The sequence below is a fragment of the Silurus meridionalis genome, chromosome 2 (assembly GCF_014805685.1).
Source record: "Silurus meridionalis isolate SWU-2019-XX chromosome 2, ASM1480568v1, whole genome shotgun sequence".
Lineage (NCBI taxonomy): Eukaryota > Metazoa > Chordata > Actinopteri > Siluriformes > Siluridae > Silurus > Silurus meridionalis.
Window position 1 is genome coordinate 23,669,761 of NC_060885.1, and position 144,179 is coordinate 23,813,939.

At 38.0% G+C, this 144,179-nt stretch overlaps 1 protein-coding gene and 2 non-coding genes across 6 annotated transcripts; all 3 read right to left on the reverse strand.

The window, feature by feature from the left end:
* Nucleotides 1–2,950: 2,950 nt before the first annotated feature.
* On the reverse strand, nt 2,951–98,485 carry LOC124377370 (echinoderm microtubule-associated protein-like 4). 4 transcript variants are annotated; one of them, XM_046836829.1, is made up of 24 exons: nt 98,119–98,485; nt 42,446–42,622; nt 37,510–37,642; nt 36,613–36,810; nt 33,643–33,783; nt 33,509–33,534; nt 33,282–33,314; nt 31,627–31,750; nt 29,436–29,585; nt 26,776–26,845; nt 26,127–26,237; nt 23,738–23,833; nt 23,247–23,381; nt 21,714–21,849; nt 20,679–20,827; nt 20,255–20,380; nt 17,599–17,730; nt 16,453–16,520; nt 16,255–16,343; nt 15,066–15,163; nt 10,826–10,913; nt 10,503–10,601; nt 8,763–8,893; nt 2,951–7,630 (listed from the first exon to the last, which is right to left on the reverse strand). In XM_046836829.1, exons 1-24 carry the CDS (start codon nt 98,141–98,143, stop codon nt 7,211–7,213), a joined length of 2,955 nt encoding a protein of 984 aa, XP_046692785.1. In that variant the 5' UTR covers nt 98,144–98,485; the 3' UTR covers nt 2,951–7,210. The 4 variants fall into 4 exon arrangements, with proteins under 4 accessions (XP_046692785.1, XP_046692770.1, XP_046692793.1 ...); XM_046836814.1 differs by lacking the exon at nt 98,119–98,485 and adding an exon at nt 59,707–60,049; XM_046836837.1 differs by lacking the exons at nt 36,613–36,810; nt 98,119–98,485 and adding an exon at nt 59,707–60,049.
* On the reverse strand, nt 39,155–39,317 carry LOC124378629. The gene has a single exon (XR_006924279.1). It is a non-coding gene; the product is annotated as a U1 spliceosomal RNA (small nuclear RNA).
* trnak-cuu lies at nt 39,653–39,725 on the reverse strand. Its single transcript has one exon. It is a non-coding gene; the product is annotated as a tRNA-Lys (tRNA).
* Nucleotides 98,486–144,179: the final 45,694 nt, after the last annotated feature.

Genomic DNA, 144,179 nt, shown 5'->3' on the forward strand with positions numbered 1-144,179 from the left:
GATTATTGATGGATCCTCAGTGGAGATCGTCAAGAGCACCAAATTCCTTGGTGTTCATCTGGCGGACAACCTCACCTGGTCACTCAACACCAGCTCCATCACCAAAAAAGACCAGCAGCGTCTCTACTTCCTGAGAAGGCTGAGGAAAGCCCATCTCCCTCCCTCCATCCTGATCATGTTCTACAGAGGGACCATTGAGAGCATCTTGAGCAGCTGCATCACTGCCTGGTTTGGGTTGGTTGGGATGGTTACAGAGGATAGTGAGGACAGCTGAGAAGATCAGCGGAGTCTCTCTTCCCTCTATTATGCACATTTACACCACACGCTGCATCCGCAAAGCAAACAGCATTGTGGATGACCACACACACCCGTCACACACACTTTTTACACTTCTGCCATCAGGAAAACGGTTCCGAAGCATTCGGGCCGCCACATCAACACTGTGTAACAGCTTTTTCTGCAAGCCATCAGGCTACTTAATAAACAGAACTGAAGGGATCTCTCACACACACACACACACACACACACACACACACACACACACACACACACACACACACACTCAAATGTGTGTTATCAAACTGTACAACCTGGACTTAACACTTAACACACACTCATCACTCATCTCAATCCATTTCACTATCATCTATTTATTATTTATATTTGACTGTACTACACTCTTTAACTGCTGTTTTTTGCACCTTTCACTGTATTACTGTTTACATGCCGTCTTTTGCACCTTTGACTATTACATTGTTTACATGCTTTTTTGCACCTTCGACTTTGTTATATTATACTACACTGTTTACATGCTGTCTTCTGCACATCTTGACTGCTGCTGTATTTTTGCACTCCATTGTGCTTATTTTTACTCCCAGGTATAGTTTCTACAGTTCACAGTACTGTATAACCAAGTATACAGTAGGTTTACTGGTCAGCGCTATCATGGTTTTGTGTCTTGTCTGTACTGTTTTTTTGTCTGCACTGTTTGCACCAGGTTGCACTCGATGCACTTTATGTAGCTTGTGTTGTGTTGTAGCTTTATGTTATTGTTTAGTGTAGCACCAGGGTTCCGGAGGAAAGTTGTCTTGTTTTTACTGTGTACTGTGTACCACTGTGTATAGTAGAAATGACAATAAAAGCCTCTTGACTTGACTTGAAAAGGTCCTGAACTGAGTTCAGTAAGGAGAATCTTTAGTGCATCTTAAAATCTAATTTTAATGATATATACTAGAATGATATAATGTTGTGTGTATCTTATGGCTACAACTAGCCAAGGAGTATTATAGTTTAATTGTGCAATTAATGCATTTAGGGTGATATTTCAATGGAGCTCCCAGAAATCGATTTAAATTTGTGGACTGCCCTGAGAATGTTTCGTACTCATCCAGTGACCGTAGCTGAAGCAGAGAGGAGCTTTTCAAAGCTGACACTAATGAATAGGAGAGACTTTGGGTCATGGCGTGGTTCACCAGGGTGTCATTGAAGTTAAAACCGCCATTGTTAGTTGGTGGTATCTACTTGGCACCAACATACAGTTTAGCATCAGTTCAACATCAAGCAGAACATTTTGGGAGGAATAAATGATGGAAGCATGATTAGCACAATTGTTTTTTTGTTTGTTTTTTTTTAAGGAGATTTTGGGCTCATGATAATTTATTAGATAACATTGTGTTTAACTTAGCACACCAATCTATTAATAGAATGATATAAGAGTAAAATTAGAGGTTTTTTTTTTACATAAACTGAGTTGATTAAGTAAGTCTTGTGATAAAAATGATACAAATGAGCATTATAGCCAGTATTTAAATACTTAAGTACATTTGAAGGCAAACACTTTCGTACTTTTACTCAAGTCAAAGTTTAAAGGTAGCACTTTTACTTTAAAATAAAATAAATAAATAAAACCAGATGTTTTTTCCTGTTTTGTCTCCAGGAAGATGCAACTCTACCTCTGCCATGTTAATCTGTATGTTATTTGACACTCAGGACGACACCTCGGTCTCCGTAGTGTTGCGATACGTCATATTCACGTAGCAGCAGTGGCGCTGAGAGAACGCGCTTGAGAAACCGTTTAGCGAGGAGAAATTAATCTACATATCAAATACTGTTCACAAGTTATTGGTCACTTTGTTAATAATAAAAGTATTGCATAGGTACTACTAATTATATATAAATACTGATGCAAATATCTTAAAAATTATGCATTAATGTTTTTGATTTTTATATATATATATATATATATATATATATATATATATATATATATATATATATATATATATATATATATATATATATAGTACAGACCAAAAGTTTGGACACACCTTCTCATTCAAAGAGTTTTCTTTATTTTCATGACTATGAAAATTGTAGAGTCACACTGAAGGCATCAAGGGCTATTTGACCAAGAAGGAGAGTGATGGGGTGCTGCACCAGATGACCTGGCCTCCACAGTCACCGGACCTGAACCCAATCGAGATGGTTTAGGGGGGAGCTGGACCGCAGAATGAAGGCAAAAGGGCCAACAAGTGCCAAGCATCTCTCGGGGAACTCCTTCAAGACTGTTGGAAGACCATTTCAGGTGACTACCTCTTAAAGCTCATCAAGAGAATGCCAAGAGTGTGCAAAACAGTAATCAAAGCAAAAGGTGGCTACTTTGAGGAACCTAGAATATGACATTTTTCAGTTGTTTCACACTTTTTTGTTAAGTATATAATTCCATATATAATTCCACATGTGTTAATTCAGTGTTTTGATGCCTTCAGTGTGAATCTACAATTTTCATAGTCATGAAAATAAAGAAAACTCTTTGAATGAGAAGGTGTGTCCAAACTTTTGGTCTGTACTGTTTATATATATATTATATAAATAAATAAATAAATATATATAAATATTTGTACTATTTGTTAGTTACCAAAAAAAAAAAAAAAAAAGAAAGAAAATCACACCATTTTAAAATGAATGTTTATTTTCTAAAATCTTTAGTATTTTTCTGCCCATTGACAGGAATGCATGAAAGACATATTGGCTCAAACAATGTTACAAGGGAGAAGATAAAAAAAAAAAAAAAATTCATATTTGTTGACATAATTTCCATGATCACTGCTGCAACCAACTTCATCATGTTTGTCACAAAGCTTTAATATAAACACCGGCTCCTTTCCCCACCCACTTATCCAATGCGATTTTGATCAAGCAAACTGGCAATTGGGAAAGCTTTCTGGGAATTTTTTTCCAGGGTTTCTAGTTAAAGATCCAGACCATTCCAGAAGTTTTTTTTTTCCACTCCAGTTTTGCATTTTCTCACTCTTTCCCTGTTCCTCTCCACCATTTATTTATTTATTTTTTAAATATGTGTAGAAACACTGCAGCCCATTGAAAGAAAATCAGGCTGATTACTGAACCTGCCCAATAACATGAAAAATGTATCCACAGTTCCATTTCAACGATATAAAAAGTACTTCTGGATATCCTACCCACTGTTATCAAACAATATACACAAAAAACTATTTATTAACCATACCATATTCCACACTCTCCCAAAGAAATCACATAGCAAGGCCACTCGTGGCATTCAAAAAACATTCCTAAAGAAGCCCCTTATTTACACACCAATATCAGGCAACAGTCTTCTGAATGTCACCTTCATTGGATGTAAAAGACGAAAAGTGAGTTTTATAAGTAAGGGTCCTAGAGGCAAAATGTAGCCAAAGAATTTCCAAATGTCCAAAAAGCACATCCACTTGACATACTGCTTTCTAACTGCAGATTCAAGCTCTTGCCCTGATGTCTGGGTTTTCGTTGCGGTTTTGCAGCATGGGTGATTACAAAACATTCAAAAAGGCTTCGATGAACATGTACAAGTTATTGTACAGGACGCATTCCCACAGAGTTATATACATACAGAGGAACTATTATATACACATAGTATCCACATGTGAATGTACAAATGGTGTCTGGAAATGGCAGCCTGTGAAATCCCTGAAACTAGCCTGAATCAACTGGTCACAAAGACCAAGGGCATGTTGTGTGTGTGAAAATTTGCTGTCTTTATTCTTTCTTTTTTTTTTTTTTAATTTGTATTTTTTTAAGGAGCTGATCAACACAGAGGCAAAAGTAGGAGAGGAAGGTGACCAGGTCTGACCCTGAGCAAAGAAACAGTGCCATTTTGCACTAAAGCTAAGTATTACAGCAAAAGCAGGTTTAGATCCGTCTACAGACATCAAACATTCTCCAAAAACACCAAAACGATCACTGAAAAAAAATTATGCTATCAATCCAAAAAGGCCTTAGAATCCAAAGGGTTAGAAAAAAAACTGCAGACCAGCTGGAGATGAGAGGCTGTAGTAACAGCGCTGCTGCAGCGATACACCACACTGCATGACTCAGTAGGCATATAATCACCTTTACATTCCATCTATTAAACGTCTAATGCCGGAAAATGGCTTTCTTAAACGTGCACATCACCTACAACTAGACCAGTATCAAATAACACACAGCTTGATATACTGAATCCTTTCATGTAAAAAATAAATGATTCCCATAAAAACACAGCAGAAGTTAATCACTCACATCCCAAAACCTTTATAAAACCCTCCTAATGTATTTAATCAATGCTTCCTAATGCCTTCATTATTCTTACAGTTTAATGAGAAATCATGCATTACCACTAGACGTCATGCCTTTATACACTAGCTTTTTCTATACTACACCTTTCATCTATCCCTTTCAACACATCGCAATGCTGCAAGTGTACAGAAGATGTCGCCAGCAACACATCAGAGATCAGGTTGCCTTTTGTTTTTATATAGATTTTTTTTTTTTTTTTTTTTTTTTTTTTTTTTTTTATAGATTTTTGTAATAAAACGTGTAGGCTTTGATAATGTTTATCAACACACACTTATCTTCTCTCTTTCACTGGAGTGCATATATAAAATGTAAAAGAATGAGCTGTGCAACATGGGATGAGATGGACCAGATTTTTTTTTTTTTTTTTTTTTTTTTTTTTTTTACTTTAAGCTCTAACATGTAGGAGGTTATAAATTGAACAGGATCTTATAGCAGAAAATTACGATAATATAAGGAGGCAGTAATGTCATGACGTTATAACAGGAACTAGAAGTGAATAGACTGGTATACAGTTAACAGTATACAGTATTAACAGTAAGCAGGAAGTTATAAGAGTGAGCATGAATAAGCAGGAAAATGGAGCGGCTAGGATAATTGAGTGAAGCTAGAGGTTATAAGCAATAGGAGGAGTTTCTAAACTTAAACAGGAGGATAAATGTGATCAGGAGGTTATATGAGTGAGCCTGAGGCTATATTAGTGAGCAGAAGTGAGCAGGTTATATGAGTGAGCAGGAGGTTAGTATAGTGAACAGAAATCAGCAGGAGGTTATAATAGTGAGCAAAAAGTTATAATAGTGAGCAGGTGGTTATAATAGTGAGCAGAAGAATATAATAGTGAGCAGGAACATAAAAGAGTGAGTTATAATAGTAAGCAAAAGTGAGGATGATAGCATTTTGCATAGCCTAAATAAATAACAAAAGGGAGAAATTAAGTGCATGTTAAAAACTGGTCTAGATTTAGGATCGCTTTAGAAAGATGATTGTTGAAATTTTGGAGGCACCTTCTGTAGTATTTGGTGTATCATTCTTTAGAAATCATAAATATCACAGCTCCATCTAACTGGGGAAAAAAAAAAACTTGAGAGTGAAGCCGCTGTGTTACTGCTGACTGGCTCTTCTGTGGTGCAGCTCATGTTTCAAACGCATAAAACTTTGTTCAGTCTTTTTCCTCCGTTAGCCGAGTATCGGTGTCGCAATGCATTGCTGAAGTGGTGAAAAACACTCTGAGAAAGGAGAACAAGAACAGATCTCTCGATCACATTCTGATTAGAATAGTGACCTAAATGAGTGATCCTGAGTTCCCTGGGAAGGAGGAAAGAAAGGTGCACAAACACCTCCTTTTGGAATGAAAGATGTGGAAAAATAAAACAAAACTCATACATCTGCACGTGATCTCAAACACACACACAATCACACACATTTAAGACTCATTTATCTACTTTCAAGATAAAAAACAAATCAGTCCAATGAACAAAATAAAGAGGGAAATAGTCTGAAAATGAATCTATTTGACAGGAAAGAGATCAGCATTTAGAATACAGGCTAAAAAAAAAGGGCTGTTTGAATACGAGGAGGTTAGATGAAAAAAAAAAAACTATGTCTTAATGGCAATGCATGCTGAAGACATTCAGACAGCCTGCTGATCTGGTGTGCATGCGCTGTGCTGGGCAGAGCTTCAGAGACACAGGAGCAAATGTCCAGGAGAAAACTGGCTTTGAACAAACTGCAGCCCCAGAATAAACTGTATGTGTGTGTGTATGTGTGTGTGTGGATATATAAGTGTGTGTTTGTGATAATACGTACACTAATAATATGCCTAGCTGATCCTTAACATTAATTATTAGCGTCATGCCATGCTGCAAATCTGTCCACAGTTGATGCTAACTTGCGCAGAAGAAGCTAATGAGCTCTGCAAAAGTCTGTTCAATGAGTCAGTGTGAACTGCCTGGCATTTATTTTTTTATATTCTTGGCTCAGGTTAAGATGCTATGGCAGGCATTTCACAAAAAAAAAAACTTTTGAAACTCCTCATTATTCACAAAAGAGAGTAATTAATTAGTTTAAAAGTCTTAACATTTGCCTATATTTGATTTTCAGCTATATTTTGCATTGATACTGGCTAATATTTGATTTTATGTTAAGGTTGTCCAATGATATATTAAATGATCTTTTTTTAGTATGTGCATCCACTTAATAATGTGTGTGTGTGTGTGTGTGTGTGTGTGTGTGTGTGTGTGTGTAATCCTCATGTTTTGCTGTAGTGTTTGTGTGTATCAGCGTATCCAGGCATGCTAGTGTCCGTTTCCAACAGCTATTCCTCGAAGCATAATTCCTCCTGGGCAAAACAACAGCGATACTTCATTCATTTTTGCCCTCTTTTTTCGTCCTCACGAACTAACGACATACAAACACACACGTTGAAAGAAAAAGAAAGAACCTGAAAAGATGAAAATCGAAGGAGCCCCTTGTGCATGCACTACGACCATTCACGGCAAGCCTGGTGCCTCTGGGTGGAGCACGCAAGTGGAAACGAGGGATAATTACCCCCTCGGCCACCATTTATTTTGTTTTGTTTTGTTTAAGAGGGTGGAGTAAAGGGTGCGCCCTCATCGCTAGGTGTGGCCGTGTCGTCACTTGGTTCCAGGCTGTCCTTTTGGCTCACAGTGCTATCGGAAGTGGGTGTGGGCTCGTCCTGTGAAGGAGGAGTTTCGTTGCCTTCTTGCTGTCCGTTAGGGGTGGCTTCCAGGGTGTCAGTGGGTGTCGGGGGTGGTGTATTGGCATCTGGTTCCATTCGGGTGATTGACAGAGAGGTTGGTACGGCAGTCACGGGGGCTTGGACTCCTGTGCTTGAGTTGTGCAGGGGATCGCTCATGCCCAGGCAGCGCCACTGCATAATGCTGGTGTCCTTGCCGCCGGTCGACACCAGGTGTCTGTCGTTATGCATGAAGCTAACGTTGGTCACGTGACTACTGTGAGCACTGTACTTATGACTGGGGGCCTGTGAACAAAATAAAATACAATGTCCACTTTATTAGGAACAATAATGCTTATTCTTTTTGTTATCCAATGAGCTGGTAGAAATGCAGTAGTGCTATCAGAGGCGCTAGAGGCTTTCATAATTTTTCCTGCATGTGCACAACATGGTAACAAAGGATGAAAAGGGAATATACACAGATAGTAGCGTGCACAAACTTTGCGTGGAAAGTGGCGTACGAACAAAACGGGTATGGAAACGTGTGTACGCCACTTTCCACGTAAAGCTTGTGCACGCTATCTCTGTTGCCAATTCCCCTTCTCAACCTTTGTTGCCACGTTTAGAAATAAGACCCCAGAGTGGTCCAGAGATTAGCGGGTGGTGCATCTGTAATAGTCCATGGGGAAACGCAGTGCTTTGTGTGTAGTTAAATGAACTAAAGGAAGGCAAATCATTTGTATTTAAATTACTTGAGTTACTCGAAGGAACTTGCACATGCACTTTATGTAGCTTTATGTTGTGTGTAGTAGCTCTATGTTGTTTAGTGTAGCACCAGGGTTCTGGAGGAACGTTGTCTAATTTTTACTGTGTACTGTGTACCACTGTGTATAGTAGAAATGAAAATAAAAGCCTCTTGACTTAACTTAACTTAACTTGAATCGTTTCAGCCCTAGTCACAACTTGTAACCGTTTACACTCCCAGGGATCTTTGTTCCACTGATTCTGGTCTATTGGTTGTTCCTTCTACACTAAGGGTGACCGGGATTTCTCTTCTTACACTCATAAATTATGGAATTCTCTTCCCACTGGTATAAACAGCCTAAATTCTCTTTGTGTTTTTAAGATGCTCTTAAAACTTATTTCTTTACGATAGCTCTTAGGTGATGCATGTATAAGGTTTATCTTGTTTTTATTTGTAAAACGCTTTGAAAGGGAGACTTTTAAACGCATTGTATAAAATTAAGATTATTGTTATTAATCTTCGTAGATCCTGTGCCTACTTAAGCCTCATCAGTAAATTGGCATATACTGTAATACAATGGCAAACACACTTCCTGCGTTGGGATCTCAAAGCTATTAAAAAAAATGTTTATATACTATTTATGGTGGGTCTTTTAGTAAAGGTTCTGGATCTTTTCAGGATGCTGACACTGACCTTAGGTCTGGAACAGGGATACTGGAACAGGTGCACCTTGCAGAAATCATCAGCCAGAGCAATGACTTTCCTGTTGTGAGATCTGACCAGAGCGTTGATGTCTGTTCCATCTGATCCCTCTGGCCACACTCCTGTTCCACAACAAACACAAAACACGGCCATAGAGTCCGAATTGATCACTGATTATCACATGGGGGGGAATTCTAATACTTAAAGGACAAACACACACAGACACTTATTTACACTCTGATATACAAGTCCCACATACTTTACTTGTATACTTATTCAAGTTCATACAATGAGCTTTGCATATACACTTCTGGGCAAAATTGAATAAATAAATAAACGTTTAATGGCCTGAACAACAAATTATGAGTCAGGGAAATAAGCAAGAATGAAACACCAGCACTTCTGAGAGCTCATGTGCCACCATTTGCTCAATTATTCGCGGTGAATTGTTCTAGTGATACGCTAGAAACAGAGAAATGCCCAATTATTTTATTATTAAGATTATTCACAGCTTAATATTTTACCATTTTGGACATGGCCTACTTTCTATTTTTGCCCAGAAGTGTAGAGTGTAGACATTACTGTCTCTATTAGGTTTACTGGCTGATTCAGCTCTCTGTGTATGTGTGTATGTGTTGCTGCTTTGGTCATTGCTGTAATGTAGTCAAAAGATCAACAAGGCTGGTCATATCTTACATGGACAAAAAGTAATGGGACACCTGATTTTACCAGCCAAACGTGGTTCTTCCCCAAACTATTACCATTAAGGCATACAAATGCATAGGACGCTCTTGGATGCTGTATCATTAAAATCTCCCTTCATTTAAACTAGAAGATTCAAATCTGTTCCAGCATGACAGTGTCCTTTTACACAAAGCCAGCTGCATAAAAATATGCTTTACATGGGTTAGAGTGATCAATTCTGTTGGCCTTCTCTGACCTCAACACTATTGAACATCTTTGGGATGAATGTGAATGCTGACTGCACCCCAGGTCTCCTCACCTCACCTACATCAGTACCTGACTTTACTAATGCACAAATCTCCACAAGCACACTCTAAAACATAGTGATGCATCTGTCCAGAAGATTGGAGGTTATTTTAGGAGCAAATGTGGAAGGGTATGTTAGAGGGAAAAAAAAAAAACTTGGTGAGGTTAAAATTACAGACAAACAAATGGAGACTAAAAGCAACAATCATAAGAGGAACTAACAAGAAGAGACATAATTGGGAATTAAGCACTGAATAATAAGTAGAGCGACACACTTGAAATTAGAGGTTGATAGTGGATTTTACCGATACCGATAGCTGGGTTGCATCGTACTTTCCGATAACCAATTAATCAATCGGTAAATTTTAAAATAGATACTCGATAAAAAAACAAAATAAAATAAAACAGAACACTCAATGTAAAATTGTTCTGAACTTTATTACTCCCTCCCTCAGAAAAAAGTACTAAATCATGAAATGTGCTAAATAAATATGAATACATGAATTATAATATAATATTAATATAATATAACGCTCTCCATTCAGTGTTAAATACCACGTGGCATCAGAGATTCGCCTCTAGAGGCGGTATGGATTTTTGCCAATAGCCGATAGTTCCAGCAATCAACTATTGACCTTTATTGAAATAGCTTTAAACTTAAATCAATGCATTTACATAAATAAAAAATAAGTCAATCTGCATTACTCCAAACCCTAGAGCAAGTAAACTCGTGATACTGACCGAAGACGTGGAATCCCAGCACGCACGTGTACGTGGCCCAGTCGATATCCTTACAATCGGAGCGATTACGAATCAGCTTACAGCCATTTGGAATGTCCCCTAAAGGAAAAACAGAATTGAGAGAATGAGGGTAAGAGCGAGAGAGAATTTTGTTGCACTTACTGAGTGCAATATATTCAATTGTTAAGTAAATTTACTATTACAACTAATTACACATACATTAAAGAAATTTTATTTGATCTGGTGTGTGTGACAGACTTGTCTCTTTTTGTTTATGGTATGTATGTGTGTGTGTGTGTGTGTTCTTGTTGCTGCACACTTACAGTAAAGGATTTCATAGTCTCCTGAGTTGGACATAATGAACTTGTTGTCGGGGGACCAGTCAAGATGCGTAATGTAGCTGGAATGTCCCTGGAAATGAAATAAAAATTGGAAAAACGTTATTTTTGTGAGAAACAAAAGTAAACATACCTGTAAATTACCCAATGGCAATAGAGATGAAAGACATATGTGAATATATCTCAAACAAAATGTTAATTCGGGTTATCAGCTGCTGTCCATCTGCTCTTAAAGTCAATTTCTGCTGTTTCCTGCTTTTTCTCAAGACCAATTAGATTAAAGAAACTGATAAGTTGCATACAACCCAAACAGAAAGCCAGTGACCATTCAAGTCAGAGTCAGTTATTCCCTAGGGCCTGCTAACACACCACAGGGCCACAAACACACACTGTGCATAGTGTGGAATGCTTCACACAAGCAGTTTGAATGAACAATATTTAATGTAATCAGTTTCAGGGCAAATGCACAACTGAAGCACAACAGTAGAACATTCAATAGGTAGCATGAAAAAATGTGTATTCTTGCTATCAGATGTGTTTCTTAGTTTTATATATGTAACATGTCAATGCTATACATAATCATGTTTCTTTTGTATTATAGTTTTTTCTACCATTATTTACAATGAAGGTATCGAGACAATTAAAGCTGGATAATATTTCTGATATATGAATTGCGTTATAATTTTGAAAAGAAAAAAAGAACTGACAAAATGGTCTACTATGGAAGTCCTAAGAGGCCATGCTTTAACATTTTTCTTTCTTGCTTTCTCGTGATTACAACTCCTGATCTCAACATAAACATTGTCTCCTTGTAAGCAGTACTTAAATCAAATGTTAATTAAAATTACTTAAAAACTCAAATTTGCATCTTTCATGCATCATTCGGTTGCCATGCAGAAGTCCCAGTCCCTCAAGTTGGCATTGAAATTGACTACATGTTCAGGGTTGATATTTTGTCTTCAATGATAACGTTGCAGACCTCACAGCCACCTTCTCCAGTGTCGGTCACGTACGTGCACATTGTCGATCACTGACACTGCTATTTCAGTTTGATTGAGCCCCTGATCAAAGTAAAAGCAAATGCAATCATCCATGATGCTGCGATGATGCTGCCTCTGGAACATGCTGGAATACACGGATAAGTAAGTTCTGATCGCGAGGAAATTATGTTTGTTATGGCGAGATCAGGAGAAAATTCGTGATAACGGGAAAACAAGAAAGAAAAATATAATTTGTGGGATCTTAGGACTTCTGTTGTCTATATATTACTAAATGGCTTTGTTATTAAATAATACTCATTTGCCTAGCTCACACACATTGACATGTACTAGATAAAACAACAGCAATTTAATTTATTGTGCCACATGTTTAGTAGAAGTCTTTACAAATAAAACACATAATACTAAAATCAAGAGAACTATATGCAATTCTCTACAGTATTATGCACAAGTTGCTAGGTACTTTATTGGGAACTCAAGCTAAGGTATAGCTTTTCGAGGATCAACAGCAGTCTCTATAGAACACGTCTGTGATACTATTCAGACTACGTGCTCCAAGTGAGGCTCAGCTCTGGCTCCATTCCTGCTGGAGCACACTGGCAAATGCATTCTGTAAGGAAAAACACAGCTGCATATGCAGTATAGGGTGGTGGAACGTTTGCTTCTTAAAAAGGCTTAGCACACAACTAATTTCATTTCTAGTAAATCACATTGATATACTAATTTTTCAGGCAGCCAACTATTAGAAATGTAGACAGACAGGCAGGCTCTCATCCCAGAACCGCTCATTCCCAATTGAGGATGATAATCTTGATTTGTTTTTCCCAAACTCTTTGATGCCCTTGAATAGGGTTTTGTTCCCATTTTCTAACGTAAATATTCACACATGCCATCTTTCCAGGCCTGGGGCAAAGGCTGCCGGAGTCACGTTCTCCTACACACACCCCCACCCATGTGCATGCACTTCATACAGTACATGCATACTCGCCCATGAAGCTGCACCACACATTGAACTGAGTGTATGCACAAAAACAAAGCAAGCAGCCTATCAATCATCACATATGCCACCCCACATCACCAACGTCGGCCTGCTGGAAACCACAACACTTCATCTTCCTCGGCTTGGCTCTCATCCACAGACATGTCCACTCGCTTCCCAGCCCCCACCTCACAGTCCCAGACACTGCTTTATTTTGCAGCTGTTGTGCAGCTGTGCACAGCCCTCCATTTGTATACTGAACTTGCTTGATGTGTGTATACAGCCTCTGGTGTGAATAAAGCCACAAGCTGACCTCGCCGGATTGCTTCTCTTTCCTCCACTGTGGCTCGTGCTCCTCTCGGTCTCGTGCAAATTTTTGCTGTTTTGCTGTCACTAACCACATCTGCAAACGCCCATCCAACATCAGCACAGCATCCATGTACAGACTAGCAGATATTCGCACAAGAACGTGAGCATAACCATAACATTTTAGGACGGTTACTTGAATTGGTAATTCAATTCATTTTAAGTTTAATTTGTAGAGCGCTTTTTACAATGGACATTGTATCAAAGTAGATTTACACAGATAAAGAGGTTATAAAGGAGGATGGGTTCCCTCTTGAGTCTGGTTCCTCTCAATGTTTCTTCCTTATGCCATCTTGGGGAGTTTTTCCTTGCCACAGTCGCCCCCGGCTTGCTCATCAGGGACAAACTTACTTATGAAGAACATTCACTTTTAATCACCACATTATCTGTGTAAAGCTGCTTTGAGACAATGTTTATTGTTAAAAGCGCTATACAAATAAAAATGAATTGAACTGAATAAAGTTGGAATGTTTACGTTTACTGCCTATAATTTTGTTCCTTATAAGTTTATCCCTATGACTATAATAAGGAAGAAACCTTGAGAGGACTAGACTCATAAGAGAACCCATTTTTATGTGGGTGGCACTGAATTTCCATTCATTATAATTGAATGTTGTAATGGGAATTAAGGAAGCACCGTTCGGATACGGAGCATCTACATCAAACAAACAATGGAAACGATTAACATATTCCATATAATACCACATACATAGATTCTCTTTTAATTGATATTTTATTAATTATATAAATATGTTTATTAATATAATTAATATAGTTATTTCATTTAGCACATTTTCATGATTCAGAACGGTTTTTCTCTTTTTTTCTGTGTAATAAAGTTCAGTACTATTTTACATGGAGTGTTTTTTTTTTATTTTTTTTTTATCCAGTATCCATTTTAAAAACTATTGGTTGATCAATCCCTTATCAGCGAGTATGATCCAACCTTGCTATTGATATCGGTCAAATCCAATATGGTTCGACCTCTAATTCTTTAATTATTCATTTGTATGCATTACATAACTTCAAAATTATATGTCTAATGTGAAGAAGGGTATTAAAAAAAATCTTGATCCTGTTTGGAGGCATAATCAAATTTTTGTCGGTTTTTTTAAAATCATATCAGATTTTGCTGGTCATAAATTATCCTGGACTTAAAACTACATAAAATCCAATTTGGAAAAAGTGTTATATCTGGACTTTTTTTTCCTTTATTTTGTGTTTATTTGAGCTGTTTGTCTCCTTAATTTCTCCACAGGACATTACGTGCAAGGTTAAGCTACTAGAAAAACTAGAGAAAAGGCTGGCAGAACAAAGGAAAGAAAAACAAGTCGAACAGAGGTGGGATTCATAACGCTCCGGCGAGTTCCAGCCCAGTGAGATGTGAAGCAGGTCACGGCCGATCCAGTATCATGCTCCATAAACACTCACCACAAGCGTGTCTCTACTGACCTTAACAAAGCTACTAATAATTACTGTAGTACACTCCACATATCTGACTTACTGACATCTACAGCAACACCACAGCTTTATTCCTTTGTCTCATGAGACATGAAGATATATTCCAAGCAGTCCTTTTTGAATGCAGTAAAGATTCGGACTCTCTCTCCACCCTTCTCTCGTGCACACACACTCGCATTCCTCCCCTCACATTAACATGTCAGATGTTATAACACCTAAGGGGGAAATACACTTACAGGCAGCTGACCTCGGTAAAGTCCCTTGGCGGGAAAAAAATGGACACATAAAAACATTTAAACACACCTAAAGGTTGCGCTGACTTGCACAACCAGAGCTTCTAAATCATGACAGTCATCTAAATTACTCTCTTCAGCAGTGTGAGAAAGACACCGAGATGAATTCTCATTAACATGGGACTCACAGAGCATTTCCCGTATCTGCTGTACTTGCGTCCGTTATCCGACACTGTGTAGAGGTAAATGAAGTTATCATGTGATCCCACTGCCAGCAGTGTACCATCTGGGAGCAAAAAGAGAGAAACAAAGTAAGAGAGAGAAGAGAATAAAAAAGGTTCTTTACATATTAATTATAAAAAATGAAATACAAGGGTATTCAAAAATTTTCTCTATTGGTCAGGTGTTTGTAAGGTATTGAATAATTTTCTGTAACAGCATGGTTCGCAATAAACATAAAAAAAAAAAAAATCCTAATCCTAATAAAAATATTAATTACTATCAAAAATATATAGAGTTATATATACCCACCCAAATTTTCCATCCCTACACAATGATCTAAGAGACCCAAACCCGTTTCACCAAGACAATGTCTCTTGCCACAAAGCCAGCTCCATTAAGACATGGGTTACAGGCGTTAGAGTAAAAGTAATCCTGAGTGGACTGCTAAAGAGTTTAGATGGTGTTCAATCCTACTGAAAACCTTTGGGATGAATGTGAACACTGACTGCACTCCAGGCCTCCTCACATCACCTGAATCAGTACCTGACTTTACTAACACCCTTGTGGCTGAATGAACACAAATCTCCACAAACACACTCCAAAATCTAGTGAAACATCTGAGAAAGAGTGGAGGTTAATAAATCAGCAAATGGGGACTAAATGTGGAATAGGATGTTCAAGAGCACATGCAAATGTCATGGTCAGGTGTCTGTATGTCTGTCGATCTCTCTTTCTGTCTACAAACATACACAAACCTTATATTATATATATGTGTCTATATAGTTTGTGCTAATAATGTATAATGTGTATATATATATATATATATATATATATATATATATATATATATATATATATATATATATATATATATATAAATAAATCAAATTACTGCTTTACTAATCAAATTCATACAAACATATAAACCTGCTTTCAAGACAGGCTTTTGACAACAACAATTCATGCCAATGTAATATTTCCAGTGTTCTTTCAATACACTCTTACTAAAAGTGGTGCGCTATATGTGTAAAAAATACCACATGAGATTCAACCACAGAAAAAAAATCTAATTATCACTTGCATTAAATGCTGTGCATTTATACCGACTTCTTTCGAAATCCAGTGACCGAGCTCATTCTCTAAGAAGTCACTCACCCACGGTGTAGCGCATCACTGACAGTTGTTCATTGCCGTCTGTGTGGATGGCCACCAGGTCCCTAGTCTCAGCATCTAGAACGTACCACCTGCACACATGCGCAAATAACACAGGGCAATGATTTTCTTATTGAAAACATAATACATACAAGCACGAAATATCAAAATATCAGCAGGGATGCTTAAATGCTAACTTACTTCCCTGAATGAGTGCCAATGGCAACCACAGCACCGCTAGGGTGGAAGTCTGCGCAGTGTCCGTGTTCCTGCCAAAGATGATACAAATCTCCATTACTACACTCATCATCTATATCAAAATTGTCAAAATCAAGACATGGACATTTAGAAAAAAAATGGCCTGTAACTACTTAAACGGTTCCATTTACAACACTCTCATCTCACAGTACCAAAATGCTGGTTAAAATAAATCTGACATGTATCTGTTATTTAAAATGCAGTCAGAACCGTAGCAAAATAAAAAATTCATCGGGTTAGGGAGCTTTTTAGCATGATTTACTTCTTGACTTTTAAAAAAAAAAGTGTGTGACCCAGTGTGAAAACCACAAATATGTAGGAAACAGAAACGTTTATGGAGCACAAAGACAATGGGGATGGGACACGAAGGACAAATAAACTCTTTACAGGCCTATATTATTTTTTATATTATGATATATCACCATTCGTGTCACCTAATGTTAAAAATAAATAGCCTACAGCTTATGGCCCTTTAAGGCCTCACATATTTTATGATATGGGCAAGCCGAATTTGAGTTTGTTACTCAAACTATGAACAAAAGTTCATATACCCTATTTCACATTTAGTGCCTATTCACTCTACTGGAAAGATGTTCTACTACATTTGTGATTTGTACTCATTCAACTATAAGGGCATTAGTAAAATCAGCTGATGCCGGGTGAGGAGTCATGGGGTGCTATCAGAGGTCCAAGATCTTCCGCTCCAACCCATGTAAAGCCTATGTTGGATTTGTGCACAGGAGCACTGTAATGCTGGAGCAAGTGTGGGTCTCCTAGTTCAAGCGAAGGGAAAATGTAATGTTGCCAACTCCAAAAAAAATTGTGCCCCTCCAATTTTGTGGTTTGGGGAGGAACCGGAGTTTGGATATGGAACAAGATATAACAGCTATATCAGAGGAACTAGATAAGGCTGAAAATGTCAGATGTCACTGTACTTTTGTGCATATAGTGTATATGTTGAACGGATTATCATAATTATTATAATGATTCTAAATGTGTTTTCTAATTCTACTAGGCTCTCCACATAGTGTATGATTGAGAGGGTGTATGAGTCTGCATATTTGTGTGTATGTTTGTGTGTTTCCTTACTTCCAGCAATCTGGTCCATTCCAGTGAATGGTCCACTGAGTTCCACAGACACACCTGCCTATCCTGTGCACAGGTGAGGAACAAGTCTTTAAACGGATGAGAGGCCAGACCCCACAGCTCATCTGTGTGACCCTATTGGACAAGAGAGAGAAAGAAAGAGGAAGAGAGAGACAGACAGAGAGAGAGAGACAGGTTAGACAATGCTGCTGTAAGTGTATGTGTTAAGAACAAACACCTGACAAATGGTAATATTCTATGCATTTCAGGAAAAGCATCTAAAGTGAATTCTTTCCATCCTTCCATATGAGGTGGAAAGGCAAAACCGTCCAGCTTTGAGCGAGTGTGTGGAATTTTTTCTCCAGTCTGTTTACACTAGTACAAAATAGCTGGCAAAAAAAGTCTGTGTCAAAGCGTGGCCAATGTGCTGTGGAAAATCACAGAGCAAATGCTGCTGAGGTGGATATGAGCTTCTGATTCATATCAGTCTGCTCAAAGTATCTTCGATCCTTACTCTCAGTCTGGATATCTGAAGCAGCTGTTTATGTGGCATATTCCAATGATCTTTTGAAGTTTTTTAACTTCATCCATTCAAATTTGAAATAAAAAAATAAAAAAATAAACACAAGATGGTCAAAAGTAGTGGCCTTCTCTAAACTTTTGCCACTAAGTTGGAGGCACATGACTGTCTATGATGATCGCCCTTTACCAGAGCCGGTTTTAAACATTTGGAGGTCCTAAGCCAGGGGTCGGCTACCTGCGGAGCTGCATGTGGCTCTTTCATCCCTTTGCTGCTGCGCCCTGTGGCTTAAAACTTATTTTATTTTAGTTTGTTAGCTTTTTACGTAATTTGAAATTTTAAGATTATGGTGATGTTGTCACTTCAAAATAAAACGTATTTTCTGTCGCTCAAAATAAGCGCCACACCCACCAACATTCAACACCCACCGGTACACGATTGACAAGGCCAACCATGGATGAATCCAAGAAAATAAAAGTTTGAGGTTCAGGAGCAAAAATCACATTAACCAGTTAAAATAAATATTCTAATTGCCTATTATATTGCAAATATATATTTAACATTTTTCATTGAAATAATCCTTTTTTTTTAATTCAGGTTGACAGCTGACTGCATGCTCCAGTACACACCATAAAAAGATGAGCGCACACAGAAGCAGACTGCATTTTTGGTTTGCAGCAGGTGGATAATTTGAGTTCGGCTTTTTATTTCATAAATATGAGGAGGATTTAAATAGACATTGAGTATTTTATTTAAAAGTAACCTTCAACCAAGCGTCTTTTATTTCTGAGTTCAAAATGTTTTTGTTGCCTGCAGAAATAAAATGTTGTTTTCTCTGTAGCAGTTCATTGAGTTCATAATTGCAACATACAGCTTTTTTTAACCATAGCATAAACGTTATCTTCATTTTAGATGTCAAAAGTTGTGGCTCCCAGTGTTTTATTTTCTGTGGAGATCCACAGGAGGTGGAGCTGGAGGTAGCAGAGCTGAAGATGTTGAGATTTTTATTGGGAGTGACGAGGATGGACAGGATTAGAAATGAGTTTATTAGAGGGACAGTGCATGTAGGACGTGTTGGAGACAAAGTGAGGGAGGTGGATCTGGATCAGCTCTTCTTTGGTGGCCATTGACACTTGTTTTAAACAAGTAATATCATTAGCTACACTGTAAAATATTTTTTTCCCAAAATTTTTTTCTCATTACTTTCAAATGCTAACTTTAGTAAGTTTAAGATCATAATTATATTATAAATTACTCTCATAGACACACTGATTAAATCACCCAGGACTTTTACTGTAAACAAACTATTGAACAAATTACACTGATGCACTATTTTATATATATATATATATATATATATATATATATATATATATATATATATATATATATATATATATATATATATATAAATGTGGAAGTGGAAGTGAAAGAGACAAACTACTAAGTCTACAGAATAGTTAACTTCTCAGTTGTATTTGTATGTGTGAATTGTATTATTTCAGTAAATACAACAGCACAATTTATTGGAAAATACTAAAAAGAATAAATATGAAATAGGCTATTATAATAATGTAAACATTAAGATATACAGTTGAGGTCATTCTTCAAAATAATAAACAATGCTCTAGCCTAGCTTACTGAATTGATTTAACTTTTATTTGCTGTTAATAATAATCCACCTTCGAATGGCGCTGAAGCGAATTGGCAGCCGGCTCTGCCCTTCACGAGGACTAAGGATTTCTTCCAAGCCGTAGCACTGCACCTGTGCATAAAGCGAGCTTCACAAAGAAATGGTTTTGCCAAGGACTGTTTGGAAGCATTTAAGTTGTCTGCATTCAAAAACTCTGACCTCAACCGCACTAAAAACCTGTGGGATGAAGTGGAACACTGACTGTGCACAAGACCTTATTGTCCAACATCAGTGCCTGACCTCACTAACGCTCTTGTGGCAGAATTAGCACATCCCTACAGCCAAATTCCAAACTCAAGGAGAACAGGTTTCCAAAAAAAATGGAGCCTCTAATTAATACTAGCTGTGCAGTAATGCCCATGTTTTCGAATTAGATGGGCAAAAAGCATATTATATATATATATATATATATATATATATACACAAATAACGCAGTGATGCCTCACCTGCACCTCGACCTGAAAACCATCATTAAAAGTGCCCCTTAGGATAAAGTTGCGTGAAGTGCCCACGAGGAACTGCTCGCCCTTCCCCTCTGCCACGGCTCGAATGGTTCCGTATTGATCTGGAACCTGAATGAAGACAGGCAGAATGCAAACCATTTTGCTTTTCAATGTTTATTAACATTCAGTGGAGACTAACTAATAACAGAACCACAAATGTTTATACAGAGCCCTGAAAGCATGTCTTTGAATTTTTTTTATTTTTTTAGAAATGGCTGTGCTGGTGTGTCTGCGTGAGAACATCAGGATGTAGTTATTAATCAGAGAGCCGTCTAAAATTGCTAATGATCTTCACGTGTGTGTGTGTTGGCCACGAATTAGAACGGGCGTACTGTATGATGGCATGCGTGTCTGTCTTGTGACCCACCTCGATGTCTCTCTCTGGGTTCAGGTCATGGTCCCACAGGATGATCTTGTGGTCTTTACCTCCTCCAGTCAGTAGCGTGCCATTCCTCAGTTGGCACAGAGTAAACACACTGCCATCGTGGGCTTTGATTTGACGGCTGATCTGAAATGCTCCAGAGAGAAAGAGAGAGACGAGAAACAGAAATAATCCATAAACACGAGCATCAGTTCTGCCAGGGAGCAGAAGAGTGTTTAGTTTTAGTTGAGAAGAAGAGTTCACCACATGAGAAGAGACAGAGTGAGAAACAGTAACTGGGAAAAAATGAAGAAAAAAAATTGTAAATTGGATGAAAGACAGGATCACAGTCTGGTCTGAAAGTTAGGTTGAAAGCATGAAGGAAATCTGATGATTGCTTAGAGGGTGAGTTCTGGGAATGAAGTACCACACATTTTTTTCATAGCTTATGTGGTTTGTGCAGCCTGACACTGATACTGCTTTTAGCTCTCAGTGTTTCTCTCTCTCGCTCGCTCGCTCACTCACTCTCTCTTTTACACATATCCTTAAATGTATCATTTGATTTTAGTGACCAAAATATATAGAGAATTTTTTTTTCTTCAGTTCAGGGCCAAATGGCCTGCTTTCCTGCTAATTTTGACTTGCGACTTCTATGCAGCTCTATGGAAAGGTTTTCTACTAACTATACTAACACAACCTGCAGGGGGTGCTGTGTTAAAATACACCATGTCCCACTATGCAGGGGGGCATATCGAAGCATGAATAATGTTTAAATCTTGGCAGCAGGCCTCACTGCAATTCTGCTGATCCAGTTCTGCAGCATGCCTCCAAAAACTATTAGCGCATTACAGGAAGACAGGGACCTGCAAACACACTCACACCCAAACAGTCACACACACAGTCACATGCTCTGGGTAATTACTTTTCTGTGTGGAAAACAGAGAGAGAGAGAGAGAGAGAGAGAGAGAGAGAGAGAGAGAGGGAGAGGGAGAGAGAGAGAGAGCGCATCTCGGTCAGACCGTGACAGAGAAAAGGCAATACCTTTAAGTCCTTTTCCAGGTGGAGGATCTGCTGTGCTGCGGGTCCAAATAAGCAGGACGCCTCCTGAGTCTCCGGTCATAATGTCTCCATTATTGAGGAAGGCCAGACACTGTACAAACTTGGGCTTTTCATATTTCTAAATAACAAAAAAAACAACAATCAATAAATAAAAATTGCTAAGCCTCACACTTAAGTTTCAAAACTTAAAACATTCTAAAAATCAACATTGACATTTATGTCTCTGAGTATTACAGATAAGAGAGCTAATGTGTTCTAGTGTCCCAGGTTGTCAAGTCTAAACAATATTTTAATTTCTTTGTGGTGTGTGTGCATTTCTAATTAGTTCTTTTGAAAAAACTAGACTCACTTGTATTATTCGAGTTTAAATTCTGTTTTGAAAAGACTATGTGAAATTCACTAAGCATGACAATAGGGGTGACCCCGAATAGTCGAGGATTCGATGCTTCGATAGGAGGAGCCTGATTCGACTACCAATCGCACAGTCCAATCTTCGAAGAGGTTTTATGAAACGAGGATCATTCCAATTTAGTTATATGGGTCTGCTTTCACACAGAAATATCAGTTGTCTCTTAATAAGTGCTAATGATAATGCTGTAAATAAAAATGTGAATAATAAATAAATATTTTTAATGCAGCATCTTGGCGGCAGGGGCTTCAATACTTAATGTCCAGGAGATTCTGTAAAGGTATATTCTGTTCTAATTCAATTCTGTAAATTATTTTTTTATTGTTTTTTTTGGTGCACTGATGTTGTGCTGTACTGTACCTAATACTGTCGATTTAATTTGATTTGCCGACACGTGAAATGCAAATCCTGTCATCAATGTGGCCTTTCTGCACTTATTTTTATTTTTTTATTTATTGATCAAAAATGTTTTAAAATTTTCAGCTATATCTGTGTGTGACGTTCTTTAAAATGTCGTGGCTTTAAAATGTTATGAGGAATCGGTTTATGAGTGTTTATCCGCATTGCCTTTTATTTCAACTTTTAAAAGATTAAAAAGGCATTCTCAGTTTCTCCTATCACTTGACAGGCAGTTTTGGTCACTTTAGTAAAAGGATGTTTGTGTGTGTGTGTGAAAGAAAATAAATGTTGTCTTACAGACTTGTTGACCACTTGGTGTCCACCAACATATACTATTGACACCAGTAAATCTTAACTGATATAAAAACGTTTTATAATTGCATGCTGCAACTTGAATGCCACTCAAACTTATTGGTGAGCTGGCACTACACTTTATCTTTAAAACTTTAGCAACCATGTTTCTCTGTATGGCACAGAGTCATTAGATGAAACAGAAAACCTCGTTCTAGCTCATATCTGGCTAAATTGCACAGCCTTTTTGTATTGTGTGTATTTGCATCTGTGTTGCATTCAATGCCCCATGTTAACACTAAATCATATAAAAAAAACCCAGACTTGTGCAATCTGCTAAAATCAGTTTTTCAAGAGCATGATTCACTGAGCAAGTATAAGTCTGCACGTGTTTGTCTAAATTCACGTGTCCTCACCCCGAAGATGCCCTGCTTGCGAGCCAGAGAGTTGCCGCTCCACGTCCAGAAAAAGATGTGCGACTTCCCGCAGGTGACGATGGTGTTTGCGTCAGTCGGGTGGAACTCGACTGCTAAGACCACCTCGTTGGTAGTCTGAGACAGAGACAAACAGGGAGAAAAAATACAAAAAAAAGAGTTAGTGTACAACTAGAAAGTGGGTTAGAGGCATAATGGGGTGTGGGCAGTGAATAAGAGAAAGGAACAAGCTAATTGATGTGAGTGAGCTGGTTAGGAAGGAGGTCATGCATGATGTCATGCAACAAACTGAGGAAGCTCTGAGAGTGAAGTAGAATAAAGAGGAAATGGCAAACAAAAGAATGCAAAAACATAACCGGTGATCGGAAAAAGGCAGTTAGTGGGACATAGAGAGTGGCAAAGATCTGATGTAGTTCAAGACTGTACATGCAATATAGATGCAATTGGCAAATGCAATTTATCATTCAAAATACCTTAATCTCAGCAATTTTGGACTTCTTCTGCCAGTCCCACACTGTCAGCATGTGTTCATTGGAGTCGTCCACCACACTCAGGTGGATGCCGGAGTCCTGTACACACACAAAACAAAACCGTCATTCGAGGACATGCATCAGTGCAATGTCAGGTCAGGTCAATACTTTAATCAGTAATTAGCCTTTAAGTGGTTTGCAGGTCACAAGAGCGTCAAAATGGCTAAAGAAAGCGAGACAAGTGAACTAAAAGCAGAATTAAGACAAAAGGATATAACCAATAAACAACAAAAAACAAATTCAATCCCATCAAGTTTTACAGTGAATACTAACATGAATTACACTGTTAAAGATGGACAGACAGATGCCCAATGCTCAAGCACTTTGTTTTAGAGATGAAGAAAAGCAGACATTTATAACCCTAAAAGCTATAAATACATCTTGCCACTGCAAATATTTTTCTGTTGTTCAATGGCAAAATGGATCAAGTGTACCAGATCATGGTATAAGAATGATTTAATTTGAATAAATATACCATGATATAAACACTTTCTACACTATATGGTCAAAGGTCATAACACCTGACCATTTGTGGTTCTACCCCAAACTGTTACTACAAAGTTGAAGGTACACATTTGTATAGAAAGTCTATGGATGTGGTAGCATTTAATTTTTCCTTTACTTGAACTTGGATACCTGTTCCAGCATGACAATGTCCCTGTGCACAAAGCCAGCTTCATTAAGATATGCTTCACATAGTTAGTAGTGGAAGATCTTTAAGACCTCAACCCTACTGAACATCTTTGGGATCAATATGAACACTGATTGCACCCCAGGCTTCCTTACCCATCTAATCTCCACAAGCACACTCCAAAATGTAGTGAAATATCTTCCCGGAAGAGTGGAGATTATTATAAAAGCAAGGGGACTGAATGTGAAATGAAATGTTAAAAATAAAACAAATACAAATCTTATAGCCAGATGCCAACGAAGTTGTGTCCATAGAGTGTATGATGGAACAGGATTTGGACTCAGTTTGTGATGTCCCAAATACTTCACCCCGTTACTTCAGGCAGAGATCTGGCAGGCTGTTTTCCTGAGGCGGAACCTCTGCTTAGTCCTTGAGTGCTCCACAACATTGAAAGTGAGAAAACTTAAATCTATATGTAAATTTAAGCCTTGGTTGACATTGTCGCTATTTTTAACATACAGAACCTATTTTTGCACAACAGCCAGAATGTAGGCAACAGCATTTATCACTAACCGGCCAGAACAAACAGGCGTCTGAATGATATGTCATAACATTTTTGATAATTACAGTTATATTTAATTCGGTGGAACATCCATAAAACAAGTCCTTTGATATTCCCTCATAAAAGTCTTTTGTTCTCTCTAAAAGTTGAGATATCAATAAGCGATGGGTCGTTCAGGAACGATTAGTTCATCTTGAAAGTGTCTTTAATGTGTTCATTTTCTGCTGGATGTGCATTACCAAAGCATGTCAACATCTCTGTAGGTTATGTACAGGAAACAGTATGAAGTAGTTCCACGTACTTTGTTCTTTTGTCACAAGACTCATATATATGCCACAAAAAGTATGCTATTCTATATAAAGTATATGGGAGTCACATGACAAAAGAACTAACGAAGCGACCAGAAGAGATGAAAAGTGAGCTACTCGTTCTGTTTATCATTATTTGTCCTTAGCTGCATTGTCATATCCTTATTATTGAAATATAGTTGAAGTTCATGTATGTAAACTTCTTCGGGGATCTGCTTATTGAAAATTTTATATTTTATTTCTGTGGAAAGGAACTAAATTAACTAATGACTCAAAAAAAGATTCCTTCATTTTGATGAACAAGATTCAAAAAACCAAGAAGCAACTAAAATGATCCAAACCTCCCATCACTAATATCAACCATTATATTTGTCTAAAGCATCTGCCATACAGCAATGCATTAATGCAAGCAGATTTGCCTTGTAGCCTATCAGAGCCGTACCATAACAGAAAATAAATCAATAGCTTCTAAACAAGCAAATCAAAATAGAAAAATAATCTAAAATGTGCTGTGCGACAGGGCAGAATAAAACCAAGATCATTAACCGTTTATCTCAGGAAGACGTTATAATGAGAAAAGTGCTTGTATGGGTTCTAAAATTATCAGGAATGTGCTCAAAAAGGAAAAAGGAACCCTAATATCAGGCTGATTAGACTGTCTAAGTGGTATTCTACACCTTTTTATGCCTCCAGCTCAGCATGTCAGTCTGGTTCACACACACACGCACGCACGCACACACGCATCTCATGCAGCACAACAAAGATCATACCATGTATGACAGTCAAAAGGTCAGGAATAAATGAAAGAATTAACAATAATCAAATACTCACTGCTTTAGAAAAAGCAAGGGACCCCACTCCTCTTTCAAAGGTACCCATGCCAACGATCTGCAGCGTTTGCAGAGTGACTGAGTCCCAAACTCTCACATGAGGTTGTAGCGGCTGGAAAAAATGTGTGAGAAATTTCATTTTCAGGTGGTAATGACTAGAGGTTGACCAATATCTCTCTATCTCTAAAAACCTCTAGTAATGACAGAATTTTTCATGTAAGCAGAATGAACTGCAGGGGCTATGCTGATTTCTTTGTCATAAATGCCATAATTGTGCACATTAACACAGGCCCTCTCTGGCTGTACAGGTGTAAATCCTCCTATCTGACCTTTGAAAACAAGCTAAGATAAATGTGATAAATGTAGGTCACTCTGAATAAAGACATCACCATAAATGTATAAGTCAGCTTTTAAGGTTTTAAGTTTTAAGTGCCCAGCAATGTGTCACAATGGCAATGAAACCAACAACCTTCCACTGCCCCATGCCCAAAGCAAAAGCACACTGCTTTTTTTTCCTCACAGTGCTGTGAGATACCATTTGCTTAAGTTACACACCTACAAAGTTCATTTGTTGTGAGCGAGACCTGTATAAAACAAAGGATGCCTTGTTACACAGTGAAATGTGAGAGGGTGAACATGACTTAATTTACCCTGCCATCTTTGTCCACTCCTGCGATCTGTCCTGTGGCAATGCGGATTTTATCCGGGTGAATAGCAAGGCTGGACAAGACACAGACGACAAAACATGTTAATCTCCAATCACTCACTCACAATAAATAAATAAATAAATTAGTAAATACAGACATAAATAAACTGTAATAAATAGCATAATCAGAACACAGAATCTGTCTAAGATAAATAATTAATTTATGTCAATTGTATTGAGTAGATTTTGGTGAGTCAGTGCAATTTTGGGGTATCATATATACCCATTCATCTTTGCACATTAAGATGATTTTGGGATGAATTGGACACAGTGACTGCACTCCAGGCCTTCTCACCCTCACTTTATTGACGCACTTCTGGCTGAATGAGCCAAATCTCAAAAAAGCACACTACAAAATATATTGAAACATCTGCCCAGAAGAGTACACTATACACAATTTTGTAGTGTGCTTTTTTGAGATTTGGCTCGTTCAGCCACAAGCTGAACAAGCACAATACAGGCTGTTATAAGCACAATACAGGTTATTATAAAAGCAAATGGGGATAGGGACTAAATGTAGAATGGAATTAAAATATATATATATGTGTTGGAACAGGGACTTGGTTTGATTAGGACTTTATGATGTCCCAAATACTTGCCTTTATTAGTATATTTAATACTAATTCATACATTCATTAATACTTGAATAATTGGTATATTTTATACAGTACCCATTCATCTTTGCTGCATAATTAACAGTCGGAAATCAGGTGTAGGTCATGCCAGTGATTTCCTGTAAGTTTTACTTATACGGTCACTGTGTAAGGCTGGGCAGTATGACATATATATATATATATATATATATATATATATATATATATATATATATATATATATATATATATATATATATAGAGAGAGAGAGAGAGAGAGAGAGAGAGAGAGAGAGAGAGAGAGAGAGAGAGTGTTACCGTGGAATAAATTCTGTCTATACAATGACATGTAAATGAGGGTTGAGGGCAAGGCATTGCACGTGAGACTAAGTCAAAAACATGGCAAAAGAAAAACAAACAAGTAAACAGAAACCCTGAGCAGGAGGAGGAACTTGTTAATCAAAGAGGGGCAAAACATGACTTGCACACTGTGTGATGCTAACATACTCGCTAGCAGTGGTAGTACAAGCAATTTGCACATGCAAAAAAATATAGTGAAAGCCAAAAGATGCGCTCCATATCAAGCAAACAAATAAAAATTCAGTGCAAAAAGTGCTTTGTCGAATCAACCAGTTTGGCCAAATCATTTATCAAAGGCATGTCGTATGAGAAAAGCTCAAAGAGATGGAAAAAAGTAACACAGGCCATTACGATGTATATCTGCAAACACATGGCACCAGTTTACTGTGGGGGGAAAAAAGGGGGGTTTCGAGACTTGATCAAAACCCTTGATCTGAGGTATGTGATGCCAAGCTGCAAGTACTTCAGCAAAGTGAAAGAGCAGTTTAATTTTATTTATTATACAAAGTTTTGTTAATTCTCCAGATTAACTTCCTCTTTAACTATACCATGAAACGTATAGTTAACACAAAATAAAATGACTCATACTGTGAGATTTTGGTCACACCACTGACCCCTGTCACTGTGTTACTATCACTATCACTAATCACTTTACAGAAGACTCACTTCTGCAAGCTCAGAGTGTGACTTCCCCAGCAACCCACTTGACTTAATTACAAATGACATTAAAAGTATGTTTTTTCCCCCCTAAGTTTCTTACTTCTAAAGCGTCTAACAATCTTAAACAAATTCTCCCTCTTTACTAAAGCAATTCCAAAAGTGTACAGCTGAAGATTGAAAAAAAAGACCAGTTCTTTTCCCCCCATTATCTCCAACTGTCCAGTTTCAGTAAATCAGTGTGCATTATAGCCTCTGATTCTTGTTTATGGCTGACAGGAGTAAAACCTGACAAGATCTCTTATGCTTGTCGTCCATCCTTAATTCTTAAGTTATGCATTCTGAGTTGCTTTCTGCTCACCAAGGTTGTAAAGAGTGATGATTTGAGTTATTCTAGACTTCCTGTCAACTCATACAGGTCTAGTCATCTAGTCAAATCTGTTCTGATCTCAGTCATTATTAATGTGCTTCAGCCTGTAGACAAAATGCAGACAGAATTTTTTTTTTTCTCACCACACCGTTTTGTGTGGAACATTAGAGGCCCGGGAGATCAGCAGCTTCTGAAATACTTTACCCAGACTATCTGGCAACCGAAAAAACCATGCCACGGTTAAAGTCACAAAGATCACCTTTTTTCCACATCGATGCAGAATGCATGCATTAATCTGTATCTGTATGATGAAAGCATACAGATACTTTAACTTGTAAAAGTACGAGCCCAAATATTAGAAAGTGGTCTATGAGTCAAAATAATGGTCTATTGAAAGCGCAGCAGCTATTTAATGAACAACTCAGATTCACAGCATTGTGAAGGCGCTTCACATGACAGATATTTCCATCTCATTTTCATCTTCGGGTGCTTATCTCTCCCAAATGCAATCTCATGACTTGTGTTTTATGTTCCACTCCATTTGCCACCTATGATCGATCGAGTGTGTGTGTGTGTGTGTGTGTGTGTGTGTGTGTGTGTGTGAGAAAGTGAACTCAATCTCACCATTTCACACAGTCAGTGTGCCCTAAGTAGTGACGCTGTGTCCGCTCTTCATAGTTGAAAAGCACAACCACTGAGGCAATGAAGTAGACAATCTCCCCTGTGGGCAACAAGTAAACGTTTGCCCTGCAGTCACGGCCCCTGTAGCCATATCTGCCAATAGGAGTCAAGGAAGAAACCTGGTGAACCTGATCAGCAGGTAGTGCTGCAAAACAACATAAATAATCATAATGATTAGGCAGGTGCGTGGCAGCCTGGTGTAAACCTGTCAGCTGTCAGTGTATGAAATAGTTTGAAATGCACGATCAGTATAGTAATATATTTATACTCCTGCTTTTACTAATCACGCAATCTATGAATGGGAAAAAAAAATGATTACAGTTTCTGCAATGAACTTCAGGTCAACAATGTGTAATGAGTGTGTGTAATTCATTTCATCTGTCTCTCTGATCCCATTATTGAAATAATCTCAGCATTTATTGTTATTCTTTACTTGGCTGACAGATTGACTGACATACAAGCAGACAGAGAGATTATGAAAAAGGCAGGCAGATGAATAGATAGACAGATATATAGACAGATAGCTACAGAGACAGACACAGAGACAGACAGACATAACATACGTCTCACATCATAACCTTGTGCTCCAGAACATCTGATCACATGCACATTATCAACTTGTGCTGTTAATATCATGAACAGCAGCTACGCTAATTCCTCTCCACTGCTTCTCTTTCTCTCCCCATCCCGAGACACCCTGAGGTTTGGCCAGCTCCAGTCACCTCCCACCTCGTGATGATTACGGACCTTTGAAGAAGTAGATGCCGAACTCACAAACATCCCGAACCATCTAGAGACGTACCAGTGCCATTTGGATCCCGCTACATGTGTGGAGTTTTGACATTGGACCTCCTGGAGTGTTTAAAGGCTCTGGCATGGAGAAGCTGATGCTGGATCTGTGGTGACCACAAATGCTGAGCTCATAAAACTCGGAGCTACTAACCATATAGACTGTATAAGACTGCAGAAAGAACATCACTTATAATCTTATACTCCAGTTATCATGTTAGTTCTCACTGTCCAGTGTTCTGTATTGTTGAAAGATTTATGATCAAACTCTTGATGTCACCCAAATGAGGATGGGTTCCCTTTTTGAGTCTGGTTCCTCTCAAGGTTTCTTCCTCATAACATCTAAGGAGTTTTTCCTTGCCACAGTCGCCACGGCTTGCTCATCAGGGACAAATTCACACCATTCACCATCACTGTTGATTTGTGTAAAGCTGCTTTGAGACAATGTCTGTTGTGAAAAGCGCTATACAAATAAACCTGACTTGACTTGACTTGACAGACAGAAAGAAAGACAAATTATATATTATATATATATATATATATATATATATATATATATATATATATATATATATATATATATATATATACATATATATATACACACACACACACACACACACACACACACACACACACACACACACACACACACACACACAGACAGACAGATAGATGAACAATCAAATAGAGACCAGCAGACAAAAAAGAAACTAGCAGACGGACAATAAGACAAGCAGACAAAGACAGGCAGACAGACTGATACATACACATACATACTGTACATACTGTAGATACAGCACGTATGTATCGTCCTGACAGATAACATACAGAGACAGATAAATAAACAGATAGATAATTGACGGATAGAAAGACAAGCATCCATTCTGGGATACCATGATGGCTAAATACAAAATAAATTGTGCTTCTCTAGCATAACAAGGCTAATCCTCAGATAGCATAATTACATACCTTGCCGCCTCTTAATTAGACATGGTCCATACAATATGCTTTTATTATTTAAAAAAAAAAGCTTAAAAATGCTTATCGTGATAGCTCAGACTTTTTTCTTCATACAGTATATGCTTTGTGATGTCTAGTTTTAAGGCAATCATTAAAACCTTAAATCATTAAATCCCAGGAATTTCCCTTATTTTTATTACTTCAAATTCAAGAACCTGGTTGTGGTGCATCTTAAACTATCCAACAATTCCAACGAGTCATATATATGTTAATGCATTGGGTTATCTTTCTTATTAAAGAAACCAGATGAAGTGTGACATCAGTCCGGGTCTCAAAGAGAGACAGGGCAGAGCAGTGGTGCAGAATGTTCTGGAAAGGATACACCCACTCCAGTTTGAGTCTCTCCGGGGGAAGCTCGGTTCGCACATCATCGTAGTTCTCGATATCTGACGGGATGAACATGGTGATTGGCCGTCCTCGCATGAACATTTTGATATAGTCGCCCTCTGTGGAAAGGTCACAATTAAGAGGTCAAGCATTTCCTTTAATCAGATTTGGAGGTGCACATACACACATACTGTCTGATCTGGAAACAAAAAAAAGAATGTGCAAGCTCAGTGAATGCATGTGCACGGAAACAGTCCTTCAAATACCTTCAGGTTTTTATAGATAACTGTTGAAATAATCAGCGAGGAGGTTCGTCCAGTTCACATGCCTTTAATTCATTCGAAATATCCAAGCAAATCAAAAGAACAATTTAGTGTCGTGCAGAAAGCCAAAAGCAGCGCGTTAGATGCCCAAACTAGGCTGGGATTAAAGAGAAGGAAGGCAGAAGCATGAGGAGAGAATGACGAAATGACAGAGTCAAGAGGAGGAGTGAGCCGGTTAAGAGTTTAAGGGTGTTTTATGGTATTCCGCTTTCCCTTCTCTCCCATTGAGCTCTGTTCGGTTTTCTTTTTCTTGGGCTGAAACGGGACATCCAGACTAAAAAATAGCACATTCAATCCCTGAAACGTAAAAGAGACCTCTTTTAAAAGCATCTTTTACACACTGAACTAATGTCTTCTGCTGCAAGGTATTTATAAGCATACCACTGTGATGATCCATCTTAGTGATTTAGCAGTAAATTTCCCATAAAGATATTCCGCGTGTGAGGAGTGTTTTAGTGACATTGTCTCAAGATGAAGCTGTAAAGTGTCATCTATTTACTCACCAAATTTTGGTCGCTAGAATCAAAGGACCTCTTTTATACCTATATATTTTAATACTGATTTTTCTCATCAAACCTTTCTAGAAGAAAAATATACACTATATGGACAAAAGTATTGGGACACCAGACTTTTCCAGCCACAAACTGTTTCAGCACAAAGTTGAAGGCACACATTTGTATAGGATGCCTTCAGATGCAGAATTTCCTAGGAGACCCAAACCTGTTCCAGCATGACAATGCCCCTGTGCACAAATCCAGCTCCAGAAAGATATGCTTTATATGGGTCGAAGTTAAAGATCTCCTGCTATAGAACTCTAAACTTATTGAACACCTTTGGGATGAACGCGAACGCTGACTGCACGCCAGGCCGACTTACCGTATATCAGCTGACTTTACTAACACACTCGAAAAGTGGAGTCTATTATGGGGACTGAATGTTGAATGCGATGTTTGAAAAACCTCAGTGTTTTGGTCTGGTGTCCACAAACCTTTGTCCAAGGTTCCTGAATCTTTAAAGAAAGACAAGGAGACAGAAACAGTATGGCGCGGAGTGAAAACAAAAAGGAAAAACAAGAAAGAAAGATAGACAGTGAGAAAGACAATGAGGTTCGCTAATCTTTCACCCAGATCAGCACGTTATTAGACGCGGCCATTGTGCGTCTAATCATCATTTCGGTTTCGCGTGTTATATATAGCCATGCCGACAAAGCACACCGAATTAGAAAGGAATGTGAGTGACAGGTGCATGTATTGTAGCCCAGCCAAAAGCAAGTAGACGGGCGAGAATGTGCTTGGCTGCTTCGTTCCTGCAGGATGGGAACGCTTACCTTGACTGTTTTTCTCACGAGTCGACATTTTAGCTGGTTATGAAACAGAAATAACAGTTGCTCTAAACAAACACGGGGGCGTTACACAACAGAAAGAGAACAGCTATAATAATGATGAACAAAAACTGATGGGAGTCGTTAGAAAATAGGTGGAAAACGGTGGTGGATGTGATGCTAATAAAAAAGAAAGGGTGGTAAAAAAATAAAAAAAGGAAGAAGAGCTTTACCTTGGCTGATAACTGGATCTCTGTGTCTGGGGATGAAGCGGATAATAATAATTATTATTGATGTAACTAAATAAAACAATGCAGAGGTGGTCAGGCAAGAAATGACATGGTAGAGAAGATAATTGATTACTAACTTCTCTGCATTCTTCACTACTTTGGCCAGCAGTTTGGAAGTGGACGCAGCTTTGACCAGCTTGTTCCTGTTCTCCTCTCCGCTCTCCCATGTGGTGCTTTGAGACCGCTCCATTCCTCCACTACGCTTTGCGCTGTGGCCCCTGGTGAGGGACAAAAAAAGAGCAAAGAGCAGAAAACACACTCTAGTCTCGATTTGTGCAAAAAAAGATTTAAAAAAAGCAGGAAGAAGAAGAAACGCTGTTGTATCAAACACAAGCCGAGAGGAATTTAGTAAAAAAGGCATGCAAAGATCAAAGGATTGCTCTCTATTGATTGGAATTAATTGATTAACAGGGTTCAGTTCACAATTGACATCAGTACCAAAGCACCCTTCATATATGTGTATGCCTTTTTTTAGTCTTTGGTTGATCTCAAACCTGAAACAACAGAAAAATTGGTCCTTCATGAAGGACACAGTCAGTCTTATACAGCTCTGTTGGAAAAAAAATAAAAAGTCCATGCATACGCTAGGCCAGGCGTAAAGAGAAAAGCACACCCCACTCATTGGTTAGTACACACAGGTTATCTCAGATAAAAAAACTCCAACCCCAGTCATTTGGCATGACGACCAAAACAGTAAAAAGATATAAAATCAGACAGAGAGATTACAGAGAGAAAAAAGATAAAGGCATGAAAAAAGGAGTACGGGAAAGGGCAATCCTCATGCGTAGCCGTGCTTAAGGAGAAAATGTTAATATCAATAAAACAATCTTGAGCAATGGATCACATCAATGACCTCCCACCTTTTTTTTCAGTCCTTTGTAATTAAGTAATCATATAGACAAATCAGGCCTTCATCTAGGAGAACACCTACTTTAGGACTGGACCTTGGACTTGTTGCACAACAAACTCCTGGATATGAACATATATTGAAAAAAAAAGGCGCTCCATAAGATATATTAGTTCACTGACACTGATCTCTGTATTCAACATATAATAGTTTTATATATTATAATTTCCTCATTTGCACCTTTATAGATTTTACAAATATTGCAAATACAATTTTTATTCAACTTTGAATTGTGTTTATGTCACAGACACCATGTTGTACTGTGTGTTTGTGTATGTGACAAATACAACAATTTTTATGGAGATCTTGGCTTATACACTATATGGTCAAAAGATTTGTATGTGCTTTTTGAACACCCCATACCATATTCAGTCTCGTTTACCATTATAATAACCTACACTCTTATTGAAAGATGTTCCTCTAGATTTTGGAGTATGGGTCTCGAGATTTGTGCTCATTCAGGGACTGATATAGTGTGAGGAGACCGCTCCAAATCAAGCTCCATGGAGATATGCTATACATGGATTGGAGTAGAAGATCTAGAGTGTCCTGCTATAGAGCTCCAACCCTATTAAACACCTTTGGGATGAATGTGAACACTGACTGCACCCCAGGCCTCCTCACCTCACCTAAATCAGCACCTGACTTTGGCTGAACAAGCAAAAATCTAAACAAAAAAAAAATCTAGTGGAACATCTACCCAGAAGAGTGGAGGTTATTATACAAGCAAATGGGGACTAAATGAGGAATTAGATGTTCAAAATAGTTTGTCCAGGTAGTGAAGGAGTCTTTAGTGATCCAGTGCTTGTGTGCACGCACACGCGCACATATAATCGCACACACAGGCCCACAGCAAGGAATATCATCACACAACAGTTCCCCTCCCTGTTAACTTTGAGCAAGAAGTAAGCAGAGAAGGGATTGCATCAGATTAGACCTGCTTCCCAGTCTGTGTCTCCTGTAACAGTTCAAGTTTGTCCTTTATACCGAGTGACAACTTGAATCCCACTTCAATGAGAGTTGATAAAATTACAATGACAGATTAGCTAGCGGCTAGCTCCCTCCATGTCTTCAAAACAACAACAACTCGCAGCACTTAATGGCTGTTTGTTAATATCTGAGGCTGAATCATAAAAGTTACGGTACTAAGCACTATGTGGTCCTGCAGTGGTTCCATAAAACCGCTCAGCCGTGGAGTAGTTATGTACTTGCTTTAATGCGAGTGGAACACTCATAATCCATGTCTGCACAAATAATACAATTGTTTGCAGATGCCTGTTCTGGCTAATTCTCCTGGCCTCAACTCAGGCCTTGACGAAACAATTTATTACCTGCACGGTCCAACATGCACGGATCAGACCATGAAAGTTTCATTTTAGGGACGGGGCTAATTGCTTTGTCATGGCTTAGCCTAACTGGACTCGACAGGCTGCAAGGACGATATGAAGATCTCAGCAAAACTGCCTCCAAGCTTATTAAGCGCATGCTGATTATAGCGCCTGCACTTTATAGAGCACGCTTCAGCCCATGCGTAAGCCTGACTGCCGGTTCCGGCATGCTGTAGGGACCTGCTCCAAGCTAGTCGTGTCGCTTGAGAGTTAATGCTTTCATACATATTTGGCGCTCATGCACGGACCTAGAGAGGACTAATTAATACAGAGTGCTCTCCAATTGCACTGATCCCATGCCTGCTGCATGTACTCTTGTTTTAGTTTAGAGGCTATTAGCAATTACATGCTAGTCAGAATTTGTATAGATCGAACAACTGCAAAGATCAGATACGACTTAAGATGAAAAAGTATGACGTCGCTTATTCTCTAAGCACAATTTGTGTCCTTAAATTGCAGTTGATCCATCATTTTAAATGTTTTGTATCTTTCATTAGTAAACAAATGAAACCAGCAGGAGCCAGAGAATTAACTCTAATCCCAGACAGATTATGGCATACTTTATCTTTGTTCAAGACTTTTGTGTAAGTCTGGCTGACAAGCAAAGGACTACATTGTTACAGAGCAACATACTGATTTGGGAAGCATGTCAATCCTGTCCCTTAGCCAGAGGTATAGTGCATAGTGTGATAGAATGCTGCCAGAGGTTTGCAGTAGGCTGTAGAATTGCAGCAATGGATGCTTGGAGGAACCTTTTGCCTGGGGTAGACACTTTGCTCTCATGGGTGGCCCTCTGGGGCTGGAGGGGATGAGGGGAAGGGGGTTGGCTGGAAGGGGACGGTGCCTGTGGTGTGCTGGGTGTTGAATGGGGTTTATCGTTAGCTTGTGGTGGCTCTTCCTTCTCCTTGATCTCCTCTAGCATAGGCTTGTCTTTTTTCTTCTCGGCACCGCTGCAAAATAGGCCAACCAGGTCAGGACAGAACAGGTCACGTGACAGAATAAAGGGACAGCAGAGAGTTCAAACGGGCAAAAACATTAAAAAAGATGATTAAGTGAAAGGAGAGTATAAAACGAGTACAACTCAATCATTCTTCTTTAGTATACATCAACACTTCCTGTGTAAATTGCAGCAAAATTATGGACACAAATGAGGAAGCTCACAGAGCAAAACTTCCAGGTCAGAGTCTTACAGAGAAGCTGACAGTTTGCTGAATTAAAGTGCATACATGGCAAATATAGTGCACAAATTTGAAATATTGTTGTAAAACAAATACATGATAAGTAAGTCAATATAAATAAGGGATAGAAATGGTATTTACAGGAAATTTAGGCATAACATGACATGATTTTGACAATATGATTAGAAAAAAGTGCACTTTGCTTTTGCAAGTTAATCCAGGTTCTGGATTTCTGCCTGCTTATAAGTGTGTATTATAGGGATGTGCATCTCCATAATAATGTAATAATCATATATAAATAAATAGTTTTTTACCTACGGAAATATTTCAAACAACGATGCATCCCGATATAAATGCCAACTTGTATCCAATGCACACTGGTTTAAATCGATGCTTTGCGTCAGCAAAGCGCTAACTTTTATGCTAATACACTGATGCGAATCGCCGAATCTTACCATCTTACTGTATTACCTTTTGGCTGCAGACGAGAGCGTTTCTTTCCTGGCTACGGACACCGTGGAGCTGTCTCTGTGAGACTTGCGGCCACTGGAGCCACCGTTAGTGATACAGGACATGGAGAAAGCCTCACGCAACGGTGTCTGACCTGCAGAGACAGTGCATTTTGTTTCATTACAGTGTGGATTCACAGAGTTCTGAGTGCACAGCTACACTTATTAAAGAAATATTTAAGCTGATAGGGATATTTTACAGGAGGCAAAAAAGCTAATTGGATTTCACAGGAAGGGGTTAGATGAGGTACAGAGCGAAACACCGAAAAAAAAAAATAGCGAGGTGAGATTAAATACAAAAAAATTAAAAATGAGCATCACCTGAGGCAATAAACAGAAAAAAGGCACACCTTGTGGTGTGCAAGTTGTTGCTCTAGAAGATAGGAAATATAACCTGATCCATCCTAAAACAGGGCATGTGAAATTCTTCCTGAATCACATGACCTGATTGTCATAACATGTCTTTTTTATATTTCAAGTTGTATTAATTGAATGCATCAAAGACCAGTTAATCAAGGTTTTCCACAGGACACAGGAGCTCAAGCAGGCTAAAGCAATCTGAAATTATTAAATCATGTATAAATGATCGTGTATCAAGTAAAATTGTGTAAAAGCAATAAAAGAGTGAGAATTCAGTAGCCTGAACGCAAACCTGAGGTAAATCTTTAAATCCTGCTGATTGGATTGGTAAAACGGACAAAGCAAATCTAACCTTAGGATGTCATTCTTAGGCTAAGCTCTGACACCGTTGCACCAGTTTGCATCAGCCAGCTATTTAAAACCAGCTTTCAGTGGCTCGCTCGCGTAAAAGGTCTGATTTAATTGTGCTCGCCACGGCTCTGCTCATGGGATTCTCACATGCGTCTTTTTTCGTCTTCTCGGAGACGTCCGTAATTATTGAGTGCCTGCCTGGGCCCTGTAATCTTTGCTGTGTAGACTTGATTAATTATGCCTTCCTGAGTGGATGAGTCTGTGTTTGTGTTTGTGCATGTGGTGGAAGAGAGGTGATCTGGTGCCATGGCCCAGTTAGCCCAGTTGTGTGTTTGTTTGTTTGTGCGCGTGTGTTTGTGCCTGTACAGTTTCACAAGCTCCCATGTGACCTGAAATAATGAAGGAAATCGCTGCCTTCCATCCACAACAGATCACAGACTTCCTTCCCCCCCCCCACCCCCTTTTGCTAGACACTAACAAACACATTCGAATCCTGACAAGATCAGACAGTATCAGGCACAGGCACAAAAAGAAAGACTCACCGTCTTGATGCTTTTAATCATATTGTAAAAACACTCGGGTGTTTTTTTTTAAAGCTTTCGTAGTCTTCCAGACAGCAAAAGATGTACAAACTAACAGAGAGTAGGATCTTTACCTTGCTTTATACTTGCCAAATGTACAGTGAAATTCTTCCTTTGCATATCCTAGAGATGTTAAAAACCTCGGGTCAGACTGCAGGGTCAGCCTTGATACAGCATCCCTGGAGCACAAAGGGTTAAGGGCCTTGCTCAAGGGCCCAAGAGTGGCAGCTTGACGATACTGAGGCTTTAACCCCACACCTTCCAACCAGTAAACCAGAGACTTAACCACTGAGCTACCACTTCCCTTAAATGAGAATAAGAAGAGCACAAACGCGGTCGCCACTTTAAAAATTATGCAGTCGAGATTCCAAAGTTTGGAGAAATTCACAAATGTCAGCACAACCTGAGTGCAATGGCTAAGTCTCGCTTTGGGCAAACTACCTTTCAGATCATGGTACTGCCCCGGTATTGTACTAATCACAGTCAGAGATTACCCATCCTCCCAAATACCTTTTAATACATAACGTCTAGTAAATTGTTTTGTGTTATACCCCAGAGTAGATGATCACTTGCTATCAAGCTCTAACCTCAACCCTATTAAACACCTTTGGGATGAATGTGTAAACAGACTGCAGCCCAGGCCTCCTCACCTACATCAGTAAACTTTCTTTCGGCTTTTCCCGTTAGGGGTCGCCACAGCGGATCCTCCGCATGTTTTCATTTGGCACATGTTTTACGCTGGATGCCCTTCCTAACGCAACCCTCCCCAATTTATCCGGGCTTGGGACCGGCGCTAAGAGTGGCTGGGGATGGTTCCCTGACCAGGAATCGAACCCGGGTCGCAGCGGTAAGAGCGCTGCATCTTAACCACTAGACCACCAGGGGACCTACATCAGTACCTGACTTTATTAACATCCTTGTAGCTGAATGAGTACAAATTCAGTGAAAATTATTTCTATAGCACTTTTCACAATGGACACAAACTAACTTTACAGACTATAAGACTGAATTGTAGAACAAAAATTTTTAAAGAAGTAAATTATGTATATTTGTCCCCAATGAGCATGCCTGGGATGACCGTGGCAAGGAAAAAACCTGCCTGGGAAGGTATGAGGAAGAATTCTTGAGAGAACCCAGACTCAATAACACTTTGTGTTTGGGTGACACAAAGAGTGTGATTATAAATTATTGAGAAATATCATGAGCGCTGGACTGTATGATTATGAATAATGTCCTTTCCACAGTCTTATACAGTCAGTTGGAGTTGTGGAATCAGAAGCTCCTGAGCAACTCATAAATTAGCTCAACATCTGAGATCATTATAGATTCAACACCAACTCCTCCAGAGCCATGAAATGTTCAATGATGGAGAAACAACATAGAATGTTATTATGAGTTTTGTTTAAGAGGTTGTTTATCCTTATTATCTAAACTCTTCATGAAGTGGGATCCAACTGGCATTTGTAGGTCTATATATGGATCAATATCCTCGCTGGGTCAGCATCTTCTATTTGTGTGGGACATAAATCTCCACAACACCACTCCAAAATCTCATGGAACATTTTCCCAGAAAAGTGACTGTTACTTTAACTACATAGGGACTAAATAAGGAATGGGGTGTTATGTATGTTATAGTCAGGTTTCCACAAACCTTTATTGATATAGTTTAAATCCAGATTCTATTGTAAAGGTGTTAGTATATATACAGTACAATACAAGATTGACGTTAGAGAAATTACTTAACTGAGAATATATAGTTCTTTGCTTAAATATGGGAAGTAAATAAATAAATAAATAAATGAAAATCATTTATAATTCCTCCTTTTTTTCAACATGATTGTTACTTAAGGCTGGAATTTGGAAATGCTCTACAAAGAGAGCCTGTGCTAATTTTATGTGTTGTGTGCTGACTCTTGATTAAGGATTTATAAAGCCTCAACCTATAGATCAAGAGTCGGTTCCATTTGTTTCCCTGTGCAGGAAAAAGGGGAAGACCTGCTGCCAGGAATTACACACACCTACTGGCTTTCAGATCTGCTGTGCACATACACACTATAGTTAGAAGAGCAGTGATAGATGGTGGGAACTCTTAGTAAAGCATGAAAAATGTGTTTGTTGGCATCTATAGACCACACACACACACACACACACACACACACACACACACACACACACACACACACACACACACACACACACACACACACACACACACACTTTGATAGTTGCCACTTGTGTCAGAGCACAGTGGGAACGGGAAAGGAGGAGGTGGAGAGCGGATAAAGGCTAAGACGGTGCCAAGAGCTTTTTTGTTTTGGCATAAATGCTTTTCTTTTTCTTCTTATTCTCTGTTTTGTTTTTCAGTACATGACAAAGCTCTCGGTGCTTTTTAGTAGCTCTATCTGGGTGTTTTCAGAGTAGCTTTTTCGAAAGCAATTCTAAATCAGGATATATGCAGCTTCCTCAGTTAATAACCCGCCAAGCCCATCCTGAATAATTGATAGATTGATTAAGAGGGTTATTACTTAGTAATTTAAGTAATTATGTAAATAAGCCAGTAAGTAAGTTTGCAGGTAAGTACGTAATTAAGTAAATAAGTAAGTAAACAAAACAAAAAAAACAATTAAAAAAATACCTACAGTACCTGACTACACTTGAACAACAGTTGGTTAAGAAAGCTGCAGCACGGCTTTTAACTGGTACCAGTAAGCATGCACACATCACCCAGGTCCATTTCTCTCTCCACTGGCTCCAGGTACAGTACATGATTCAATTTAAAATATTATTATTTGTTTTTAAATCTTTGTCTGATATTGCCCCAACATATTTAAATCAATCTATACATCTGCACACCCATGGTCGAACTCTCAGGTCCTCTAATCATGTCTTGTTCAAGTGCCTAGAACAAGAAATACATTTTGGAAATCCCTCCGTCCGTTTTTTTCTCTTTATTTGTTGTGTTTTAATGCTTATTTTCTTTTCTTCTGTTTTTGTTCTTACTATTTACTATTTTTTTCCTTTATATATTATATATTGCTATATTTTATTACTTTTATGTAATTTTATTATTATTTTGCACTTTGTTCCGCACCTAGGTTCTATCTGCTAGTTGTTAGGTGCTATATAAATAAAGTTTGAATTGAATTGAATTCTAATCTTAAAATCAAGTGCCCACAAACTTAATGTATATACCTACAGACATAAAGCAATAAAACATTCATGATACATTCTGCTGCGGTCTGGCCTTAAAATGCACCATTTGCCTACTTCACATTTACACACACTCACAAAAACAATCATTTACACTCTTGTAGCTGCAAAGTTACAACGTTTATCATCTGCATTTTGCACACTGCTGATTTTCCCAGTCTAGAGAATCTGCCTCAAAGGCAGCAATACAGTACATAGATCCATTTTTGTGTAAGCAAACATCTCCGCTTCAAGAAAGAAATGGATTCTTGCATATTACTATTAAAATTATTAGTGACTCTCTTAATACAAAGCTGGAGTAATATTTGTATGGAATTCGCCAATTATTCTGCAATCTGAAACTTTAATATTAATATATAACACACATGCCCCCCAACACGCACAGCTCTCTCTTACCTTTGGTATTTTGCTGCTTCTTGGCTGCCATGTCTTCGGACTGGGCAAGCCGTCGGAGCACGTCGGCCAGTGCGGCCTTCATCACGGTGAGCTCATCCTCCTGCTGCTGCACACGCAGTTCCAGAGATGACAGCCGGTCTTGCATGTCTGACACGCTCGCCGCCGAGATGCTGTCATCTGCAACACAGAGACAGAAAAAAACCAATACATTAGCAGCCCATCTGCCTTCAACTGTATAATGACTTGAATACCAGTCTCGATAATTGCCAGTTCTGAAGTGTGATATTTCTTCATCTTTGCAAAATGTTGGCAGAAAAGCCTAAAGTTTCAAAAGGGGCTGTGTTTCACATACACTGTGAACACCTTCATTATAGAGAGTGTAAATGGTAGTGTTTGACCTTGTGCTTGACTGTGTGTGTGTGTGTGTGTGTGTGTGTGTGTGTGTGTGTGTGTGTGTGTGTGTGCGCACGTGTTGTTTCTCAACACTGCAGTAGGCAATGCAGAGTAGCTTGGTTTGAACTCGGACTTCGGCAGGAGCCCACACTTCCTTGGCAAAGTATGACTGCTAATGAAGAGGCCCTGCATTCTCAACTGCGGTTAGCTAGTTAGTGGGCCCCTTACTGTATATGTGTATATGTATGTTTTATATATATTATATATATATATATATATATATATATATATATATATATATATATATATATATATATATAAATACACATAACACACATATATATATAAATACACATAAGGCCTTACATTAAAAAAAAAAAAAAAAAAAGATTATGATCAAAAACAAGTCAGATAAAGGAAACTTCACCAAAAATATATTGTAATCCAAACAAATGTATCGTGAACACACACACAACTTTTGAGCTGATAAAGCACAGACCGATTCACACATTCCACAAACACTGCTACAGAATGCAAACAGCTAGTCTTTAGGTCACAAAGTGCTTATGGTAGCTGCCTGTGTGGGAGTTAAGGAAAAAGAAAGGGTTGAGGAATGCCCTCACACACCCACACACACACACACACACACACACACACACACACACACACACACACACACACACACGTGTCCAGGAATGAACACGCAGGTCGATATGGCTAGTCAGAACAGAGCCAACAAGATCAGATACAGAAAACACTCACACACACAATTCGAATTGAAGGGGTCGAAAAAAGTGCCCTCTGTAGCTTTTAGCCACACAAATTAGCACGTTGCAGAGCCAAGCATAACTGCCGCATGGCTTCGACCGAGCCAGCAACTAAATCAATCAGACCAATCTGCCAACCGCAGGCAGAGCGAGGACCAAAAGAAAAGAACCGGCTTCCCAAAGCCTTCCAGACATTTTTCTGGTTTGAGGTCCGTTTGCCAAATTGCTCTGTGAGAGGGGGGATAATCACAGATCATTGCTTTTACCTTCCCCCTTCCCTCTAAAAAGGAGAAGAAAACCCAAGTCCCTGCAAATAAAACTGAACTAAAATGAAAGGAAGTTTCGGGTATAAAATCGATATTTGGGATAAGCATCATGCGTGTGAGGAAATTATTGCTTTGTCATAGATTATAATCATTCAGAAACAAATTCGAAAGTGACTGGCTACAAGATGAACTTGGGTGATCTATTGCATGGATTCTTTTCTTCTTATTTACTGCCATGCTTTATGTCATGAAGGTGTTCTGCTGAGTGCTGTCAATCATGTTTACAATAGTAATGTAGAATACTGCGATTACAGCAATTTCCAAAAAGGTTAGTGTAAAATGTAAATTGGGTATAAATAGCGTATCTCAGAGAGGCAGAGTCTATCAGAAGTAAAGATAGGCAGAGCTTCACCAATCTGTGAAAGACTTTCAGAATAGTTTAGTTTCATCGCGCATCATTAAACGAAAAACACAACATAGCACACCCAGAACTGCAGAGCAGCTAGCATCCTGTATCAGTCAGCTATGGGACAACAATCCTCTCACAGCAATTGGTCTCCTCAGTTCTCAGATGTATTCAGACAGATGTGATTCCTACACAGTGGTAATCATGGCCCTTTCCCAAATTTTTGTAAGACCTGCAGCCATAAAATTTAAAAACATTTTTTAAAAATAGTATATATACTCATTTTGACCATTTGATATGTTTTTTGTTTGATTTGGACATCACTGCATTCTGTTTTAGAAATTTTATACAGAGTACAGAACTTTTTTGGAATTGGGGTGTTTATGTTACATATCGCATTGTTGGACCTGATATACTTGAGAATGACATGTATGTAGAATGTACAATGACAAGGAACTGTGGGCTAAAAGACAAGTTAGTATAGAAAAATAAAACGGTATCATTATGCGATATTAGTAAAAAATGTCACCAGCATGCGTGAGGAGCGAAAAGAGCAAGATGAATCATGCTTTGGCAAATGTGGTTTTAATGTGTACTAAAATAAAGAGGAGGAGGTGGTGAAGCAGGAGAATATGGATCGGGGCATGGCTAAGGAAGAGAGGCCAACTTAGGATGGTGATTTCGCAAAGGGAGCTTGGAGTAAGTGTGCATAAACATAAACCTAGCCTATACGTAAACCTAGCCCACATGTAGAACCAAAACTGAATATTAGAACTGTTGTAGTATTAAGCTCAGAAATGTTTTCTCACCCCATGTCATGTTGATCAATGTCCTTTCATGATGCATTTTTTTGGTCAGTAAGTAGACATTTGTGTAGGATAAGGCTAAATTTATCAGAACATTTTCACACGCCTGAATCTCTCTCAGAGTGCGGCATAGGACCACTTTTTAGGAGTCACGATCATCTCAAATTGGTCATCTTTCATTTTCGTTGGGGCTCTGGAACAACCCAAAAAATGTCCAATGTATACCAGGCATTAGAAATGTCCTGCTGGTGTGGTTGCTAATAACAGCATATCCTTTAATAACAGCATTTTTCCCCTCATATTACATACAGCAACTTGTACAATATAATGATTATGCATTTTTTTTTATATATATTTAAAACAAAATAAGTGTGCACCAATTATCATTAACATAAAAGCAACTCTAACGTATTTTCTTTTTCTGTCTCTCATAAAGTTCTCATACCCTCTGTCCCTAAATTTCCTGTGTCACAGGAGACTTTTTCTGAAAACTGATCCTTACCGAAAACAAATCCACAACATTTTAAAATTTGTTTGCACGCAGTCTAAGCCAACAAGTTCCTGTAAACCAAACACAATATCGACAAAAGCATTAGAAACACCTAACATTTCCAGATGTATGTGGTTCTTTCCCAAACTGTTGTAGGAGGCACACAATTGTACAGGAAGTCTATGAATTTGGAAGCATAACATTTTCCCTTTTGTTGAACTAGGAGGTCCAAACCTGTTCTAGCATGACAATACCCCGTTCACAAAACCAGCTTTATTAATACATGCATGATTTGGTGTGGCTTGCAATAGAATGGACCTTTACCTTATTAAACACCTTTGGGATGAATGTGAATGCTGACTGCACCCCAGACCTCCTTACCTCACCTACATCAGTACCTGACTTTACTAAATTTACACCACTGTAGCTGAATGAACACAAATCTCCACAAGCACATTCCAAAATCTAGTGGAACATATTCCCAGAAGAATAGGACACCAAATGGGGAGGAAATGTGAAATGTAATGTCCAAACTGACACACGGATTCCACGAAACAAACAAAAAAAAGGTAATAAACCTGTGATCCAAAGTACAGTATTTTTCGGACTATAAGCCGCTACTTTTTTCCCCACGTTTTGAACCCCGCGGCTTAAACAACGAAGAGGCTTATTTATTAATTTTTTTCTGAGTTTTTCCCGGTTTCACAAACTTCAAGCCAAAAACTGAACCCCATAACGTTAGACCAATAAAATTTCCAAACGGAAACGGGAAAAAAAAAAAAAAAAAAAACGCACCTCACCTGTGTTCTGAGCTGCACGGCTTCGGGAGAAAAAACTTCCATCGATGGAGATTTTTAAACGCACGACGATGCCAAAAGATAAACTCCCGAGAGAAATAGTTGTAAAAGGAAGGAGGAAGACTGAACAATGTCTTAATTGGTAGGCTACTGTTTAGATACAAGCCATTGTAGCGCGTTGAGTCAGGGTGAAGGGAGAGCTTGTTAACTCCAGTTGCAACAGAAATTATATAAGCACAAACAGGTTTCCAAAACTTGTGCTTTTTTTTTTTTTTTTTTGGCAACAGCGTTACGGGTTAGGCAAAGAAACCTAAAAATGAGCATCAGAAAATAATAAGGACATATTCCTCGGTCTCCACACATGCAGGCTATTCCCAAAATACCACTATGCTCCTAAAGGAAACGCAACATATTTCACCCGTTACACCGTGTAACAGACACTGTCTTTCGTTAAAGCCTGTGTAAAGTTCATTAGTTTCAATGTAGACATTGTAGGCTTATTAATGTTTAAAATAAAAATCTTTGTCAAATTCAGTCGGTGCGGCTTATATATTTATAGTCCGGAAATGACGGTAACTTTTTGAATTCTTGCCAAAGCTGCTTTTATAGAAAAGTATATGATTATATTATATGGATGCGAGCTTATACTAAACACATGCCTACTCACAATAACGGGAGAGCTTTTAACCATATTTAGGAACTTCAAAAGGCTTTTTATTCCTTTATTGTTTTCATAGGAATAAAAGTGAATGCTGAAGGTCTCAGGAAGTTTGAGAGGGAAAAAAATGAACTGAACCTTGCCATAGAACAAAGTGATTCACCTTCGAGGTTCTCCACCCACAATTTCCTCTTTTTAAAGCAGATATTTCCTTTAAGCTGCCTTATCATCAGAACTCCTGCATCAGGGAACAACCACGCAGAAACAGGCAAAGGCTCACCATACAACGCCCAAACAACAAGAGGAAATCGGACCAGACGTAGTAGATTTGATACCAGCAGTCATGCATGGGATTGAAGGACAGAGGGAAAAAAAAAGAAAAGACACAATTCACATTCAGTTCATAGCGGAGATGTAATTACTAATGGTGAGTTATCTCACAGAATATTGAATAATGAATAGCCTTATCATAGGAGTTGTAATACTGAATTGTGACACAGTACGATGCATTTCGGTGCAGAACATTGCACAAAATGCAGCACCGGAATGTCTCTGAAAATTAGCATTAAAATCATTCTGCACCTAAAACTGCAGCTGCACTGTTTGAGCATCACGGGCCCCAACTGGTGCAAACCAAGAATAAAAGGCACAACAGTTGCATAACCATGTTACAACATAAAAAGTGCTCTTTATCAGGTTTAAAATGACTTTGGCTTCTGCAAACTATGCTGCCCAACATAGAGGCTGCAAAAAACAGCTAATTTAGCCGACTTTGGAGATCTGTTTCAAATTAAAATAATCCTTAGACCTAGTTATGTATCAGTCAACCATTTTTTTATTTGGCAGAATCTACAAATTTATTTTTTTTAAAAGTTGTGGTATAATACATTTTGCCGACAATACGACCTTAGTAGCAGTAATTGATTTTTTTTTAAATAGAGAAATGAATGGTCTGAGAGTCTGTACTGTATTTGTGCTTCCCCCAGATGACCCTGGTGTCGGGGAATGTCTGTTTGTGTGTATCAGAAATGCCTCGCTTGTTTCTACCATGAGCACTTGCAGGCTAAAAGGAAGGAAGGCTTCTGCGCCTGTAATATTTCACAATAACCCGCCACATTCCTGAGCGTTCTCACCCCCCCAATCAACCCCGTCACCCCCACCCCGCACCCATTTAGCACTTACACACTCGTACACTACACACTATCCTTATAACTCAATTTTAACACTCACACTTTCACAAAGCATTCCTACAAACATGCTGCACCCTTGGCATGCAACAAGCCCCGTAGTGTGCACTCAATTTTGCCTGAGGGTCTGTGGAGGAAGTCCTCAGGCAGAGATAGCAGATATACAGGTCAGATAAGAGCTCTGTTGAGAGAGTGGTGCAATCAGGCTTCATGGTCATATGTCTATTGTACACACACACCACACACACATACACAATGCCTTGTTAATGTTCGACAAGACCATTCAGAACACAACCACGTTGCCATATATCTCTTCTCCCTCTCCCAAATGATTCGAACCTCAGCGTGAAACCAAAAAGACCAGGAGTCTGTAGCCTTATGGCAGAAAAAAAAATTATTAACGCCTCTGTTTTGCCTCATTAAAATGCTTGTAAAGAAGCTCATAACAAGAGAAGGCACGTCTCAACTGGCAGTGTGTGTGGTGGCGCCGGTTTGTGTGTGCTGGTGTTCAATTCCCCCTTTTGTGCCCCAAACTCCACTCATACCCCTCACTCAAATATACACAAACATCATGTCTGTCATCAAGGATAAAGGCTCCAGGTGTGCATGTGTATGGACAAACTGTACCCTGAACATGACCAACATGTGAGAGAGTAAACAAGGTCATTGACTGAAACCATGGGATGCAACGATGGGCTGGGACGCCATGACTAAGCCAAAAGACGGCCTTTAGATTACATCGGGCAGCTTGCCAAGACATGCTCGGGACAGATAAGGACAGTGAAAAACAGCTCGCTGTCTCGAGTGAAGAACAAAACTAAGACAGTTTTGTAGAAAGATCACATGTTCTGTAATTGAAGTTGCAGTCGCTGCCATTTCATGCGTTTTGCTGATTTTGCGATTTTTTTTTTGCAATATGTAGAGATCGGTGCCTGCAACAGCATGCTGACTAAATGACTATTTCCAAATACTAAAGGTATATCGAAATACGGAACAGAAACACTCTCGAATTTGGTCTAAGACTCAAGAGTTGAAAAAACCTTTTGAAAAGATGACATAGACGACCCATAACCCCCATAAGCATGGTGTTGTTAATGCAGGACTTATCAGTAAAACCACTTTCACTGTATTTTTATTACATTTTTACATTTTAATTGATGCGAATGTAAAGAAAGAAATTGTACATGATGTGCTTGATGGAACTCATGCCAAAAGCATGAGGTATGGCGACAAACTTTAAACCGTTTTCAGGATGCTTTATCATATTCACCTTCTGAATTTTCTTGATGGAGTGATGGAGACAAATACAAGTATTCCCTGTCTTACTGTACGTCGAGATGCATTCCAATCACTTAAACAATGGTAATCAATATGGGGTAGTATACTGTCATTTGTTAATAATTACAAAACTTAATTTAGCAAAACAATTTATAGTACTGTAATGTAAAAACCTTCCAGTATATATATAAAATCCCAAAATCGTAAGTCGTACCATCGTAACTCGGGAACTACCTGTAATTAAAGTCACAAATTCTACAAACCGAGAAACATATAATTAAATAAATTGGCATGAACAAAAAATAAAATAATCAGCAGCTTTTGTCATGTAAATAAGCTTTTAAATTAATTTATACATTATTTTATATACACTATATACAGTAGACAAACATTTGTGGACACCTTACAATACAATAAAATTCATTTTGCGTTTTGAACATCCAATTCCACACTCCACCTCCACTCTTCTCTGGGAAGATGTTCCACTAGATTTTGGTTGTGGAGATTTATGATCATTCAGCCACAAGGGTGTTAGTAAAGGTACTGAAGTAGGTGACGAGGCCTGGGGTGCAATCAGGGTTCCAATTCATCCCAAAGCTGTTCACAACAGAGCTCTACAGCAGGAGATCTTCAACTCCAACCCAAGTAAAGCATATCTTTATGGAGCTGGCATTGTGTACAGGGGCACTGTCATAATGGAACAGGTTTAAGTTTCATAGTTTATGTGAAGGTCAAATTTCATGCTTCCGCATTAAAAGACATCCTATCCTAAGTGTGTGCCCCCAACTTGGTGGTTACAGTTTGAGGAAGAACCACAAATGGCTGGATAAGATGGGTGTCTCAATACTTTAGTCTATGTAATGTATATGTAATTTGCTGTTTTTCATTGTTTATTAGTGATTTTAATAGGTTTTATTATTGTTAGCTGACTGACAAGGTTACATTAAACCCTATTATTATTAACAATAAAATAAATGTTAAGATGTAAAAATGACAAGTACAAATGACATAAATGGAGGTATATCAGTATTCACTTTTACACTCCAAATGCAACTTGTTATATCAAAACTACTACATGCTAACATAATAATGTGTTGCCTCATATAAACTATTTACCAGTCAGTAATTAGCTTATAGTGTCTGATGTCTACGATACACTTTACAGACCACCTGGTGAACTAATTTTCATGTACAACAATGAGAGAGAGCAATATGTTGTCACCCTGGTTTGAGATGCACAGTGCGCTGTGCTTTTAAAGAATTAAACAGGAAGCAGTTATTGGAGAGCAAATAATTTATCTTAGCATGTTTGCTGATAGGCGACTGGAAAAGTTTTCAGACATGACCAACCCTATACAAACAACTACTCGGTCATGATTGTGACATCTGGCCAATCCTTGCGTGCACAAAGTGGTGATTTTGCTGTTTTATTGTTGATGACTGGGACCTTTTCATAAGAAATATAGTGGTGTTACAATGCTTCCTACACAGCTGTGTCATTTATCACCAATAAACATAAGTGCCTTTTTTTTTTTTACCTGTAGTTCAAATAGTTTGCAAACGGAAAACACGTTCATGAACACATACATCCTATTACAGAAATACAAAAAAAGGTCACTAAACAATTACTGAGTATACTTCAGCAAATAAACCAACATCTTTAATATATTTTATATCCTGTTCAAGGTTAAGCTGGGGGCTGAAATACACTCTGAATGGAACAACATTCCGTACAGGGTTCTATGCACACACAAAATCACTCATACACTCACACTTACTCACACTTGCACACCAAATCACTCACTTTCACACTTGCATACTCACTCACTGTACATGCCCACATATACACTCACATCTTACAGGCCTCCTTTTCATCTTTATTGCAAGATTACGTCAAAGATAATTTGCTTGGTGCTCCTGAAGGAATTTCCAAACCTCTGCTGAGCTGCAGTAATCCGGCATGTTTCATGACGTTAATACAACCACAGTCATGGCGATGTTCTTACCCTTACTGACTAATAAATAAGACTTGACTCTGATTCTAATGCATGCTAATACAGCATTAAAATGACAGAGCCTGCTGAATTCTCTATCTGCAACGTAGAATGGCAAGGCCACAAAAATTGTGAGGTTACCCGTCCCTCTTCTTGCATTACTGCCAGTAGGAAAATAAATGAATTGCTACTAATGAGCAATACTGTCACTTATGGTCATTAAAGTCATACTCGTTATGTATAAAATGAACACACTGAGAAGAAATTATTTTACCAGAACACACACACACACACACGAGGCATCAGAGCCTAAAATACACTAGGCGTACAGCAGGGCTAAACACGCCGCTTAAATATAGTCGCATGGTTTCATCACTCAGATTCCATTATGCATTATTAATAGCTGCTCTGCCAGTTGTGCTTTCTAGTTCTTCCTCGCTATGCGAGAAATGATGACATTGCGCCACGCACTACAATCTCTCTTTTTAATCTTAGACACGACAAGCGGCTCGAATATAAAGAAGCAATGATGCATGTAGCACTTTTTTACAGCCTCAAGTCAGTTGAGGACATGGTTGATGTCAACTGAGTGCGCATTTTACAGTCCTATAGAGAGACGGATATGGAGGACGTTTTATCATGGGCACCTTCTGAACTTTCTTCGTACTGATGGGGACAAATATTAGTCACAAATTCAACACAAAGCAGACACTGTAAATAACACCTATTAAAACACAAGTTTGATTAAACTGCCATGAACCAGGAATTCTAGGACCAAGGGTACTAAATGTAATGTAAATTAGAATAAAATACAAATATATTTAAGCTTTAAAGAATTTTATACATTACATTATTTTATATACACTACATAGGCAAAAGCTCGTGGGCACTTAACCATAAGATTTGTATGCGTTTCTGAACATCCCATTCTGCATATAATCCCCTCCACTCTTCTCCAATATAGAAAGAGGGAGACTTGATCAATAATTCTTGAACATCAGATAGACATGGGCGTTTAGATAATGCAGACTTTGTTATTTCATTCACAGAACACAAATGGGAAACATATTGGGACATCTGTCATTTTTTTTGCCATAAATGGTTCTTCCCTCAAAGTTGGAGACACACATTTGAATCTACAATAGCTTTGAATCTCTGTGGATGCACTAGCATTAATCGGAGACCCAAACCTGTTTCTGCATGGCACTGCAAGAAAGTTGCATGAAGATATGTACATTCGATGCCACCCAGATGAGGAGGGGTTCCCTTTTGAGTCTGGTTCCTCCTGTGGTTTCTGCCTTAAACCATCGAAGGGAGTTTTTCCTTGCCACAGTCGCCAATGGCTGGCTCGTTAGGGACAAACTTACAATTATACGGAACAAAGCTGCTTTGTGTCAATGTCCATTGTTAACTGTTTGGCTGTTTGTTTATTAAGTTTTTATACATGGCAGACACAAGGTCATCATCAAATCTATAAAATTAAAATGAATATATAAAACATTTTAGCTTCACACGAGACAAACAACTTAAAACATGTTCAAGTGATACATTATGAAAAAAATCAGGTGATTACGTATGAAAATATAATTATGAAACATGTTTCTGAATAAAAGTTAAAAGTTACATTCCAACAATGGTCAAAGGAACCTGACATGAGAGACATAAGAGAGGAGCTTCACCCATCAGTAGAAACCCATGTGAACTTGATCATGATTTGATTTGAATCTATAAGACACCTTTTTTGGTACTTTTATGTCCCTTTCCTTCTGCCATTTGTTTGTGATGTACAAGTTAATTAATAATCTGGTATTTCATAGTCATTTATTTCCAGATGTGTCCATTGTTAAAAGCGCCACACAGTTAAAATTGGTATTGAATTAAATTATATTGAATATGGTTAATATGGGAAGATCTTCAGTGGCCTGCTACAAAGCTTTGACCTCAACCCTGCTGAACACCTTTGGAATAAATGTGCACTGACTGCAGCCCAGGCCCCCTCACCTCACCTATATTAGTACCTGATTTTACTAACATCCTTGGGGCTTAATGAGCACACATCTCCACAAGCACACTCTAAAATCTTCCTAGAAGTGTGAAAGTCATTATAACGGCAAATGAGGACTAAATGTGTAATGGGATGTTCAAAAAGCGGTCAGGTGTCCACAAACTTTTGTCCATTATAATGTATATTCCTTAAAAATCGAAGTCATTAACATACAACAAAATAAATAACAGCTACATAATATCTTTCAAAGGCTCTCTGTAATAAATATAATTAGCTTGTCTGCTGGACAACTGGATTTGGTGACACACAAAGGAGCACATTTGTGTACTGTACTTTCAACTTGTCCAAAAGGCAAATGTAAATCACAATAGAATTACTGTCTCTGCATGTACAAGCAAATGCCTATGCAAATGCACACATGGCAACACACTGGAGACCCAGAACTATACAAGGTCACGTCTCTGGTCTGCTGTGTAAAAATGTGGTCTGGAAGCAAATATGTTGAGGCCACAGGCACATTTGTATGCAGTTCGTATTCTTGGGGGGACTCCGGGGGGATCCTGTTTAGCACGAGAAAAGAGCAGTCATTTAGGTAAGAAGCCTGGGCTTTCCTTTTCCTGCTTTGTGACTTGGATATTGCACACAATATACTGCTGACCTATAAACTAATTTTATTTTGTCTATTTAGAGGAGAGTGTCTCTGTGTCTCCTGGACAGAAAAGATTGTGAAGATTACAGCGATCTCTTTATGCTCAAACAAAACGGGTGTAAATTAGATTGCCTGGCATGATGTTGTATATACGTTCGACATCTTTTTTAACCAAGCAGATTTAATGGAGAATGGAGCTTTAAATCATTCTCAATTAAAGTAATGAGAGTTTCTAACACAGCATGTGGTTTGTTGGTGCTAAAAGAGCGTGAAGCTCCTTTATGAATGACATTCCAATGTGGCTTGAGAACAGAAAGCAGGGCTGCTCTGAAATGATATGTTTGTGATTCATTGTTATAGCCCTGGGCTAGACTTGCAAACACACCCACCCACAAACACACACACACACAATGGCAGGGGTATATAAAAAAAAATTAAATAAACTAGAGTTAGCGCAGTGTCACTGTGGCTATTCAAGCCGTACCAAAAATAACATTTTAGTGCGCCGAAATAAGATATGTAGTGGGTCTTAAATCTCAGATTTTGATTTCGAAATCGATGCCACTTCCTGCCATTGCCAACGCTTTTATGAGTCTTCCAAAATGGGTTCTTTATTGTTTTATGTACAGCTTCAAGAATTTTTCTTAAAAGGAGAAAATCCTGACATTTCAGCATATCAAGGGAGTGAATGAATGAAGGATGGAAGGAATTAAGACTTTTTTTTTTAAGTATGCTGAAATATGCAGAACAGTTAAGTAGAACATATCTTTCAAAAATTAAATATTAAATGCAATTTTTCCATTTATTTGATTTAATCAAATTACTTTTATATTGATTAATCATTGGAATCAATATAAAAAAATGGAATTGCATTAATTTAAGTTAATAAATTTTGTTTATATATATTTGATTTGTATAAAATATAATTTTAATTATTTAACCAGACAGGCATTTTAAATTAAAAAAAAAAAAAAAAGTGAACTATTGATGTTGAATGTTAATAATAATGCACTGTGTTAAAAACAAGCTATTTTTTGCATTTCCTCTAACTGTACAGAAATTGAATATATAATAATTATTGAATTTAATATATATAATTTTTTTTTATCTTGTACCCTAGATTTTATATACATATATATGAATAAACACTCCTGAAGTCTTGGGGCACATTTTAAATGAGTCTGGGACTCATGACATGTCACTACATTACAATGACATGTGTAATGACTGTCTTTATCTGATACGGTCAATCTGACTTGCATGAAGAAAAAAGAAAAAAAAAAAAAGGAAGAGGAAGCAGGAAAGCACTATTTCACTCTGCACCACTGAGGAGGTCCATGAAGTGAGCATGAACACACACCTTCTTGTGTGTAGCTTTTTCCGCTGGAATGTGTGCGGTATAAATGCCAGTGTGTCAGCATGGCAAATGTCACATCGTGGCTCTCAGGGCTGCGTGACTGCAACTCGCATGCAGTTTCAAACTGTTTAGTGCGTGTAGAGACAGGTTTGCTTAAAGACATTAAACGAAACCACCGAGCCAAGATACACACGCACACACGAAAAAGGGGGGAGGGAGAAAGCAAAACAGTGACCGAGTGAGAGATCAGCCCTGTTCACACTTGGTATTAAGATCCGTCTTGGGCACAAGTGGACAGTCGAGAGACGGATCGCACAATCACAGCTGGTGGTTTCGTTTATCCTATATGTGTCTTTGCTGAGCACTTGCAATTGCATTTCTTCGGTAAATATATTAGTCCTTTACACACAGTTCGAAATAACTTGAGCCGAGCGCGCGGGCTATACACTTAAATATTAAGTTATCGGGTAACACAAGCACACCATTAATATAGCAGCTCTGCCAAACGATCTAATGTTTCTTTTAACCATTGACATGTGATGACTAAATATACACTGCCAAACTCCAAATCTACCCCTTTTCAAGTCCATAGCTATTTTTAAAACACCGAAAATCAGAACCATCATTACAACAAAAGAAAAAAATGACCACACATTCCCTTATAGTTATTTCATCAAAGGGGCCAAACATATTAGCCTTATTGGAAAGAGTCTTGAATTATTAGGTTCAAATTCATATAGTACCAACAAGAACTGAGAGCAAAAACATTACAGCACACATCCAAAAGACGTTTCGTGGCCAGTACGTTTTAATACAGAGATTTCAAATAATATGTAAATGACCTGTACAGCCTCTGTGGCTGGTCCGTGTCAAAGAAATTTAATTTGCCCTGGGGATGGCAAGACTTCTTAACACGCATCGTACAACAAAGTAGAAACATGCATCCCAAGTCTGTTTTGTTTTAGCGCACAACTTAGCCAAGCTACATCCCAGCTCCTAGCACACTAGCACAACACATACAGTACAAGCTATACATACAGCACTCGGATTTACAGACCTAAAGTTGACTCTTCTAGTCAGAGTTCGTTCTTTTGTCACGTGACTCCCATGGATGCTAGTTATATACAAATATAAATTATTGTATGCTATTAATGTTAATTGTCAATTGTTAAAATGTTATTATGTTACATTGTGTATGTAGATGTGTTGGGGGATCTGCTTATTGAAAATGTAACATTTTATTTCTGATTAAAGGAACTAAATGAACTAAATGCCCCCCCAAAAAAAAGAGTTTAAGTCACTTAAATGATCCAATCTTCTCTTCACTAATGAACAGCGGCTTTAACGTGGAGCTGCCAACTTCACTGCAGTGTACCGCTATCTTTACCGATCTGCACGCCAGTGTCACTGTTCCGTGAGCCTGCTTAATGCACTGTACTGTACTGTACTATACTATACACCACAAATGGCTTCATGGACCTGAACAAAATAAAGCAATTATTTCACATGAACAAATAACAGGGCATCTTTACTGTATTCTAGGGCAGTTTTATTGTACGCTATATTGTTTATTAGTGCACATGTGGCATAATTGTATACAGCTAAATAAAAAACTAGGATCGAGACACATCAGTATTTTTGTTTGCATGATTTAAGAATGATTGTATTGATACTAATATGTAGGTTAGTGGTTAAGACATTGGACTTTAGATCAGGAGGTCGTATGTTCAAATCCAAGCAACACCAAGCTGCCATTCCTGTGCCCCCGAGCAAGGCCCTTAACCCTATAGCCACTCAGCTGTATGAATGAGTCAAATGTAAGACGATCTGGAAAAGTGCGTCTGCCAAATGGCAAAAATTTAAATGGCAAGTTTTTGTAAAGGTGTTGATTTCTTGCAATCGCACACTATATGCATGAATCTAATTAGTAATCAAGAACTCGATGTAAGTTTTAGGGTAAACATATGGTAACATTTTATACATCAGAATGAAAAACCTAGGACAGAAACGTATCAGTAATTTGCTCACATGATTCTGGAATGATCGTGTCGATATTAAAATTGCGCCAGAAAATCATTAATTTGACAATTTCTTCCATACGCATTCCATGAGTCAAATTAGTGATCAAGCACTACCGCTACTACTGCAAAGCACAGAGATGATCTTTAGCTCAAAAGAAGACACACTAAAGCACACTGACATTCACAAGACAGGAAAACAAAACATTGTGGCAAATGCAAAAATGTTTCAGAATGGCTAAAAAAGATAAATAGGAATATTGTCATTGGGTTTACAGCACACTATCTCAGGCAAGCGGTTATCAAATACGGGCATGATAAACTGTAGAACCTGCGTTCATTTTTTGAACAACTAAGGCAAGTGAATTAAGTTTGTCAGTGTGCCTGTAGAGGGCGATGGCAAGAAAGAGAGTATATGAGAGATAGATGAAAGGAAAGAAAGAAAGGAGGAGATCCATAAAAAGATTAAATAACTAAGGCTCCGCTATTGCAAAAACTAGAGAAGCAATAATACACAATATTGTTCATTCTAATGATAACAATTCAGGGATCTTGTTTCCTGCAATGATCTTCATCCTTAATGTTTTCAAATAATTTTATACACTAAATGCATACTTCTGCATTACATACACTGCATAGACAAAGGTTTGTGGATACCTGACGATAAGATTGTAGTTTTTGAACATCCAAATTTCAAATGTAGTCCCCATTTGCCATTAATGGAACCTCTACTCTTCTGGGAAGATGTGGAGATTTCAGTCTCAAGGGTGCTAGTAATTCAGGCACTGAAGTAGGTGAAGTAAGGAGGACACAAGATTTATACAATTGTGTGCCTTGAACATCCTATGACTGGAAAGGTCAAGTGTCCCAAAACTTTTGTCCATGTAGTGTATATTATATATCATAATTTTTATTTTTTTTTTGTGTTCAACACAATCTTTATAAACTTACACAGTGTTCGGTTGGACGAGGAAGGGACAGGAGAAACTGAGGCACTGGAAAATGGGGACGGATGTGAACGAGAGTGATAGAGTAAAGATAAAAGAAGAGAAGGAAAGCATGGTACTGTACGAAACAATATGCAGGATTGTGTTGACTAAACTGTTCAGACTGGAGGTTTAACCGTAACATTCAAATTAATGGCAAATATTACTGGAGCACACGTACGCCCTTGCCAAAACACACAAGATTCATCCACACAAACACACACACACACACACACACACACACACACACACACACACACTGCAACAGATGCACTGGTTACTCATTGACCAGCAGTTCCTATACCCGCCATGTTATTATGACAAAGAGAGGAAGTAGCACCCGTCTTCACTGGCCCATGAACTCACCGTCACACTTTGTGCATATTGTGTGTGTGTGTGTGTGTGTGTGTGTGTGTGTGTGTGTGTGTGTGTTTCATGTGTCTGTTTCATATCCTCTATACTAAGAGTCAGTCAGACAGCTCAAGCTTCACAAACTTTTAGGCTTCATTAATATATATTTAAGACTCTGAATAAAACAAAAATACCATTAATGTAATAGTTATGCTGCATTATATGTTGTAAAAATTAGGCTTCATTAATATATATTTTAGACTCTGAATAACAATAATGGAAATGAAGTCGAAAATAAATCATGGCTTGGTTGTGATTTTAAATCTGATAAAAAATGTATATATATATACATAAAATGAAAAGAAAAGAAAAGAAACTATAGCATCATAGTTCACCCAAAACTCTGGTAAGTAGTCCAGTCTGCTATGAATGAGATGCCACTGAGGACCTTGAATAGAGGAACAGAAGTGGTTTCCCTCTGAAGCCACAATACACACAGGCACGCACACAGGCACACACACAATCTTGAGGACACACCGAATTTGCTGGCTTAGAAGCACAATACAGCAAGAAGATATACTCATGTGAAACTTTTTTTCTTGCTGAATACACACACACACACACACACACACACACACACACACACACACACACACACACACAAAGAATTTGAACCAAGGTACAGATGAAATTCCAAAAGGGCACAAATCATTCTCAGCTCCTTTGGTCTACATTCATAAAAGCACATGCTCAAAAGCATGCACACACACACACACACACACACACACACACACACACACACACACACACACACACACACACACACACACCTCCCCCGATCCTGTTCTCTTACCAGTGCAGTGGTTGTTCAGCATGACTGTAGAATTGCAGGCAGGAGCCACGCTTGCTGAACCGTCCTCCATTCTCCTTACACAATCGTCTGCTATGGTGTGTAAGTCTGTGTACGTGTGTAAGTCTATGTACGTGTGTACGTCTATGTACGTGTGTACGTCTATGTAAGCGTGTGCAATATTTTCGTGGCTGCACCTCCCTGGTATAAGGTTCCCTCTATCTAGCTTGTGCAAGTCCTGTTTCCTCTCTCTCTCTCTCTCTCTCTCTCTCTCTGACACACTCACACACACACGCGCACACACACACACACACACACACACAACTCTGCACACGTCTGCTCGCCCTCACAAAGCCTACCGAGTGAGCGGGCGAGTTATGAGAGAGAGAGAGAGCGGCAAGAAGAGGAGGAGATAAAGGATAAAAAAAGAAAATCTTGGTTGGCTCAGGGAGTGGCCAAAACTTTGCTCGTACTACTTTAACCTCTGCCATTCCGCCACGCACTCACACACACACACACACACGTGTGTGATTTTACTCGGCGAGGGGGGACACAAAAAAAGGGGGAAACCACATGGAGGTGTCAAAGTCCTGCCACACATGACTGTAAATAATTTTGGAAGACAAGATCTGCTGAATGCATGTCAGCTCTGACTCACGTCACATGAAGAGACTTTTAATAAAAAATTGATTGATTACATAAACCCTATAATTCTATAGTTAAGCTTTTCGACAGCTTGTAGCTCATGTGCATAAAACTAATGAGTGTGTGAGATTTCACCCTTTTGTCATACTATATGAACACAAGCTTCTAGACACCGGACCATAAAATTATGTGCTTCTTTCTGAACCTCCAATTCCACATTTGCTTTTCTAATAACCTCCAATCTTCTGGGAAGATGTTCCACTAGATTTTTGATTGCACTAAAGATTTGTGTTCATTCAGCTGCAGTGGTCTTAATTCACGTGCACAATGTGGGATTTTGGCAACGATTTGGTTGTAGGATTAAACTCTTTAATCCTAGGCTAAAATCGGTAGTCTTTGACCACTGATTGGTTCACATCACAGTCAATTAATGGCTGATCTTTTTGTTTTCTCTGATGAAATTCTGGCAGTGTCAAAACTTTTCATACTCTTTCAATTCATTTTTATTTGTATAGCACTTTTATAAATGGACATTGTCTCAAAGCAGCTTTACACAGATAACGCAGTAATAAAGAATGAATAAGAATATAATTGTAAGTTTGTCTCTACTGTGACTGTGGCAAGGGAAACTCCCAGAAAGAAACCTTGAGAGGAACAAGACTCAAGAGGGAACCCACCCTGATCTGCAACGCACTTCATGTCTATTTCTTACAGTGAATCGTTGTTAAGGTGTGGAGTTTGCAGTTTCCTGCAGTGCGAGTTCTCTTACGACGACCATAAAACCAAGAACCAATAGGAGCACGAATCCAATGACGCAATCAGCGCGACAAATTGAAACCACCTCAGCGAAAATTTGAAAGTCAGGTGGACAGTACAGCAAGAAGAGAAACTTAGTGAATTACTGAGGGAAAATTTGTATGATGTTTTTATTATCATGCAATGAACAAAATGAATGCTAAAGATTGTTTTTGTTTGCTGCTAGCTACCAAGAGCACGTGGGTCTGTACATGTCACGGATTGATGACGTAAAAATTCTCGTGTGTGTCAGTTTTTGATGTACAGTTTTACATTATGACAACTAAGATCCTACAGTGTGACATGAGAGTCATGTTTATAAAGTCTGACAAGCAACAATCACAAAGGACTATTCAAAATCGCACAGTGTGTGCCCAGCTTTAGTAAAGTCGGGAGGCCTGGGGTGCAGTCAAAGTTCACCTTCACACTAACAGTGTTTAATAGGGTTGGAGCTCTATAGCAGGAGATCTTCCACTCCAACTAATGTAAAGCATAACTTCATGGAGCTGGTGTTGTGCACATGGACATTCTCATGATGGATGAGGTTTGGATCTCCTAGTTCAAGTGAAGGGAAAATGGCATTTTACCGCATTGAAATACAATTGTGTGCCTCCAACTTAGTTTAAACTGGGAGATGCACATATGCCACTAACAGCACTGTAATCACTTTCATCTGGTCCAAAACACATCCCCTACACATCCTGCAAGCCTGAGGCTGCGGCTACATTCTATGAGCATGTGTATGTGTGTGTATGTGTGTGTGTGTGTGTGTGTGTGAGTGAGAGAGAATCAGACCTCGAGAACAGCACACAAGCGTTTATTGTGTGTTTACGTGCAGTCACCTCATACTCATGATCACGCTGCACTCAGCTATAATGTTTAAATTAATCAGACTAGCGAGTCAATAACAGCTTTTAAAACAGAATGAGACACTTAATTAGCCTGCACTGATGAAGGAAAACAGAGACGGAGAGTTCAGTCAGCAAAACACATCGCCAAACTGAGCAATCTGAGCAGAAAAAAAAGTGGTAGCCGCCGACTCAATTAAACGTGGAATCTTGTGGAACACGAGACAAATCTGTGAGCTCAGACATGGAGAGACTCTTCATGCATATGTTTGCGATAGAGACTACATGCACATGTTCATCATAAAGACCCTTTCCTGCATATAGTTATGGGAGAGACTCGTGTGTATGTTTGTGGGAATGACTCTTCATGCATATAGCTATGGGAGAGATTCTTCATGTACATGTTTATGGGAAAAATTCTTCATGTAGATGTTTATGGGAGAGACTCTTCATGCCCATGTTTATGAAAGAGACTCTTCATGCATATAGCTATGGGAGAGATTCTTCATGTAGATGTTTATTGGAGAGACTCTTCCTACACATGTTTGTAAGAGAAACTGTTCCTGTATATATTTGTGGGAAAGAAAGGGTTTTTATGGACGCTTTTGTGGAAGAGAGAGACTCTTCATGCACATGTTTATAGAAGAGACTCTTCATGTGTATATTTATGGGAGAGACTGTTCATGCGCATGTTTATGGGAGAGACTCTTTATATACATGATTGTCTTCATGCACAAGTTTGTAAAAGTGTCAACAAAATGTTCTGATTAATGAACCTGTCAACAAAAATGGTTGCAAAACTCAAGGTATTAAAAAAACCTTACAAGTGATTTGATGTAACTCATAAAATTCTAATAATTATATCATGTCATCTACAGGTGCAGGTGTTTGGTGGTGAACAGTGAAAATACTTATTGAATTCTTGTATGATCATGTAACCCTGCCAAACAACATGTTCGTGTTTTGTGAGTGAAGACATCCACAGCTTTATCTGTTTAGCAGCGTGGACAAACCAAAGCAATTTCAAAGCAATATTAATGCTAGAATTACTAGAGAAGCTGAAAAAGCCAATCGGCAGATTGGTTTGAGCACCATCACCATCGCCCCAAATAAACATTTGATAGAACAAAACATTTTTTTTAAAAGATTGGAGAATCGATTTTTGGGAAATAATAAATTTTCCTTTTAAATATATATACTATATAGACAAAAGTTTGTATACCCCTGAACAAGATTCATATGTGCTTTTTGAACATCCCATTCCACATTTAGTTTTCATTTGCTGCTATCATAACGTCCACATTTCTGGGAAGATGTTCCATTAGATTCTGGAGTGTGCTTGTAGAGATTTGTGCTTATTCAGCTACAAAGGCATTAGCAAAGTCCGGTACTGATGTTGGGTATGGTTACTTGAGATGCAGCGTTCCAATTCATTCCAAATGTTTTCAGTATAGTTGAGGTCAGCGCTCTATAGCAGACTGCTCAAGATCTTTATCTCTACCACCATGTAAAGCATATCTAAATGGAGCTGGCTTTTTGCACAGGGGGCATTGTCATGCTAGAAATTGTTTGGGTCTGCTAGTTCAAGTGAAGGGAAAATTTTATGTTACTGATTTCAAATACATCTTTTTAAATTGTTTGTCTCTAACAGTTTGAGGAAGAAGCACACTTGGCTGTAAAAGTCAGTTATCCCAATAAATCTGTCCATACAGTGCATATTCTGTATATTAACCTATTTAACATTGTTTTTTAAATATTTATCTCAGTCTACAGGAACTCTGTTTATATGACTATACACAGAGGGTTGTTGCACAATGCACAAATTAGGCAACTTATTTAAAAATATATTTAGGCAGCTAAAATACGAAGAAATAAACATGGAGTGCTGGGAACAAAGTTTCAGGTATCCAAAATTGCATTATTTTTTTCAAAGGGCAGAAATTGGGAACAGAAGTTTCCCAAACCCACTTATAAAATGCAGCACCTAAACTGCACTAAGCATCATAGTGAAATAAGAAAAATGAGAGATAAGATGAGGATGACATGATGATAAGATCAGATCAGATTAATCATCACATCATTATTAGCACTGGATACACGAAAATCAATTTATACTTCTGTGAAAAAATATGTAGCTGACTCATTTCAATAAATCTATAATGTTCCTGAATGTCTGTTACTGTGTCCTTTTCAGATATTTCTTCCTGCTTAACCTCCTGAACGGCGGCAATCATTTGCAGCAGATGTTCGCTCAAGTTTTTCCTTGGTTGCATCAAAATGCACGGAATGCTTTGGATCGGTTATAGGAGACTGCATTCCAGTGTGATTTCACCATGTCACACTGACACACTTCCAACACAGCCATGGACTGAAAGTAGGTCAAAAGCGACGCATGGAGACTCTCACACTATTACTGATGAAGATACAGTGTGTTAAATTGCACACCCACTCTCCTCATCGACCCAGTGTTCAGCACACTGATGGAGCAGAGTTGTGTTAATAGAGTGTGTGTATGTATTTAGATGTAATAGAATGTAATACTATTACTATGTAATACAGCTCAGAATCTAAGATAATATTCAATTCAATACATTGTTATTTGTAAAGTGCTTTTTACTTTGTCTCAAAGCAGCTTTAAAGACTTAAAGTGGTTATAAAGTAATATAAAAGATACATTTGTTACTTATAAATATACTTTAATGTATCCTTAATAAGCGAGCCAGTGATGACTGTGGCAAACAAAAACTCCATGAAATGGAAAAAGTAAATCCATCCTCATCTGGGTGGCACTGAATGTCTATTCATTAAAGTTCATAGTTGTTGAGGTGTGCAGTGATGGATGCTTAAATGCAGTCTGTGGTCCTAAACCATTTTAGTAAACTGTTGATATTAATTACAGTCCAAATCCATCCTCAAAGTCATAGATCTTTAGGCCTCCAATTTAAAGGCGATATGTTACTATTTTTATGGTAAGAGCTTAGACACAAACTTGTACTAAGAACACTCCTTATACAAAATGTGAGAAAGAACAATGTATGGCTGGAAAAGTCAGGTATCCCAATACTTTTGTCCATATAATGTATTTATTGTACTGCACTAAAGTTTTAAAGAGTACTAGGAGCTTTACACACTATGATCTGATAATTTCTACAACTGAGGAAATGTGTTCTTTCATGTGCATACTGTGAAAGATGCGTTTGTTTCCTGTTAAACCGCAGAACAGAATTATTCTGTTCTTAAAACTGTCTGAATAATTATGATCTATTCTAAAAGCTTAATACAGAGTAAACTTGTATAACATACAAGGTTATAATATTATTTATTATCTTGCAGCTCTAATAATTGCACTAGAGATAATATTGAGCCCATGAATAAAACATATATATAAAAAAACCAAATAAAGGCCAGAATCTGCTTTATGAAGTATGAAATAGTGCACACTGTGGTGGTGGTGTGGTTGCCCAATTGGGGCCTTTTGGCTGCCATGAAACATGAATACTAGGGATGTGCATCCTTATAGCCATCTCCATGAGGTCAACGTGATTCGCATTTTCCGATGCATAGCCATTGATGCAACACGTACATAGATATATATAAAGCAGCTGTGATACGATACGATTCACCCCTATTACAATGTAGTGCGATCTAATTTTTATTTGATTCAACACAATGCAATTCAGTACAATATGATGCAATGAAAAAAATATGATCCTATGCTGCTATAGATAGTTCAGACATAAAACCATTTACTGAATTGCCTTCCGATTTCAAAAGCATGACCCTTTCACAAACAGGTCCTTTAATGAGGAGAAAGCATATCAAATATTGGTTGCAAATTATTGGTCACTTTCTAAATAATAGTATAGCGCATCCAGTAATAACTATATATAAATACTGATGCAAATATGTTAGAAATGATGAATCACAATACAAATGCAAACTTGTATCCGATGCACACTATTTTTTAATCGATGCATCCCATTGTTAACTTTTATGCTGATGCACTGATGCAAATCGAAGAATCTTATTACCTCTACTGAATACAGATACTCAGAGCTGTTGATTCTTGGTAATTCTTGCATGCACGCACACACACACACACACACACACACACACACACACACACACACACACACCACACTTCGTGAATACACACAGGTCCTGAAAAAAGTAATTCCCCCACCATAAGGCCCCTGCCACACCCTGCCTCAAGCATGCTTCTGGGTACGAGACTGCACCATTTGCATAACCTGGTTGACCATAGAGTGGAAGGCACAATCATTTCTAGAAAAGAAACTGAGAGTCGTCAATGGCAGAGGATGACGCACTTTGATAGAGATGATGGAAAGACCCTGAAGAAAAGACTGACAGAGCGAGAGAGAGCAGCAGCAGCAACAGCACGCAAAGAGGATGCTGCTTTCAAAGTAAAATCCAGCGAGTTCTGCGAAAATGTAACAAAAAAAAAAACTTGCTAAAATTGCACGCAACTGATGATGTCAAAGCCACAGTGCGGTTTGATTTAGCACGACTGCTCTCAAAATAATTAATGTGCCAACAGAGGCATTGACGTGTGGCTTTGAAGAGACTAAAAAACACCTCAGAATCACCTCAGTTACGGCCCATTGTAGGTAAAGATGCAAAGATTGCAAGCTGCTAAGGTTTTTGTGGTAACACCCACCACAGGATTCACAACTAGAAAGTAATGTGGTATGCATCATTTCATAAGGATTGTTAACTTCTGCTACATTTGCATTATTTTACAGTAGCAGTTATCTGATGAACTGATAACTGCATTATGCATTAGCACACTGGCGGCATCAAAGTTTCAATAACTCAATCAAGTTATGAGAAGCTACTTAGGTAATAAGCCTGGTGAGGTACACAAGCAAATTCTATGGAGAAGAACCAGCCCAAGTCTACAATGTAGTAGGTGGCAAGATTTTGTAACAACAATTGATAGTTATTAGGATATTAGTAGATATTAGGATGTGCCACAGCACCAAAAAAATATGTGAACCAGTTGGGGCATGTTTCACTTGTTAGGTTAAAGTAAACAGAGCTGTTTTTTAATTCTTTGACACAACCTCACATTAATTATCAAGCAACTTTGAAAAATATTGAAACCCTTGTTCTGTTTCCAGGATTCACACCCGAGAACCACCAAAGTTCCACGGTTCGTCCACTGACCGGAGCCCTGAACCCACTGCATCATTAGATAGTAGGCTGGATAAATTAGTAAACATTTTGGGGATTTAAGGGATTTGTGATGTGAAAATTGTGATGGCTAGATAACTGGGTCAGAGCATCTTCAAAACTGCAACTCATGTGAGGTGTTCCTGGTCTGCAGTGGTATTTAGCAAAAGTGGTCCACGGAAAAAACAGTGGTGAACCGACGACAAGGTCATGGGCAGGTCAAGATTTTTTTACCAGCAAAAGGAGGACCAACACAATATTAGGCAGGTGGTCATAATGTTACGCTTGATCAGTGTATATGTATTTATGCTATATGGGTGGCTGCTTCTTCTGCTTGATGAACCCTGGTCAGGCTTGCTTTGAGGATACAGTATGTTCCCTAAACTTTTTCTTTTCAACACATCACTGTATAAATGACTTGCATCTAGAGTTACATGTTAGCTTGATATATATTAGCTCAATCAATGCTAATTTGAATTGTAATTAATGTATTTGCCTCAATGCTTTGTTTAGTCCATTTAGCTACACAAGGAGCACTGTGTTTCCTCACGGACCATTATTACTAAACTCTTGGCCGCTCGGGTCTTTCTAAGCAAAGTTTGTACACTCTATCTGTCACCAATTCCCCTTTTCACCTTCTGTTTGCCAACCTTTGCGTGGAAAGTGGTGTACGCACGTTTTAGCCTCATTTTGTGCGTTCACACAGAAGAAAGAAAAATGGAGGAACCAAGAGAAAACAGCGAGGGGCGAGGAGAAGATTCAGGCCAAAGAACACAACAAAGTTTCCAAAGATTTTGAAATGATCCCACTAAAACAGAAAGAAAAACACCATACAGTGCGTTTACCATTTTTAAAGTAATTTGAAATTGTTTTTTATATTTTTAATCTATTTTTATTCATTTATTTTAATTTATGTATTTGTATATATATTTTGATGTAATATGCAATAAAAATTCACATTTTTCTAAAAAGGGAACAAATGACTTGTTTATTCTACGAGACCCGTCCTATTTTCTGTAGTATTGCACTTTAACGAAGAAAAAAAGCACTTCTTATGCGATAATCGATTACTAAAATAATCGATAGCTGCAGCCCTACAGTCAGCGTTCACATTCATCCCAAAAGTGCTTAATAGGTTTGAGATCAGAGCTCTTTAGCAGGAGATCTTCCACTTCAATATATATCTTTATGAAACTGGCTTTGTGTATAGGGGTATTATCATGCAACAACAGGCTTGGGTCTTATAGATTACGTAAGGGAAATTTTAAAGCTACTGCATCCAGAGATATCCTGTACAATTGTGTGGCTCCATCTTTGTGGTAACAGTTTGTAAAAGAACTACATATGGTTGGAAAAATCAGGTGTTCCAATTCGTTTGTCCATATAGTGTATACATGTATATAAAAGTGAAGAAAAACCAGGATATTAAAAATCCCACTTGTGTCTACCTGGTGTGTAAGGTTGGGGAGAAAAAGTGGAAAGAATAAAAGAGCACATATTCACTCACGATTTAAGTAATGTAATGATCCTAAAGCCATAGAAATGTCTAATATATGTCTAATATTTAGCCTTCTGAACATTAACATCACAAAAATTTGTTTTACTGCATTTATTAATTTAATGGTCGTAGATGAATGGTTTAAGGGGAATTAAACACTTGATTAATGGCACCTTTTTAAAAAGTGCTCAGGGCTCAGGTGTGGAGAGAAGGAGGAGAAAATCGAAGCTGTTGACATTTTGACATCAATCAGCAAAAGCCTAAATCCATGTCTACACTTGCTATGAATTAATTACAACTCACTGATCCCTCCTACCAGATGACAATAAATATTTTCAATGGATTATCTTCTTAAAACGGACAAGCAGCTGTAAACTCTGGTGTGTTTAAGAATAGATGAAGCAGACGTTATTACCCAATAATCTCTAGGAGGATTCCCTCTGTCCTTCTGCATTCCTCTGTCAGTGTTTTCCTGCTGCCTGATTCTTGACTAATGCCTGACTAATGGTTTTCGAAGGGACATGCTTGGGCCTGCGCGAGGTGCCGAGAAATCTCTGCTAATCTCTCTGGCTGGAAGAGTCACCAGCTCTACGCCGCCATCTTGGCTCCTCGGCTGGAGGGCGCAGTGCCAGTCGCAGAGTTGCGTCAGTATCTCTGCATTGGTGGTGGTGTAGAATGCAGTGTTGAGGCCATGCCTTCCATTCAGCTTTGACAATGCAGATGCTTGATTTGTATGAAAGAACAAGAAGAACTTCTTTAGAATAAAATGTGCAAGAAATCTAGAATTACTTTGAATACAAGTTGCAGGATATCATTTCATCTGTTCTCATGCTTAGCTTTAAAACAGCTACATTTATCAGTTTTCAAGGAAGTGACAAAAGATCAACAACAGAGAATCAGGTGTCACAGACCAAGTCATTGATTAAGAAAGAGAGCTCATAGAGACTCATAGATACTCATATAAAGCCAAGCATCCATAAACATCAATCAAATTTTCTTCTTTTCAGACTTTTGTGCTATCCGGGAACAGTTATCAGGGCTGTAACACAAACCTCAGAAACTCTAAAGGCTGAAAAGTTGACAAAAGGTTTAAAATGACAAAACAGGACAAAACAACACACCCAGAACTTTATATGCTGTTCTCATCATATCACACAGATGCCCTTAAGGTCTTTTTTTTTTTTTTTTTTTTTTTAGTTGTTGTTGTTGATGATGCATCCTGTTGCAAGCTCAGAAAACTGAGGCATCCTGCCCCCTGTAGGACCCCTGCACCCGGGTGGCTGAGCAAACAAGTGATCGAGTGAATGAGACACCCATCGCTGCCCCTCTTGGCAGCATCGCCTACATTCCTGCTGTCTCTGTTTCCAATTATTCGGGCAGAACGTGACTGAGTGCAGTGCGACCGAGAGCCCAGGAGGCCCAAGTCTCAAACTGGAGCAACATTATTACTGTAACATCTATTACAATCCTCGCATTTTAATATAAATATATGATTTCACAGTAAATAGTAATTATAGCTGTAACAAATTTTTATTACATAAAAATGATGTTATATTATACCAGTAATTGTAGTAGGATATACACAATATGGACAAAAAAAAAAAAAAAGTATTGGGACACCTGACCTTTCCAGTTACCACAAAGTTGGAAGAACACAATTGTACAGGACATCTTTGGATGCTGTGGACTTACAGCTTTCATTAACTTGAATTTCGAGAGACACAAATGTGTTCAAGACAATGCCCCTGTGCACAAGAAAAAATGGTTTGCATGGGTTGGAGTGGAAGATTTTAAGTGCCCTGCTATAATGATGAATTACAGCCCTAACTGCCTCCTCGCCACACATTCTTCAGTACCTGAATTTACTAACACCTTTGTGGCTAAATGAGCACAAATCACCATAATCACGCTCCAAAATCTAGTGGAACATTTTCTCAGAAGAGTGGGGTTTGCTATAAACTGCAACTGGGAACTACATGTGGGATGGTATGTTCATATAGCACAAATGTCCACAAACGTTTGTCCATATTGTATATTTCAAGGTCCAGGTCTAATACCTATCATTTATGAGCAAAATTACAAAGGTAACATTTATGGCAACCTTTTTACTTTTAATGCACTTTTCAAGTTCCACTGTTTTTGGTGCTACTTTCACCTTTTAATACAGAGTGTTGAAGCCACGATTACAGAAAAGACATGCAGTTCTTATATTGGTGTGTGGGATGAGAGGACAGGCAGTGGTATGCCAGAAAAGCCACACTAAATAATTCATTGTTCCTGCTCACACTAATCAGATTTATCAATCATAATTTAGAAACCAGAATTATTTAACTTAAGAGCAAAAAGCATGTCTGTTTAATGAATTTTTAATCTATATGCATTTGTGTGTACCGTCCAAAATTTTGACACGCCTATAATTGGCTTGATCAGGAAGTTAGCTACTAGAGTACCAGGTCTGCTAAACCATCTGGGTTTGCCATGCTTAGAAGTAAGGATGCATGCGATGCTGCGTTCAAATTAGGCCCCTGAAAACCTGCATTTGAATGGGACAGACTGCATTTCATTGGTGCAAAGACTGCTTTCAACTAGGACCACAATATGCTGAATATAGCAATGAGCACTACGTGACCAAAGGTTTGTGCACACAACCATATTACACCTTGATGTGGGCCTTTCCAAATTTTCCTATTACAATTTCTCTTCAAAGGAAGCTAGATGCCTAACCCTGTTTTACAATGACCATACGCCTGTGCATAAAGCAAACTTCATTAACACATCATTGGCCAGAGGCTAGAGTGAAAGAACTACACAGCAGGCTCATTTTACCCAACATCACAATAGTGCATAAAGTGACTAATGTTTTAATGGCTGAAGAGAGAGAAAAAAAATCCACACATCCATAGAAAAAATTAAATAAATTAAAAATAGTAATAATCCATTTAAGAGTGGTGGAGTTATTTATAACAGAAAATGTGGTTGTTCAACAAGCAAATATATGTCATGATCAGGTATCCACCGATTTTGGCCAAATATTGTTTTATATATTATTTAATCATTAGCATCTCCCTATGCTAATGTGACACTAGGAACAAATTATGGCAACATATACCACAAAGAGCAAATCATTTTCAGCAAAATTGCTGTCACAAAATTCCTGAAAAAGTCAGAACAATTCTCACAAAAACTTTTGAGCCCCCTGACACTTTTAAGCAGCCCAATGCTAGATGGATGCATGACAGCTTGAAGACATGGAGCCAAAATATGCATGCTATGGCTTAAGTCAGGAAGTGACCTACATGCCTGACCTCCGAAAAGGGCTTTTTTCCAAATGGGTCACGCCTAACTCGTTGCATGTAATAAAAGTTTTTTTTCTTGTCGTTGTTCATTAGGTATTTCACAAACACCTAATAAAATCAGACTTTGACTTAAAATAGCTGTTACAAAACATGCGTTTTAACTATATATATATATCTCCACAGAGCCAAACAGAAGTCAAAATTCATTAAGTACATGAAAGTCGAAAGACTAACAACATAACGGCTCGGATTTTCCAATAAGCCTCGTTTGTTCGGTCACTATAAACTGCCATTGCACTTTCCAATTATCGGACAAAAGGATATTTACACAGTGCACACACACCGAAGAGCTCGATACGTCAATAGCCGCATCGATGCTCACGGAAAGTCCCCAAAGCAGAGTCGCATGCTTTTTTTAGAAATGTAAAATATGAGCTAGCATGCACAAAAGAAAATGCTGGGAAGTAATTATTCAATTTGAAATGTGTGGCAGCATAGGAATTCCCATCACACATTTTCTTACTGTATCCTTTCCATCCAAAAGCATACACATGCGGAGTTCTGGTGTCCGTTCAACTTATTAACTCATCACACCTTTAATTTTACAAGCACATTTGTTACTTGTACAGACGCTATAACTAGCATTAATTAACATTTCATCTGTTTTGAGATATCTGTACGGACGAGTGTGCCCTGTTTGTTGAGTAACATGCCTGCGTGTATGCTCTACCTGGAATTTAACAGTTAGCCTAATTATCTTCGCCGACGCACGGTGGTGTGGGAAAAAGTAAACACTTCGGCCGGTGCGCGACTACCTGGTACACACAGTCTCTCAGAAGTCTTGGAAGAAAGGCATCAAGGTTTTTCTCTGTTCTAGCATACACGTGGTGGGAGGATCTACCCTTATGATGTTTGAACAATTGATTCACTGTTTGTCAAATGACGACTAAAAAGACATTCAAGCCCCTGACCTAGTGAACTAATATGAGGATGTATTTTATTATATTCTACCTAATGTGCCCTTTAATGTCAACATGTTTACCCTTTTATGGACTTGTTTACAACAGACAAATTATTTATTTATTTTTTATTTTTTTGTTAAAAGCTTATCAAGTACAACCTCTGGGTTTTTGTTGTTTTTTACATTTTATGGAAATGCCAAAAATCATATTTCAATCAATTTGGAGTTTTTTTGGGCCCCCAGATCTGTTAACACCTCTCACCCTATAAAAGCACAGCAGGCCTAATTAGAGACAGCTTAGCTTTACATGCTTAATCATGGCCAGCTAAACACATACTATATGGACAAAAGTGTTGGGACACCTGACTTTTCTAGCATTATGTGGTTGTTCCTCAAACTATTACCACAAACTTGAAGGCACACATTTAAGTAGAATGTCCTTGGATGCACAAAGTAACATTGTCTCTTCAATTGAAATATGAGATCCAAACCTGTTCCAGCTTGGCAATGCCCCTGTGCACAAAGCCAGCTCCATGAAAATATGGTTTACATGGGTTTACATGGGTTTACGAGATGAAGATCTTGAGTGGCCTGCTATAGAGTTCTGACCTTAAACTTACTGAACACCTTTGGGATAATTGTGAACACTGACTGCACCCCAGGCTTTCTCACATTACCTACATCAGTACCTGACATTAACACATTCGAGGCTGAAAGAACAGAAAACTTTCCACAAGCAAACGCCAAGAAGAGTGGAGATTATTATTACAGCAAGGGAAAGTTGAAAAAGCTAATAGTTTTATGTTCAGGTGTCCACAAACTTTTGTCCATTTAATGAAGCTACTCTAGTTTCCCTTACACAGTAGCTCACTTCAATTTATTTTTACGGCATTTTCTAAAATCGACATTGTCAGCAGCTTCACAGAATTTAGTATTGGATTTAGATTTACCCCTAATGAGCCAGATGGCAATCAAAAACTCGCTGAGATGACACAGGAAGAAACCTTGCGAGAAATCAGACTCTTCTGTGCCACATTGGAAAGTAAAATCACAACTTCTTACTCTTTCAAACCAGAATAATATAAATTCAAGCAGCACTAGGTGTGTTGAAAGGACCTTCAGGGCAAATATCCAGCTCAGTTTTGATTCAGTCAGCTCACAGATGCCTGATGTTTGTAGCAGATCCTCTGTTGAAGCTAATCAAATCATGTCAGCAACTTACCTGAAGGCAGAAAAATTGATTTATGCAGATTGTTGTCCCCCCCCACTCACTATTTATTTTACTCTCTGGTTTTATAAGCAAATGTAGCTTGTTTACAAAAAGCTGCTAATAAAAATAATGATTAGCAGTGAAGTACGCATTTGTAGCTTCCTTAATATTTATCTTTCCCCATAACTTTTTCCCGTATCACACATGCTAGTGCTAATGAAACCCAACCAAGCTGGCTTTCATGCAAGAAGTGAAAATCTGTGGCGTATCATAGGATGGTAAACCACTGAAACCTGATAATGCCGCTGTACTTTACGTACATAATGGTGAAACAGAAATAACCTTTTTTTGCAAGTCGTGACATGACTAATGATTAAACAAGGGGGGGACAAAACCTGACAAACTTGTATAAAGTGTTTGAACAAGTTTTTGCATCTTATTACCCGACAGTTTGTACAGCTCCAGCTTAACTCTGTACACACAAAAACGCACACAAACACGGAGGTGTATTGGCATAGTACCAGTGAGTTCAGTGGAACTTTCAGCTGGTTCTATTATTACACTTCTGTTCCAGTGAAATCACAGCTTTGCAGGCATTATGAATGCAGAATTGCATGGTCAATTTGCAAAAGAAAAACAAAACTGCAGGTGATTAATGATTCTGAGCAGAACAGAATACAGTATGGATCATTAAGATGTTGGTTTCTTTGATGGCTCTAAAACTCTACCGCTTCGCTTATCACTGCACTGTGGACAGAAGGCCATTTTAAGAAGGAAATTGCAGCAATATGTACCTTGGGTATCACATTTAGAAAGCAAATGCACCTGCTTTGCTAATGTTATTTGGGTGTGTGTGCGCACATGTATTTTTTGTGTGTGTGTGTGTGTGTGTGTGTGTGTGTGTGTGTGTGTGTGTGTGCGCACCTATAGCTGCTTTACGATCATTAAATAAAGTTTGTGGACACATGATCATAAGATTTATTAGTGCTTTTCGAACAGCCCATTCCACATTTCTTCCCCATTTGCTCTTTTAAGAACCTCTTTTCTTCTGGGAAGATGTTCTACTACATTTTATAAAGATTTGTAAGACTTTATTCAGCCACAAAAGTAATAGTAAAGTCAGGTACTAATGTAGGTGAGGTGAGGAGGCTTGATGTGCATTGTTCACATTCATCTCAAATGGGTTCAATAGGGTTTTTAGGGGTCCTAGCACTATAGCAGGCCACTGAAGATCTTCATATCCAAAAGTATATCTTAATGGAGCTTGATTTGTGTACAGGGGCACAAAACAGGTTTGAGCCTGCTAGTTTAAGTAAGGGGAAAATGTAATGCTACCACATCCATTGACACCCTAAAGAATTGTGTGCCTCCATCTTTGAAGTAACGGTTTGAGAAATAACCACAAAGTATTGGGACACAGAAATAGTCATGTATCCCAATTCTTTTGTCCATATAGTGTATAAAGACAAAGAACAATTTCCTTACGTGTTGCACAAAGTAAGTTAATCATCCAATCTAAATATAGACAATAAAACCCTGTTCTGCACAGACTGGCAAGTGAGAGGGGTTTTGCCATGTCCCTGTGACGTTCGGGGAAAAGACAACAGACTCATGATTTTACATCGCTTTCTCGCTAATGCAGAAGAGCTCACACTGAAACCCATTCAAATAATAGCGAAAGCCACGTATCTTTTTCAGGTCGTGCTAACAGGACTGAGGGGGGGGGAAATATCCTGTTTAAATGATTTGCATGTTTGCTGTTCGTCTTTTAAAGCCACAATTAAACAATGTGAATGCAAGACAAAGAGAGTAAGAAAGAGACAGAAAAGCAGAGAGAATCGCTATATTTTTAATTATAATCCATAATTATAGCCGCCCATATGCTTTTGTCCTATACTAGCACCTTGCAAATTTGTCATTGTTCTTATTTTAATTATCATTTATTATATTTCTTATGGAAGCTTTGGCAATATTGTATGACACCAATGTACTTGGAAAGCAAACAAACAACTATGATCTCCTTTTAATTAAATAACAAATGCATTTATTTAAAAACTCTATGAAACTAATCTCATTTATTTTGTGCTAAACTATTTTCTGTCTGGTTGCTTCTTCCCTAAACAGTACATAACACACAGTTTCAACCAATCTCATGTTAATCTTGGGTACCTATAGAGTAGTATATCTCTGCAGAGTCTTTAGTTTGATCTTATTAGATAGATACAACTTTTTGAAAACTGCCGAGTTCCTGGAAGCGTGGCCGTGGGCTGAGCTAAAGAGTCACGAGCATGCTCAGCTTCTGTGTAGTGATCGTCTGCAAGCTCTGATATTGCTATAAATAAAACAGGAACAAAAACTTTATAGTCTTAAATGAACTATGGCTAACAATAAGATCCAGCTGTAAATATCTGATCCTGCATCTGAAATTAACAGCAGCAACGACTACAGCAGGACGTGTCTATATGGTAAGTACTGAACAAGGTTCTCCTTCGGTCACATCCAAAAACACACTTATTTGGAGAAAGTGCTGCTCTCTCTTTTGTTGCTGTGTGAGCACTTTTCCTTGTGCCCATACAAGGAATTCCTCTCTTCATGACATCATGAAGGACCATACTCCAAAAAACTTTCCAAAACTTTATACAAACCCAGAAGGAGTGCACAGAATTACTCAATCATATGTCCAATTTCTTTTTTTTTTAACTCTGGCAATATTTAGGATGGGAATCCAACTCTTTAACAGTTTAAATAACTCTAAATGCATAAAATAGCATTAGATCACCTTTAAATATTATACGTTAAATTCGTTGTTCAATTCACTTTAATGGACCTTTAATGGACACAAAAAGCATAAATTTTTTTTACAAATTTCAACTGATTTCTTTTTAGCAGGATGCCACTGAGGTATTTTTGTAGCAAAAATAGCAACAAATATGCTTTGGGAATATTTCTACTTTAGTAAAAAATAAATAAAAAATAAAATAAATTGCACACTTTGTATATAAAAAGAAATTGAATCATGTCACCGTCATTTAGCCGTTCATGGCACAAAATATATTATTGTACTCGTTACAGTTTTGTTTCAAATTAGTTACTAGGTTACTTATATTATGAATGCCTGGATGCCTGCCGTTTTAAATTGGAATCATAATTTTGATTCCTTTGAGGTATTATTACTTACATATCCGATTGCAAGCTTTATTTCTGAACACAAAAATGACAGAATAAGATTGCCGAGGTTAAGTAACTGGTTAATGACGCTGTGGTGGGGATTTGGTTTGTTTGCTTGTACATCGCTTTCAACAATGGACGTTCTCACAAAGCAGCCCGAGAGAAATACTTCGACTGGGAATGAGAAAGGATATAAATTGAGAATTTATCCCATTCAATCTTTTTAATGCGCAATAATGAGCATGACAGAGGCAATGATGGAAAGGAAAAACTTCCAGAGATGACGAGGAAGAAATCTTGAGAGGGGTTTAAACTGAGATTAGGGGCTTAAACTGGAAAATGGGGTTTAAAAGGGAAACTCATTCTTATCTGGATAGCACCGGATAGCACGTTTATTAATAATAATTCCCTTCTATCACTGTATTTCTGAAGATTCTGTCATCCAGGTTCTCTGGAAGTTAAAATCATGTCAACGGGACTTCTATCTGGTTGGATGGAAACATTTTACTATTTATCTGAGCAGCTTCTTCAGTCTTAGGGAAGTTGGCAGGATTCCACAAATTTGAGCATCCTCCCCTCCCTGGATGGCCTCGATAAGAGACAAGGGGGAGGTGAGACTGAAGAGAGGGTGTCAGAAATAAGGGGAGTTGTTAATCAGTAACTACCCCAGAGACAGAGAGTAAGGAGAGAGTGTACAGACATATAGGGGGGTAACGATCAGGGGGGCTTTACTGGTGGATCTGTGAGGAGGTCTTGATTTCCTTGGGAATGGATGAAAGAGCAGATTGTGTCTAAGACCTCCACCTCTGTTGAGAGAAGGATTTTTTTTTTATATACACATAAATGGCCTCCTTCACACCTCTCTCAAACCATCAGCCCACTCTGTCCAAGATACCTTTTCATCCTCAAAAATGTGTCCTTTGTCGTTCAGATGCAGGTACACGGCTGATTCTGGTCCTGAATAAACTTCTATGACAGAAAGTCCAATTGTGCAACCAAAAAGTTCATTATAGTTTTATCATTAAGTTTGTTTTTTTCAAGTGATTAACTATTCACTGGTGGACACTTTAGGCAAGAACGTTTCGTTATCATTTGATCACCATGCACAGGGTTCTTAAGAGTTATTATTACAGTAAATTATTAAGCATGTGTAATACTTGCCCACGTTTTGGACTCAATCAGTGAAAGGTTGATAACTTCAACAATGATGAAACTACAGTATAACTAGGGGTGGAAATAAAATATTCTACTTAAGTTAAAGTGTTACAAGTGTTACTGTTACATCAATGAAATTTTACTTAAGGACAAGTAAAATTAGCAAAAAATAATTTTATCTAAAAATCTACTCAAGTAAAAGGAAAAAGGTAATTATTAAAACTTTACTCATTAAAATTGTTTGGGTTACTGTTTTTTAACAGCGGAATGGGGTGGGGGATTATAGTGTAGTTCGCAAAGGACAAGGAGATATAAATCTCAAACTAGTTGTTTTTAATTAAAGGAAACACCTTTACAAAATAAGGTGCAATAAAATAAGCACCTAGTCTAATGTAATATATGCACTTTTGCAGCAAAAAATAAATAAAATCCTGTTATAATGTCAATTACGATAATGAGAAAAATTGCAATGCAGAGTCAGAATTCAGACAATGAGCGCACGCATTTAACGACTTTCGATTCGACAGCGTTTCGCTTTCAGCTGGGTCTGCATCACTGCTGTCTGTCTTGTCCACCTCTATCTTTCTTTCTTGAGAGTTTAGCGCGTTTATTCTCCGCCAATTAATCAATGCGTGCAGTAGTTTCCGGAGCGAAATTTTTTCCCTTGCATTTTTTTTTTTTTTTTTTTACCTCAGTAACATATCATTTAAAATGTCGTTTTAGTACAATACTTTAAACAAAGCATACTTAAATAAAAGTAAGATTTTTAAAAACTATTAAAAAGTAGAAGTAAACAAAAAAATTAATAAAATTACAGTAACGCATGTTACTTTTTACCTCTTACTATGAACCAACTATGATATATGGTTTGTCTTAAGATTTCGTCCTAATACAATCTCAAGGAGTTTTCCATGCCACCATTGCCTCTTGTGTTAATGAGGGGTAACAATTACAAATGTATTCATTTAAACTTTATATTCTTAGTCTGTTTATTTCTATAAAGCTGCATTGTGGCAAAGTGCTAGACAAAATAAAAATGCCATCATCATGAAAAACTAAGTGGTAGCATCTGGCAGAGCTGAAGCATCATCCAAGCTTACCTACTGTAATTGCAATACAACTAGTGCTCATGTATCCCCATAGCATATGGACGAAAGTATTGGAGGCACCTGAATTTTCCAGCCATATGTGGCTTTTCCCCAAACTGTAACCAAAGTTGAAGGCATACAATTGTATAGAATGTCTTTGGATGAGTAAGCATTCAATATCTTGAGTTGCTGACTATAGAGATATGATCTCAACCCTATTGAACAGCTGGCTGCAGGACTCTAGGCCTCCTCACCTCACCTACATCAGTAAATGTGGAATGAGATATAAAAAAATAATAATAATTTAATCTCAGATTGATTTTATGGTCAGGTGTCCACAAACATCTGTCCATAAAGTGTATTTTTACCTCAAATATAAGAGTTCAGGAAATTTAGAGGACACTTGTACATGCATACGTGCTTGTGTGCATGCACACATGCTTGTGCACATGTGCGCATGTGTGTGTGTGAAGAATGCTTAAGGAGTGTCTTATGGATAAAAGCAGGAATTTCACTATGGAGCTGCTAAGAAAACGAATCAGTCCTGACACTAACATGCTGACACTCGTGAAAAGGCTACAATCAGACTCAACCCCCCACTTTCTGTCTTTTTCTCCTTTTCTGGCAGAATGAAGCTTCAGTCTCTCATAGCACATCATAAGAATGAGTGTGGGGGAAACGATGAAACCAAAATGTTGGTCTGAGACTGAAAGACGCTGAGAAAGAGCAAGCAAGAGTGAGAAATATGAAGAGAGAGAGAGAGAGAGAGAGAGAGAGAGAGAGAGAGAGAATGATTCTCAGAAAAAGGCACATCTGGATTTGGAGATTGGTGAAGAAGGGGGAGGTTTGAGGTTGCATGGACCAATGAACATCAGACAGGCAGCCAGGCGTCTTTAATTGCTTCTCTACTCCTTTCCACAAATCTTGATTAGAAATGGCACAGGATCACTTTTCTTTTCTGATCTTGAAATCTTCAGAATTAGCCAGGCGAATCTTTTTTTAACCTACTAAGCTGTAAAATGTGCAATTTTTAAGACCTTAAAATGCATCCACAATCAAAAATCCCATCAACCCTCTTTTTTTTCACTTTGTCTTTGTCTACTACCATTTACAGTAGGTTTTATGAGCATTTGATATAATTCTACCCAAAAATACATAAAAATCCAATGTTCACAGAGTCCTCATGCTTTTCCAAACACTAATGAGAGACATTCGACTGATCTGACAGGCAGCCAGTTTAAATACATGTAAAATATACAGAGCTATAGACTTGAGTGCACCTCCAGCACATCTGCGTTTTAGCCAGTGAAACAGCGCCACCTATCTGTAGTTTATATCAAAATCAAGCCCATAAGCATCACTTCAAGTACTGCACACCTGAATGCTACAGAGGCAACTCTTGCAACAAAGTTGAATCGGTGGGAAAGTTGGTGGAAAAGTACCAAAAAGGGAGAGGTGGGAAGCCTGCAGAGGTCTGAATCACTCCTTCATAATAAAAAAAAAAAAGGCATAATCACCAATTTCAGTCTACTGCACTACTGCACTGCAGAGACACTATGAGGTCATCATGCACCAAAACACAACCCACCGATCCTGCAGTTCTGCTGTCATGCTCTGTAGATAAACCAATCTTTTACCTATTATCCATGAGCAAGACAAAGAGAGAGACAGAGAGAGAGAGAGAGAGAGAGAGAGAGAGAGAGAGAGAGAGAGAGAGTACGAGAAAATAAGGGAATGAGAGTCAGAGAATGTGAGGGATTGAGTGAGAGTGAGAAAAAGTGAGGGGATGAGACAGAGAGTGAGGCAGAGAGAAAGTAAGACAGTGAGAGAGAAAATGAGTACCGTAAATAAAACAAATAGTCAGAATGAAAGAGAGAGAGAGAGAGAGAGAGAGAGAGAGAGAGAGAGAGCTTTGTGGAGAAAAGAGAAATTTGCACATGGACACTGCAACACTTCACGGGTCTAAGCTTTAAGGCCAAGTGGCCAGAAGAAAGCCTCTCGTGAACATTTTAAATTCCAAGCAGACTTTTACTCGTCTTACACTGAGGTGAGGCGTCTGTCTATCCTCGATTTTATTATGGGGTATGGAGTGTGGACTGTTGTGAAAGAATATTAATTGAAAGCAATGTATCAAAACCAGGAGGTCAAACCACTTCCAATAATTTACATTTACCTCAGAGCGACTTACAACATTTTTACATCTGAGCAGTTAAGGGGTAAGGGTGGCTGCAGTGTGAACTCAAGACCCTTCAACATCTTAAACATGTTTGTTGAACAGACAAACACTACAGAATTAAAAAAAAATCATGTCACCCGGTGGCCTGATCAGAAAAACCAGGATGGCAGAGCACTGGTTATATCTGTCTCACACCATCTTTTTTCATAAAACAAAATGTAAAAAATATATATAAAATTTAAATTACCTTTTGGCCTCAATCAGTACCTGACATACTAATTCCCTAGTGGCTGAATGAGCACAAAACTCCACAAGCACGCTCCAAATTCTTACTTTCCAGAAAAGCAGGTTATTATAATAGCAAATAAACAAAATGTGAAATGTTGTTCAAAAAGCACATGTGAAACTAATGGTCAAGTATCCACAAACTTTTGTCTATCTAGCGTTTGTGGTTATGTTTTTTTGCGTTACAGTTTCAATTGTTTGTTCGTTACTTGTTTTCTACCTTAGATTAAATCTTGACGTGCATCCGCCGCCATAGTCTAAATTTCCTGGCACAGACCATGAACGAAATCAAAGGCACACCAAGTGTTTGGGTGTCCTTTAAAACCAACCAAAAAAAGCATAAACTTCAAACAGTAAATGTTCAATTCTAAATGTGTAAGATGTCTAATCTGGTTCGACATGTTTAAGCTTATGATGTCAGGTGCAATTTCCTGCTGTAAGCAAGCAACTTTTTAGGTGCAGTTCTTTCTTCAAAGCAAATAAGAGACTGTTCATTACACTCACTGTACTGAGAACTGGCGCTTTTACTTGTTCCTGGTGTTACAACACATACTGCTGAGGTTCGTGCGCATTTTTCTCTCAGAAAACAGCCTTGAAGGCAATTGAAACTCATAAGCAATCTGAAACATTACAACTGAAACTTCTTTAATCAAACTCGCTATTGCTCATGATTTTGGAAAGCGATTGAGCGTAGTTCCATTTAGAAAAACAACAAAAGCGCTTCTGTTTTAGCCTGTTTTGCCAACTAAGGCGTTCCAATTAGCTCATTTACATATTCGGATGATCTCATTTCATGGTCAGCAATGAATGGAAGTCACTTTAGAGAGCCAGTTACTCACCCACTCAAGAATATCTTGCGTTTACATTGTGGTATCTGTTTTAGTTTTATGTTTGTTTAAGTGATGCGGGTTGTAAAGCTCAAAATATTTTTGAGATATGAGACAAGATACAAGACTTTAGAAATTCATCCAGCGTGAACAGGCTTGTGTGTGCTCACACTTCCGTTGTTTTTGTTTAGCCCCTATTTTTTCATGCACAAGTAGAGTGTGCTTGAAAACAGATTTTACCTTACTTGAACTCAAATTTTCCTTCTTCATCTACTTCTTTCGGCTGCTCCCATTAGGGGTCACCACAGCAGATCATCCGTCTCCATACCACCCTGTCCTCTACATCTGCCTCTTTCAAACCAACTACCTGCATGTCTTCCCTCACCACATCTATAAACCTCCTCCTTGGCCTTCCTCTGTTCCTTCTTCCTGGCGGCTCCATCCTCAGCATTCTTCGACCGATGTACCCCATGTCCCTCCTCTGCACATGTCCAAAATATCTCAATCTCGCCTTTCTCACTTGCTTGTGCTTATTAAACATTCACCTTCAGATTTAGTCCCCATTTGCTCTTAAAATAATCTCCACTCTTCTGTTAAGATGTTCCACTAGGTTTTAGAGGGTGATTATAAAGATTTGTGCTCATTCAGCCACAAGAGCATTTAAGTAAAGTCAGGGACTGGGAAGTGGTCGCTCTGTGGTTAAAGCATGAGACTTAATAGGACTTCGGAAGGTTGTAAGGTCAAATCCCAACACCACCAACTTCCACTTCTTAACTCTGATACTGCTTAGTGTAAAATGAGATAACTGTAAGTCACTCTAGTTAAGGGCATCTGCCAAATGCCACTGCATGTAAATTTACTGATTAAGGTGAGGTGAAGAGGCCTGGGGTGCTTTCAATGCTCCAGTTCACACCAATGGAGTTCAATAGGGATGAGGTCAGAGCTCTATAGAAGGCCAATCAAGATATTTTACTACAAACCATATCTTCATGGAGCTGGTTTTTTCATGTTGAAACTGCCCAGTTGAAGTGAATGAAACATGTAATGCTACTGCATCCCAAAACATCCCATATAACTGTTCCTTCAGATTTGTGGTAACAGTTTGGGGAAAGAAACACATATGGCGACAGACAGACAGACAGACAGACAGACAGACAGACAGACTCGTGGATGGGCAAGGCAGTAACGGTTCACATTTCAAGAACTCTGAAAAAGGCCAGACACTGCACAGTTGTGATTTGTAGGTGACAAACAGCTAAAAATAAGCTGCACAGCACAACACTGCAAACAGACACTCTCAAACACAGACACATACAAAAAACTAAATCGCCCAATCATCTGACGGTTCAGTATATAAGAAAAATCATGCTAATAAAAGTCAAAAACATCAGTTAATATTTATAGCACATATCGGAAGGTAAAAAGCAATATGATCTCATTGACTTTTATCATGTCCTCTGTGATGGGCCCTGAAAAGCTGGTTTCAATATTTAGAAAAAAAGCGGATCTCCTGGAATTTACAGACCAAAATGTGTAGACACACATAACAGTGCAGAAAACAAACAAAAAGATATCGATTGAGCTGCAGGCTACATTTGTCAGACATGAAGTGTGTTTGGTTCAAGCCAACAGGAGGTCTACAGTACATCAATTGTTTATTGCAACTGAATAAGCATTTCAGATTACACGCTTGTTCAAAGGTGAAGTAGGTCGGCTACAAAAGCAGAAGTCCTCATCGAGTTCTACTCCTGCAGACCAACATCATTAACCGCTTCATGCAGTGCTTCTTTTGACTCATTTTACACAACACAAACACACAAACAAATGTGCTGCTCCTCACCTATTCTACACACGTTCACAATGCCATACTTGGAGACACCTAGCACTTCCATATACACCTAGTACTTCCAAAGCCTCTCTTCAAATACTTCTGCCTAATAAAAAAAATTATTTAAAAAAATAGTTTAATGGGTCGAATAAGGTGAGCAGTGATCCTATTTGTCTCCCAGCCAAGGCTCACCATTCTATGAGATTTGTCTGAAATTCTCTCGCACACACAAAAACTTGCACAGCGCACTGAAAGGCCTGACTTATGACCTGCTGAATACACCCTGCAGTCTTATTCTAGGGAACACTTTGTCATATTAAGCCAGGCATCCAAACCAGTTTACATCAGTTCACTCAGCTAATCCATGTGTCGAGACATTTCTCCGTCTCTATAATGGTTTGGTTTGGATTGTGGTCTGGGATTTTACTGGGCCACATATTGGGTCGCTTTGCTGTCAGGAGGTAAATCCGTGCCCTAGACTAAATAACACTGAAGGTTTTCTTCTATAACTGGCTCCAGTTCATACCAATGCAGTTCATTAGGGCTGAGGTACGAGCTCTATAGTAGGCCACTCAAGTTCTTTAACTCCAACCCATGTTTTAGTTCATCCCAAAAGAGTTCAATAGGGATGAGGTCAGAGCTCTATAGAAGACAAATCAAGATATTTTACTACAAACCATATCTTCATGGAGCTGGTTTTGTCATGCTGAAACTGCCTATTTGAAGTGAATAAAACATTTAATGCTAGTGCATCCAAAAACATCCCATATAACTGTTCCTTCTGATTTGTGGTAATCAGGGGGATTTACAACGCTCCAACAAGCAAAGCAATTTAATTCTGGTTATCCAACCAGACATTTTACCCACTAATTGTGTGTGTCTCTAACACACTTACTCATTTATTTACACTTATTTATACTTTTTTTTTTTTTTTAATCAATGCCTCTCATGGCTTTTTTAATTTCTACCATTGATTTGTTAAGCCCATCTTTGTGTGTCCAAACTATGGTTGTCTCATGAACGGATTCTCTCACTGAGCTCCAGCGTTTCTCTTAGCCTTTTGTTTGTGTCTCTCTATGAATAAATGTCCTTCTGTCCCAGTCACTGCAAACTGGTAGACAGCCTCCTCTAGTCAGACATATACCATATTCTTTCCATTTTATTTTTATAATGTATTTTGGTTTTGAACAGGATGTTCAAAGTTTCAGATATTTGCATAACCAAACGCTAATACTTTGCAAAGACTGGGTCATAGGTTTTCTTTTCATACCTAAAAAGTCTTCTTGATATTTATTTATTTATTTAGATTCTATTACACACTCAGGACCTTTTAGAAACAGGTGCGTTTTAAATCGAGACTACAGGTAGACTGCATTTTAATCCTACTTATTTTGTTATTTAGGGGAGGTGGTAGCTCTGCGGTTAAGGCTCTTGGGTTCCCTCTTGGGTCTGTTTCCTCTCAAGGTTTCTTCCTTTGACACCTCAGGGAGTTTTTCCTTTCCACATTCGCCGCAGGCTCGCTCATCAGGGACAAACTTACACTTATAAAGAACATCTTATCCATTTTTATCACCACATTATCTGTGTAAAGCTGCTTTGAGACAATCTTTATTGTTAAAAGTGCTATACAAATAAAATGAATGAAACTGAATTGTTATGGATTAATGGCATTTATTTTTGCACACCAGACACACATACCACACAGGAAGGTTAAAACCGGTTAACGAGAACCTGTACTTCAAGATGTTTTCTACAGATACGCTCTACAATGGTCTGATTCTCTCTCTCTCTCTCTCTCTTTCTCTCTCTCTCTCTCTGTCTCTGTGGTCTGGCTCAAAGTACATCATATATGCTTTTTCAAACATTATATTGCCTGAGCTCACAAAGTAAAGGCCATAAAGTTTCCATTCCCATAGAATTCACAGATTATACTATTAAAATGATTTAAAATGAGTAACACAAATGGGTGCAATCTTACCTGTTTTATTCACTTCATTCTGTGCCTGTGTTTCCACTTAGACCTACACTATATTCCAGATATTCTATTATAATAAACCTTCACACTTCTGAGAACATGTTCCACTAGATTTTGGTGTAATATTGTGTAGATTTGTGCTCATTCAGCCAAAAGGGTGTTAGTAAACTCAGGTGCTGATGTAGGGTGAGGAGGCCCAGGGGGAAGTATAGAGTGAACGCCTCTATACTTCCCCCCGGGCCTCCTCACCCTACGTGATTGCTGGAACTATCGGGAAAAATACAAGTAGTTTTTCAGGGTTATGTTATACAGTACAAGAGTGCCCTCTACAGGCGAATCACAAATGCAATGTGCTGGGTTTTTTTTATTCATTTTTATTTACTTTTTTTTTTTATCTAGTATACATTATTCAGTTATCAGCAAGTACGATCCAACCTAGCTCGGTAGTGCAGTCAAGGTCCGAGGTTTATAGCTGGCCACTCAAGATCTTTCACTTTGGAGTGGAGTGAAGAAGTGAGGGAGTGAAGGAAGAAGTGAAGGAGTGAAGGAAGGAAGAAAGGGAGAATAAAAGGAAGGAAAGAAGATCAGAGCAAAATAGTGGATTTCGGAAAAACAATTCATGATCAATCTTCCTCCACTGTGCTGAAGTGTGTAAATGGGCCTTGTTATCATCGTCTCACACTGTACAACATGAACGAGCAGGCCCAAACCGCCAAACTTGCTAAACTTACAAACAGTCCTTTCTCTCAGCGATACACACACACACACACACACACACACACACACACACACACACACACACACACACACACACACACACACACACACACACACACACACACACACACACACAATCCTTGGTAATTCTTCTCTCCTCAGTTGTGTATTCGTCCGTTTATTTGGACAGCCACAACAACACAGGTTATCCAGAGAGCAGTCCAGCGTAAACTAAACCCCCGGTTTCATATTTCATTCACCACAAAACAAAACTACAGTCCACCATAGTCATTTGGATACCAATATCACATCTGTACTATATGGACAAAAGATTTGTACAACCTCAAATACAAAGAATATTGGTACAGTGTATAAAAACTAAACAAAAAAAATAATAAACTAAAATACAATGCAATGGTTTGCAGATTTTACTCACAAACCCGAGGAAAATGCACCATTTAAAAAAACACTTCTCAAAAAACTTTGGGACAGACAACAAAAAGCTGCTATAAACAGAGCTCCGTTTAAAAGCCTGCATCTCTGAGAATATGGTGGTGCATTAGTGCCTATGGAATGGGCAACTTTTACATCTGGAAAGGGTCTATTAATGCTGAAAGGTATATTGAGGTTTTAGAGCAACAAATGCTTCCATTCCGAAAATGTATTTTCCAGAGAAGGTCTTGCATATTTAGCAAGACAATGCTAACTGCATACTGCATCTATTACAACAGCATGGCTTCATAGTAGAAGAATCCAGGTGCTAAAGTGGCCTGCCTGCAGTCCAGACCTTTCACCTATCAAAAACATTTGGAGAATCGTGAAAAAAAAAACATCACCAAAAAAAAAAAAAAAAAAGACCCAAGCAGATAGAATTCTGTATCAGACACAAATGGGACAACATTCTTCTCCCTAAACTCCACCAATGGTCTCCACAGTTCCCACATATATGTATACGGACTGTTGTTAAAAGAAGACGATGTTATGTTGATGTATTATTGACGCTATGTTGATGTATGTGAACATCCGATTTTAAATCCATATCCTATACAAGTGTGTCCCTCCAAATTTGGAGTACCAGTTTATACTTTTAATCTATGTAGTGTCTTTAGTTTTTAATACAATCTCTACCTTCAAACAGCCGATCAGATGCTTAAATAACAGCATTAAAATCACTTCAATCTGATCATTGCTTGTTTTTAGTAAGGTTTTTTGCAACATGTGACCTGCAGATCATTAATCGCTAAGCCTGAAAAGTAAAGATGCTCTCATATTAATAGAAAGCATGACCAATCCAAACTATTAATATGCAACAGTTGGCGCTTCTTTTATAGTTTACTGGAGCACAACTTCATTCATCTGAGAATTGATTCCTTGTCAGTAAGCACTTTATCCTGGCCAAAGTCACAGTGGATTTCAAGTCCATCCCAGGAACACTGAACACTGGAAATACAAGCCAGTCGATTGCGTGGATTTACACACACACCACACACACACACACACACACACACCACACAAAATGCTGAGGGGCAATCTAAAATAATCTCTTAATTCCCCTACCAGCATCTTCTTGAAGGTCTAAGGAAGCTGGAGAACACCCACATGAACACAAGGAACATGAGACCCACACAGTAGCTCAGATATGAAGCAGGGACCCCGGAGCTGTGAGGTACCAAAGCTTACTGCTGCACCACCGTGCAAATCTAACTTGCTGCACAAACCTTCAAATCGCACAAACCAAGACATACTGAAACCCCTTGCGAAGATTGATTTCAGTGCACATTGGAGTGCACATTAGCATAATTAATCAAAATAGTTTGCATCATTAAGCTCCTTTAGAAAATTATTCAGTGCATCCTCAAGACCCCTCACACACACCCATAAGACATACATGCACACACACATGCACACATTCTCCTCTTCATTCCAGATGTAATGTAATCCATTGTTATGAAGGAAAAAGGGGCGAGGAATGCACAGAGTTGGAAGACAGCATTCCTGCATCTGGAAGTGCTCAAACACACGTGTGTCCCCTTCCAGATCCCCTCCTCTCGAACCCTCTCTGCTTTCCTTCTCCTCGCGTTTCGTCCTTCACCAAATGAAATATTGCAATCCAATCCGCTGCTCGTCTCTGCTAATAAAATTCAGTGAAGATAGCGTCAGCACAGGTTACACATTTACACACACACACGTTGTAATATCATCCCACAGTTCACACACTGTCACATTAGTGCTAAAATCATGCTCAATTGTCTTAGAGTTAAATACTGAAAATGAAAAGCTGTAGCTCAAACATATAAAAAGCCATAAACTGAGCTTAGAATCGAACACATCAGAATTTAGTGAAATTCTTTTAACCAAAAGCATGCAAACAAATTGACCTCATGATGAACTGAACTTTATACTCTACATGGACAGTTTGTGGACACCTGACCATAAGATTCTTTGTATTTTTTTTTTTAACATCCCATTTCACATTTAGTCTCCATTTTCTCTTACAGTAACCTCCACTAATCTGAGAAGATGTTCTACTAGATTTTGGCATGTGCTTGTGGCGATTTGATCTCAACAAGGATGGACCTGTAATGAATGGACGTTCTGTGCCACCCAGATGAGGAAGACTTCCCTTTTGAGTCAGGTTCCTCTTTAGGTTTCTATTGAAATAAGATCCTGGATTACCTTCGCTTAAAGCTATAATGAACTAGAATATGTTTTAACATCATCACAAAAGCAATGAGTCCCGGTAAAAGTTTTTATTTTAAAAAATATATATATACAGGATGTGTATAATCCTTGAATTTTACATCCATAAACACCTGTCATGCCTTTTCTTGTGTTTCCTTTAATGTTTTAACAGAAATTCTATTCCTAAAATCCTATGAAAGACAGAAAGAAAACTTTTTATGATTGCTTGAGCATGTCTCAACATGCCCATAGGCAAATAAGTAGGAGCTGCTAACAGAGAAACAAAACATGAATCAGTGATGTCAGAATAACAATAAAATAATAATAAAATAAACATAAACAATAAATAAATATTTAAATTGTCAGCAATTCATGGCAAACTAAATTACAATACATTTACTGCTTCCAAAACCAATATATAAATTTTATAATAAATATAAAAAAAATTAAATATTAATATTAATAAATATTTTACTGTTTTTTCCTTCCCTCATGTCATCTCAGGAAGTTTTTCCTTGCCACAGTTGACACTGGCTTGCTCATTCGGGATCGACTTACAATTATAAGAAGCACACTTATGGGCACTAAACTTATACGTGCTTTTATACAACTTTATAACCTCTTTGTCTCTGTAAAGCTGCTTTGAGACAATGACCATGTAAAAAAATGCTCTATAAATTACAATTATTTGGATTGAATTGAATTGGTGCTGATTCAGCATTAAGCAACAGTACTGATGTAGGTGAGGAGGCCTAGGGGTGAAGTCAATGTTCCAATTAATCCCAAAGATGTTCAGTAGGGTTGAGGTCAAGGCTCTATAGCAGGCCATGCAAGATCTTCCACACCAACCCATGTAAAGTATCTAGTCATGGAGATGGCTTTGTGCACAGTGCAAAATAAAAATATATAAATATATATCTTAACTCTTATGCAAAATAGAATAAAGTATGTAATCGAAACAAGTATACGTTAACACCAGTACATCATCAATACTTCTCTACTCCTCTAAAAACTTAACAGAATACCTGTTATTTATCATTGCTACTGTTGATTAACACTGACCCTCAAATACAGAAGCTGCATATGCACAAGCCTACACACAGACATATTTTGGGTACACAGCAGGAAGCAGAGGTGGGGGACCGCAACAGGGTAAAGAGGGAGATCAGGACACTATTTATATCACATGCAACATGGGGGTTTAATGTAGTGAGGGCAGCAGGAGTGGAAACAATAAAGTAAAAGAAGATTAGAGACTGTGCTGGTAAAACTATTTTACTTAAGCATGCTGAATGAACTATACATCCCTCTAAATGTGGAAACATAACTGACGAACACAGATGATAAGAATAACACGGATAAGGAAGAAAAAGTAACAAATTTAAGTAAAAACATACCAAATGGTGCACCTCAGTAATATTTACGATCTGCCACACCTATTCCAATCAAAAGGTACAGATTTGTTAGTACCTCATAAGTCTTTAATAGAGGCAGAACTTTCTTCTCCAAAGCCCATTACTATAGATTAGCCTTCCATTTACTGTTAGTAGGTATTTCTTTGGTAATGAAGCACATCTGGAGGGATCGCAATTATAAAGTGTTTTGATGATGAGCTGGGATGTTGTTGTCTCCGGAATTGGAAGTGGATGGCCGTCTTATAATCCAGAGCTCCCTCAGAACTGTGTAACCTTCTGGCACTCCCTTTTAGTTATGCGGTCATGGGTAATTTTGCTTGAACTCTAAACACAATGCACAGTCCTTAACGATTACGCTGCCTAATAATAATGTTTCTTTCTCTACATATGCTCCTGACGTACTAATGATCTTGTCCCCATCTGTGCTTTGGACCTGCCTAATCCATTCTGAACCACCAACTCTGGAAGTGCTAATCAGTGCAGCTGAGGATGGATCCACATGAACAGCCATCCATGAGGTTACTCAACCCAGCTTTGGACTGTAATTAGCACAGATTGTACCAGAGTTACGATGGTTTGATTTTTCGATCTTATAATGACAATCGGGATACGACAAGAAATACGCTGCTACATTTGCAGAAACTACTAACATTTACATATATGTGGTAGAATAAGGATGAAACAGAGTGCGTCTGGCTCTGCCCTTCAATCGTGAACCGGTGCTCAGCCACGCAAACCACCGCCACATACATACATACACACACATACACATTTAATATACATACATACATACATACATACACACACACACACACACACACATATATATATATATATATATATATATATATATATATATATATATATATATATATATGTAAATAAATACACAAACACTATATTATTTAATTTAATTAATTTAATTTGAATATGTTAATTTAATTATTAACATATTCAAAAACCCATACTGATCACCATTCTTTAAGATTTCTGGGTAGGCTAGGTCATGTCTCGACTTTTTTTTCCAAGTTATGTTGGGTTCATCAGAAGCATCTCCATCGTAAGTTGGAGTAACCTGTAACCTGTAAGTTATACAGTAACCTGTATAAACAAAACAGTCTACTACAATGACAAAGTATCCTAGTATCCATCTAATATCCAGAAATAAACAGTTAATAAGGATGAAACTATAATGTATATACATTTGGGGTCACCTAATTGAGGATGGGTTCACTTCCAAGTCTGGTTCCTCTCAAGGATTTTTTTTTTTTTTTTTTTTTTAAATAGGGATAAAGTTTCTAATTTAGGGGCTAAAAGGGACTAGTTTGCATATATATTTTTACAATCTCTTTGGCACAATGTGCATTGTTAAAAACACTATACATATAGAACTAAATTGAATTGAACTTGAATTAAAACAAGAGCTCAATCAACCGGGTGTGAAAATCACGTAGAAGTACGTGGAAAGACTGATAACACAGAGAACAATACAAATTGCAGCGATCATTTAACTGCTGCATACACAAAGTCACTTGGAAATGAAAAATCAATTTTTCACAATAATATAAAAAAATATATATTAATATCAATATCAAAAACAAGGACATTTACATTTGGAAGATGCCCTTATTCAGTGCGACTTACATTCATCTCATTCATACAACTGAGTAGCTATGGGGTTAAGGGCCTTCTCAGGAGCCCGGGAGTGGCAGCTTGGTGTGGATGAGATTCAAACTCATGACCTTCAGATCCAAAGTCTGATGCTTTAACCACCAAGTCTGGTCATGATGTTTCAGGGCAAGTAAAACATGAGATTGGGCAACCTTTTAGACTCCAGTAGCTAAAAAATTTATTAATCTAAATTCATAGCAGCCTGGATAAAATTTATAAATTGAAACGTCCACTTGTGGCCAACATACTTTATTCAGTGTAATAAAGCTTTACTTTAGCTTATAATCAAAATTCAATACAAAATATACAATATGTTGTTTATACACGACAGACTACAGTGCTTACATGCCAGTAGAATTGATGGCTTTTATCATATGAAACTCCTCTGGCGACAGTAGAGTAGTGAAGGTGAAACAGCCCTCGCATAAGGTTAGCTCAACCTTTGACATTTCCTCCTGTTACACAGAACCGCAGGATGTGGGATGCTGAATGTCACACACATGCACAGTTGCGTGTGGATGACACCACAGCAAGTTCCTGTCTGTCATGCTTGCGGTCTTTCTGTGCCAGAACTCTTCTTAGAAAAGGCATGAATGTGCGTCAGAGTCGAATACCTGTACCTGGCATTTTCACTTAGCAACAGATAAGAGGCCAAATATCGAGATGGCTGGCACACCCGGCTAGGCGAGCTCCAAAGAAAAGTAAACGTGAATAGATGACCGAATGCAATCTGAACCTTTGTTGTATATTGTGATTGAAGGAGAGAAATAAAGAGGATACAGAAACTGCTTTGCCCACTGTTTCAGCACTTTGTGACTGAATGTAGGTCAGGCACAACACTGCTGCATGAGGAGTTATCGCAGTGTTGTTCTTGGAAAGATTGAAATATTTAAAAGGAGCACTCTAATCAATCTGCATATTTTTTTAGAATACCATGAGTTCCAGAGCCCAACCTCAGATTAACAAGTCATTCAACTTTGAGATTGAACTGAGGTTATCACAAATGCTATATGTATGTAATTTATTCAAAATTAATTTAAAGCTGTATCTATTAAATAACTGTAATCATTCACACAAACACACAATTCCATTACATACAAAAAACTTGGTGGTCAGAAAAGGATCACCATGGCAACTCAAACTGTCTTAATCTGCCAATATCCTTACTAATTAATAAACTAGGTTATGTAAAAGGCTTTTATTTCATAAACCGTAATTATTTAATCATTATATAAGTTGTATTAATTCATTTGTTTATTTACTGTCTATAATTACGGTCTTTCAGCTGCTCCCTCTACATCTGCCTCTTTGAAACCAACCATCTGCATGTCTTCACTCAGCACATCCATAAACCTCCTCCTTGGCCTTCCTCTTTTGATCCGGTCTGGCAGCTCCATCCTCAGCATTCTTCTACCTGTATATACCATGTCCTCCCTCTGCACATGTCCAAACCATCTCAACCGCACCTTGTCTCCAAAATGCCCTACATGCACAGTCTCTCCAATAAACTAATTTCTAATCCATCCCAGTCCGTCCCAATGAAAGTCTCAGCATCTTCCACTCCTCCTTCAACAACCTCCAGTTCAGTTTCCTGCCTTTTTTTTTTCCAATGCCACCGTTTCTAAACCACACAAGGTCTCATCACCATCTTATACACTTTTTCCTTTTACTCTTGTAGTTACCCTAATAAATCAACGATTGTAGACAGAAAATATCAACAAATATCGTCTATACAAAATAAAAACGTTTTTGTTGATCAACTAACATACATGTACAAAATATCCACATACAACCCCAATTCCAAACAAGCTGGTAAACTGTATAAAATGTAATTTAAACAGAATGCAAATCTCATAAACCCATATTTTATTCACAATAGAATATAGAAAACATATCAAAATGTTCAAACTTAGGAAATGTTCTATTCATTTTTTATTTGATTGCTGCAACACCTCAACAAATATGAGCAGGGCAAAAAAAGTCTGGAAAACATAAGTGTTATTAAAATTCAACAATTGGAGAAACTTTTTGCAACTAGCGAGGTTAATTGAAAACAGGTCAGTACGATGATTGGGTACAAATAGTGTATTTTAAAGAGGAAAAGTCTCTCAAAAGTAAAGATGGGCAAAGCTTCACCAATCCGTAAAATGACTGTCTACAACATGTGGAACAATTTCAGCATAATGTTCCTTAACATACAATCACAAAACAGTTAAATAACTTAGCAGCTACAGTGCATAGTTTCATAGAATCTGGAGAAAGGCCTTGCATATTTGAGCAAGACAATGCTAACTTCATACTACATCTATTACAATAGCATGACTTTGTAGCAGCAATATTTGATAACATTTGCTGCATCATAAAACATAAAATACAACAAAGGACACCCAGAACTGTTGAGCAGTTAGAGTCCTGTATCAGACACATATAGGACAACATTTCTCTCACGAAGATTCAGCAACTGGTCATTTCTCAGATGTAAACTGACAAAAGACGTGATGCTACACAACGGTAAACATGTGCCTGTTTCAACTTTTTTGAGACCTGTTACAGCCATCAAAATCAAAATGACCTGATTAATTGTATACATTCTCAGATTAAACATTTGATAATTGATAAACGTTTGTTTGTAAATAGAAAATGGATTTATGAGATTTGCAAATCATTGCATTCTGTTTTTATTTACATTTTACACAGTGTCCCAACTTGTTCGGGAATAATTTTATTCGGGGTTGTTTTAAAAAAATAAGTAAATAAATAAAAAATTATGAAAGCCTACATATTAAATGTAAACCTTACAATGACACAGCACATTCCCCACAGGGCTTTCATTACTGAGCTTTATTCACATTGGTCCAAGCTCTGTTTTTTCTGAAAAACTGAAACGTTTCAGGTGTCTACCATATCATAGCAGTGGGGCAAAAAAAATATGATCGGTAGAAATGTACTTTCTTCAATGTAGTTTGTACAATAAATTCAAGATGTGTGATCTTCCTGGAAGTTTTGCTGTTTTATGCTGGATTTCATTTGAGGTAAAATGTGCTTTTAAGGAAAAAAGAAAAGAAAAAGAAAAAAAACATTAAATTATGCAATTACTGTGTTGACATTCCCAGCATTCATTAGTTTGCATGGCCATCCCTATTGGAAGATAAAACCTGCCGAATGCATGACATTTTCAAGAAAAAGTAAGAATGTAGAATGGAAAACAATAAAAGCAAAATAAGCACAGAATAGAAAACAACCCAAGAGTGGCCGAGGCATCTGTGTAGTTTCCACACGGTAATTTCCACGGTTTCCACACATGTAACATGATCTGTTAATTATGAATAAAACAACTGTTCATATTGGGTTTTTCCCCACAAGGTAGAAAGAAACAGCATAAGATTACAGAAACCTCTGAAACGACCCATTTATGAGGCTTATTCTTTGCTCATCTCTCACTAGCGAGCATAAGATGTGACAGATGTGGTGTTTGTGTTGGAACGACAAGCACAGTAATTGGTTTTAACAAAGTGTCAATCAAGTAAACCTCAACCCTGGTTCACTTAGCATGTGAATGAAGTCTATTTAGATCACATATTGATTTGGGACATTAATCTGTAAGGAAGCATTATTCTGGAAAAACTTAAGAACAAATATATTATTTATATATATATATATATATATATATATATATATATATATATATATATATATATATATATATATATGTGAAAGAAACAGTAAGCAAAGGATTAAAAAGTTAAATAAATAAAAGAAATAAAAAAAAAAAAAAAAAGGATTGAAGAGGAAATTGTAAAAAAAAAAAAAAAAAAAAAAAAAAGGAAAGGAAGAAATTATAAAAGATAGGAAATTAAAATATAAAAAGAAAGGAAAATATGACAAATGAAAGGAAAAGAAACCATAGGAAAGGAAAGGAAATTATTTACCCAAAATGTAAAGGAAAGGAAATTATATAAAAAAACAAAGTTTGGAGAGAACTTTTTTTAAAGGATAGGATAGGAAAGGAAATTATTTTTTTTTAAAAAAGGAAAAGGAGATTATAAGGTAGGAAAGGAAAATATGAAAAGGAAAATATTAAAAAAGGAAAGAAAAAAAAATATTTATAAACAATATTTAAACCTTAACATCAAATTATACAAAAAAAAGTACATGGAAAAAAAAAAAAAAAGCCACGAATAAAAACAGCAAAACAACAAATACTGATGCACATCGGTGCACTGCTTAAGATTGGAGGTTTGACTGCAAACCAGAGCGCGTGCAGGCCGTTACTAAGCAACAGGCTGAACTGCAATTCCGCTTTCACCGGTACACTGTATCGGCGATAATCTCACTCACACACACAGCTTCCATTCAACACGATGGCGGCTCCCATCACTAATTCACCAATACTGAACATGGCCAAATTAATGCCACGATCGGGCATAATGCCATTCTAGCAGACACAATACTACACACAGTGAATACGCACGGCTTTAAGAAAACACGTGGGCAGTTTATTCCGGTCAGCGCATCTGACACCCGTCAATCCAAGTGATTACTGGCACACACCACCACACACACCGCACCACACCTCACTCACCAAGCGGATCTAGTATGGAAATAACCCGAGTCGAGACAGTTGCACGACGGGGAACAAATGAACCACAAAATCTGCGTGTAGCGCGCCGTGTAAACTGCGCTGTCATTGTGTTTGTGTGTCTCCGGAACGCACGGTGTTCATGCTCCAGCGGGTCTCTTGTCATCATCAGGCGCCACAAATAAAAGCGTCTTGCGGGGACATTGGCATTAGCATTGGTACTGGTTAGGGAATGGAAGGCTTGATGATGCATGTGCATTATGCACGATGTGTTTTGCTTTCTACAATTAGCACGGCGGCTCTATATTCAGCCTGCTGCTCCGGCGAAAAGCCCGCTATTAATAGTAGACACGCAAAAGCCCGAGCATGTCTGAGACCAGAGCAGTGATCGCACCCAACTCACCTAAACTGCCGGCGAAACCGTCCATTTTCAGCGCACAACGATTCCTGGAGAGACCGATTTCTGCGAGAGATGAACGTGGGGCCTGGAGAACCTGGCGCTGGGGAAGGAAGGAGGGATAGAGGGAGGGAATATCACACTACACGTTCTCCCCCTAATGGTTCGATCGTGCTTGAATTTGGGAAACGATTCAACCAAGAGACGATGATGCTCCAAGCTTGAAAAGGCCAATGGATCACGGCAGCGCCGCTGAGAGCCTACACGAGCGCAGCGCGCAGCACCTCCGGATCTCAGCTTCGAGCTTTCCGCGTTTCCGACTCCGCCTGCTTGTGGCGGGAGCTTCCTCCCTCCCTCTCCTCTCCTCTCCTCTCCTCCTCCTCCCTCGACTCTTACAAGCACGCACACACGCCTCGACTTCCGCAAACACGTCCCGCTTTACCGGAATAATTTACCGGGGAAATTGAATCCAGACGCCTCTGGTTGGCTGCAAGAGCTCTCGGATGACGTCTGTCAAATAGACAAATCCCGCCTTCAACGCCTCACGCCACGCCCACATTGATAGATCCGCGATATTGCGACTCGCTCAAATACCCGCCCACTTTTGTACAGACCACGCCCTAAAAATCTGTGATTGGCTGGTTGGTTAAAAAAGCTCCCAGCTCACGCCTGTCAAACAGACGTTTTTTTAAAGTCCCGCGTTCAAAAACTCACACCACGCCCACATTGATAGAGCCGCGATATGTCGGCTTGATCAAATCCCCGCCCCCCTTTTTGATCGTTTGAAAAGCCAGCAGCGTGTATCCGCTGTTCTGTTTTCTGTCATAGCGTGTGTAAAGTAAGATTGGGATGGTTCACTGCTGTGCATCCCTCTGACATTTCTCACATTTCATATTTTAGTCCTGAAGTGGGTTTCGGTGTGGCCTGCATGGCAGAGGTGATGAGGAGATGATGGGTAGGTATGGAGGAGATGATGGGTAGGTATGGCCTTGAGGTGAGGAATGTGGAAAGGCAGATGATGGTAGATTTTGCTAAAGGATGGGAATATCGTTGGTAAATACTTATTTTAAGAAGGAGAAGCATAGAGTGACGTATAAGAGTGGAGGAAGGTGCACACAGGTGGACTATGTCCTTTAAAGGAGATGCAACATGAAGGAGATTGGAGACTGTAGGGTGTTGGCGGGGGACAGTGTAGCTAGACAGCATCAGATGGTGGTCTGTAGGATGGCTTTGGAGGTGAAGAAGAAGAGAAGGAGAGTAAAGTCTAAAAGAAGAATAAGATGGTGGAGACTGTAGTGTGAGGTTCAGGGAAGAGGTCAGACTGGGGCTCTGTGGTGTGAAGAGGTGCTGGATGATTGGGCAAATACTGCAAGAGTGCTAAGGGAGACAGCTAGAAAGGTACTTGGTGTGACATCTGGAAATAGAAAGGAAGACAAAGAGACGTGGTGGTGGAATGAGGAAGCGCAGGAGAACATAAGGAGAAAGCGGTTGGCAAAACAGAATTGGGATCGGCAGAGAGATGAGAAAAGTAGGCAGGAATACAAGGAAATGCGGCAGCAGATGAAGTGGGATGTGGCGAAAGGCAAGAAAAGGGCATATGAGGAGCTGTATGAGAAGTTGTACACTAAGGAAGGAGAAGAGGATTTGTACCGATTGGCCAGGCAGAGAGACCGAGCTGGGAATAATGTGCTGCAAGTTAGGAGAGTGTGTTGAGAAGATAGAGGGAATATTTTGAGCAGCTGCTGCATGAGGAAAATGAGAGAGAGAGAAGGTTGGATGATGTGGAGATGTTAAAGCAGGAAGAGGATAGGATTTGTAAGGAGGAAGTGAGAGCAGCGGTTGAGAGGATGAAGGGTGGAAAGTTGGTAGGACCAGATGACATACCAGTAGAAGCATGAAGATGTTTAGGAGAGATGGCAGTGGAGTTTTTAATAAGATTGTTTAACAAGATTTTAAAAGGTGAGTGGATGCCTGAAGAATGGAGAAGGAGTGTGCTGGTACCGATCTTTAAGAATAAGGGAGATGTGCAGACTTGCAGTAACTACAGGGGAATTAAGTTGATCAATCACACCATGAAGTTATGGGTAAGAGTAGTGGAAGCCAGGCTGAGAGAAGAGGTGACCATCTGTGAGCAACAGTATGATTTCATGCCAAGGAAGATCACTACAGATGCAATATTTGCTTTGAGAATGTTGATGAAGAAGTATAGAGAAGGTCAGAAAGAATTGCATTGTGTGTTTGTGGTTTTAGAGAAAGTGTACGACAGGGTGCAGAGAGAGGAGTTGTGGTATTGCATGAGGAAGTCAGGTGTCAGAGAAGTATGTGAGGGTGATGCAGGACATGTATGAGGACAGTGTGACAGCAGTGAAGTGTGCAGTAGGAACGACAGACTGGTTTAAGGTGAAGGTTGGACTGCATCAAGGATCAGCTCTGAGCTCTTTCCTGTTTTGCAGTGGTGATGGACAGGTTGACGGACGAGGTCAGACAGGAGTCTCCATGGACTATGATGTTTGCGGATGATATTGTGATTTGTGGTGAGATTAGGGAGCAGGTTGAGAAGAGCCTGGAGAGGTGGAGGTATGTGCTGGAGAGAAGGGGAACAAAAGTCAGTTGGAGTAAGACAGAGTACATGTGTCTGAATGAGAGGGAGGGCAGTGGAGTGGTGCGGTTGCAGGGAGAAGAGGTGGAGAAGGTGAAGGAGTTCAGGTACCTGGGGTCAACAGTGCAAAGTAATGGAGCGTGTGTTAGAGAAGTGAAGAAAAGAGTGCAGGCAGGGTGGAGTGGGTGGAGAAGAGTGGCAGGAGTGATTTGTGATAGAAGAGTATCTGCAAGAGTGAAAGGGTAAGTTAAAAGGACTGTGGCAAAACCTGCAATTAGAGACAGTGGCATTGATTAATAGACAGGAGGTGGCGCTGTAGGTAACAGAGTTGAAGATGTTGAGATTTTCATTGGGAGTGACGAGGATGGACAGAATTAGAAATAAGTTTATTAGAGGGACAGCGCATTTAGGACGTTTTGGAGAAAAGGTTAGGAAGGTGAGATTGAGATGGTTTGGACATGTGCAGAGGAGGGACATGGGGTATATCTGTAGGATAATGCTGAGGATGGAGCCACCAGGAAGGAGAAAAATAGGAAGGCCAAAGAGGAGGTTTATGGATGTGGTGAAGGAAGACATGCAGGTAGTTGGTTTCAAAAAGGCAGATGTAGAGGACAGAGTAGTATGGAGACTGATGATCCGCTGTGACAACCCTAATGAGGTGGAAAAAACAACTAATGCCACAAGACGTTACAAAACACACAGACTATGAGCAAGACTCTGGCAAGCACCAAACAGACATGCATCAACAAAAACTGCCCAAACAGAAAAACTGGAAATTAAACAGTGTTGGTGATTAATATGAAACAGAAAACAGGTGTGTGTGGTTTGTGACATGCAGCTGAGGCTGGTAAGTAAAGTTCTTGTCCTTTTTTTCCGCTCCCCTGACAGAAAAGAAATACGTAATTTGCATATGTTTATTTCATTTGAGTTGTAGTTGCCTAATGTGCAATGTGGATGAAAATACAAATAGCCATAATATAGCCAGATCTATCCTTTACAGACTAAGTACACAAACCATGTAGTAAAAGTTGAGATACACTAGGTAAAATATTACTTCAGTAAAATTAAAAGTGTTAACAAGTGTCACTTGCATAAAAGTACAAAAGCCTTCAAATGTACTTTCCAAAAGTATCTAAAGTACTGTGTTTTATTATGGCTATGATGTTCCTATTATAATTTTTGTCACAAGACTCTTTATTAATCAACTCAGTTTATGTAAAAAGGCTCTAATGTTACTCTCAGCACAACAGTCTATGAATAGAATGATATTAATGTGTCAAACACTGATTGATATCTATTACAATTATCATGAGCCCAAAAGCTTCTTTTCAACTTCTTCAAAATAAATCACACAAATCAGGCCACAGGTGTTGTGGCAAGTTTAATTCAGGAGTTTCTTCCATCATTTATTTCTCTCAAGATGTTCTGCTTGCTGTTGAACTGACACTGAACTGTATGTTGGCGCTTAGTAGATACCACCAAGCGCCAGTCAAAACAAGTTCAAAACAGAGTGTGTGCTCTACCCTGATTGGTGGCTTGCTGCTTGCTTGACCAGTTACATTAAGCTTTTATCCACTCTATAATGAAAATGACTAATTTTGCAAAATGTAGTGGAGTAAAAGTAAAAGTTTCCCCAAATATAAAAATACTTCAGTAAAGTACAGATACGGACTTAAGTACAGTAACAAATTACATTTACTTTCTTACTGTCCACCACTGGTCCTTTAATAACTAGTATCACCCAAACTTTTATCACTGAATAACTAAAAAGTAATGCTAACATTGTAGGTGCATGTTTGCTTAGATTAGTCTGTGGTAATGTGCTGCTCAGAAGTACAGCATATGGCAATTTTAATAATAGTTTTTCCAGTGGCAGGCTATGCATTTGGTACCTGGGCCTTCAGTGGGGACTTACCCGACTTAATTCACCTCTTAATACCACCACTATCACGTCACATTTATACAAACCATCAATACTATACAAAAACGCAATATAACAACATGTGCCACTAGAGAGAGAAAGGCATTTCACATATGGAGGGTGAATACCATTTTTACTCTAGAAGCTCCAAACCACTACACTACCTACATCATCTGGAGCAGTTCAAAATCAATATTTGTTTAATAACATGACAAAACCATAAACATTTAAATAAAATACAACCTACTCACCAGAGTTGCAGACTTATAATTTGCACTGCTCCTCAGAAACAGATTTATTTCTAAAAGAGATAAAGGTAAAAAGGCCAGCACTACAGACTTTGAAGGCCCTGGGCAGATTAAATTGACATGGCAGCACATAAAGGCTGAAATCTGGACAAAAAATCTAACATCCACATACACGTACTGGAAGCAGCAGAGAAACGCTACGAAATGAAGAGAATAAACTGTTGGGAATAAATTAATACAATTTAATGGAACAAATATAAGAATTTAGGTTGTAAATGTAGGTCAGTGTTTCTGATAGTGTTTAGGCCAGGAGAGAAGACTTTGCTGGTCCTGACTGCCCACCACAGAGTTTTTCCACAAGGTAGGTTGCTGGCCTTGTGAAGCAGTAATGACCACCCTAAGACTTCTAAACTCATGTAAGGTTTTTTTAGAATGGCATTCTTTTAACCCCTAAACTCAGAGTGAATGTAAAAAACCCATATGATGTATAAAATCTATTAGATGTATAAATCTTTATTCAAAGTTTATTTAATTATTGTTCAATAAAATTTGGCTATTCCCATAATTTATTCATTTTTTCAATTTATTTATTTAATGTATGTTTTTTTAAATTGTGATTATGAATTTTCTCTCATATAAAGTGTTTCCATGGTAATAATTGTCTTATTTTGACCTTTGCAGATTGTAGTTAAATGTAAAACAAGGTCAGATTCAAAATCAAAAATAAATGATAGCTGATTATCAGGCTCAGGAAGGCTGTGAGATCAAATCCCTGCACCAAACCTCTTCATTGCACATTCCACTGGATTAAAGACTTTTGCTAAATGACTGTTAAGATAAGATAAGATAAGATAAGATAAGATAAGATAAGATAAGATAAGATAAGACAGAACTTTATTAAGCTCGAAGGAAATTCTTGTACCAGAGACAGAAACAAAAGAACACGTAATAGTTATAGTAAACATTATAGTTATAGTTATAAAAAATGTATTAAAATTAAATTATAAAAATTATATTGCCCATGATAATTTGAAGATATTGCACATAAAATTTTTTTATTATATTGTACATGATATTGCCGAACAAAAAAAATACAACTACAGAGGTAAAGCTAGTGCATCCATTGTTTTTAACACTAGCCCACTAATGACCACTAGCCTTTCTCCTTACAAAAGGGGGAGGAGTTATAAAGTTTGATAGCCACAGGAAGAAAAGACCTCCTGTGACGTTCTGTGATACTTCTCGGTGGTTTGAGTCTACTGCTGAATGTGTTCCGGCAGTTTACCAGTGTGGCGTACAGTGGGTGGGATGTATTGTTAAGAATCCTGAAAAGTTTCTTCAGCATTCTCCTCTCAGGTACCTCCACCAAAGACTCTAGCTTCACTCCAATGACAGAGCAAGCTTTCCATATAAGTGTATTGAGTCTGTTGGCATATAGCTGTATACTCTCCCTCCTGATCGTTCCTGATACAGCCCACAATGGCAGAGTCATCTGAAAACTTCTGCAGGTGGCAAGACTGTAAGCGGTACCTAAAGTCAGACGTATAAAGCGTGAACAGAAAGGGAGACAGAACAATCCCCTGAGGAACTCCTGTACTGCTCACTATCATGTCTGACACTGTGTTCATCAGCTTCACATATTGTGGCCAACCTGTAAGGTAGATAGTTGTACAGGTCACAAGTGTACTTTCCACCTGCATGTCCAGTAACTTGTTGTTCAATAGAGCTGGTTTTAAGGTGTTAAAAGCGCATGAAAAGTCAAAGAACATGACTCTCACGAGCTGCCTGCCTCCTCAAGATCTGTGTAAGCTCTGTGTAGCAGGAAGATGATGGCATCCTCCACACCGATGTTAGGCTGATAAGCAAACTGCAAATGATCCAGTGATGGTTCAACTACTGAACGGAGGTGTTTCAGGAAACCTCTTCATTGATTTCATGACATGTGAGGTCAAGGCCACTGGTCTATAGTCACGGTATAAACATGGGTGTTAATTGCAAACTCAAACTCTGGCCAGATCTGACAATCCTTCATGACTGGCAGGTATATCATTTTTATTTGGAGCAGTTAATTGTAGAATGCCATGAAACAAATGGCATTTTATAATAAACAGGCTTCAACTGGCAGAAAACGCAACACTGCAGCTTTGTTGCTAAGGATACATCTGCTTGAGAGATGTTGTCTGATGGAGGTTGGGGTTGATTTCTGCAGGGGATGAAGGAAATGGGCATTAGGAAATGGGTTGCAAACACCACATTTGGATTCTATAAGAAGACATTTATTAAGGTGTTTTTTTATGGGGATACTTTTTTCAATTTTTTTTTCTCTGAGCAGTTAGCAGATTCTTCTGGGTTGAGCAGTTGGGGCAAAATTGCACAGACAGTGGAAGACATAATGAGAAAAACACCAGTTTGTCTGCTATGCAATAGCAGCCCTGTATAGCTCACAGACACCTCAGAAGAAGACAAGGCTGTGTTTCTGGAAGTAGTAAAATGGCAAAAGCCTGGGTTTGCTGTGTTTGTTATACAGGAATGGCCTGTGCAGGGACATTGGGAAACCAAGCGTTCTGCTCGTAATCAGGCTGCCGAGGATTTCTGCAAATGTAAGGGATCTTTGTAATGGCCTGAGTGGCCCTATTGAGTGTGCACACAGACAAGATTGTTCTCTATTAGTGTGCTTCGGGTCAACAGGGTGGTTTTTCACTCATATGTGTGTGTCATTACAGAAAAAAACTGTATTGTCAGCATATGGCTTTATAGCGAGACCCTCCTGTCTCAGCCTCTCTCCGACTTCCTGGCAGTGCTTGACCTCTTCTTCGGCAGCTCAGTTCTGCCAAATGCACAGCCGAACAGACAAAGCACTTCTTCATCTTTTCTCATGGAGGATCAGGAAGGGGAGAAAGTAGGACAAGGGCAGTCTGTCTGTTTTGGGTCCTAGTTCAGGGCCTGACAGGGCAAGACTGTGTTTTTCTGCTGCTTGCAACTTGAGATAATGATGACCTTTATTAACTGCTATCATGCATGAAATGTCTCACACTGAATCATGTTTTTTACTCAATTATTAGTGGTTAATCTGATTAACATTCAAATTGAATTTTTATATCTTCACTGCATTTTTCATTAAAAAAAATACTTTTCCTGGGCAAAGAAAAGTCAGTGTTGTCGAATTTTGTGTCAAATTTCACATAATTTTAGTCATTATCAGAATTGTGTACAAGAAAACTATATGAGCGAATTTCCCCAAACACTAAGGACACAAGGATTCTTCATCATGGCATCTCACAGAGTTTTTCATTGCCACAGTCGCCAATGTCTCACACATTACGGACAAATTACAATTATAAGGAACACACTTATAGGCACAAAACTTATACATTCTTTTATATAACTCTATAACTTTCTATAAAGATGCTTTGAGACAATGTCTTTTGTTAAAAGTGTTATACAAATCAAATTTAATTGATTTATTTATATATTATTTAATATACAAATTAATATTTTGCCAGTTTGAGTTTGCCCCATTTTTACCCAGGACTATAATGGTTTTAATCAAATACATGTTGCACTAGTTACAACATCCCTTAACTAGTTTATAGTGAATGCAAACATTATTATATTTTACATTTGTTTTAAATGGAGCAATTCAGCTTCAGTAGTGTTATAGTCGCTGTTCCAGTCTGTGGTGGTGAAGCAGGAGTTCAGTCTGTTGATGAAACTCTTCATTTACTGCTTAATCAGTGAACCTTTTCTCACCCATGCACCAAAGTTGTCACTAGTGACTGAAAGAATAGAGCTGCAAGAGCAGCTGTTGCAAATAAGGTTCCTCTATAGGTCTGCTGGCAGAGCCATAGATTAGACACCCAAAGATGTTTGTAGATGTTCTTCCTTCAATACTGTAGAGAATGCAGTTTCAAAAGACAGTTTACCACCACTGAACTGTTATAAAAATATGATTCAAGATTCAGTGTCATATGTACAGGAAATGGTCTGCTAGACCATACAAAGACATTCTTGATTAAATCCTCCCTGCAACTTCGGAAATAAATAAAGGATACAAGGAAAACAAAAGACATAAATGGTTATTCACTTTTTTAAAGAGGTGTATGTATGTATGTGTGTATGTTATGAAAACTTCTGTTACAAGACTTAAAATTAAAGCTCTGATCATTCTTATACTAATTAACATAGCTCAATTTGATTATATTATGGTGTCACCCAGATGACGGTTCTTACTCTGGATTTCTCAGACAGTGTTACCTTGACACCATCAGCTCTGACTTGCTTATTAGGGATAAATGTACAATAAAAATATTGAATTTTATATCCAGATTTCTGTACAGCTACTTTGTGAAAATAACCATCATTAAAAGTATAAAACAGTGTTATAAAGTACAATAAAATAAAATTGAATTGAGTTGAAGTAAGAATTTGTTTATTTGATTGAGATATCTAGTTGAGTGTCGAATTACATTGGGAAGTAATGAAGTACAAATACTTTGTTACTGTACTTAAGTAGATTTTTCTAGTATCAGTACTTTATTTTTTAAAGACATATTTAATCTCACTCATTACATTTATTACACAAATATCTGTACTTTTTACTTCTTACATTTTCTAAACAGGGTTCTTACATAAGTTTTCTTACGGCATTATTTTATGAGGTTAATATTGATGCTTCTGCTAAGGCTGATGTATGCGGGCAGTGCAGCTGTGGCTGCAGTGAAAGGAGACTTGCTGAGTTGCATTAGTAATAGTATTTGATTCCTGTCTGTGATGCAGTGCTCTGTTATACTGAAAAATAATGATGTTTTCTATAGCTGTGGCACCATAATGAGGGCATTAAGAGGTGTATTGATTTAGGCAGAACAACCACTAAAAGCCCAGGTGTAAAATGCATCGCCTGCCACTGACAGTATTCCCAGTACCAAAGAAATCACATAGTTTGCTTGGGAATATGTATTACGTGTATGGGTCACACATCAACCACTAGAGGTCAGTGTAGCCTATTATATGCAATCCTACTTCAGGGTGAAATGTCTTAAAAAAAAAAGACTTAGCTGGTTTTGAAGAGCTGGTTGTCAGTAAAGCTTCTCCACAAAATCTACACAAACACACTCTAAAATCTAGTGGAGCAACTTCTGAGTAGATTGGAGGGCAAAATGTGGAATGGGATGTTTTCAAGTTTGCAAATATATCACATGGTCAGGTGACCACAAACTTATGTAAAGTATCCTTTAACCTGAAAAATATTCTTATACAGAGCTGGTAGAATTTCAGCTGCGTTCCATTCAAAGCATTGACAACCTTTAATCTGTTTCAAGACTTCTAATAGGCTAGACACTATATCTGATGGGTACAAAAAATATTTCTAGCTGCTTTGTAGTTGCTATTATTTAATTGTAGTTCCAATTATTAAATATTCACCTACAGATATTACATATTGTCATGTATTGTATTGAAGAAAGCATTACTATTGCTTTTTTAATAAATGGGTAAAAAAGATATTGCAGGAAAAGGGCATTGTTCAAGGGACTTGTGGCCTTCTGGTCCAATGTCAAATGCCTTAACCCTTAAACTACCACCTGTGTACCAACGCATAATATTAGTTGCTTTGGAGCGTTTCTCAAATCATCCTTAATATTTGCAAACCAGTAAGTGCATTTCTCAAAACTATTTGTACAAACAGCACAACACATTGGATTTCTTGCAAAAGCCTGTACTTTTCTCAAAATCCATAGTTTATCTCTCAAAAAGTAAGTATTTGTGTCAATAAACATTAATTCCCATGTTCTAAATAACAAGTCCTTTTGTCATTGTTTACAAACAAGATCGTCAAAATGGTTACTCATGTTGTCAGTATGAACAGTTTCAGGATTTCCTGATGTAAACTATGGCTTGGATTACAATGATTAAAAATACACAAGGCTGACTTTCTTCTGTATGGTATATGTAAATTTTAGCATAACAAATGTATTTATTTAAATGCATTTTTTTTGTTTATTTTGATTGCAGAATGAAGAGGATTCCCACTTTTACTGTACTGTACTAGTGTTCGTTCATTTCTAAGTTGTTTTATCTATCCGAAATTTCCCCACTGTGGGATGAATAAAGGTATATCTTTTCAGAAATTGTAATTCTGTGATTTGCTCTGTCTGTATACGCTCGCCAATTGAAGGTTCATTAGATTCACATTTGACCTATTTTAGAGAAATAGTTAATTACTGTTTGATTTGATGCTGTACACTCGTCTTCATTAGTGACATTCAAGATTTATTTGCACAATTCATCAAGAAACTTTCTCAAAAAAAGTCAAATAGGAATTTAAGGTTGACAAATTCTGACAACTGGTTTAACCATTTTGCATTCAATGACATGACTTTTATAAAAGTGGAACTAGTATCAAATATTTTAATCAACATGACAAAAGCAACTGATATTGTAGTAAACAGCAGACAATTGTAAGCAATTGAATAAATTAATGTACTAAAGCATTTGCAGTTTGATCGAAGCAACGAGAAATGTTTTAATTATGTGACTAAATGAAGTGGAGGGTAAACAAAGAGTTTTGAGAAATAATAATAACCTGTAATTCGGTTGTAATTGTTATAATCAAATTTTTTTGTTCTAACTGTGTTTACTTTTTTAATAACCTAGAATGAAATCTACACGTTTACTAACTTGTAAGTTGTAACTTTAAGCTAAGTTATTTCAGCTATAAACATATTAGGAGTGTAGTTTTATCTAAATTCTTCCAGTATAATATTCCCTGTGTTTTGATTCAAGCTTAAGTGATCAAAAGGCAATGTCACCAAATACTAACAAAGTATGTGTAAACATTCTCTCCTGCTAAAAATCTAATATAGTAAATAAATCTGAAACAAATCTGCAACTTAGCTATTATTTTGAAACAAGCTCTTATAAAAAATGTATACAACAATAGATTTATAGTAACATTAAATTTGTGGAGTTGTAACGAATTGAGTTTAAATTTTTTTTGCCAAATAGTATGTTTAATTAAATTCGGTTCGATTTTATTCTATATGTATAATGTTGTTTACAATGATCATTGGCTCAAAGCAATGCATTTTAGCATCATTGGCCCCAAATATAAATTTTTGCATCAAAAATTTGTCCATATATGTTTACCCTATGAGCAAAAGAAAAAAATCCCTGAGAGGGTATAAAAAGAAACCTTATGAAACCAGACTCAAAAGGAACCCATTCTAATCTGGTGACACATAATGTCTGTTCATGTATGTAAAACTTTGATCTCAACTGTTTTTTTTTTTTTATGTAAGACTGTATGCTGTTTGAAAGTAAAGAAAAAAATTATTTGATTCTTTATTTTATATTTTCTTTGTATTGTCTGGGTTTAGAAACAAGTGCTTTTACTTTAAATGGAGGCGTAACAAGCATTATTAAAATAAAACACATTTCAGACATCATAATACTTGGCAACTTTAGAGGGATAAAATACACAGATCATTTTAATGGTTTTAATTTTGCATCCATAAAATGGACTGAAGCATTTGTATGTAAACACTTTTTATAGCACTTAAAATATATTTAGTATTCAGTGTTAGTTTAAAATGCATGGAAGCATATAGCAAAAAAAAACTTGCTTTGCTTAAACATTATTACAACTAATTTAATTATATCTAAATTTCATATTAAGTATGTTGTAAATAATATTTTGGGTACTGATGAAAACTTGACAAATGCAGTAAATAGAGAATTGAAAAATCCAATTTGTATTTAATGTGTGTGTAATTAGTTACATTGAAAATGTTGTTTTTGGTGACTATTTAGCCAGCAGTAATCTAGATGGAAAGATTACTCTAGATGGAAGTTGTATTCCTTCTTCCATGTAATATTCCACATCGCTGCTCTCACTGAGCCTGCAGTTATCCAAATATTATCCATTCTTGTAAAAAAAAATTATTCACATCGTCCCAGACCACAATGATAGCTCGTTACTGACACGCCATCCTAACACTGGTGATGATGCTGATGGTAATTACATGGATGTGGACGTGGCAGCCAGTTGTGTGGACGTGCTGAAGGAGGAGTCTCCACGGACGTTGTGGTCATTAGCTGTGTTTTCATAACCTCATTACACTGCCATTCTTGACTGGGTTGTAAGTGCAGTGTGGAGGTGGGAAGAGATTAGGATCGGTTTACACTCAACCCGTTGTACCGTGGGGAAATGGGGAGGGAGCGGGGAAGCGTTCTTTATTAGCAAAGATTGCCACACACATGGTAGTGCACTTAAACCCAACTGGCATACCAGAGATTAGACCTGAAACGGGAATGTCATTTTGTTTCACTTTTCATACTCCAATGATAATTTGAGTAGACAGCAGTTTTCAGGGCCCTTGTATTAAAAGTATGTTAATGTATTAGAGCTATGAGGGGGCCAGGCGAGAGAACGTATCTGTGTGTGGATACAGTGTTCCCCTCCCGATTTACTATTTCCTTCATTTACACACAATCTTTCTCAATACTTGTCATTTTGAAGAAATTCTCAGTACCTGAAATAGTACCACCTATTGTGTTTTCCCTCATCTAACTCCAGAGGTGTGAAGAGTACCTGAAAATCATACTTGAGTAAAAGTATAGATACCTTACTGCAGAACTTACTCCATTACAATTTAAAAGTCGCTGATTCCAAATTGACAAGTAAACGTCTTAAAGTATCTGATTTGAACAGTACTTGAGTATTTGACTCATATTGAACAAAACTATATTTTAATTGACCATGCTTTTTACAATGACATTTTGTGCCTCTTTTTAAAAAGTCATTAAAGCTTAAAACTCCCCTACCCTCATCTGCTGCCTGTGAGCTACTTTTTGGCACCGCTGGCCCGATTTTCAATCCAAAAAGAGCTTGAACAAATTCTAAAAACTTTGAGAATCAGCTTTTGTTGAAGTTGAATAAAAATATTGTCTCTCTTCGAGACTGAGAGCTGCACCAAAATCACATTTGTTTTTATTTGAGCTAAAATTATTTACTTTCATTTTTACTTTTCCATTAAATACTTATGGTTCTTTTACTTTGTGACATAATACTGTCATTTTATTTGTGAATTGAAAAATCCTTTTGAAAGATTTTTGTACTACTCCTTTTTTACAAATATTTGTTTCATTCTGGCACGTTGAAGAGGCTATTGTGTTGATCTTGGTTAAGTAGAGTAACGAAGTGCATTTACTTAAATACTTTACTCAAATACACTCATCTGAATCTATTTCAGGCTTGTTGGTTAAAAATTTGGGAAATGGATGTCCATGCTTTTTACAAACAGTCCCTCAGCACCTTATGTCCCCAACTCAGACTTTTCTGTAAACACACTTGCAGTCTCGCTCAGTCCTAGACAAACACATATGGAAGAGTCATATCTCTCTCTCTCTCTCTCTCTCTCTCTCTCTCTCTCTCTCTCTCTCTCTCTCTCTCTCTCTCTCTCTCTCACATGCCTGCTGAGAGAGCCACATTAGCGGATGGATAGATGGAGGGCAGATAAACGAGTGCGAAGCAGGATGGAGTCATTAAAGATGTGTTGATGGAGGGAGTCTAAATTACAGCAAGGTGCTGAGAGCCTGTGAGTAGAGCTGGAGGAACTGGAGGACAAAAGAGGCCCAGTCATGGGGACTTTTTTTCCTTCCATCAGTCTATTTTGTTTACATATATGCTCTAAATCACTGCCATCACTTTCACCAATAGAATACTTCATCAACATTGAAGACTCTATAGTTGAAGGCAAATGTCTGCATCCTCAATAGATCTTTTAATGAAAAAGTCTAATGTTCATAAATGTGTAAGGATCCACTAACTGCAAAATTATTTAAAAGGTACAGGTTTAAAATATTTATATCGCATAATAAATATCTTAGCATGATTCCCAGCCCCAAGGATATAAACAATGACTAAGCATTCGTGTCTTTTGTAAGTTGTAATAATTGCTGTAGTAATTATTTGATCATTATAGCTTTTAGTCTATCTGGTTATATGTACAGAATGGGTTTAATCAAATAATCAATAACTTGCAAATAAGTAGTAATGACATCATATAATAAAATCATTATTTTAAGTGAACATTTAAAAACAAAAAGCATCAAATTACAATTTTTTTTTAGGTGATTCTATACATATGCTTGATGTTGTTTGAGTAATTCCTTAAATATATCTGTTTACTGTAATGGTCAAGACTGGGTCTTGCTATCTTTAAAGGGAATCTTGGCTGGAACAATTTTGTGAACATCTATTGCAGCAAATTGTTAATTAATAGAAGGAATATAAAACAAACACAATAACACACAATCGCATGTTTTGTAGCTATAAGAAACATTACAATGCCTGAATCTGAGCAGGCATTTAAAAAGCCACAACCGCTGCTTATTTGAAGACCAGCTATACAAAGTGGTCTAGCAGGCAAAGCAATGGGTTTCGGGGATTTAAGAAAGATCAGACAAAAAAATCAGGAATGAAAACCAGCGATCAGCAACACCCTGTTTCATCTGACTCTGACTCTAATGATAGCAAGCACCTCATTACTAATACTATTCTCAGAATTTCTCAGCATATCTTCTTCACCTTAAATATAAAGACACATTTTGAATCACTGTCAAGAAGATTTTAGAGGACACAAGGAAAGCGGGCAAATGTAGTAGTGCCCAAGGTTTAGATATGCTCATAGATAAATGTTGTAAATGTAAAGGCATACAATGGAACATACCAAAAGTCTATTTTTTTCTGATTCAACCTCTGTTAAAGTGAAACAAACCAGACAAGAAAGAGGGAGGTGAATAAAAAGACAATGTCTGTTGAAACTTCCACTGGATGGCAGAAAAGAGACATATAGAGGATTTAATAAATGTGATGTCTAACTAATATATAATAATGAGTGTCAAATTTCTGAGAATTTTTAAATAAACAGAAAACTTTAGAATTTTGAATGAAAGAAAAAATAACACTGTGGAAAAAAGGGTTTTTTTGTTTGTTTGTTTTTTTATGTTTGTTGAAATTTTTATGTGTTTTTTAGAACATCCACATTAAGTCCCCATTTGCTGATTTAATGACTTCTACTCTTTTGGGAAGATGTTCCACTAAATTAGAGTGTGCTTTTGGAGATTTAGACATTAGTATGATCAGGTATTAATATAGATAAAGGTATGTAATAGTCTTGAGAGCACTATAGCAGGCAACTCAAGGTCTTCCAGTGCGACCAATGTAAACCATATTCAATTCAGCTCAGTTAAGTTGTATTTGTATAGCACATTTAACAATGAAACAGCTTTAAAGAAATAGAGGTTGTAAAGAATAAATGTTAATGGTATATACCTATAAGTTGAGCAAGCCATTGGTGATATTGGCAAGTAAAAACTCCTTGAGATCACATGAGGAAGAAACCTTGAGAGGAATCAGACTTAGGAGCATTTCTCAAATCATCCTGAATACTTGCAAAAAAGTAAGTGTATTATTAAAACAATTTCTACAAACATCACCAAACATCGGATATCTTGCAAAAGCCTGTACTTTTCTCAAAATCCTTAGTTCATCTCTCAAAAGTAAGTATTTGTGTCAATGAATATCTCTTTCCCATCAGAATAAAAGTCCTTCTTCATTGTTCACAAACAAAATCATTAAAATGGTTAGTCATGCTGACAGTATGATGGTGCACAGTTTCAGGGATTTCTTGATATAAACTATGGTTTGGATCACAGTGACTGAAATGAACAAAATTTTAATTTCTTCTGTTTGGCATCTGTGAATTTCAGCAGCACAAATGTATTTATTTGATTGCATATTTGATTTATATTGATTGCAAAAGACCGGACAGGATTCACACTTTTACTGTACTGTACAACTTTTGCTATCTCTGTATACACTCTCCAATTGAAGGTTCACAAGATTCACCTTTGACCTGTTTTAGAGAACTAGTTGATTATTGGTTGTTCTGATGCCGTTTACTCCCCTTTGTTAGTGACATTCAACATTCATCTGCACAATTCATCAATTCAAAAAACATTTACCAAAAAATGTTTAATAAAAATTTTAGATGACAGATGATGACAACTGGTTTAACCATTTTGCATTCACTGACTTATGCAATGAACTGATGCTAAGATGTTTTGGGGGTTAAGACTATTCAGGTAAAACCAGTATAATATATTTTGATCCACATGACACAAACAACTGACAATGTAGAAAACAGCAGACACTTGTACACAATCCATTAAATGATTGTACTAAAACATTCGCAATTTAATCAAAGCAACAATAAATATTATTATGATGAGCACAAATGATTAAATTATGTGGAGGTTGAAAAAAAAGTCTTGAGAATGTCAGAGAACCTAAGAAATGCTCCAAAGCAACTGGGTGGCACAGAATCTCCATTTACTACAGTTTTAACATTGTTTTTGAGGTGTGCTGTTCAGTAAGCTGTTCACTGATGGGTGCTTAAATGCTGTCCATATCATCCTCATAGTTGCTCAATAACTGCATGGATCTTTAGGCTGTTGATGTGGAAACATCCCCAGCTGCACAGAGTGTCTCCTATTGAGAATAACGAGATCCAAAGATAGGGGTTTCACTGGTCACTGGTACCTCAGGGAAACAAGAGAGAGTAAAGAGAGAGAGAGAGAGAGAGAGAGAGAGAGAGAGAGAGAGAGAGAGAGAGAGAGAAGGAGAAGGAGAAGGAGAAACAGGGAGAAAAACATGGGTTATTAAGTATCCTTATTGTAATGTACAGTGTGATCAGGGTGCACATGACAGCATAACTGAAAGAAAGAGCCAGAAGGTAATACAGATATCAGATAATAAAGATCTCTGGGATAAGAGACGGCCTGCCACAACACAGTTAACAAACCTCAGTGAATGCGTGGCGAAGAATCACATATGGCTTTAAAAGTTAGATGCCCTAACACTTTTGTCAATATAGATAGATAAATGTAGACAGACAGACAGACAGACAGACAGACAGACAGAAAGACAGGTAGACAGGTAGACAGGTAGACAGGTAGATAGATAGATAGATAGATAGATAGATAGATAGATAGATAGATAGATAGATAGATAGATGGAGCTTTTTTAAATGTAGACCTTGAATAATCTGTAATAAGATGAAGAAAAAGAAAGATTGAATTGGCCTTCTTTCTCATCTTTTTCAATATCTGTCTCCCTCTGATTTTCAAAGTTTGTCATCCTCTACTGCCGTTGCCAATCCACCCTGTGTCTGATCAAACTTCGGCGATAATCAGAAAAATGCACATTCAAAGCATAAACGAAAGCGCAGATTTCTGGTGCTAAATCATTTCCAGCTGTACGTTCCACCAAGACAAGCACTGACACACTGAATAAAAGGAGTTGAAGAGTCTGTTTATAAGTTAAAGATGTGATTTGATCAAAAGAGCAACTGTCAGAAAACTGAGTAATGTACATAGCATGTCACAAGAGATATGGAAGTCATCAAAGCCAGTTCAAGGTCTATGCCATGCAATATGCATGTATCAGAATGAAAAGTTTATCTATGTACTGTGTGGAAGTGCAATGTGGGTTAATCCCTGAGGTGTGAGGTGACTGACCTTGCTGTAAAGAGTGTGTTGCTGATGGATAAACTGTTCCATTTGCTGTTCCATTCTGGTGTAGGAGTCGTTTTGCATTTGCCTGATGGTTCAAAGAACATATTTGCTTTATAAACCTGGGTGAACACATTGGCTCTGTTTAAATAGGATGTGACCAGCTGCAGTTATTGTATTTAAACTCATTTGAGTAATTTTCCTATTTTTGACACACATTTTAAATCTGCTAATCAGGTGTGGCATTACCTAACATTAACATTATTAACATTATGACATTATAACATTATGACATCATAATGTTATAATGACGTCATAATGTTATAATCATACAGCACCAATATTTTGTCCTCAAAATTAATGTGTTAGAAGCAGGAAAAATAGGCAGGCATAAGGATTTAAGTGAGTTTGACAGGGGCCCAAATTGTGATGACTAGACGACTGGGTCAGAGCATCTCTAAAACTGCAGCTCTTGTGGTGTGTTTTCCAGTCTGCAGTGGTCAGGATCTATCAAAAGTGGTCCAAGGAAGGAACAATGGTGATTTGGTGACATGGTCATGGGCTGCCAAGGCTCATTGATGCACGTGGGGAGTAAAGTCTGGCCAGTGGGGATCAATCTAACAGATGAGCTCCTGTAGCTCAAATTGCTGAAGAAGTTAATGCTGTTAACGCTAGATGGGTCACAACTGTTTTGCCAGCAAAGGGGGACCAACACAATATTGAACAGGTGGTCTTAATGTTATGCCTGATCGGTGGCCATAAAGTTATGTCTGGTGTGTAAGTCTGGTGTATGTGTAAGTGTAAATGCAGGGCCATTGTTAGATGAATCACAAATACATTTGAAATGTTTAGTAAGATAGATTTGATAGGTAGAGCCAGTATGGCAGGCCAGTTATGAAATGTAATGATACAATCAGTCTTTTTTTAAATAGCCTCTTAGTTAAGTCACTCTTTAACCCTTTGGGGGGAAATGCACAATTAAAAGGGCATTTTATGTTAAACAGCCACAAAAAGCTTAATTATCAGAATCAGGTTTATTGGCCAAGTGTGGTGACACACATAAGGAATTTGTATCTAGCTGTGGTAACTCTCAAAATTACAGACATACTGTAAATAACAACTTTATACATTTAGCTTATAGACTATACAAGACAATACAGATTTAATAAGGAAGGAGACTATACAAAACAATACAGATCTAATAAGGAATCCACAATATAAAAAGTATATGACAGATCAGTAATGTATATAAAGTGTGAGAGTGCATGGTAGTGCAAATAGCAATTAAATCTCGCATTGATAATAAAATACTACTACTGACAAATAAAGCACTTAACAGTCTTGCACCGCAATATCTGAATGAACTTCTGTACCAATATGATCCCCCAAGCCTACTTAGATCAAAAGGTGCAGGTTATTTGTTAGTACCGCAAATAATGAAGACTACAGCAGGGGGGCAGATCTTTCTCTTATAAATACCCACAGTTCTGGAACAGCCTTCCAATTAATGTTCAGGACTCAGACACAGTCTCGGCGCTCAAGCTGAGGCTGAAAACATATTTATTTAGTCAAATCTTTTATCATCTGAAGGGATCGTGGATATAGATATTCTTATTAGAATATTTGCATGCTGTCATCCCCTCACTCTCATGCATTCACTCATGTTTGTTGACCATGGTGTGGTGTGTCGTCTCTTATCCCGGAGATCTCTCATGTCTGTGTTACCTTCTGGTTCTTCCTTTTAGTGATGCTGCCATAGAGAGTCTTGCTGGAATCCCCAACTGCACAGTGTCCTTAACGTTTATACAACAATAAGGATACTTAATAATCCATATCCTTCTCTCCCTTCTCTCTCTCTCTCTCTCTCTCTCTCTCTCTCTCTCTCTCTCTCTCTCTCTTAGTCAAGTTAAACATGCTCCTGAAGTTCCAGTGACCACTGATCTGCCCACTTTATCCCTGCCTGCCTCTGGATGGTGTTCTCTTCGATTGTAGGCCACCCTGTGCAGCTGGGGATGCTTTCACATCAACGCCCTGGGGATCCATGAAATTACAGAGTAAGAAGAGGAGCTTTGAAGATTTGGATTTGGATTTGGACAGTAGTTAATGCCAACAGTCTGCTACACTGACTCAGGACTACAGTCTGCATCTGATCTGCATCACCGCACACTTCAACATCATTTAGCTGTAATAAATGGACTTTCGATGCCACCCAGATGAGGATGGGTTCCCTCTTGAGTCTGGTTTCTCTCAAAGTTTCTTCCTTATGCAATCTCCAGGAGTTTTTCCTTGCCACAGTCGCCACCGGCTCGATCATCAGGGACAAACTTACACATAAAGAACATCTTATTCATTCTTTATCACCACATTATCTGTGTAAAGCTGCTTTAAGACAATGTTCATTGTTAAAAGTGATATACAAATGAAAATTAATTGAATTTAATTGAATATAGACAAATTTATTGGGACACCTGTCTTTTTGACACAATTGTATAGGATTTGTATAGTTTTTGAATGTAGTTACCTTAAAATCCATTCATTTTAATTAGGAGACCCAAACCGGTCAGCATGATAATGCCACTGTGCACAAAGCAGGCTCCATAAACATATGCTTTACATGGGTTGGAGTGGAAGATTTCCTGCTATAGAGCTCTGATCTCAATCCTGTAGAACACCTTTAGAAAGAATTGGAAAGCTGACTGCACCCCAGGGCTCCTCACCTCAACTACATCAGAACCTGAATTTAATAACACTCTTGTGGCTAAAAGAGCACAAATCTCCACAAAAAAAATCTAGTGGAACATCTTCCCGGAAGAGTGGAGGTTATTAAAACAGCATATGGGAACTAAATGTGAAATTAAATGTTTAAAAAGTAAATAAGTGTTCACAAACGTTTTTCAATATTAAAATAAAATCTTAAAACTGTATTAAAAATACATTAATGAAATTTAAATTTAAATGGCAAACAAACAAACAAATAAGCAAATAAATATTTTTTTTGTTCTACAAGCCTTTTAAGGGGAAATCATGTCCTCTTACATTTGCTTAAAAGATGAAACAGACCAGAAGTTCTTCAGCACTAGGCCTGGACCTGCCTCCCTCATCTATCAGCTCAGAAATGTAAACATCTTGGCAGCACTGGTGTCTGGTGACCTTCAAAATCAGTGAGCATGATGTGGCCCCTCTTTCTCCCTGTACGGTTTTTAAAAAGGGCATAATTTATACATTTATGCAATACTTATAAACCTAATCTTGGTTATAACTGACCACCCAATAAGCTATTACTTTACACCACAGACCGTATCAATTTGCCTGGTACAAAACAGGCATGCCTAACACAAGATTTTTTTTAACAATAAATATTTTTCAACAAATGTAACATATGTTTATGCTAGCAAAAACTCAGGCACCTGCTGAACACTTCTGTTAGCATACACTGTTTTTTTTTTTATCTACGAATGATAAACCTCATAGATATACTGCTTTAATCATAAAACAAATAAAGTACGTTTAAATTCAGACCCCATTTGTAGAATCAAGAAACAAAACCTAAACTTCGTGAAATGTCCTAGTTATGCATCAAAAACAAATAAGCTAACCAAAATGCTTCATAGACTGGAAAATAAATCATAGAAAACAATTCAAATATTACATTTGGTGTTTGGTAAATTCACCTGTGACATGACCCCTTGCTTACTCTGCAGAGGTTTAAAGAGTTCCTGAAAATCATACTTGAGTAAAAGTATAGATACCTTAATGTAAAATTTAAAAGTCACCAATTACAATATGACTTGAGTAAAAGTCTTAGAGTATCTGATTTAAATTGTACTTTTAAGGTATTTGAATCTTATTGAACGTAGGCTTAAAGATGCGCTAGACCTCAACTCCAAGACACATAATGAAAAGCCAAAAACAGTTGATTTGCGAAGTTTTATTTCCTAAAATGCGAATCAAATTGTACACCTCAACACTGCATTAACCAAAACACCAGTCGACAATGACAAAGAAAAAGTAGTGAAGCAAGCTTTCAAAAAGTGATCTTTAATTAACAAATAAAATTACAGTATCATGTAACAAAGTAAGAAAAAGTATTCAATGGACATAAAACCAAATATTCAGAGCTGACTGTGATTTGATGCAACTCTCAGCCTCAGAGGGCGGCAATATTTTTATTTATTATCCATTAAAATATAGTGAAGTAAAAAGTGCATCTATTGAAACATAAATGTAGTTGAGTAGAGAGTAAAAGTTGCTTATATCTTTGATGCTCAGTAAAACTAGAAAGCAGCCCAAAATGACTTAAGTACAGAAATGAAGTGCATTAAATCAAATACTTAATTTACACCACTGCTTATTCTTTGACCAATCCTTAGAGAAAGTCTAATACTTCACTTATCTGGGACATAGGATGATTTTAATGAGTGACTGTGATGGTCAGGTGGATGCTCTTACCAGTCACTGTAGCATTCAGATAGATGGAGGTGGAAGTTTTTAATCCAGACACTACCAATATCATCATCATTATTATCATTGTCCGAGTGCATAGTTCATCCCTGTAGTTCAAACTGCAGGAAATGGGGTGTTCTGCAATGTGTGTTGAGACATGATCAAGTGCAAATCCCATGCTAATTCCCTCTTTCCTTTACACTGTGGACAAAACCCCTGATCAAAGCATGGCCTCACCACTGCTTAACAAACCAAAGTGCCCCCAACGTAAACAGGAAAGTTGGCTTACATGAAACTGGTGAATCATTTTCCATGTTTTCTCTTCAGCCATGGCGGCTCTTACATAAACAGCAGTGTTGGGTCTTGCTTCAGGACAATACCCAAACCCTGTTCCATAGACAGAGATGAATGGGCAGGTTGTTTGTGATTATTGTGTGCTGTGTATAATGTTCAAACAGAATTACTGCATACATTTTCTAATATAAAAACATTACAGCAGTAATGGCAATGTGAGAGTACACATGGAAAAGAAAAGTATAGAATATGCATATGCTATATAAGTATAATACAGTAAAACCCCGTTGGACGAGCATAATTCGTTCGTGAATATTACTCGTAGGTCCATTTGCTCGTATGTTTGAACTAGTTTTCCTGATAGAATTAATGTAAAAGTGATGTAATCCGTTCCGAAACTTCATTCGATCGCTTATGTCTGCACTTAAAAAGTATTTGTAGCCTATTTTAACAAACAAATACAACGCAAATTACCATGATGTAAACATTATTTGAGCGACACGAGATCAACTAAGCGACTGATGCTACCCTCGGCTGAAAGCGGGGAACCGGCAGCGTGGGTTTGCTCGTGCCTTCGAAGTTTGCTCGCAAAATAGGATAAAATTTTGCAAGTAAGGCCAATAGTATCTTCGTTTGCTTGTACTATTAGTTGCTCGAACAATAGGGTTTTACTGTATAGAGATCGAACAAATATCATAACACCAACCGTATCACATATTTTGTAGACTGCGAAATGTTAATCCTGAAAAAAGTACACAGACAAAGAAAAAGCGAAATTAGTGACATTTATTTTTTTCGGTGTTGCATGCTGATCAATCTTTTAGTTATAAGTCAAGAGCTACTGGAATTTCTTTTTTCAAAACAAAAACCACCGAAAGCCAAAAGGTGATCAAACTAATGATTTGTCAGTTTCCAGATGGAAAAAAAAAATGTAAACCCAACCTTTCTGGACCACCATTAACTGCATAACATGTATCATTTGAATGTCAAAGGTATCAGTTCTTTGATGGGATGTTTGATCGATTTTCCCTTAATGTAAAAAAAAAATGTTTTAATCTATTTCCTACAAGACACTTCTGCAAAGTGGACTTTTTGTTCTTTAATATTTACACACATCATGCTTATTTTAAGATACACATACTTTCCCATCCCTTTTACAAGTACACTCATCACAATCACTTTTTGGGATATGTATATTCAGCTCTGTGCATGCATACTACATATCAAGTCTGTTATTCCTTTTGTTTTTGGATTTTAAATGGTTTCTAAGGTTCTTCTCCTTTCGGCTGTTTCAGTTAAGGGTTGCCACAGCGGTTTATCCGTCTCCATACCACACTGTTCTCTTCATCTGAGTCTTTTAAACCAACTGCTTGCATGTCTTCCCTCACCACATCCATAAACCTCCTCCTTGGTTTCCTCTTTTCCTCCTTCCTGGCAGCTCCATCCTCAGCATTCTCCAACTGATATACCCCATGTCCCCCTCTGCACATGCCCAAACCATCTCAATCCATCAACATTCTCAAAGCAAATATTGCGTCTGTAGTGATCTTCCTCGGCATGAAATCATACTTTTGCTCAAAGATGGTCACCTTTTCTCTCAGCCTGGCTTCCACTACTCTTTCCCATAACTTCATTGTGTGACTCTTCTTCTTCCTCTTCTTCTTCTTCTTCTTCTTTTCTTCGGCTGCTCCCATTAGGGTTGCCACAGCGGCTCATCCGTCTCCATACTACTCTGTCCTCTACATCTGCCTTTTTCAAACCTGCATGTCTTCCCTCACCACATCTATAAACCTCCTCTTTGGCCTTCCTCTTTTCCTCATTTCTTGTGGCATTCTCCTACCGATATACCCCATGTCCCTTCTATGCACATGTCCAAACCATCTCAATCAGGCCTCTCTCACTTTGTCCCCAAAACATCCTACATGCTCTGTCTATTGAATAAACTTGTTTTTTTAATCTTGTTCATCTTTGTCACTCGCAATGAAAATCTCAGCACTCTTCTCCTCCCACTCCACCCTGCCTGCACTCTTTTCTTCACTTCTCTAACACACTCTCCATTACTTTGCACTGTTGACCCTCATCCACCTTCACCACCTCTTCTCCCTGCAACTGCACCACTCCACTGCCCTCCCTCTCATTCACACACATGTACTCAGTCTTACTCCTACTGACTTTCATTCCCCTTCTCTCCAGCACGTACCTTCAGCTCTCCAGGCTCTTCTCAACCTGCTTCCTACTTTCACCACATATCACAATATCACACAGTGAAGCTAATAAATAAATGAATAGTGTTGTAAAAAAACTATTAATCATATATGCTCATTCAGCCCCAAGGGCATTAGTAAAATCAAGGACTGATGTAGGTGAGTTTAGGAGGCCTGGGGTGCAAACAGCATTTACATTTATCCCAAAGTTGTTTAATAGGTTTGAGGTCAGAACTCTATAGCAGACAATTAAAGATCTTCCACTCCAATGCATGAAACCAAGATCTGAATTGAGCTGGCTTTGTGCACAGGGCCATTGTCTTGCAGGAACAGTGTCCCCTAGTTTACATAAAGAGACAATATAATGCTACTGCACCCAAAGACATCCTATAAAATTGTTTGCCTCCAGCTTTGTGGTAACAGTTTCAGGATGAACCACATATGGCTAGAAAAGTCAGGTGTCCCAATATTTCTGCCCACATATTTCACCATTTTTGAGTTAAAACCTTCTTCTTAGGCAAGTTCAGTTTTGTTATATAGGAAAAAGGTAACATGAATGCATTAACAATATCAATCCAGCCAACAAGCAATAAGAGAATCATCTTGCACAACATATGCCAGTGTAGCAGTATTTGGCTGTGAGTCTGTCTTCCTTCCTGAAAGTGTGTGTGTTTGTGTGTGAATGATGTTGGCTCCCAGTTTTTTTGGAAATGATCTCACATACGAGTTTGCTTTGCTTTCACAGTCAAAGAGCAGCATAGATGCCTTAAGCTTCAAAGGTAGTCATTACCTAAGCATCCTTAACTTCTACTAACATTTATTATTTATTCATAGCAATAATCGCCATGTTTGTGTGCAGCTCTGGGAAGCTCAACTGCCACCTAGAGGAACATTTTGTTTCACCGAAATGCCTGCACTTCTCTGCACAGATCATTTCTGTTTATTGGATGAACTTTACCATGAAAGAAGAAGAGACAGGAAAAGAGGAGAGGTGAAGAGATTAAGCTGACGCCATTCTGCTGCAATAGATAGATGCTCCTCTGGAAACTTCCTCTCTGAAGGAGTTTTGGCAGCCTTAGGCCTCTGTGGAGGGATGGCTCCCATCCAAAAAATTTTGGGAGTCAGGCCCGATTCTACATGAGGTTTCAGTCCGGCATGGTACAGAAGGCCTTCATGACTTATTAGAGTGTGTGTGTGTGTGTGTGTGTGTGTGTGTGTGTGTGTGTGTGTGTGTGTGCGCAATGAGCCTGAGTGCACATCCTTCAAACTCTCACTGTAAACCATTCATTCTCTCCTTTCGGCCGCTCCCTATTGCTCACAGTGTGCTTCTCTCTTCCTGCTGAAAGATACTACGTCTCGCAATCCCCAAAACACATGGGCCTTGATGAAAAGATTCCTGCAGACCACTAATCATTTTTTTCAATAAAGATCTACAGATGGTGGAGGGGATTGTTCCCTAAACTATTAGGAATGTTAGCAGTTTACTTCAACTGTAACACATCTTCCAAACCATACACATACACACATGTGTGTGTATGTATGTATGTATATATATATATATATATATATATATATATATATATATATATATATATATATATATATACACACATACGTACTATAATATATGAATCAGGTTTGATTTGATTTGTTTCCCTGACATGTGGCTGAGCTCCACAGTATTTGAGCAAGCCAGTCACAGACATCTTAAATGTGGTCTTATAAAGAACGGCTTCTTCACACAGCTTAAGTCTCTTTCCAGCTGCTTCTTTCCCTATCCAAAACACTTCTGCATTCTGACCCTTCAGGACCCAACAACGCTCTGCCACGGAACTGGAAAATACATCACCCACACATCCGAGATTAGATTTCCATTAATGAAATGAGATGCTGCACTAGAACATAGTGTATCTAAGGTCTTTTGGTCGAGCTCGAGCAAAATGAGAGGCAGTTACTACTGAAACGTGACAGATCGCACCAGTGGTTGTCAGGAAATGGCACTTTAAATATGCTGCTTTAAAACATTTACACTTCAGATGACAGAATTTACGAGAGTGAAGCGCAAAGCAAGGCAGGTTTATCCTGAGGAGGTCTTAAACATGCTTCACCCAATATGACCTTCACTGCAGGAGTCTCTCTTTACTACATATCCAGATGATCAGCACTGACTTCATAAAAGCCATTTATATGCTTCATTTGAGAGGGATGAAAGAGCAAGACAAATGTGTAGATTCACTGTATTGTGTTCATTCTAATAAGGACCATGTACAAGACCAATAGAGTTAACTGTTAACCTTTATATTTGGTTTATTAACTCTTGTCTTATGGATATTTGAAATCTTGAATTTCTGAGATAATAAAATATAAGAATAAATGTGTCTATTTAAAAAAAATAAAATGGTTAGAGTTTTAAAGTAACATAACTAAATTTTTAACTCTATTTAGGATGCTTTGTAACATCATGTTGGAATTTGCCTGAAAATGCAAGGAGCCAGTTTGCAATTGTAAATGCGACCCATCTGCCTATACACACAAATTTCCTTACAACACTACTGTATATGGACAGAAGTTCAACATTTAGTCCCAATTGTCATCTCTCATAGGATAATGTTCTATTAGATTTTGGAGTGTGCTTTTGAAGAATTGTTTACAAGGGTGTTAGTAAACTCATTTACTGATGTAGGCGAAGAGACCTGGGGTACAGTCAGTGTTCTTCATACTCAAGATCTTCCACTTCTAACCTTGTGAGATGGATTTGTGTACTGCTGGAACAGGGACAAATCTATGCTACCACATTCAAAGACATCTTATACAATTGTGTTCCTCCAACATTCTGATAACAGTTTGGGGAAAAAAACACATACGGTTGAAAAAGTCTGGTGACCCAATACTTTAGTCCATATAATGGGTTGGAGTGGAAGGCTTGAGTGGAAGTCTTCGATCTTGATTGGCCTGCTATAGAGCTATAGAGCTTTGATCTCATTCCAGGCTTCCTCACCCTACATCAGTACCTGACTTTACTAGAACCCTAGTGGCTAAATGAGCACAAATCTCCACAACTACACTCAAAAATCTAGTGGAACATCTTCCCAGAAGTATGAAGGTTATTATAAACCAATTTGAAATAAATGTGAAATGGAATGTTCAAAAACCACATTAGAATATGGTCAGGTGTCCACAAATGTATGTACATACAATGTCAGTGCATGAGACTGGATCAACCAAAACAGAATATTTGCTATAGAAGCCAAGCTGGTTTGTGTTTAAAAACCTTTACTTGCTGAACATGGACATTATGTTTATTGGCACTGATATGGTATTTTCAAGTGCTTCATACACTGAAATACGGGATTCATATCTCAGCACAGTCTAACAACTTATTCAAGTTTATTCAGCGTGTACAAAATAGTCAGTGAGGAAAAGTAATAAAAAAGTATTTAACAAGTCCTGGGATGTTTAGAGGATCATCTAAAGCAGACTAAAATTGAATACATGTGCTTGTACACAAATGTTTTTCTTCCACATAATCATCAGAATATGCTGTGCATTATAATCCAATCCCGGACAAATCCACGATGTATACTCAAAAATGGATGAATCTGCAGATCATACAGTCATTCTTCCTTTTGTAGCCAAGCTTAATGGTTTAAATTTGGAGTTTCTGTTTTGCTCCTTGTGTCATATTTGGGATTTCCAAGAAGCAAGATGCTTTGTATACACATTTTAGTGCCATGAAATAAGTAATTAGGTCTGTCTCGCTAGAGAATTTTACTGTTGGTCTCAAGAAAAGCCACATTTTACCAACATTGGCTTCTCTATTGCTTAGAGCCTCAATAACACGTTTTTCTCTCTTTCTCTCTCACACAAACTCACAAGTGCACAAATAAAGAGATTTAAGACTATTATCCCAACATTTACAGCTGTCAGTATACATGAAAGCAGGGACTTACTCTCGAAAATTAATTGCTCACCTTAAATATAGGAAATGGTCCTTAGGCCATTGCATAAGGTTATTAAGTACAGCATTTTCCAGTTGGCTGATGCCGGTCTGTAGGACCACAACATTAAGTATAACCAGGGGGAAATGAGAGAGAATGAGTAGTGTTGGACCTGTCTTAAGAAGCAGCATGGTAGTAATTATTGGGATGGTGTTGGTTTTTATGAAGCCATTATGTCATGCCTTCGCTGGAAACTTTGCGGCTTCTCCCACTTTCAGTCGAGAAACTGCCTCTTCTGGAATTTTAATGGCATCTTTCATGTGGCCTATAGAAATCCTTCGAACTGGCAACCACGGCATTGTACGTCGGCTGTGAGTAAGTGTGTGTGTGTGTGTGTGTGTGTGTGTGTGTGTGCTGAGTACATCTTGTGAGCACCACGGTCAATATATAACTGTTTTTCTTTTAAGTATTTTGAGGTTTCTAATCAACAAACAAACACAAGGTTGGCCAACTTGACCATTTCACATCCTTTTCACTTTTTCAGAGCTTTTTCTTGCATGGAAAATGGCAAACGTGAGAATGTTTCATGTAGCAGTGTCCCACAAATCGCTGGGTTACAGGACACAGGTCTTTAAAGCATGGGAACTCATACATCACTGTCAAAACAGACTTGCATGCTACAGTATCCCAAGAGGCAGGATGGCGGAGAGCCATAGTCAAGTCAAAACACTGAAAAAAGTGGAAGTGAAAAACATGTCTCGAAATACGAAAGGTCATGTTGGCAGAAGCATTTGCACCCCAGAAACACTCAAGTGTGAGAAAGAATCTTTAGGTTTAAGAAATTAACAGGCTAATAAGAACCACACAATTCAACATTATTATCTGACCATAAGACTCATATGTGGTTTTTCAACATCCTATTCCACATTTAGTCCCAAATTGCTGTTTTAATAGATTTTGGAGTGTGCTTGTGGAGATTTGTGCTAAATCTGTCACAAGGCATTAGTAAAGTACTGATGTAGGGGAGGTGAGGAGATCTGGGGTGCAGTCAGTGTTCCAATTCATCTGAACCATGTTGTTCTGTAGGGTTGAGGTTAGTGCTCTACAGCAATCCACTCAAGATCTTCTACTCTAACAAATTTACACAGTTTCTTCATGGAGCTGGCTTTGTGCACAGGTTTGGGGAAAATTAAATGCTATCACTTCCAAAACATCCAATACAATCGTGTGCCTCCAACTTTGTAGTAACAATTTGGGGAAAAACCACCATCCCAGCATCCCAATCCCTTTGTATAGTATACTTAAATAGTGATCAGGTCTTAGAAGCCTAATTTAGATTTAAAAAATGAGCAAAATAGATCTCATTAAAGTTAATCCGTTGTACTGAATTATGCATAAAATCACAAGACCATTCACATCCTCAAATGTATATGTGTATAAATCTTATCCTGTTTAATAAAACCAAAGACCTTTGATCTAATTTTGCCATTTGGCACATGCACTTAATCTAAAGTAATTTACATTTATCTAATTTATACAACCGAGCAGGTTTGGGGTTAAGGCCCTTGCTGGGCTCAGAGCCAAAGTCCAATGCCTAAGCTACCACTTCCCCATTGCAGTAATGTGTGTGATGTGAAAAAAGGCAATGGGGAACAACTGTGCAAAAATGTACAACACTGAATAATAATAATAATAATAATAATAATAATAATAATAATAATAATAATAACAACTATTGGAATAGTTATTATTCTCACACAGACATTTCCCTCATTCCTTTCATGCTGTTATTGATGCAGCTGTTTACTGTTAAGCCTGAATCTAAAGCTAGCCCTGAGCTTTACCTCAATGACCAAAATGAAAGCTTAAGGTTCTTTTAAGTTTTTATACTGTATGTTAGTTAGTTAGTTAGTTAGTTAGTTAGTTAGTTAGTTAGTTAGTTTGTTTGTTTGTTTGTTTGTTTGTTGAAAAAAGCCTGCAATTCCATGAGGAATATATATACAGTATATACCGATCCCTGTGGGGACATGGGGACACCACCAAATAATTCTGTAATTAACTAGTGATTCCCAAACCTTCAACTCTGAGAGTTCAGGAAGTGGAGTAAAGTCCATGTGTCTACGAACTTATTTATATTTTAATGTTTACAAATTTAGTGTTTATTTTAAATAAACCCACATACTGACATTTGCTTGTTCAATGACTATACAGTCGAAATAATACATCGCTTTATATTACATTTTTCTGGCTAGCTGGTGGCTAACAAAAGACACAGGCATTCGTGTTTTTGTCCCACTTAGCAGCTTAAATACACAGAGGTCAAAAATGACGAGTTCAAGACACGCCACTTCTGAGATGAGTTGAATGCAGCATATAAACATACCCCTTGTTCAAAAACTCTCTGGCTCCTATATACCCCACCACCAGCACCCTGACCCCACAAACAAACATGTGCATGCATCCAACCTCAACAGCTAGTTATTTTCTGCTACATTAGCTGTGTGTCTGTTTTGCAAATGTGTTTAGTTGGAATAAAACAATCACTTCCCACTCGTCAACAGTTTTAAAACACCATCTGGGACATTTTATATATCTTGCTTTATTTCCTTCTACTACTCTGTCAATTATCTTGCATTATTGTTTATTGGTAAGTCTCTTTCCCTTTATATCACTGCTTTTCTCTTTTCCTGCTTTTTAAAAACACCCAGCCATTGCCTGTCATTCTTCTTCTTTGCTCATGGCCAAAAAAAAAGACCGAAGTTCCCTCTATCTCTCCCATGACCTGCTCTCCATCTTTATTTAGAAATTAACGATTACAGGGTCCAGACTGTTTGCTCTCTTGTCTGGACTTGGGGTTAATTGCAGTGAATTAGAAAGGTAGAAGTAATTATGCTAAAGAGTTGCTTTGTTATCACTGCATTTGTCCTTTGAAGTTGCTCACTGACAGTGTGTATAAACTCTGCATTTGGTCTGCAGCCTTAGTGTTGTATTTTGAAACAAAAAATATGAAAAAAAAATTACTGAATTATATAAATTGAAAAATGCAACAATGGCTTGCAATCTAATTGCAATCCAATTCATCTCTTGCTAGTGGGAAAATACAACAACTAAGAACCTGAACATTTACAGTGTCTATCGATGTTTGGAAACACCCAGGTTGTTGTTTTTTTTTTTAGCATGTTTGGTTTTCCTTTATTTAGATATACAACAAACTAGGCAATTTAACTGAATGAATTTCCACTAAATTGTTACTTTAGGCAATAAGAATAGTTGTTTGATAAAATATATGTAGCTAGGTCATGTTATACTTTAAGTTTCTGTTTATAAGATTATATATATGTGTGTGTGTGTGTGTGTGTGTGTGTGTGTGTGTGTGTGTGTGTGTGTAGAAAGGATTACCAAACCAACATGGCTAGCATGCCATATTTCAATATTTCATATTTCAACACCATGCAATTCTGTCTGGACTGTGGCTAATTAGAATCAACTTCAACATACAACCTAAAAATGACTTGATCTAAGCTCTGTAAGCATTATTTAAAGAGCAAACAGTCTGGATTATTATCTATCATGAAATAGCTTGCACAGTCACTGCACCTAAATCCTATTGACCTGCTCTGGGATGTACTGGATCACAAGGTCAAAAGGAAATCTCCAACTAGTTTAAAACACCTTTGGCAAGTAGTAAGCAAAGTAAAGTATTTCAGTTGAATGTTTGGAGAACGAAATGTCCAGAAGCCAAGAGTGTGTAAAGCTGTCATGCTAAGGGTAGATGTTCACTGAAAATAATATTGAACATTTTTTCAGTACATTTATATATATATGTTTGGTCAAAATCTTCATACTGTTAAATTACCTAGTTTGTACCTACCTACCTACCCTATATACAAGAAGAAAATGCATGTGCCTCTTAAAAATAATAAAAGTCTAGGTGTTTCTAACTTTTGACAGGCTCTGTAAAAGTTTGTTTATTTATTGACGCTTTATCAGAACATTTAGACAATTAAGTCAGTCATTTAAGTTGGACATGATCATCTGTTTGCACAGGCCAGACATAGTTGAGTGTGTCTCTCTGCTAGAGTGCACAGTCTAAGAGTGAAGAGAACACCCTTGAAACCAAGTATTATTTCTGCATGCCTTTAAGTCTTTTGGCCTGGTCTACATTCAAAGAACTGTGCCAGACAGGGACTGCATGCTGGATGCACATAACCTTTGTAGATGGAAACCAATTCTGAGTCTGGGACACCAAATTTCTTTAAGTATATTGAGGGTCTTTAGAAGGTTACTGGGTAGATGGGGTGTCCACATGTCCACATGACATTTGCAGTCATCTGTAGCATTCTAGAGGGCACTGTTAATCAGTACAAAGAAACAATATAGACCCTAATACAATTCATTGTGCAACTCCATGTGCTGTTTATTTCCAAAGAGTTGTACCTGATAATGCAGTTGTTTCTCTGCAGTAAAACAGCATCTGAAAATCACCAGGCTTGTAATATATATACGTAATAGAAATCTGTAAGCATACTTTTTTTAAAAAGGTGCTTCCAATTGTGTTTCGGAGAAACCCTTAAACATTCTGTGCCACATCCTCCAACATAGCAAATGCCTTATAGAAAATAAAAGTAGAGTCATCCAAGAAAACACAGAAAAACAATTTTTTTAACAGATAGTTTAATAATAAAACTTTTTGGATGCACCAGACGTGAGAGTCAAAACTAATCAAATGTAGCAAAAGTACAATTTTCCAGCATTTCTGCAATACAGCAAAAAGGCCCTTGGACTTTTCCAATCATTATCAGATCCACAAAACTTCACTTGCAAATGCTTTTTCCAATTGAGACAGTTGAGGTGGATTAGGCAACTTACACTGCATGTCTCTGAATGGGAAAACATTTTAAATGTAAAAATGTTTCATCCCTGAAACTAAATAATAATGTTTAATTTAAATGTTTTTTTGATAACAGGTTTCATATAATATAATTTTAAAAGAACGTTTTTGCTCTGCTCGGCACATTCCATATCATTCTGGACAAGTATTCTGTATATAAATGTAAAGTATTATTCTATTTAATCCTTCTATTCAATGATCCTGTATATATTATATTGTATATCCTAGATTGTCCCCATATCTATATATATATATCGTCTGTATAAACACTGTGTATAACCTTTGTACAGTTGTACATACATTGTACATATTCCATATTGTACATTTTTATATCCTCACTATATAACTTCTTATATGTAAAAATTCGTCTTTCATCTCTTTTAGGTTTAAAATAATCTTTTTGTATTAGATCATTTTTCCACTCAATAAAGTCTTGAAAAAAGTCACATTTATGCAACATTCTCTATATTTTCTTGTTTACACAGTATATTTACTGTCTTGTTCTCGTTGTATATTTTATTAAACTGCCAGTCATATTTTTATGGGGTGATTAGTTCTGAACTAATTTTATTCCAACATAACTCAAGACTGAGAATAGAAATTTGCTCTGGACAACAAATACAGGAGGTGTGAGAGAGAGAGAGAGAGAGAGAGAGAGAGAGAGAGAGAGGAAGGGGAGGGAGGGGGAGGAAAGAGAGAGATAGAGCATATTAGCAGCACAATATGTCTTAGCTTGTCACAATATGAGGGATAATTGCTTTTTCCTACATTTGTACTTTGGCAATATAATTGTGCACTTATTCGTCATGCCAATAAAACACATGGAAATCTGAAAAACAAACAAAAGAAAAAAGAGAGAGAGAGAGAGAGAGAGAGAGAGAGAGAGAGAGAGAGGTATGAAACACACATACCCCCTGCAAGGAACTGTGGGATACTACCTGCCCCAGCACTGGTTACATCAAAGCTGGTTGTTACGTTTTAACAGTGTCACACACATTCACGTCTGTGGTTTCAGATAAATCCAATTACACTTTAAGTGAAATCAAATGGATTATCAAACAGATCCATAAACAAAAGCTTATTTCTTTGCATGTTTTTTCATGCTGTGTTTCCCCCCCACATTGCCTTGATTACTGTAGATTACAATGTTTGACACAATGATTGCGTTTAGCCGTTTTCCTCACCAATGCTTTTTTCACACTCTTTCACACCACATTGTGCAGGAATATCTTCGACACATGTTCTAAACTCAAGCATGACTGCAAAGCTCCCGTGTCTCTCCCACTGCCTCAGCTTGCTTTTTCTCTTGCTTGCTGTCCATGTCATCTCTTATTTGAATTCTTTTAATGATGGTGTACGTTTCCTTAGTCCGTCTGCAGCTCTGTTTATTGGAGGGAGGCCAGGTGAAAGGTCGTTATTTGGACAGGCTCTCGTTACTCAAAAAAATTAAGCACATTTCTGGGTGTCACACACACACACACACACACACACACACACACACACACACACACACACACACACACACACACACACACTGCAACCATCCCACGCAGACACATGCACACATACACAGCTCCAATTCTGCTTGTACTTTGAAACACATAACCAGTAGAGGGCAGAGCCTCTGCCCAAAATGACTTCATTGCTGTATAATTAATAGAGCAGCAGCAGAATCTCCAGAGTTCACAGAAGACACTTTGTGGCAGAGTTTTCCACTTGCCACTCCTATGCCATCTGTCTTATGCAATAAGTCATACAACATGATCAAAAGTGGCTTGGTGTTTCGGGGCTTTGAAGTAAGAAACACACTGCTCAACCACACAGAGAGGATACGTATGTCATGTGACTGGTGAATGAAACCTTTGAGATACTCTCTGTGTGAAAGGTAATTTTGTTTTTGTCTATAAAGGTCACTAGACAAGCATGTAACTGAGCCTGTGCTAAATAAACCCATTTACAGTTCAAATATACTGAATAGTATTGAGATGTCTGACTTTTCCAGCCGTATGTGGTTCTTCCCTGAACTGTTACCACAAAGCTGGAGACACACGATTGTATATGACTTCTTTGGATGTGGCAAAATAAAATTTTCCCTTTACTAGAACTAGGAACTAATTCTAACTAAATAACTAAATTGGAGATCATGGGGTAGAGTAGATCTTAAGTGGCCTGCTATAGAGCTTACCTCGACCCTATTGAACACTTATGGGATGAATGTGAATGCTGACTGCATCGCAGGACTCCTCACCTCACCTACATCAGTAACTGACCTTACTAACACCCTTATGGGTGGATGAGCACAAATGTCCACAAGCATACTTCAAAATCTAGTTTCTAAAGAAAATGGCTTTCTAATTTAAAAGCTTTAATTATTCTGTTTAAATGTTCTAGTATTCAAATGATTAAGAACATTTAGGGTAGGGTAGTCTTGTCATTTTTGTTACATTATCACTGAAATTCATCAAGCTACATTATATTATATTAAGCAAAATACATGTATCTTGATTTAAGCTACATATGTGTTTTAGTTTAACCACTGTCATAGTATTTTGTAGTTAGCTTGTTTACTGTGATGAGCAGAAAAGCAAAAGATGGTGAAGTTCTCAAATTTAATTCTAATCGTTCTTCTACATTACTGCTTTTATACTTTCGGTGTATTTGCTTTAAGACTTTTGGTTGTGCAAATTTTTGGCCAAAAAAAAGGAACAGGCAAAAGGATCTCTTTTGGTTACTGAGATTAAAGCAATAGTTAGATTTAGCTCTAGGCATAGGATTCGTTAATATTTAATAATTATGACAATGAAAGGTCCTTTGAAGGATAGTAAGCATATGTGTGTGTGTGTGTGTGTGTGTGTGTGTGTGTGTGTGTGTGTGTGTGTGTGTGGAGGTGCAGGGTGGTGGAGCCAGCCTCAATCTCCATGTCTGTTCTTCCTCTAGCTGTCACCACAGTAACAGAGCCGGACTGTCCAGATCCCTGATGAAAATATACAAACAAGTGAAGCATGACCTGGCACAATATCCCATGAATTCATTGCACAGCATGCCCTATACATAAACCTGCACTTGCACTGTATATCATAACTGTTTTCAACTGATCATTAGGTTCATGGGGGAAAAAAATACTTGACCGTAAGCATTGTTGTGCACACTAAACATTTTGAACACGTGCGCTGTGATTCTGTCTGGAGAAATACATAGACCAGTGTGTAGGCCTTAAACCACAGAGATTTGTGAAATGATTGCACAACGGAGTGTTAAAAAGGCAGCAGAGTCTAAGCATTGATTGGAGAGGAGAGAGTGTACAGTCTAAGCACATTGACAAAGATCCCTTATGTGCGAGTGTGGCACTGCCTCTTTGTAGTCGGAGGAAAGTCTGATGCGATGTCACTACCTTTTATGTTTACAGTGAACAGAACCACTGGCAACTGCTAAAGAGAGAGAGAGTGTGTGTGTGTGTGTGTGTGTGTGTGTGTGTGTGTGTGTGTGTGTGTGTGTGTGTCTGGGAAAATGAAAGTGTAATTGAAATCTAGCCCTCGTCTATCATAAAGCCTGAGCAGGAGAAAGCAAAATCGTGAACGCAGCCAAGATGAAGGCCACACCCTCTTATTTAAGTGCTGCCCACTCAATCATGCTTTAGGTCCAGGAAACGCAGGAAAACATCAAAGAAATTCCCCAAGATGCTCAAATGTGCAGTCATTCATTACAGAAAAGAGTAAAGAGTAAGAAACAGTGAAAATAAACAAGCATAATGTTCATAAACTCATGGTAGTTCGAAGAGAGGAGAAAGCATAAGATCTGGTTTATATTCAAGCAGCCTGTGGCAGGATGCAGTTTACACTCTGATTGGTCGTGCAGGAAGGAAGTCTGTTCTGCCAGCAGACTGGAACCTGCGATCCAGCCGGCAAGAGCTGGACACAAAACCCCTCAGACCACTGACAAAAACATCTGATTGGTATTTAAAACGACGCCATAATACATGTGCAAATATTGACATTCTTTTCACTGGAGGCTGGAGCTGGGCTGCGTCAAATCATCAGCTTCCTGCGTTCATGGCTCTGATTTATTGTGGTGGTCATTCGAGTAGTAATGCTGAGAGACAAAGTCAATGTGTGTTCCTGTGAATGGACATATGTGTACAGCTCCACCGTACATGCCTGCATCTGTGAGCGCATCCTGTTTCTCAGCTGTCCAGGAGAACAGCTGGAGTTGCACAGGCCCTGATGCATCTCAAGCTTATTAAAAGTTAGCTGACATCCAAACCACTAATAGTTACAACAACATAAACCTCATACTAAAAAGTATACCATAAAATCCAGTTTCTCTGCCCTGCCCTGTAAGATTTGATATATTGTTTCTGGACTTCCTGCAGTCAGAGTGAAATCATCAGAAATGAGCTGAAAGGGAGAAAATGGATATGGAGGAAAACACACCTTCACCCTTTGCACCCCTCTCAGTTTTGTCAGTGTGTTTAGGTTATTATACGTGGCATGGCTAAAAGGGCCAAGTCCACTTTAATAGGTGGCACTATGTAATTATCCACAGGACAAGGTTGTACTTACAAAACATAATGGAGGAAAATGAAGGACCACAAAATAATAATGCTGTATTAGTTTTATACTTGTTTTAAAGTTCAACACAGTTTGTATAGTGCTTTTAACAATCTATTCTGACTTTTAAAGGTGGATGGACCCAAAACAGACCAAAACTGTTCAATAAACTTCCACTCGATGTCTTACTCACTAGCAGTTAATCAACATCTAAAATTCCTACTTACATTTTTACATTAACATTTATTGCATTTTTTCAAATGCCCTTATCCAGAGTGACTTAAATTTATCTTATTAATACAACTGAGCAGTTAAACAGTGGCAGCTTGTCTGGTTGGGATTTGAACTCATGACCTTTGTATCCAAAGTACAATGCTTTAACCACTAAGCTACCCTCACCCCAAAAGGGCTTATTATGTACGGAACAATTTTTAACATTATTATTTAATTTATCTCATCAACGTACTGTGCTTAAATCTTCTGTAGATATCAGCAGGTTTTACACCTTTGTTCACAATGTTGGGACAGGTAGCAATTGGCAACATGGCGAAAAATAGTGAAGCAATATCAGAAAGGAGTTTCTCAGAGAAAAATTGCAAAGAGATTGAAGTTATCATCATCTTCAGTGCATAATATCATCCCAAGATTTAGAGAATCTGGAACAATCTCTGTGTGTAAGGGTCTAGGCCGGAAAACCATACTGGATGCCCGTGATCTTTGGGCCCTTAGACGGCACTGCATCACATACAGGAATGCTACTGTAATGGAAATCACAACATGGGCTCAGGAATACTACCAGAAAACATTGTCGGTGAACACAATCCACCATGCTTACACATCTGGAAAGGCACCATCAATGCTGAAAGGTATATCCAAGTTCTAGAATAACATATGCTCCCATCCAGACGTCGTCTCTATCAGGGAAGACCTTGCATTTTCCAACATGACAATGCCAGACCACATACTGCATCAATTACAACATCATGGATGCGTAGAAGAAGGATCCGGGAACTGAAATGGCCAGCCTGCAGTTCAGATCTTTCATCCATAGAAATCATTTGGTGCATCATAGAGAGGAAGATGCGACAAAGAAGACCTAAGACAGTTAAGCAACTAGAAGCCTGTTTTAAACAAGAATGGGACAACATTTCTATTCCTAAACTTGAGCAACTTGTCTCCTCAGTCCCCAGACATTTGCAGACTGTCATAAAAAAAGAGAGGATGCCACACAGTGGTAAACATGGCCTTGTCCCAACTTTTTTGAGATGTCTTGATGCCATTATATTTAAAATTAACTTATTTTTTCCTTAAAATGATACATTTTCTCAGTTTAAACATTTGATATGTCATCTATGTTGTATTCTAAATAAATTATTAAAATCTGAAACTTCATCATTGCATTCTGTTTTTATTAACAATTTGTACAGTGTCCCAACTTTTTTAAATAGGGTTTGTAAAATTCCTAGTTTGGCTTGAACACACTATTTCCACTCTCTACAAAGTGTAAGTCAGGTATTTGCTTGGTGTCTATGATAGACCTGAACACCATTACACCTACTTTGATCCCTGCATCATGTAGTCATGTTACAAACATCCTTGGAAATGTACCTATAAATAAGGCATTGTGACTAACAACAAACAAAATGTATAATGTAGACTGTGAATTTATAATCTTTATTACGATCTGTTCACACATCACAGTTTTAAGATTTTAAAAGGACTGGCCAGCAAAATTTATTTGGCTGTATTACGGTATTGGGGCTGCCTCTTAATAGGGAAGTAAGGGGCTGGAAGATTTGACAAAAACTACTGATGAAGTGCCCTGAAATAATTGTAAGTCCTTGACCATCTTAGGAATGAATGAATTTGCCACAGCTTAAAGTTCTCACAATAAACTTGTTACATGTGGACGTATTAGGCAGGATCCCTTGGCGTCGCTATTTGCTGCACAGGGTACCCCTTTGGTGATATTTTTTACCATGCAGAGATTTCCACAGACTTCACCTTTTGGCACCATTTTTCAATGTGTTAGGTAAGCAGACTGCACCTAGGTCATATATATCTACCTCTCCAACTGATATTTTTCAAATTCACTCGCTGTTTGATATCAAAGTGCCGTCTGTGAAGCAGCATTCAGCAACACGTTTTCACTCCCAACTAACCCTAACCGTAATCTTAACCTGTTCTTACTAACCCTAACCCTAACCCTACACGATGAAATATAATGCCAAAGGGGTACCCAGGGCATCAAAATGTAACGCCAAGCGATCCTGATGAACATGTCTATATGTGACGATTTGAGATCGATGTGTAGTAAAGAACTACAGTAGTGCATTAAAGGGGACAAGTGGCAGTGGCTGGCCAGGTCTTTTAGAAGATCAAAACTGAGATCTGACAGTAAGTGATCTCTGAATTCTCTTAGGAATATTACCAAAAACCTCTCTAACAAACTGCAAAAGAAGTTGTTAAAAAAGAAGGCAGGAAAAAAAACGAACAGAAAAAGCAAACGGAAACAAATGAAATTCCATGAACCCTGGATCTGATTTAAAAGGATCTGTAAAGCCTGTAAAGCTGATGCTTTGTATGCTCTATAGTTTTGTGTTTAAGCTGAACAAGGCTTGTAAAACATAAGCGCTTGCACTGTGTCCAAAAAGGACAGCATCGTGGCTCATCAAATCATCAGTCTCAGCCATTATTTATATGTTCTCAAATTCCTATTGTGATTCAGACATTTCCCTCTTATTGACATTTATGGTCCAACAGCTCAGATACTTTTCCCCACAGTGGCCCATAACTACTGATTTCTTTGTGAAAATGCTCCTGTCTGTGAAGAGAGTGTGAGAGGAACTTACTGAGAATGCTTTTGAGAGTCTCTATATGTAAGAATTAATTGAGGATGAGTCGTTGAATTGAGAGAAACAATGCGCATTATTAGAGGTGCAATTATGCCATTAGAGATGGCATTTGAAAATTTAATTTATTTTATTTCAAGACATTTGATAGTCCCTAAATTTCTCGTGTGTAGAATTTATTTCTTATGCATCCCATTTGTTCTCAACAGGTTCAACCCTACCCCCCTTCCTTTTCATGTATACCACAGACTTTTGGTTGTCTTTGGGGCATCAAGGATGGACAGCAAAAGATGAACATGAACCTGATGAAAAACTTTGTGAAATAGTGCAGGAAAAGAACACCTACTCGTAAATGTGATTGACAACTATAGATACCTTGGTACCAATTCAGTTTCATTTGTATAGCGCATTTACTAATACACCTTTTCTCAAAGCAGCTTTACAGGGATAAAACGGTTAAAAAATTGTGTAGAGGAATGTATGACTTTAGTGCCTATAAGTTTTTTTTTTTTTTTATAATTGTAAGTTTGTCCCTAATGAGTGATCCAGTGGCGACTGTAGAGAGAAAAAAACTCCCTGAGATGGCTTGAGAAAAAAACCTTGAGAGGAACCAGGCTCAAAAAGGGAACCCATTCTCACCTGGGTGGCACTGTATGTTTATTTATAACATTTCCATTATTGTTAGGGTGTGCAGTGATATTCTATCAGTCTATGCAAAAAGCTGGAATGGAAGGTCAACTCAGAGGTTGTGTAAATAAAAGATATATGCAGACTCCCCATTTTGAGAAAGCTCAGATCTTTTAATGTTTGCAGTAAGATGTCAGAGATCTACTAGTCTGTGGTAGTCAGCACAGTCTTATTTACAGTAGTTTTCTGAGGAGAAAGAATTGAAGCTGGAGATGCAATAAGAATCAACAAACTAATCAAAAGGTCTGGCTGCTTACTGGAATAGAGGACACTCAGTAAACTCTAAACTAATTTGGACAATAAACAATATCCCCTCTATAACTTACTGATGAAATGGCAGAGCACATTAGGTAGAAGATTTTTTTCAAAGTGATCACCATGTAGAACAGATCATCACTGTACTGGGAAATATATGTATTTCCCATTTGGTATAAATATATATGTATATATATATATATATATATATATATATATATATATATATATATATATATATATATATATATATAACCAAATGTAACTAAAAAGTCTCATTCATGGTCCAGTTTAATTTATTTCATGTCTCATTCATGGTTCAGTTTAATTTATTTCATGTACAATGAGTAAACCTCCTTCTGTGAACATTTTACTGCTTACTCTCTCTTTTTTTTTTAAAGCTTTTGGCTAACTCCAGAGTTAAAAAGCATTTTTTCCCTGTTTTATCATTCCAGTTCATATGCTTTTAAGAAGCAGTAAAACAAGTTGAAAAGGTTTTGTTGGACGACTCATATCTCACCTTTAAAACCAGCTGTAATCTTGGCGAATGTTGCGGTTGAACGTGTGGTTGCGTGGCATGACTGGAACTGCAGTGCAAGCTCTTGCACAATGGATAAGAATTTCATGTGTAATATCTTCTGTGATATTTTTAAGTGCCAGTAAACTGACTACACACAGATATCGCTGTGAACATTTCGGCCCTCCCAAAACTTAACCCACATATCTAATGTGTCATAGATTCACTCCAGACATATATATGTAATGGCCATCAGTAACCCCACGATTCGGGAGTAGGATGTGAGCCATGAATGAGGACAGCTGCTGCCTGTTTAGTAGTTGATTTATACGTGCAAGTTGCAGATTTGCTGGCCCTTAAAGAGCCATTTTTTTCGGGTGGAGAAGAACCTGGCTCTGCTTCTAGATCCATTGTAGTAAATCATCTCTTTTTCCCCCACCGTATTCCTTGCTATCTCTGTCCTGTCCAAAGCTTACAATCTCTCCTCTCCTTTTAATGTTTTTACACATCTGCTTCTGCCAGACTCCCTCCACCCAATGCAATCATTTACTTTCGTAATGTACCATCTCATATAATATTTAGTGTTTGGATCAATAAAAGAGGTGAAATTATGGTCACTTGTTTATCTGTAAAGTAGTAAAACCTTTTTCTCTGAATGGGTGCTCTGAATCAATAGACAAATAGTCACCAGTGAAAGTCTGTATATAATCAGTGACTCAGTCTTACAGTTGCTCATCTGACGGAGCTCAGCCTACCTGTCTCAGTCTCTATCTACTCTCTGTCTGTTAATAAGACTGACTAGTGCATCCTGGGTACTGGAAACCTTACACATACACACCAATCAAATTGTCACTCTGGGTGTCATACCCTGTCACATTAGCCAAGAGCTTATCTCGAAATAAAGCCTGATGAAATATAACACATGCCTTTCTGAGCTAATCAAATGTCTCATACACTTACAGTATACACACCACTAGCCATTCCTTACTCTCACATAGGTCTCAGTAGCAGTTGAAGACAGGAAGTCTTGGTGTTGGGACCAAGAAAGCACTCTGCCGGATGAGTGGGTCTGTCATCGTGGAGACTGGATACTGCATTACCCAAGGGTCACTTGGCAGGCAGAAGGGGACACCAGATGTGTATGCTGCAGGGGGTCTGCTTCCACAACTGACCTTATTTCCTTCTCAGGAGGTCACTTCCTGTCCTTGACTTCCTAGGATTCTTGAGACATACCAAAAACACAGAGAGTGGAGTGAATAGATTGACTCAAGGAAATTCTACAAGGCAGCAAAAACATAATACATGAAATCCTGACTGAATAAATCTCAGGATTATTTCTTGCAGAATCTTTATGTTTATTTTTTGTATCATTTTTTTACCTCTAAGTGGCTCCAAACCTGTTTCAGAGTCCAGTGCAAAAGGATTCAAATAAGAGGTTTAACTGAATAACAGAGTTGTCCAGCTGTGGTTCCTCTCTCTCCTCAGTGCTGCGGAGGCCATCCTGTCTTCTGTCAGCTGTGATGATGGAAACCCAGTCTCTAGCTCATCCATCATTCCAAATGCCCCGCATTGTTTTCTCTGCTTAATTAGAATCATCCTTCCTGCTAATACTGGCAACCAGCTTCCCCCCACCTCTGTCTCTGATTTTCTCCCCTCACATCCTTGTTTCTCCTAAGCCTTCCAGCCTTTGTCATCATCATGATGAAGTGTTTAGGGGCTAAAGTGAATAATATCATATGCTTTGGAACGAGACACTTTATTCTTTATTCTTATTATTTAATTTATAATATTTATAATATGTTTAAACGGAAAATCCCTTTTTTTTTATTTTTTATTTTCTTTTACAATGAATCATTTGAATCTTTTAGGCAGGAAGTAATAATTGCCACAGGCATGAGTGAGAAACCATGCCATCAGTCTTTAGTCAGAAGTTTTAAAACATCACATGTCAGTGTTTGATTAATTACTTTTACTATCTAGTGTCATGTCTATGCTTTTTTCCTGTCTATTTCTGTTTAACAAAAAAAGGGTCTGTGTAATCAATTGTAAATTAACATGCATTCATTTTGGTGCTGATAAGTAAATATTTAGACACGTATTCACAAGCAGTTTCTGAAGCAGGACAGAAGATATATGAAGTACAAGGTAAGGAGATGGGGTACTCGAGGTAGCAAGTCCACCATACACTCTTTGTATACAGCATATACACAAGGATGTTGTAGATGATGATTCTATAAGGAGTCATCAGGAAAAGAGCCATCTGGGACTTTATGCTGCAGTCTTCCTTATAAGAACTTCTTGAAAGCCATGAGCAGTTGCTCTGGCACAGTTACGTTGACTTCTTAACGGGTTCTTGTGATATAGAATCAGATTGTCTCAAAGCATGCAAATCTTCTGACTGCATTTTGACCCTGCTCAGTGTGAATTTTTATGCTCAGTATGAAGCTCGGATTATCCAGGAATGGAGGCTTTTTTAGAGCCACAGGCCAATCCTCAGTAATCCTTTGAAACCCTATGGCTCAAATCCAAAGCGTTCCCTCTCCAAGCTGCGGTCTCCTAGCAATAGCATGCCAATGACACTTCGTTTCATTTGAAGGAGTGGCAAGAAGTCACCCATCTTGCTGAGTAATTGAGTGTGAGAGTGAGCTAAAGGAGTGCATGATGGAGAGAATAGAATAAGTGAGTTAGAAGTTAGGGATTTTTTATTATTATTTTTATTATTGGGAGTGACTGCTTTCAATATCAACACCAACCAGAGACAGTGGCATAAAAGAAAGCACAGCAGCCAGTTCAGTAGAGCAGCCAAATCATGACCTGGATGGTAGATATCTTTCCGTTTATGAACATTGGCATCAATTGGGTGCCCAAGGTTCATGCTGAAGCGGAGAAGTGTTGCTTTGTAAAGGAATACAGCGGCCAGTTACAATCTCTACCTAAAGACACACACAGAAGGCTGCTCTAACAACTCAAAATAATGAACCCGCAGTACCTGAACATCCAGCTGCAGAAAGTGTGTGTTGGTGTTAGAGTGGGGGCACCACGCAGCTAACAGACCCTTATGTGCAGTGAGGCGAGAGATTTCAGAACCTCATCCATCAT

Bases quoted from the DNA above. Each gene is read 5' to 3' on its own strand.
- LOC124377370 (XM_046836814.1), bottom strand. From the start codon at position 59,776: ATGGAGGACGGTTCAGCAAGCGTGGCTCCTGCCTGCAATTCTACAGTC. The intron at 42,623-59,706 runs GTAAGAGAACAG...TCTGTGTTGCAG, and splicing joins GCTGAACAACCACTGCACTG to ATGACAGCATCTCGGCGGCG. The intron at 21,850-23,246 runs GTGAGGACACGT...TTTGTTATTTAG, and splicing joins GCAAGCAGGGCATCTTCGGG to AAATATGAAAAGCCCAAGTT.